The 144,179-nt window shown below is 37.4% G+C and overlaps 3 protein-coding genes across 4 annotated transcripts; all 3 read right to left on the reverse strand.

The window, feature by feature from the left end:
* Positions 1–20,220: 20,220 nt before the first annotated feature.
* On the reverse strand, positions 20,221–57,440 carry LOC140156948 (beta-taxilin-like). Of its 2 annotated transcripts, XM_072179992.1 has the most exons (13): positions 57,376–57,436; positions 55,002–55,079; positions 52,672–52,984; positions 51,213–51,316; positions 50,471–50,641; positions 49,212–49,277; positions 35,217–35,345; positions 34,555–34,674; positions 30,664–30,738; positions 30,229–30,321; positions 27,099–27,194; positions 25,266–25,386; positions 20,221–23,695 (listed from the first exon to the last, which is right to left on the reverse strand). In XM_072179992.1, exons 1-13 carry the CDS (start codon positions 57,427–57,429, stop codon positions 23,367–23,369), a joined length of 1,749 nt encoding a protein of 582 aa, XP_072036093.1. In that variant the 5' UTR covers positions 57,430–57,436; the 3' UTR covers positions 20,221–23,366. The 2 variants fall into 2 exon arrangements, with proteins under 2 accessions (XP_072036093.1, XP_072036094.1); XM_072179993.1 differs by lacking the exon at positions 55,002–55,079 and having other exon boundaries at positions 57,376–57,440.
* A 35,576-nt stretch (positions 57,441–93,016) lies between these two features.
* LOC140156485 (uncharacterized) lies at positions 93,017–107,972 on the reverse strand. Its single transcript, XM_072179428.1, has 6 exons — positions 107,329–107,972; positions 102,201–102,332; positions 101,537–101,610; positions 99,720–99,865; positions 95,868–96,032; positions 93,017–93,358 (listed from the first exon to the last, which is right to left on the reverse strand). The coding sequence occupies exons 1-6, from the start codon at positions 107,964–107,966 to the stop codon at positions 93,017–93,019; spliced, it is 1,497 nt and encodes a 498-aa protein (XP_072035529.1). The 5' UTR covers positions 107,967–107,972.
* A 19,667-nt stretch (positions 107,973–127,639) lies between these two features.
* Positions 127,640–141,629, reverse strand: LOC140156949 (uncharacterized). The gene is made up of 3 exons (XM_072179995.1): positions 141,444–141,629; positions 136,144–136,275; positions 127,640–134,810 (listed from the first exon to the last, which is right to left on the reverse strand). The coding sequence occupies exon 3, from the start codon at positions 134,645–134,647 to the stop codon at positions 130,085–130,087; it is 4,563 nt and encodes a 1,520-aa protein (XP_072036096.1). The 5' UTR covers positions 134,648–134,810; positions 136,144–136,275; positions 141,444–141,629; the 3' UTR covers positions 127,640–130,084.
* Between the last annotated feature and the right edge of the window lie 2,550 nt (positions 141,630–144,179).

Raw genomic sequence — 144,179 nt, forward strand, 5'->3', positions numbered from 1 at the left:
GTAGCTTATTTGCTAATACAGATCCGATTTGCAAGTTTGAAATATTGTCAACTAAGAGAGCACTAGGAGCACAAATGGAATTTTACCATAAATTGCAATATTGTTTTTATATGACATTAAAACTGTCCCAGCCAATCATTTGGAATCATAAAATGTGCTCCATGGGTACTTATTGTACAGCAAATGCTCCAGGAGCATTGCAGGTGTGAGGCTTTGTACTAAAATGTGAGTTCCAGGAGCACACTAAAGCAGAATACATTGCATTGCTTGCTCCAGGGGCACAACTCCCCAGTAGAACCGCTGATAATGTATACATACATCATGTGTGTAAAATCCTTGTGTGCCTCACTTACTTAGAGTGTCATACATTATTGTGTTCCAGGAGTACTTTACATTGACAATATCTCAGAATTACAATCTGATTGGGCCACCAATCATGGGTGCTTTTGTTTGGCAAAAGGTAAGCAGTAATTATATTCCTGCATTATACATAATATATATTGCATATTTGATATAGATTGTTTATGATCTGGATTAATGTAGGTTTAATAAGTTAAGTGCGGTGTGGTTACCCCCATTTGTAGGCATGTTTGTATTGACGGTTGTCATTACAGAAAAGAAAGAGAAATAAAAGTTTAGGAAAACTCACTGCTTTTGTTTCACATGTCTCCATTATTGGTGTTGATATCAGTATACTAAAATAGGGATGTGACATATTAAATTTTAAGGGATAATACAGTAATTTAATGTAATTTTGATACCCAAAACGTAAGAACAAATACTAAACTTCCTTGGGAGGGGACATTTCCCAAACACTCATATTATTGGCCTCAACTCAAGAATCACAAGACCTATGGAGATTATTGGCTTCCTTGACTCATTTCCTAAATAGTCGGGCAGCAAACTACCCAGTTTTTAAGGCCCGTGGCCTTTTGATGAAGACAATGTGCCACCTATCCTATCATGTTGTTTGGGTCCCAAGTAACATATTTATACATGTTTACAAAAATCCAGATGCAGCAGAAGGCGACCATCTTGTTTTTCAAAATGGCGCCCATTTTGGCAAAATATTTCCAATATTTGTCAAACTGCCCCTTCCCAATGTGATTTTATTGGCACAGTAGTGATTGTTTTAGGCTTGTTATAGTAGTTTTGTCATGTGGGAGCACCAATATTAATGATTTACAAATTCAAAATGGCCGCCAAAAATTCAAAATGGCCACCAAAATCAATTTATTTCCTTCAAACATACAATAAGCCTACATCAATCTGGTAACATATGAGATTGGATACGTGACATCAATATTAAAATAATAACACACACAAATCCCATACTTAATGCACACCCCCCACCCACCCCGTATATTTCGTATATTATTTTAAAATGCCACAGATAATGTATCAAAAACGTTTTCTTGGCTCATACGGGTATCCTTTATACAAGAACAGTTGGTGGTGCTAGTTTGGGCTACAGGCTATATAACTACATCCATAAGCACATGGCAGCAGGGGGTACGTGGTTCTTCAAAAAAATTTGAACCATTTAAGGACAATTTTGCCCAAATGTGCCCAGTTGGTTGCACTGGTCTCCACTGAAAAGCCACCCATCGATATACCAAAATCGCTGAAAAAGGTACCCCAAAACCGTGGCACCTTCCTGTACACCTTCAAACAGGAAGACCCCCAGGACATGGCATTGGCCAGATATTGAGAGGTATTGAGGGGTATTGAGAACAGGGTAAAAGGTACCGAGTGGTCCCAGAAATGGTTTATGTGTCCCGGGGGATGGAATTTTTAATGGTTTTTAGGGATGGAGTTAGGGATACCAGGGATGGGGTATAAAAGAGTACTAGTAAAGGGTACCGAAGGTCCCAGGGACAACAGTTTATGGATCCAGGTGAAGGTGCTAGGTTCCAGAGGTGACATTAGGGGTGTCAGCAATGGGGTTTGGGGTACCAAGGACAGGGTTAGGGGTTCGGGGGATGAGGTTAAGGGTTCCAGGAATGGGGAGAGTCCCATGGTCGGTGTTAGGGCACCTAAAACAATGCCTACTGTACCAATAAATTCACAATGGGAAGGGTCAATTTGAAAAATATTGGATAGGGTGAGGGGTACTGGGATGGAGTAAAGGGTCCCAGGGTTTGGATAATGGGTACCGGGGACAGCGTTAGGTGCACTGAGGAAGGGCTAAGGGTACTGAGGACAGTGTAACGGGTAATATGGGTCCCGGTGAAGGGGCTATGGGTTTCAGAGATGACCGGTCATGGGTCCAGGAATGGGGTTAGAGGTCGCATGATCGTGACGCGTGTTTGAGGACCAAGGGATAGGATATGGGTGACTGGGGATTGAGTTAGGGCTTCCAGGGTTGGAGAAATGGGTACCAGGAACTGAGTAAGGAGTACTGGGCATTGTGTATGGTGAACCAGATGTGGGCTATTAAACAGGTTCCGAAGATGGTATTAGGGTCCCAGGGATGTTTCATGGCCGGGTCTCAGGGACGGAGTTTGGTGTTCCATGAATTGAGTTAAAGGTCACATAGTTTGTGTTAGAGGTCCCCGGGAATAGGGTAATGGGGATGGAGGCCAAGGGTTAGGGATATGAGTACCAGGAACAGGATAAGGGGTGTAAGGCATTGAATATGGGGAACCAGATGTGGGGTTACAGGAGCCAAAGATAGGATTAGGGTCCCAGGGATGGGTCATGGGTCTCGGGGACGGAGTTACGGGTTCCAGGAATAGAGTTAAAAGTCCCATAGTTGGTGTTAGAGGTTCCAGGGAATAGGGTAAGGGGTAATGGTGATAGAATTAGGGGTCCCAGGGTTGGGGTACCAAGAACAGAGTTAGGGGTGCCGGGCATTGGTTAAGGGTAAACAGGTTGTGGGGTTGCATGTACCAAAGGTGGGATTAGGATCCCAGGGATATGGGCAGACCTGCCAACCTAGCGCAGTAAGAAAGAGAGACATTGAGGCCAAAACTTTGTACATGTACACAAACCAGGTACCGACAAATTCAAAGACTTGAGGTGTGCAATACTTACAGAATATTCAGGGAAGGTTTTGCAGGTCTAAATTTATCACAATAGACTAAAGAGAATGCTATAGCCAAATTTTAAAAAAGTGAAATTTGCATCATTTTCTGCTGTTCTTACATTTAAATTTGCCATCACTGAAATTTTCAGAAAGCAGGACTGTCCCTCTTTTTCACTTTGGAAAACCCCAAATGAGGGACAGTCCCTCAAAATGAGGGACAGTTGACAGTTCTGTATGGGTCTTGCGAGAGTTCCAGGTTCCATGAACGGAGTTTAAAAGTCCCAAAGTTGGTGTTAGAGGTCTCAGGGAATAAGGTAAGGGGTAATGGAGATGGAGTTAGGGGTCCCCGCGTTGCGGTAATGGGTACCGGGCATTAGGTAAGGGGTACCGGATGTGGGGTTACCGGTACCAAAGATGGGATTAGACTAGAGGTTCTAGGAATGGAGTTAAAGGTCCCATAGTTGGTGTTAGGTGTCCCGGGAATAGGGTTAGGGGTACTGGGGATAGAGTTCCGGGTTTCCAGGTTTGGCGTTAGGAGTCCCAGGGATGACGTTAGGGGTACCGAGGACTGTGTAAGGGTACTGGAGTAAGAGACTTAGGGTACTAAGGATATGGTTAGGGTGCCAAGGGTGTGTTATGGGCTGGTCCGAGTACATCAAATTTAGCCAGAACATATCAGGTTATGGGCCACTGGGCAATGGATTAGGGGCTGTGCAATAATTATGAGCCCCCCGGGGGGGTAAAATTTCCAAACGGCTCGCCAAAAATCGCTTGCCCCCCCCTCTCGGCCTGCCAAAAATTGCTTGCCCCCCCAAATATTCTTTGCCCCCCTTGCGCATGCCAAATTTTTGGGATCCCAATTTACAAACCTTAAACGGTCTATATACCTGTTGCGAGCGCAGCGAGCAGGAAAATTTGCCTATTTAAGCGTTTCCGTACTGTTTTCCTAAGCCTTTTAGAGCGTTTTATTAAAAAGGCGCCCCATGAATGTGTGCCAAAATCGCTTGCCCCCCCTCTCAGCTTGCCAAAATTGCTTGCCCCCCCCCCTTTGGCTCGCTAAAATTTCTTGCCCCCCCAATTTTACCCTCCCCAGGGCTCATAATTATTGCACAGCCCCTTATGGGTTCCGGTGTTGTGTTAAGGGATCCTTTGGATGGGTCTAGGGGCCCCAGGGATGGGTAGTGCTACTGGCCAGGGATGGGGTTAGGGGTACCAAGAATACAGGGTTATGTGAACCGAGGAGGGTATAAGGGTAGGACATTCGGGTACTAGTACGGGATATATATACAGGTTATTGAGTATAGATATCAGAGTACGATGTACGTTTAGCAGGGTATAGGCCTACAGGGTTATGAGTTAGGTACCAAGTTAGGGGTGATCGGGGTAAAGATTAGGATTATGGGTTCGGGTATGAGTATGGGCTGGCCCCGGTACATCAAACTTAGCGGGAACATAATTATTATTATCATATCCAGATGAGGAGGCATGAAGGCATTTAAGGTGGAAGTTACAGATTTTAAATTCAGGAACTATTTTAAAATAAAATGTTATCATAGAGAGTGAATTATAGGTAAGCATTAGAATGTGGGGGTGGGTGTGTGGGGTGTGTGTGTGGACTGTGGGGTGGTGTGGTGTGCATTTGCAGTGTAGTATGGAGTTTGTGTATCTGTTGGTATGTTAATTAACATGTTACTTGCTTAAACTTATATTTTATAATGCTCATTGTATGTATAGAGGAAATAAGTTGAATTTGGCGGCCATTTGGAATTTTTGGCGGCCATTTTGAATATCAAAATCGTCAATATTAGTGCATACATGTCATAAATAATATCCTAGGCCTAAAACAATTGCTATTGTATCAATAAATTCACAATGGGAAGGGTCAGTTTGAAATATATTGGAAAATTATGGCCGCCATTTTGAAAAACAAGATGGCCGCCATCTGCTACATCTGGATTTTTGTAAACATGTATAAATATGTTACTTGGGACCCAAACAACATGTTAGGATAGGTGGCATATTGTCTTCAAAAAAGGGCACATTGTCTTCAAAAAAAAGGCCACGGAATTTAGTTTGCTGCTTGACTAAAAATAAAGATCAATAGATTAACTTTTTAAAGAAGTACACTACAGTCGGGACCACAGTTTGTTAGTGAAAAGGCTAAAACTAGACAAATATGGCTCTTTTTTTTTACACACATAAATTTTTACTAACGTTATGTAATATAGGACTCATAGTAATTAAGTAAAATCCCGGAGTAAAATTTACATCAAAACTACGTAATATGTACTTAATTAAAAGTCTAGATAACTTCGTAAATATCACATAGTTCTGAGGTAAAATTTACTAAATTATTATCCCAATTATTATGAGGTTCTATTTGCATAACTTTATGCAATAAATTCTTCGTGTGACTATCCCACTCGCCATCTAATTTCGTCCACAACTTGTGGTCCAAGACCACAGTACTAAAACAAAGGCCGCAGGGCTGAAGCCACTGAATTGCATAGTAAAGACTTGCGACTAATGGAGTAAGGAGTTGCAATTACAGAAGAGCCCTCGAGACACTAAATATCATTGTGGTCCTGGTCCGCAAGTTGTGGACGGAATCAGATTTTCATGGCGCTGCGATCAGCCGCCAATGACAAGCCTTGATTGTTAAGAAATTAAGAGAGACCCCTCAAAGGGTTCTAAGTACATGTAGAACAGAAAAAAGGTTCTTTACCCAAGAAAATGATTTCTAGTACCAAAAAGGGTTAACACTACTTTTTACTTTTCTTAACTTTGTGATGTGTCCCTGAATTAAGAACCATAGGCTTATTTAAATATTTAAGGTTCAATATAATTATAGAACTTTTTAAGGTTCTTTATAGAACCTAATTTTCTGCTTAAGGTTCTGCATACAGGACAAAAAAAGGTTGCACATTTTTTTTCTAAGAGTGTAGTATTAATGAAGTAGCTATCTACTGCTGATAATGGTATTGATGAAGTAGCTATCTACTGCTGATGTTGATATTGATGAAGTAGCTATATCTGCAGCTGAAAAGGCATATGATGAAGTAGCTGATGATATATTTTGGTATGTAAAGAAACCTTGAGTCGTTAGCTTTAATAAACCAAAACAATTATATCAATCGGCTCACAACTTTTGAAGATATGCTCTTTTAAATAAATGTATTATTATGTTTCTTACTTTCTTATACTTTGTTGTTTCTTACCATACCATTCTTTTTTCTTTTTTTTTACAACATAAGTCATTTCTCTTTTTAGGATAAAGGCTGTTTGGTTTGTCTTTGGTTCTTCTGAAGTGAGTTTACTGTGCTGTCCTGCCCTCTACCTGGTTGCCTCCTTGGCGAATACAGATTTCAGCCCTGGGCCTCATTGCATCAATTGCGTTGCGTACCATCCTTGTGCGCCGGATACTTGCGACTGCATTCAGTAATACGTTGAGGTCTGGTGATCGTGCAGGCCACCCCACAGCATGAGCCATCCCAACCACGCTGTTTGTTATCCGTGGACAGAGTGAAAAACTGGTACTTTTATTCAAAAGGACATATCTTCAAAAGTTGTGAGCCGATTGAAATAATTGTTTTGGTTTATTAAAGCGGACGATTAAAGGTTTCTTTACATACCAACATATATTTAATCAACTTTTCAGAAATAGCAGAACAAGAAGGCGCAATGAGGGACCTCTTTTTTTTTGGATACCATGTATCTACTGCTGATAACGGTATTGATGAAGTAGCTATCTGCTGCTGATATCAGTATTGATGAAGCAGCTATAATTGCAGCTGAAAAGGCATAATGATGAGCTACCTATCTACTGCTGATAACGATAGCAGCACTGATGAAGTAGCTATCTACTGCTGATATCGGTATATATGCATGTTGTAGTCATCTACTGCTGGTTATTGATGAAGTAGCAATCTACGGCTGAAGCAGTATTGATGAAGTAGTTATATACTGCTGATAAGGGTGTTGATAGGTAGCTTTTCTCAGCTGCTGATATAGCAGTAGGCTATTGATGAATTATCGTAACAGTGGTGGCTCCAGAAAAAAAAATCGGGGGTTGGGGTGGGATGGGATGGGCCTTATATATAGCTATCTACTGCTGATAACGGTATTGATGAATTATCTTTCTATACTGCTGCTGCTGATGTAGTACGTATCAATGGCATACATGAGTATAGCATAGTTCTGGTTCAAACAAGAAATGTCTTTAACAAAGACAACGCCGCGCCGGCATTTATGGTTATGACACTTAACCTTTGGTGTATAAAATAATGTAAATTGAGTTTGGGTGCGACATGCAGTTTGGTGAAAGGCATATTTTTGGATCTGACAAATTTGGCATGGTTTAATTTGGTAACATTTTTATTCTAGTATTTTATAAGTTTAAACTATTAACCAAACAAGACTTTCTATGAAGGATTTACAATAGCTTAGGGGGCCTACAATGAACCTGAATAAATTTAATTTGGACAGAAAAAGTCATTTTAGTCATCACGTTGAAATTTCTGATATCATTGAACGCAACGTTTGCGCGTAAAAATAGCACAGTGCCCAATCAACTGGACTATGATTGTTGTCCTTCGCTATATGTATAGAAAACACCAAAAGAGCTAATAAACAAAATTTTCGTTTTATCACATTGAGTTTTTCTTTGTTGTTTAATTGGTTGTACAAAACGGAATTATGCTAGCACGAAATAGGATATATGATTCTTTGTCATTTTTATTCGCTTCAACGCCGGGCTTCAACATTTATAGTATAAATGCATGGAAACAACCGAGTATTGTGTGCAATTATTATGTTTTGAACAGCATATGTTTTGCAGTTATTAAATTATTTTAACTAAGGAAATTACTTATCATAGGGGTCCGAATCGTGGCCGTAGCATTATAGGCATATTTAATACTTTGCCACTCTTATAAACCCAAAATTACGAAAATTTCAACTTCTTGCGGCACTACGCAAAAATGTGTTGATTCCCCCCCCCCCCTCCCCCACCGACATCGCCTGGCTAATAATTACTTTGTCAGCAGATACTAAAATCAATACCCGGGATCGATACACGTGAATGTACTATGCATGAGTTTGATATGAGACGAAAATCTTTGGATACCGGGGTAGAAAATGATGAATATCTCCCGTAAATGATTTCGTATAAAGAAACCAGATATGGTTCCTTGCACTTGAATATATATTTTGAACAGATATGATAGTCGTTACCTTGCGTCTTGAGAAAGAAGCTTGCGTCTTGAGTCAAAAACTGACAATAATTCTGATTTATATGTGCCGAATTATATAGCGCAGTGTATAGCTATAGGCCAATCGTGGAGATAATCTAAAAGCATATAACCTATGGGGTACCATGCTCGACTCACAGGTCAGTCACCGGCCTAATCGGGGATTTAGTCAGATGTCCTTCGGTCCATTATGCGACTCAAAACTATTAAACAGGTCGATACACAATGGCCATGCGTGACGGTGGATTCAACCTACCATGGCGATTTCTGCCATGAAGATATCGGGGCGATGACACTGTGCCCCCCCCCCCCCACCCCCCGCTTCGGCGCGACGCGGACCGGAGGATGTCTGAGGGCAGACGGTGCCCATTATACAAAATGTACAACAATGGACTGAGTTAACCAAAACATTTGCTTGCGTGTGTGGAGGGAACTGTGCCCCCTTAAAGTGGAAAGACGCGACGTACCCCCCCCCTCGGATTGGGGGATTGACGCCCGTGATATAAAACCACGCATCTGTTACCATGGTTACGTTTTGTTTAAATTCCCGGTTTGAAATCATACATTTAAAAAACGTTTGCATCTGTTCATGCACTCCAGATCAATTCCCTGTACTTTTCTATGGGCATATGAAGCAAATTTAGCAGTGGCGTAGATTTCTTTTTGACATTGGGACCCAGCAAACACAAAAACGTTTTAAAAATGTTTTAAATAAGTTATATTTTGGCTTTTGGTTTAGGTAAAAACGTTTTAATAACATTAAAATGTCGGGTTATATAAAGGTCATGATAACGTTTTAAAACGTTTTGTATGAAAACACACCACAACAATATTTTTAAATGTTTTCAAAAAATGTTATTGTAAACTATTTTTGAAAACATCTTTGCCAAATATTGTGTCAATACTTAGATAACATTATGTTAAAATATTTGAACCCAGCAAACACAGAAATATTCTTAAAATGTTTTTTCAAAACATTTTAATAACATTTAAATGTCGGGTTATATAAAGGTCATGAAAACGTTTTTAAAACGTTATTGAAAATATTTTGGGCAAACATTTTTCGCAAAATATTTTTTCAACCCCAAAATAACATTCTGTTTAGAATGTTTTGTATCAAGTTTTCAAGAATGTTTTTGGAATGTTATTAAAACGTTTTTATACCCTTTACCAGACATTTAAACGTTTTCTGTAAAACATTTTTGTTTGCTGAGCAGTAGATTATCAAAAATGTTTTTTAAGGTTATGATAACGTTTTATACTCTTAATATACCCTTTATATAACCCGACATTTTAACGTTTTCTGACAACCTTTTGCGAATGATGTCGAAAACGTTATGTGTTTGCTGGGGAGGGGGGATAGGGTTGGAAAAAATTTCTTGAAGTATAGTGAATCCAACACCTTTTGGCGACAGAATAAGTTTATGGTACAAATGCGTGCGAAGCGCGTGTAAAGTTTTGCCATATTGAAGCTAAACTGGTCACTATGAGCTCTACTATGGTGCAAAAGTCGAATAAATAGGCTAAAATGGCCAAATATGAGGTTCATTTGGACAGAAACCCGCACACAGGCGTCAACATGGGGGATTGTATGGGATTGTACATATTTCCCACCCCACCCCCGGATCTACGCCTATGCTATGAAGGCTACTTGCACGGGGAAACAAATCTAAATTATGATTTAAAATTCAAATCTGTAGAAGCTTCTAGATACAATTTATATTGTATTGTCCCGTGGTGAAATCCGGGGTTCTTCCGGTGACAAAAGAACCTTGGAGGAAGCTCGCAAAATATGTTCAATATATGAATGATCTAGCAAGATACTGAAACAAACAAACAAAAATAAGAAGTTCACAACAACAACAAAATCAATAAAAAACTATTAATAATATTTAACAAAAAACAAATAAACCCATCCTTATTATATTGTTATTAACCGGGGCACTTCCCTATAGGTGATGGGTATCATAATGATATTTTCACCTCTTACTATAATAATATGGGTCAACTATCTTACCCTTAATTAGAGATACTCCGGGAGATACCCTTTTTTTAGCAACCCCCTCCCCTCGATTGAAAATGAGGTATATTGGATGGAGGACTAAAATGGTGGGGGAGTTACTATGTACACGATTTAATTGAAAACATTAGGGTTCATAACTTTGTTGTTTGTTTTGTATGTTTGTTTGTTTTATTATTATTTTTTTTTGCTACCCAATTTGGGTAGCAACAAAAAACAGGGTCTTGGGATGAGAGTAAGATTTTAGCAACCTCACAATGACTCTTAAAATTGCTGAACAACTTTCCTGATTCATGATTCAAAGTTGACTCGGTCTTTTATAATAAAATGTACTACAAATCTGCAAATCATATTATAATTGCTGCAGTATATTATTTGAAATCCAGCCAAAATGGCAGTTAATAGTCTTTTTAAAGGAAATATTTAATGGGCACAAAGCCAAATCCAAGGGGCTTGGCAATTTGACGACTCAGTTTTGTTTTTTCTAGAGTCCGTTTTAGTTTCAGTCACTTGATTATGCAGGTCCAGGGTGTGCGCAAGCGCTAAAGTTTTTCCTGAGCCAACTGATATTAATAATTATTCATTCACATGATTATAATTCATACGGCTTTCATCTGCATTTAGGCCTATAGGGTAGGTTTTGAACATTTCAGCAGAGTGGCGTAGCCAAGTAGGGCAAAAAGGACTGAATGTGATTGATGCAGCAGTGTCCTATATAATAGTTCTTACTTTATAAATATCACAATTTAGTATATATATAGTGCCCTCTATCAGGTCCTTGTCTCTATTGAATGTAGTCAAAATGCTGTTGTAGCCTACATGTAGGCCCTATTTTATAGTGTCGTTACATTAAGGTTAAGTTTGCCTTGCTTTCATGCCCTGCGGGGCTCTTATTGCAACTCCATTAAATGTAGCTGCAAGTCTTTAATATAATGGATGTATAGGCGGCCTCAGCCCTGTCGGACTTAACTTGCGGCCTTTGTTTTTTAAGCCCTGTTGGGCTATGGTGTCCGTCACCCATATAATATTTACGTTTTTGATAATGAACCCATGATTAATTTCCCTCATTGCAGGCATTGCCCTAGTATCGGGAGCTAATTTATAGTTTATCTTCAATATCTTGATGGATATTCAAAACTACAGCCTTGAACAATTTTGTTTGTGAACACTATTATTTTGATTTTGAGTTAGCATGCTTCAGGGGTTGTGTAATGATTCCCTGGGGATGGTATAATGGCAGTGGCGTAGCTGCCGGGGGGGGGGGGGAAATTTCCCCCTGACAAAAATTGCCTATTTGGGCCCCGCCCCTAGTGCAAGGAAAAAAAAGAGGAAAAAGGATGGAGAGAGAGGAGAAAAGAGAGGGAGGGGACTGACGGGGAATCCATACGATATGCAATACCGTACGATTATTATCATCAATAGGCCCTAAGCCTGGCAAAAAATGTCTATTTACAGTCTTGGCCCTCCTGGAAAAAAAAATCCCAGCTATACGACACTGTATAATGGTGACGGGGTGCAGCAAAGCCAAATGGGAGCAAGCAATTTTTTTCGTCAGATTCTCGATCTAACTAGCTTGATTGGACTAAAAAGGCAAAACAATGTTTAGAAATCGAGAACAGATTAGTATTTAGAAAGTTAAATGTCTAGGATTTAAACACTTTAATGTTTAGGTTAAGGGCTGGGGTATGAACGTTTGGACAGTATTTATTTTGGGACATCAGAGCACATCAGACATATCGAATTGCATTCTGAATACGAAGAATGTCATTCTGATATCAAATAATTTTGATTTTTGAAATTCGCAATTTAATACACATTTTATGGCAAATCATTAAAATTGATATTTTGATATTTAACAGTAGGCCCTACTTGAAGTAAACTTTATAAATCTGATGATTTATACTTAAAGTGTATGTAGGTGGGATGAAAAGCCGACGATCAATTGAAAATTTTGACCTTTCGTATTGAAGATATAGATTTTTTCCCCAAAACACCAATACGTCTTTTGGAAAAAAAATCCATATCTTCAATATGAAAGGTCAAAATTTTTAATTGACCGTCGGCTTTTCCTCCCTGCTACATACACTTTAAGAATATATCATTAGATTTATATAATTTATTTCGAGGACTGTTATATATCAAAAATTTGAAAAATATCAAATTTGTATAATTTGTCATAAAATTTGTATTATATTGTGATTTTCAAAAATGAAAATTATTTGATATCAGAAAGACATGCTTCGTATTCAGAATGCAATTCGATAGGTCTGAGGTGCTCTCATGTCCTACAAAAAATACTGTCGAAACGCAATAAACGCTCATTTTAGATCCCTTAACGCAGGCCTATTGGCTCCACGATGGGCTCTAGTATATTGTGTTGGAGACCTAAAAAGAAGAAAAGTAGGCTATATAGCATGGGCAGCATTTTGAAAACTGGAACGCCTTTCATAACAAACTTATTCTATGGAACACATTGCACAGTTAATATTATTTTGTTGTAAACATTCCAAGCCTGGTATTTTATTATTCTCAATATATTATTCTCAATAAATATGATAAAGACAAAATAATTAGGCATAACTGTGGGCATACACTATACACTTGATATCTACAAAATATACGCACAAAATGTTGCCATGAACACGGTTCTTTACTCAAAACAGTTTGTATAATTATAGATCTATACTCTTCGAAAAAAGTTCGATTATAAATTTCAAGTTTGTCCTGTATTCGGAACCCTCTGCCAAAACTGGCTATAGAAAGAACTATTTTCCCAACAAGTAGCTCTAATAGGAACCAAAAAAGGTTCTAGCAGCTTTTTTGGTTCTGTAAATAACTATTTTATGGGGTTGAGGACCTTTTGGGTATAAAGAACCCTTTAAAATTGATAAAGAACAATGGACAAAGAACTGTTATAAAAGTTCTGTATATCCAAGAAGTTCTTAAATCCATAAAAATAGTTCTTTGCCACCAACAAAGCTGATAGAACCTTTTTGGTTCCTTTTAGAACCATTTGCCGGAAAAGTGGTGCTTTCTAGAACCATTTTGGAAAGAGTTCCGTATATATAGGACAAAATAGGTTCTTTAATGTCAAACTTGCCCTTTTTTTCTAAGAGTGAAGAGATTGCTATTTTTTCAACTACCGTAAAACATCGTCTACAAGCATATAGAGTGGTTTTGATGAAAGCTAAATTAATCCAGGCGCTATACATCGATAACAAAATCATTACATAATGGAGTTTGAGCAAATAATTACCGATACAAGCATTGACAAACAAGTATTATTGCAAGAACAATCTATTGTATTGGCATTTTGCAGCTATTACGTATTAACTGAGCTTTCATCAAAAGCACTATATATACGCCTTGGCCTTTGCTTGTAAACGAGGTTTTACGGTAATCCCCAAATTTTGAATCTTGTATAAATTTAATTGCAATGTGCAAAATACATACCTTCCAAATATATCATCCGTAGTTTCAGATCACAGATCTTGAAAGCCTATGATCAGATAGGCCCTACTATGAACATTTTTACCAATATTTTGGGTATAGGGTTGGGTGCAAGTACCTAGCAAACACAAAAACGTTTTGAAAACGTTTTAACGGATTTTTCGTTTGCTCAAAACATTTTAATGACATTAAATGCCGGGTTATATAAAAGGTCATGAAAACGTTTTAAAACGTTTGATTGGAAGAACACTGCAACAACATTAGGCCAAGTAAAATAAAAAACATGTTTCACGTCCGGGTTTTTGAAAAAAAGGAGGAAGAGGGCTTTTTATTTTCTATTTTTTATTGCAAAATCGGTGTAAATACCCATAATTAGAGCTGTTTTAGCGTACACAATAATGCCTGGAAAAAGGAGGAGGCCTCTTTTTATTTGTTGTTCTGAGAGGTAGGCCCCTCTCATTATCACAAAACCTTCCAAAAGTGTTTCTTGTATATTAGCAAGGCCATGGAAAGCATCTCTACTTCCTAAACATATTTTTGAAAAGTTATAACTGAATTTCAAAAAATAAAAAAATAATTGAAGAAACCTCAAAAAAGGAAGCGGGAGGGGACGTGAAACATGTTTATTTTTTTATTTGGCCTTAGTTGTCAAAATGTTATTGTAAAATATATTTGGCAAGCATTTTTGCGAAACATTTTGTCAGCACTTACCAAAATTACATTATATTTATTAGAATGTTATGCAGCAAGTTAGCAAAAATATTTTTGAATGTTATTACAAAATACGAGTTTTCGAAAACACGAGTGCCTGCATTCATGGGCGTCAATCCCGGGGGAGGGGGACAGGGGGAACGTGACCCCCCCCCCCCCACCTTTCGGCAAAATTACCCATTTTTTGTTCTTTTCAGCCACTTTTAAACAATTTTGGCCGGGTGTCCCCTCACACTTGCAATGGTGGTTCTTGGGAGTGATGACGTATCGGTTTAAGGGTCTTTTGGAGCAGCATCCGAACTTTTTTCTCAGAGGGGGAGGGGGATGGAAGGGGGCGAGGAGAAGGTAACTTTCAAAGGGGGAATTTTTGATAAAATGAGCTAAAAAGCACAACAAGGCGTACAAATCATATATCAAGGCAACTAGCATCCCACCGGAACTTAGGCAAGGGGGAGGGGGTCACACTTCTCATAGGGATGGCAGCTGCCCTCTCCCCTTGACTACACGCTACTGGTCAAAAGGTCTGACTTGACCTTTTATGGTTCAAAATCGCCTTCAATAATAATATAAAAAAGTGAGCGGGTGGGGGTGGGCTGAAATGATCAAAATCACGGGCCTTTTTTATTTAGTGCTGTTTTGGTCAAATTCAGTGGTCCAAAAAACAGGGCACAAAGCTGACACTGGTCTTTAACTTTCCGGGGAACGTACCCGCATGGTCATTTATTTTTAGATTAGATAGGGATTTGAGGTGGACAATATACCGATTTCAAATTTCATTTCATATTGATGACCGCTTTAGCTCGATCTACCGGACAGGAAAATTTAATACAGAAAGCAATAATATTAAATAAGAAAATAAGAATATTTAATACCATGAATACAGGCACTACTAAAAGTATTAAAACAAATCTGCTATAGGCATACAAACTTATTCTTCACTCAAAATTGGCATAGGCCTATTCCTAAATCAACCAAACCTACAATCTGCGGCGCGGCGGCACTAAACATAAGGGTGGGGTGGGGCACAGTTAATCTTGAGGCGAGGGGATGCATAATAGTGTTTTTTATTAAATTCCAATATAAGGTATTCTCCTCTCCCTAAAGTGGAATTTCCATGATTGTTTTTTACTTGGGGGTTGGGGGAAACTGAGGGAGGGAGAAGAATGAGGAAATTCCACTATTTTACCTGCAAATGCCTATTAGGCACACATGTTAGGCCTACAATATACACTATTGCAATCGTATAGTTCATTATTACAATGCAGAATCGTCACCGATTTTCAGATATACACAATTAAATTCAATCAAATTTTCTTGAGATAGCAATATTTGCCTAGGACACTGCAAGAACCCGAATCTTGCCCTGTATTCTACAATTTTATCACGTGACCGAATACAGAATACATCACACATTTTATGTCATTAGGGGTCTATGGCAAGATTGATGTTATTGCAAGGACACGGCACTTTTTGAAAAATCGTATGAACACCACCACGCTTACATGCAGAAATTATATTCAGCGTTATTACCCTGAAATATTTACAAATCGGTTTTTTTTGTCATTTTTCACAGGCAATAATATAAAGTACGAAAATTTAATATAAACAGTATCAAATATTAATAATAATAATAAAATTTAAAAAAACCTTAATATAGGCACTAAAGGCCTAGGCCTACTAAAAGTATAAAATTCGCTATATATTTCCCACTAAAAAAATTAGCATAAATTATGCCTACTCCTAAATGAATCAAACCTGCATTCAATAGCGGCATTTAGGGACGGGGGAGGTCACAGTTAATCTTTAGTCACGGAGGGTGCTTTTTTTTTAATTCCTAAATTAAGGCAATCCCCCAAACGTGGAATTTCCATTACTTGTTTTGCTTGTGGGTTGGAGAAACTGGGAGGGGACAGGGTAGCATGTTCCTCCGCGAGGGCTGCCATTACATGCAATATTTAAGGGGGAAGGTCACAGCAATTTTTTAGCGAAGGGTATAGGAGTGCAATTTTTTAAAATCCCTACAATAAGGCAATCCTCCAAAAAGTGGAGTTTAAATTATTTTGTTTTATTTTTGGGTTAGGGGAAACTGGGAGGGGGCAGGGTGGCATGTCCCTCCGTGATGGCTGTCATTACATGCAGTATTTAAGGATGCATATTATGTATTTATACACCAATAGGTCATTATTACAATGCAGAATCGTCACCGATTTTCAGATATACACAATTAAATTCAATCAAATTTTCTCGAGATAGCAATATTTGCTAAGGGCACTGCATTTTTTGAAAAATCGTATAAACACCATGCTTTCATGCAGGAAATGTACTATTTACAAAGTTAATCCTTTTTTTCTCTCTTATTGTTTTTCACAGGCAAAAGGAACATTCCATCTACGTTTTAAAAGGTGAAATCAATCAATGAAATAGATAAATAAAATCGAGGTTACAATAATTAGATCCACAACTTTTTAATCGTGCAATTATGCTCTGCAAATTAATGCAGAGTTTAACCAATTAATATGGGAAAAACTTGCGAGGGTCCGGGAAAGCAAGCAATTAGCCAAGTTTTTGTTAGGGAGTGATCGTTATTTATGGCAGGGGGGGGAATGGGTAAATTTAGGGGGGAACACGAAATTTTTTTGTGGTCTTGAGGGGGAACCTGAAATTTTAGTTGAACCAAGAGGGGGATTGTTAAATTTTAAATGGAGAAAATTGGGAAAACAAGGGGAACGCGAAAATTTTGAGCGGACGCGAGGGGGAACGCGAAATTTGTTATCGATATTTTTGCCAAAACACCCATTCCCCCCCCTGCCGTAAATAACGATCGGTCCCTTACTGTGCAAAATGTAGTTTTTAGTTGACCTTAATTTTTAAATCAGTGGTGTGCCTGACCGGTTGCACTTACCCACTTCTGGCACTGAGCAGTCGTTACAAACATGTCGTTTGGTCCAATTTGGACATAAGATTATTCACAACTTCAACATGTATAAACACGTGAACTCAGTATTTTTTTATTTTTGGTTTTTGACATGAAGAAGATAATGATCAAATAAAATTACCCACACTGACTTCCTTAAAACTTAAAACAAGGGTTTTTTTCCCGGGCGTTTTTTACAACTTTTGTTCCTACATGTAGTCAGTGCATTATGGATTACAACAATGTACTGTCACCTGCAGGGTAATGATGTGACATTTTAAGCTCAAAATTTTAAAGCAGTGACGGCTGTTAATTACAGCTGGAAGTTCGTGAAAATAGTTCTAAGGGCCTTTGTGTGTAGGTTGGGTGCTCCTGTGCGTACAGATAACAGTGCAGAATGTTGATTGGCATCAGAGCCTTTTTCAGCATATTCTTGTTCATAAAATAATGTGGGGTACTCTGTAAGTTGCAGCAATAGCTTGTGGGGCACAATTTCTTTGTGGGATATAAATCATGGGTCCCACAAAGGCCATAAGGCCTGAAACGCACCGAAATGCAATTTTTAGAGGTACCTCATGGGGGGGGGGGGGGGGAAAGGTGGTCTGTGTAAAAGAAACATACCCTACAAACTATTAGTGGTACGTTCTTTGTACCCCACAAGAATGGTGTGATAAGAAATATACCCCAGATAAAGAACCACTGGCCTATTTTATACACTCATAATGCTGTACCCCACGAGAATCCTGGTGTAAGTAGGGGTATGTGTGTTGTATACTATCAGTGGAGATGTCATTCCTTTTGGAGACTTTATTTCCCCACAAAGTCATTTTACTAAATCATACTAATTTATGCATTTTTATGCATTATAATAAATTTTAAACATTCACATAATAGCTCTATTCTGTGAAAATCAATATTTTGACCCATTGCTATACCAAAAGTCTACATATTCGGCCAAATTTCATTGAAATTGATTAATTATTTACAACTTTCCCCCAATAGTTTTGGCTACAGTTAGGCAAAATTGGGCAATTTTTCTAGAAAAAATGTGATAAAATGACCAATCAATATACGAAAATTGGCTTAAAAAATGGGTTATTGATAAGGCAAAAAAAAAAAAAAAAGGTTCGTCTCAAAGCTTGCGCGCGCATTTGTAAAATCCCACGATTTGACAAAAAACAAATGCGGAAATTTTTTTATTTCAAAAAAATTTTGTTTTAGTTTTTTCCAGAAAAAAATTGGCGAAAATCAGACTTTTTTCTCAAAATACCATGAAAAAAAGTCTGGAATAAAAAAAAAATCGCATTTCGCATTTCTCGTGAGCTTTGAGGCAAACCTTTTTTATTTTTTGGCCTAATACCAAATGGTTGAAATGCGACTTCTGCACAATTCTACCCATATGAACATTAAAAACATTTGTCATCCCACTTCAAATAGGATATAATGTGAACGATGCTCCATTAAGCCACTTGCAGTTCCGCCATTATGCACTATATGGAGGAGAGCCTCGAACTGGCAGCATACATGAATGGGAATTGAACCAGTCATATAACATTCTGTGTAAGGTTACGTAATTCTTCCTTTCATGTATGCTGCCAGTTCGAGGCTCTCCCGCATATAGTGCATAATATGAACTGCAAGTGGCGTAATGGGGGCCAAAGGAGGCATTTTTAAAAATTGAGTTACTATAATTATTACCTTATACAATCATTAGGCTATCATATACTGATCACACCAAATGTCTAGCATACTCAGTTCTCGAGTTTTGTGATGTGTATTTCTTATGCATGTTTTTACTCCATGTTTGCCTTTATCTCAATTTCAAATTTGTCACCTTTGGCCCCCATGGACCAGATCATGTTACATATTAGTGTTTTTTTAAATTTATTTTTTGGGTGGAGGGTGAGGGTGTAATCTTCAGTGTTAAGCACCCCATGCTTTTGTAAGTAACACACAACATTTGACAAGATTCGTTTTTCTTAAGTGGATGTGGTACGCAAATGCAAAAACCTCTGCGTTTAGCATTATTTTCATAAGAAATGCCTGGTACACTGAAGTATCATATACATAGTGCAGAGGCTCACTAGCAGGTCTATATTCTCTAGTCCCAAGGTCTGCTAGCCATAAGGTTCGCTAGTCCTAAGGGCCACTAGTCTGAACATCAGGGTTGTAGCTAGGATATTTTTAGTGCTGGGTGGCATTTGATGAAAATGTTGCATATTTGGCAATTTTTGCCCAAATGGATCAAATTCTTGACTAATTCAATCAAATGGTGCAATTTTGGCCTCTGAGTGGTGGGCTCCAGTGCTAAAAATGCAGCTGAGTGGTGGGCTCCAAAACTAAGTGGGGGCTCTGCCACCCACCACCGTCCACTGTAGCTACAACCCTGCTGAACATTCACTAGCACCCTAACCCTAAACCTTAACCCCTAACTTATGGACTTAATTTTTTCACACAAGCGAACCATTTCTTAACTAGCTAACCTTATTTTCGGACTAGCGATGAACCTTGGGGTGGTCAGCCGGGGCAGTCACTCCCGAATCTACATTTCATTACATCACAAAATGTGCTATTCCAGTTGAAATCCATTCACGCCTATGGAAGACACAACTTTAACATTTTTACAGGGAGTGTGATTTTCAAATTGGGTTACCCGACTCCATTTGAAATCAGCACTCCCTGTGTGGGAGATTAAAGTCGTATTTTCCACACAAGGTGTTTGGAATTCAACTGGAACAGCCAAATTAATACTATTAATGACACATAATGATGTACCACGTCCACGTACCAAAAAACCCGAATCCCGTCAATTAATAACACATCAACGACTAGTATAAATACCATGCAATCATTTTTCAATGTTTTCACTTTTTTATTATTTCTTTTCAAGGTAGGTCAAGTGTTAGGGAAAAACACACAAAACAATTTTCTCGGTACATACAACAAAGTGCAAATTATTTCATACAGGCCCATAACAGACACACAGGGTGTCCATTGGGTCATGTTATGTAATCAAGGATGAGAGTAAGGTGGCTCAACCAGGAGCCACCCCTGGTGGTTCATAGCCATTTCATGTGAACCAGGATTCTGTTCATGCACACAACGATCGGAGGAGCCAGTCCATTTCAAACTAACTGAAATGACACACACTATATTTTTGCTTAGTTACAATCCAAGCTGATAAAATTACTTAATTTAGTTCCACCTTCCAAAGTGGACAAGTTGTTTAAATCATGGATGAAAATTATAAATTGACAACATTTCTGCCAAAAAAAATGCCTCCTCGTTTTCAGGCTGATTGACAGGAGCCAGGAGTCATTTCATGGGAGCCGAATGGCTCCTGGCTCCCACTTATTTTCACCCGTTCAGTTAGCTTCTGCATCCAAGTGAAACTCAGATACTGGAACAGTTACTAAAGAGAACTTTAAAAAAAAAAGGCTTCCTTGATCAGCTTGTAATCGGCGGGCCTCATAACATCACAGATTAATATCAATATATTTTCTTTCAAGAATTGCCTTGTGACATCACAAATTGTTAATTCAAGGACTGTACTTTGTCTACTTTTTTCAACATGCACATTATAGACCAGACAGGCCAACTATATCACTCTTAATGTGGGTCTTTTTTCGGCGTAGTGGTAAAGTGTAACAATTCCTGCCGATTACGAGCTGATCAGACTATAGGATCATAATGCCCTAATCATGTCGTATGAAGAGTTGACAATATTATGAACATCTTATCGTCGTCTGCATATCTCAAAAGGCTGCCTTGTGTGAATTCTATTATCATTGTTGTATTTCATATTATTTTATATTTCAGCATAATTTTTTCTTTTAATGAATGCACATGAGATTGTAATATTGTGATAATACCTCAAAATTAATATATCAGGTTCATTTTACAGTTTATCTCATCACAATTAGATGAAAATAATAATAAAAATCGCACAAGGCAGCCTTTTGAGATACAACAGTATGTGGTGCAGACAACCATATTTCCTTTTGGTTTGTTCCCCTGTATAGATGGTACTTCTAAATCAGAGTAGATATCCCAGATCCAACTTTGTTTCGTCAGCACAGACATTGACTGTTTATCATACTGACATTTCTTTTAACAAATACTGCCCTCCATAGCAGGATATATATCCATATGATAAAGGATGTTTAGGTGGGGTGTTCCTCACTAATCCAATCCTTGGTTGAAATGCAGTTACAGACTTCAATTTTAATTCAACAACTTGTTTTGAAGAACAAGGGAAAAACACAAAATAAAACGTGCTGAAAAGCAAATGTATGCATAGTATAGAGAATTTAAGCACCAAAACTCTCACACAGGAGAGTGTGTGTAACTGCATTCAAACTGTGGAGGTGCATGTGTTTTGCCACATACCAACTGTGGAGCCTGCTCACAACCGTGTAGATAAACTCAAAAACAGGGTCTTTGAGCCAAGTGTATACCATCTACCATTTTCTGATTTGATAACCTCTACAGTATGGCAGTTGCTTTCAGATTTGGGTGAAAAAAAATCTTCCCATTTGGAATGTGGGTGTGTGTATCTCCCCAGCTGGAACACACCCCCCCCCCCACTTGGCAGCATTTACACGAGGGTGTGGGTCAAAGGTTTTTCACTTTCGACATATGAGTCCTAACAGCATCATCAATATAAAGAAGGTGATGTGTAATGTCAAATTGCCAACAACTGTCAGTGTCAGGAGACCTTGAGCCCCTGTGCTTTAAAACTTGTCCCAAATCAAATATAGGGAAATACAGAGAAATGGTCATGTGAGGTCCATAGAGCTTTTGTTCAGATATGGTCCATTCAATTTTTAAAAACTAAATAGAAAACAATTTAGACCAGTTCGCACTGAGATCACCTCATCTTTTCTGTTTGATGTTTAATGAAGTGAAATGTAGTTGACGCCATGCTGAGGGAAGATAAGTACCATCTACACATGAAGAAATATGACTGGTTAACATTTCTTGAACCATTATGATCAGTGCTGTACGGTGCAAAAACTGATTGAGGAGCCAATGGCTCCTAACTTTGTAAATTTAGGCGCCCAAATTTTGCTCCCAGGTAAAAAATCTGAGGTGCCAACGTAAACTGAACAGCCACGTGTGTTGAATGTTCATAGCTGCTGTACTCTGATCTACATATTCCCATTGAACGCTACATACTTCATACGCAGCATGTACAGTGTAGGCCTATATGTTTTCCAGGAAGTCCCCATAGAGACATGATAATGCATATTCATAGCATACATTCGTACTCTTGAATGCTACATTACATACATGTTTTGTTTTTGGCGATTAAAAGCTTCAGCCGTTGGTCGCCATTGCGTAGTTATCTGTGCACATGTAACCTTCTTTATCTGTGCACATGTAACCTTCTTTTTACACTGTAGCTAACACATTATTATTCAAAACCTGCATTAGGAACTATAAAACATGTGACACTTTCCTGCAGTAACACATGCATACACAAATAACTATGGACGATTCACCAACTGCCAAAGTCCAGTGAATCCTTGGTGTAAGATATTCATTAGTTAGACTTCACACTATTTATGAAAGTTGTATCCTGATTGGTTAATTGAAACAGGTCAAGGGTCATCAAGATCCTAATGGTTAATCAAGCCCAGCCACACCTCCTGTTTAGGCCATTTTGATTTTTTTGGTTCTCTTTGTGATGATCAGGGCAAAACATGCATTGGTCGTGCAAACATCTCTTGGAAAAACTGAAAATGTTTAAGAATTCCTATAAGTAAGCCAGATTTATTTTTAAACAAGACACACACAAAACCCATTCAACATACAAAGTGCTTTGAATGACAATAAACATGGCACGGTATGACTCAATAGTTGCTTTAAACTCTAAACACTTTTTTGACCATAAATTTTTGCACTCATTGTACAAAGAATCTTAAAAATTTTAAGGTGACTAAATATTTTTTTTCTCTTATCTACTTTTGTTTTTACATATTTCCATATTTATTAATTATCTACGTCTTCCATAGGGTTACTATCGCTAGCTTCTTCCGGTTCTACCGGAGTTTCTGATTGGCTGCTTTCGCCTTCTTGTTTATCTAACGACTCATTTGATTGGCTACCCTCTTTACCATCTATGCTCTCTTCCTCAGGTTTGCTGTCTTTGCTAGACTCTTCTTCTCCAGTCACTTCTGGATCCGATTGATTACATTCTCTCGTACTTGTTTCTGATTGGCTGTCCGCTGTGTCCAAGCCTGGCAGTGGCGGGTCAGCAGGGGGCGGTGTTGATGCTGTTGACGGTGGTGGTGTGCTAGCCTCAGGAGGAGTTTCGGCACCTGTTAAAGTTGACAAAAATCTGTGTCACAACTATTCACATATTTAAAACTCTGTAAAATCTACTTCGGTTTTCGATCTCTCTGACCACCTATCTTTTAGAATACCCTACCATTTTTTACATTCACAGTGTATGTGTCATTAAAAATCTACAGTGGTAAGGTATTCCAAAAGAAATCCCCACGTTGAAGGGGCACGCTCCAGGTGTGGCTAAGCGAGATCGCATAGGAAGTATACAGCTACAGCACCTGTAAATGGTTTTGGGCATGGATTTTTTGAAATTTTGCTTAAAGATGTGTGACAATTTTTTGTGTGTGAATAAATTACTAGTGCAGCACCAATTAGCAATTGTTAGCAGTAACTACACTTTGCTTCGAGGAGCAAGCGCTACATGGTCAAGTGGCCAATGTTTCACCAGCCGCCATGCCAGGGCTTCTGGACATCACTGTGTGTTGGGTCAAGAATATTGAGCAATTTTCTTTCTCCTCAATAACTAGAACCCAACAGAGAGGAAGTAAGGAAGGAGTTGATTGTGTATAATGCACGGGCTCACACTCCGCATACAATGCGCAGTGCTTTCGGCCATGTTCATTTTTCCTTGCGGGTTGCTGCATTTATATTTGCTCGCAGGTTCCAACATTTTTATTTCCAAATTTTGTGATAAAATTGCACAAATCACAGGATATTCTTCTCTTGTATGAAATAGGTTAATAAATTTCACATCACTTGTTGCTCGAGATACTGTCATAGGCATAGATCCCGGGGGATGGGGGATAAATCCCCTCAATATTTTGCCTGGTGGGGGGGGTGGTGGTCCATACAATCATCCCCCCAATGTTGATGCCTGTATGTGGGTTTCTGATCAATTTAGCTTCAATATGGCCATTTTAGCCCCCAAAGTGCAAATTTTTGCACACTGTGCACGAATTTATTCCACTTTTGCACCATATTTATCAATTTAGCTTCAATTTTTCTTGTGCATTTGTACCATTAACTTATTCCATCACCAAAAGGTGCTGAATTCACTATACTTCCAAGAAATTTTTCCAACCCCATTCCCCCCTATGTCCAAAAAAAATCTACGCCACTGGATACTGTACAAAATAATGCACTTGTACAGAGATGTTGATGCGTCTAATGCACTGCCCTCGCGGGGTGGGTGCATAAGACGCATTAATATCTCAGTATACATGCTCTATTTTGTACAATTTCACTCCCAACAAGTGATATGCATTTACAAACCTATAACAGGGATGTAACTGGGCAACATATCAATTTCTTGAAAATCCATCTGATCCTTGGACAGGTGGCCATGGGCTTGCATGCGGTATTGAACATTTGGGGGGTTTGTCCGGGGAATAGGCTACATGGTATTAATTCCCTCCTAAAAAAGTTTTTTTGGCTCTTTTTATCATTAATTATCATCATCCAATTCCAGAAATGCATTTTTTTTGTACATTTCCGGATGTTTTTGGTGCCAAATTTCCGGAATAATTACATCCCTGCTATAAGTAAAATGGCCTAAATTTGGTACAGCGCAATATCAACTTCTCCCTTCTCGAATTCACCTACCTTCCTCGGCCCTTGCTTTGCCTAGTAGCGCATTACGTTCAGCCTGTAAGGCACGACATAGTTTCTCCAGTCTCATGATTTTCGTTCGTTGATCTCCCAAATCTTTGTCTCTTACGGTTTTCTGAAATGAAACAATACAACAGAAGTGGTCACAAAAGAGATGTAGATAATCTTAGTATAATAGAAATAAGCCACTATTTTCAAAAGCTAATGTTGGGCAATTGAAGTTGAAATTCATACACCCTGTATGGAAGACATGACCTTATTATCTCACACAGGGGATGTAAATTTCAAATGGAGTCATCTATTCAGGTAACCCCTTTTGAAATTCATATTCCATGTGTGGAAGATTAAGGTCATCGCGGATTAACGGGTGTATGGAATTACTGGAAAAGCCTTTGGCCTCAAAAATCTATGTCCACTAAACCTTGTATCGTGATTGCACCATGTTATTTGCTGTGCATGTGCGTGCACGAAAATGCTACACCCATTCTGTGCCTCTTTGCCCTATATTTTGTCAAGCAGTCTTGAGATCTTTCTCGTAAACATATAGGCACCATTGAGATGTAACTAAAACATTAAATACAGCTCCATGATAGGCACAAATGGCCAGTGGCGGCACCAGGATTTTTTTTTTTGGTGGCGGGGGGCAATGGCAAAGTGAATTTCTGGGGGGGCAAAATCGCCCAAAAGCGGAAATTTACGTAATTTGGGGGTTTTGCCAATAAACTGGGGGGAAAACTGAGGGGGCAAGAACAAAATTTGGGGGAAAATGCCCCCTTGTCACTGCAAATGGCATGCCTGTATGTGATTTATTTGACACGCGTGATATAATGATTGGACTTCGAGAATATGTGAGAGGGTGCGTGGGCGGGTGTGTTAGCAAACTCCAAAATAGCGCAAATAGTGTGAGGGTACACAAAAGGGAGTTCGCGTTGACAAGATGAGCGCTCCGTGTATGCTCTGATGAGCAATGTCACCAGTCTGAACGCTGTACCGCCGACAGCTGAATTCAAGAAAGCACATAACTTTCAAATCTACATATATAACTCTCTCCACACAAAAAGTTTCAAAATTTCAGAATTGTACATTTTCATGACCATATTTGGAATCAGCACAAAAAATGGGCTATTCCAGATGTATTCCGCACCCCCCCCCCCCATGGAAGACACTTCCGGAATTCAGGGCTAAATTGACAGCCGATTTCACATGTCAGGAAAACCCTGTGGAAGACCCTGCCGGAATTGTGGTAATATGGCCAGCCGGAATTCAAGTAAATGTAAATGTCTTCCATAGGGTTCCAGCTGGAATTAGAACATTTTTTCAGTTTCCAGCCAGAAAATTGTAAATGTCATTCATAGGTTAATCGAGATGGCAACCTTAAGTGAAGATCCTGCCGGAATTGGAGCATTTTTGACCATTTTCCAGCCGGAATATTAAGAAATATGAATGTCTTCCATAGGCACATCATGACCTTTCACAATCCCCACTCTTGTTTGTTTGTTAATTTTAGCAGCCGGAATTTCACCTAATCTCAATGTTTTCCATACCCTCCAGCCGAAATCTGTGTTGTTAAAATGACTGCTGGAATTCTAGACACATCTCAATTCCAGCTGGAATTGTATTTTTTTTAAATGTCTTCCATAGGGGGAATGCGGAATACATCTGGAATAGCCCAATGCATTAAAATGAGAATCAACAAGCCTAGTATTAGTTCAGTGGTTCTTGAGATGGCTCATGATATTTTGAGCAAATAATCTCAAAACTTGGGACTCTTTAGGTTGAAGCCTATGGCTATCACACAGAGCCTTTAAAAAAATGTAAGCTTCTCACCTCTTCAGCCATTTGTAATAGTGACTTGTTACTATTCTCCCATCTCACCCTCCACATGTTGGTTTCTTTCTCTAGTTTCTTGATTTTCTTAGTCATCTGCAAATAATCAGATACAATTATTCATGAAGTTATTATCATCACAGAAAATACACCAATCACCAGAAGTATTTGGGCACCTTGCATGAGAGCTAATAAGATGGGCTTCCTAAACTGTGGGTCACAGGCATTTCTATAGGGGTAGCGAACCTTGACTGAAAAAAAGAAAGAAAAGAATTACAAGAGGACGATGTATAATAAAAAAAAAAGAAGATTTGCTTCCTTAAGGGGGTACTACACCCCTCGATAAATTTGTGTATATTTTTGCATTTTTCTCAAAAACTAATAACACAGTGGTAACAAAAGTTATGTATATTATAGGGGCAAGAAATCCAATTACTACACTAGAATTTCAGTGACCCAAGACAAGCGGTTTGTTATTTATGATCAGAAATAAGGTACCGCTAGGATGTACCTCGTTTCCTATCATATATGGCCGTGTGTTTTGAACTCGCCACCCTTGGCGTTACATCACAAATATTATGAATTTTTACACCAATCAAGTTTCAAATTAGAATATCTACACAACTATCAACCCTAAACCAGCAAAAGTATACATTTTTGGAAAGCTGAAGGCAAAGGCAATTTAAATATACACATTTCAACTCATTGTACAGGGTGACCTTGAAGTTATACAGGGTGGAATAAAAAAATTCCAAATAAAAAATGGGTCACTTGATGCATTGCTTGTTACTAACTTGCAATTATAAACTGAAAGTAAACAACATTGATTTGGTTAGAGGTTAGGGGAACCTACTGACTTTGGAAGAAACAAAATCACAGCTGTTTGGTAATCTCGGAATACAGGGTGTCCCAAAATATGTTCAAATTTTTTTACAATTCAACATATTTTGAACTGAAACATTTTACCCCTAACCCATACAGAAAAAGTAAGTCCATATTTAGATTCCTCATCAAATTTCCTCTCAGAAAATGTCAACTTTGACTATGATAGGATTAGTAATTAAAAATTTACAGCAACTTTTTGATTTTGAAGACATCCGCATTGCTTACTACATGAAAACAGGTAGTTTTGTACATAAAAGTTTGTATTTTGTAGACTAAACCAATCATAAAGAGCTCAAAATGATTAAAAACAATTAGCAGAATTAATAATCTTTCAAAAGAGCTCTTAACCATGTCTGTAGCCCATATGGATGCAAAGATATGATCAGTTGATTCAACACGCACACACAAAATCTTTATTCCCCATAGACTTTGCACATACCGCCACCGCCTCAACCGCCCCCGCCTCAACAACCACCTCGGCCATTCTGCACTCAAACAACTGTAACTCCACTATCTTAGCTGATAAATAATTCTCCTTTGGAGGTCTGTTAGGCACTCATTTAGCTACAAATGACACCAAACACACTACTATACCTTTTGTTTATGCAGAGATATAACAATTTGAACGAGTCTCGATTTGGAAAAGCGTAACAAAACCACCATTTTTGGGTGGCGAGTTCAAAACGCGTGGCCATATACTGAACTGCTTGTCTTGAGTCACTGAAATTTCAGTGTAGTAATTGGATTCCTTGCCCCAATAATATACATAACTTTTGTTACCAGTGTGTAATTATTTTTTTGTGAAAAATGCAAAAACAGTCACAAATTTACCACATGGGTGTAGTACCCCCTTAAGGTGGTACACCTGTTGATAAATTTTGTGACTAATTTTGCATTTTTCTCAAAAAATAACTACACAATGGTTACAAAAGTTGCAACGAATCCAATTTCAGTGATTCAAGACCAGTGGTTCATTATATATGTTAAGAAATGAGGTACATTCAAGCGGTATCTCTTTTCTTATCATAAATAACATACCGCTTGTCTTGAGTCACTGAAATTCCAGTGTAGTAACTGGATTCCTTGCCCCTATACTTTTGTTACCATTGTGTTATTATTTTTTGAGAAAAATGCAAAAATAGTCACAATATTTATAATATGAAATTGGTTTATTTTTTTCAAACCTGATTTCATGGCATATATGTAATGTTAACACATGTGCCAACTTGTACCTAAATGGAATCGGCAAATTGTGTTATGTTTGTAGGTCAACAGAACAATTTTGACATAAAGTCATAATTATGACTTTATGTCCGCCATAGGACTCCATGTTAAACGACCAAAATAGCAAGTGGGGTTTCTTTTTCTTTCCCTCGTTACTTAACCAACCCCCGTAAGATTTTTATCCGTCCTAATTTACCCCCAAACGACCCAAGCTAATCGTAGATCCATCCTTTGCACTATTTTAGCTATTTTTAGCCTAAAATCAATTCTGCCTTAATAGCCAGAATTTCCCAAATTTTCATGGGTGCTCTGACATTATAACAACATAGCGACATGTGGAGAATGTTTGTATTTATGATGTTAATAATTGAAAACTGGGGTGGTTGATACAACCTCCCCCCCTTCGCAGTCTTACAAAATATGGCTCACCAATTCTAGGGTTAAGCTTAAAATGGACAAAAGCCTTCCCACCAGTTATACTAATATCATCATGGGTAAAAAATAACAAAATTAAAATTTGATGAAAATCATACATTAATATGACTTTAAAGAAGAAGTTGAATAAACTTCCTGCAGCTGTTGTCTCTCATCACCGTACATTTAAATGGAGGGTACTATGGTACTGGTCATTTAACCCCATTTCAGCATTAGGCCAAAAAAAAAAAAGGTTCGTCTCAAAGCTTGCGCGCGCGTTTGTAAAATCCCACGATTTGACAAAAAACAAATGCGGAAATTTTTTTTATTTCAAATTTTTTTTTTTTTAGTTTTTTCCAGAAAAAATCGGCGAAAATTAGACTTTTTTATCAAAATACCATGAAAAAAGTCGGGAATAAAAAAAAAAAATTATGGCATTTCGCATTTGTTTTTAAATTTCTTGTGAGCTTTGAGACAAACCTTTTTTTTTTTTGCCTTATATCATACATACTCTTAGGCCTCGGTCTCAATTTCATCAGTTAGGGGGTCATAACATAGGGGTGGGGAGAAGAGAAAGAGAGAAATGCAAATCAACATTGATACCGACCTTATCCATTTCCTGTTTAAAAGTCTGGAAGACTTCATTGCTTTTTGTCAAGGTGTTCTGAAATTCCTCAAACTTCTCTGTGTACACTGACAACTGAAATAAATACACATAAAAAATGCTGGTCATTATAGAATGCACTTTCCTGTACAGTAGAAAGGGCTACAGAGTCATTTAATTTTGACAAACAAAAACACAAGACGAAAGTAGCAAGTTTTCTGTTTTGTTAAAGGTCCATTCAGTAATATGCTCCCACGGATGATCATAAAAAATCATCAAAATTCAGATTTTGGCACCTTCGTCATTGTCATAGATGTGCTAACATAGCCTGCTAGCTAGTGCTAGTTGTATTCTTGCATCTAATTCACCTTGAGTCATGCTATTTGTTTAGATAAACAGTTCACATTCTTCATTATAAATGCTTTGTATCTAACTCACCTGTGCTTTGAGTTGTGCTTCTTGCTTAGATAACAATTCACATTTTCTTTGCGCATCTGCCGCCTCGCTCAAAAGCTGTGAAACAAAATAATTTACAACATCATGTTATCACAAATCATGTTTGTTCTCTATTTTAAAGGTTTATGACCAGATTGAGTCTCATACCCCATTTTTTTCTCATCAAAACTATAATAATAATAATAATAATAATAAAAAGAAATTTATTAAAAGCGCACTATTGCACACAAAGCGGCCTCTAGGCGCTGAATACATAATAGAAATAATAATGAAAATAATACAGCATTTATAAAACTACAATACTTATCAATATACAAAATATGAATTTACCTTAAAAATTAAACAATAAAAACTATGCATAAAAAAAAGAAGCAGGCCAGCTGCACAGAACACAACATCAAGGGCATAAAAATGGCAAAAAACACAACCATCTCCATCCAAGGATGGAGACGCCTGTGTAAGAAGCATGCGAGACCCACCGATATAGCACAAGTGCCAATCCGTGGGCCTCACATGCCCCTCAACATAATTAAATATATGACACTGATAATAAAATTACACGGAAAAGAAAACACTATTCTCATAAAATAAATAGCATGGCAAATTATTAAATTATTTGACATAAACAGTCCTCGAAGTAAACTTTATAACTCTAATGATATGTACTTGAAATGCATGTAGCTGGAATTTTGACCTTTCGTATTGAAGATAAAGTTTCCCAAAAGACCTAGGTCTTTTATGAAATTCAATAAATGCGCTTAGAAACAGTATAATTATGATGAAATTGGACCGTCCATTCCCCTTTAAAACAAGAGTAAAGGAAAGCAATATCAGTATTGCATTACCTAGGACCCTGCCAAGTAAGCAATAGATTAAAACATGACAGGGCAAGGAACCCTGGCAAGAAAAGCAATAAATTAAAACAGGACAAGCTAGAAGTATCAGCCTCATCAATAAATGACAGCAAAGAAATACATTAATAGGTGGACGACTCAATTGACAGTCTCATCTCCCCAGTTTACCCCGTCAGAATTATGATTTTGGCATCACCCCAGTAAAATCTAGCCAAGATGTTTCCTCAAAATAGTGGTAGCTGGTTGGTATGGGTGATGAGCTCCCATGTAAGGTACAATACATCTTTTGATAAAATTGGTACACCCAACTTTAAAGGAGGATGGTCTGATTTCATATGATATTTCCACCCATTAACTTGACTGGGCTCATACCTATTGGTGTTTCAAGCCACTATTTCTATCCCTTTAGATATAAGAGCCTAAGTTTCAAGCCCATATTTCAATTCCTTTTAGTACGAGAACAGAAATGACAAAATGCCTACTCTCTACCTATGGAGTTTCTCGCCAGTATTTCAATCCCTTTAGATATGAGACCCACAATTTTCAAAATTACATACAACTTCAATGGCACATAAATTGTCAGAAATAGAGAGCTTGCCAAATTTTGGTGTCAAAATGGACAAAAATGTTTACAAAAAATAGAGAGGGTTGGCACCTGAAGTTGTGAATAATTTAAGGCATATTTTCCTGCAACATCCAAACCATACATCTTTTAGCCTTAATATTCCGCAAGAAAATTTCAGGCTTTCCACTGATACCAAAATCTCAATGGTAAACAAAGAGTGGGATAAGGTTGCTGATCGCACCATACTCCTTTCAACAACAATTCATTAACAATATGGGTAAGTGGTTCAGGGAGGTTCATTTGATATTACAAAAAGATAATAAAGTTGATCAATTTAGCCATTAATCATAGTTGGTAAAATAACCAAGTAACCTTAGATTTCCCCAAGTGTGCTATACATGTATGTCTTTGCCTCTGATAAACACAAAGCTATCATATGAGCTTGCAATGGCAAGAATGTATAAACGAGATGAAATTACATTTTGTCCTCTTCTGATCTCAAATTTATATGTACTTTACTTTTTAAACACAAAAATTGTATATATTTGAAAAAATGTTATAATCTGAATCAGCAGAAATTTTTGGCAAGAAACTTGTTTGTTTTAGGGGTAATCATTGTGTTTTGACTATCAATTCCGCCAAGAAATAAGCCAAGTATTTTGGATGAGGAAACACAAACAAGGGGATTCTTGAACCATGCATCTCGCCTGCTTTCACGATCACCTGCTCATGCGATGAACTTTGCCAACAGAAGTGTTATTGGTAGTATGGAAATACTGCATGGTTAGCCCTGGTCCACCCCTAACTCTACTCATACTGCACCCTCCTGCTCCCCCTAATTCTCATCCCACCCCTTCCGAGTTGAAGACCCCCCATACTATACCTACATGTATGCCCCAAGTTTGGTTGCATTGAGATTTCAACTCTTCACCAATTTTATTAAAACTTTAAAATTGCTTTTAACATGAATTTGAGCTCAAATGACCTCCTGCGACCTTTAAAATTATGCGAATAAACACAGTCATATGTAGACCCCCACACCTGAGTTTGAAAGTCAATGAGATTTGAACTCTTCACCTGAGAATATTTTATTAAAGCTTTAATATTGCAGTCATATGCATACAGACATCCATAGATACGAACGGACGAAAAAGTGATAACCGTATTCATTCAAATAAGCGCTCAGGGCGCTTAACAAAGTCATTTTGGGTGGGCGCTTATTTTTTACCTGGTTTACCTAATTTTTTGTGAGGGGCGTTTATTAGAGACGAATTTATGTATGTTATAAAAGGGTCCTGACACGTTGCAAGTTTACACAGGAATCCATAATGCGCAGTCCTCCAGCTATTTCACTGTATCAACGTCTATCTGTCACTTAAACATTAATGATACCCTTTAGCAAATTGAAAATACCCTGGGTGGGCGCTTATTGGGGCATGGGCGATTATTGGAATGAATACGGTACATCTTTCTTACCTTTGGCGAAACAAAAATGGCCAGCCTGAAAAGCTTTTTTGGGGGGATGATCATGGTGCACATAGCTCCACTTTCAAAGTACTTGCCAAACTCATTACGAATCGTCACCATACTACGACAATTGCCTAGGTCATATTTTGTAATTTTGAGAACAAAGTACAAAATGTGGTTCAAGCATGCATCAGTTACGTAATCACCCTAATTATTTCGTATTATTCCCTTTAATTTGTATTGTGGTCAGGGACTGTCTTTTTGAATTTGCAGGATAGTATTAAATAGCTCTTCTGGAGCGTGCAAAGAGAGCTGTTAAGGAACATTTACAATAGAATGTAAGGCGAGAATGGCGAGAACTAAGGAGAGCTAAAATCACTCTCCTATATATCAGATTTAAGGAGAGCAGTAGAGAGCGATTGCTCTCGCTCTCCTCAAAATGCAGTCCCTGTGTAGTCATTAGTTCTTGTGCAAAGATTGGTGAATAAATATGTTTAAATGTATGCTTGGACCATATTTAGTACTTTGTTCTCAAAATTATAAAAAAAATACTTGGGCAATCATCATAGTAGGCTAACGAAATGTTACCTTATGAGGGCATTTTGTGATCCACAGCCTCATCCCCCCACTTTTCTCAAAAAAAGTTGGGATTTTTATCTCACTGGAATACTCTGGCTACATAATGTTTATGTACAAAATATTTCTTGCAGATTAATTTGTTTAGCAAAGATATCGCTGAATTTGAATTTCGCTCTGGTGCACCAGAACGAAATTACAACGTATTGTCTATGGAGCAGTGTAATACACATAATCATGCATAACTCGCAAACGCAAAATCGGAATCAACTGAAATTTTGGGAATATGCTTTTTTCGTGGATATGTACTGAAAAATGTCATAAAAAGAGGATGCTAGGATCATTTAAATACTCCTTTAAGTATGCCAAACCGACTTTCTAGTCATCTATTTGCCACACAATTCAACTTACTATTGCCTTTTCCCTAAGATTTCTTTCTTTCTCCTCCGCTAGTGCCAAATTCGATTGCTGCAGTTTGGCATCGTAAAGTTGTGATTCTAACTCCTTGTGTTTAAATAACTTGTCGATATGCTGTGTGAAAAAAAGAAAATTATGGGAGAATGCATTAAACCCCTGAATCAACAGGCACATATATAACTGGAAGACATGACCTTATTCTTCCACACAGGGAGTGTGAATATCAAATGGGGTTTCCTGAATAGGTGACTCCATTTGAAATCTACACCCCCTGTGTGGGAGATTAAGGTTATGTCTTCCAAGTTCCATAGGGGGTGTATGGATTTCAACTGGAATAGCCAAATTGGCCATATTCCACGGCTGCTGAATGCGTATTCAGGGAGAAATTTAAGGGGATGTTGTTCCGTGCAGTCACAGCTGATTAAGGGATTCTGGATGGTAAGTTAAGGTGGGTTGGAGCAGAGATGATCTAATGGTGTTTGCACTCTATTATTGAGACAAATAAAGCTGACACACAAGAAGAATGGTATGGGTTCTATAAAAGATATCCCAAAGGCTTGAAATATTGAAATATTTTGGGACTATCAGGGCAACATTCTTGACAAAAATAATATGGACTTCAGTAGACTTTCCCGCAGTCTGTTGGGTGTTCTTACCTCTTCTCTGCGTTCATACTGTTCTACCAGGTTCTTGAGTTTGCTAGCTAGTTCTAAGTTCTCCTCCTTAAGTTTCAGGTTCCTAGTGTGGTTCTCTTGCATTTGGGCTGTGATTTCATTGATTGTTTGCTGTGGAAGGAGGAAAAAAAGATCCAATAATATTTAAGAATTCATAGCCAGCATATTAATTTTAAGCCTGATCCGATGATTGTTTGGTCGATGATTAACACACACACACACACCGATGCAGGTCATTACACGTTAGACAACTTTGTCCTCAAATTACACAGTTGCCAACATCTAGTAATAACTGTAATGATAAGGAGTCCAAATGTACATGAGTATGCATCACATACAACCGCCTTAGCATAAAGCCACAAACAGGTGGGGTCTAGGGGCAACGACCCACCCCGGTGGGGCAGAGGCTTTTGGATATTGGCCCTTTGGTGACTCTCCTGTCAAGTTTTTCACATAAAAACTATCACATCTATTCTGCAAAAAACAGGATAATTGTCAGGAACTAAATTGAGTAAAACCAATAGCTAATAGGCCGGGCCCAGAGGCAGTTTCTCCTCTACGATCAATAAAATCTCTGCGATCAATAAAATTGTAATGGCTACGATTTGATGGTTGGCATCTATGCAATTGTTCCAATCCCCATCAATAACCAGCATTTGCATATCTCAGAAATGTAACCGACTAAAGATCCATTTTCTGAAAATCAATCTGGCCCTTAGCCAATTTATTAGGAATATCATCCCAGAGAACATTCCTGACTTAAGGATGATTTGAAGTAACCTCCACTTCAGGTGAGTCTGGTATTTATTCCTAGTTATTATGTAAAAAGATACACACGCAGCAGCTGACAAGTGCATCCTTTTGACATGGATGTACACAATTATTCTGTTTTAGCCAGTGCAATGCAACACTAGCCGTGTTCAGACGCAGGGTTTTACACCTGGTGCAAGGTCGGAGTAGGGTCGGAGGAAGGATGGGTCGGCGGAAGGTCGTGGGAAACGTCGGAGTAGTGCCAATGTGAACGCTAGTCGTGTTGAGCTACTCCCGACCTTCTCACAACCAATTTACCCCGAATTTTGTCAGGAGTAACACGTAAACACGACCTGGTGGGTCAGAGTAGCTACCCGTGTGAACAAGTATAACATGACCAGTCGGAGTAAGGTGACCTTTCTGGTGACTTTTTGTTTGATTTTGGGAAAGATCACCATTAAGCAATATGCAAATAGTGCTCGATGCGATTTTCATGTACTATTTCATGCTTCTTCATCATTCTATTTGCCACTGAGCCCTGCGCTGTTGATCATGTTAATGGGCAACAGTAGTGATGCAAGAGGTAGGCGTGGAGAAATTAGTAGTAAAATGTAGAAAAAAAAGTATTAGGCCTAAAAAGCAGAAGAATAAATTGCAGCTGACAAAAAAAAGTTTTAAAAAAACTATCAGCAGCAATTTGTTTTGACTAATAAATAAACAAAATTCGTTTGAAGCAATGACGTGTATGCAGCACTGCCACTTTACGTCCAGAAGTTACTCTGAGTATTCAATGGTCCCATGCGAAGTTTGTGTTAAATTTGTCTGCGAGCCCATGGTAAAGTAGTCGGAGTAAGCGTGTGTGGGGGTGTGCGTGTGAAATTAAGTAAATTCTTTGGAATGCCAGTGTAAATTTACAGCGACTGGAATCACCTAAACCACGTACATGTATGTCTAAATGCGTTCCTTTGGCACGGGATGGTATTTTTGCCTATTGAGTATTGGCCGCAGAGGTCCTCGGGCAGAGGTATTGCGGACCAATGTCTTGCAAACCTCTGATTCTCTTTAACATGCAAAACTCTCTCACCACCTTTGGCGGCAGTAGATTCCCTCCACCTTCAGAGGTAGATTCTCCACCAAACTATTTTTCCAGCACATGAGACTCTCTCGCCCACTCACCGATCATGCTCAGTTCTCTTGATTAGCAATGTCAGGACAAGGAGTGTTGGATAGGGTGGTGGCCATAACTCTTACTAGAACTACATTGCACCATCTCAAATGGTCAATGTGTGAAATCACTGGGGTTTGTTTTAGGCCTTGGTATATTTCTCAGGAGCCTCACCTTGGCCCAAAACAAAACCCTCAGATTTTACACAATGATATAATTTTAAATGGGTAACTCCATTAATCGAGGGCTTAGAGCCAGAACTAGCTATGTCCACAATTACATGTTACTCATTTTGGCAACAAATGGATGTTAATTCTGCGCTCTATAATATAATGTAAGTGACTTTGGGGCATTTACATGGTCACTTGCATCTAACTAACCATGCTAACTGTTTAAGTGACCATGTACATATACCCCAAAGTCACTTGCATTTATTATGGAGGGCAGAATTAACCATCAATTTGTTGACGAAATGAGTAACATGTAATTGTTGACATAGCTAGTTCTGGCTCTAAGCCCTCAATTGGAAATTCACAATCACTGTGTAGAAGATTAAGGTTATGTCTTCCATCGGTATATGGGTGTATAAATTTGAACTGGAATAGGCCAATAAAGGAAAAATATTTTATTTTTTCAACATTGCTGATAAACACCCTATTTATTTGCATTATTAACCAAAGGCCATTTTATTAGAAAGCGAGAAAAATAATGAAACATTTTGGATTTCGGAAAAGGTATTGTTGGTCCACCAGGCATGGGGTTTAGGCATCTTGTACGATCATTTTTACAAATTTTGCATAAATTTCACTTTATCTTTGAAAAGAATTCCATCAAAATTCAGTGCTTCTCAGGAATCAGAACCTTTATTGTGAAGTGCAATTACAAATCCTTCTGTTGCGATGGCTGAGAAATGGGAAAATTGATCTATTCTACCGGGAACCTGGGAGTGGCTGGGACCTCCCGTTTATTAAACAGACCCTTTTACCACTGAGCTATATGCTGATGGTATTTGAGTTCTTGATGTTACCTACATGAATAGGTCTTGGTTCAAATGCTCTTATTTCAACCCCTTTCTCTAGGAACAAGCATAAAAAATAATGATTATCTCTAATAAATTAAACATTCATGAGGAATTCATCAAGAAATTAACGTTTGAGATGGTAGAGAAATTAAAAAACTCATTCCTTGACCAGGAATTCATCCCTCGAAAGATCAGCTATTGCGTATCCCACTTACCACGAGTACTAAGTAGCTTCTTTGTCAGTTGTTTTGAGGGCAGATACTTTGTCCATGGAACTAAGGAATATTTCGAGGGCTTGGGCTTGACATTTGGAGGGGGAAGCATTAAAAGTTATTTCATATTTCGTTCCTTTTTTTTTCCTTCAAATTTCAGACTATTTTTAGCCAGTGAATTTTGCTATATAGGGTGCACAACTTATAAGTTCCCCCCTACATATTTTTTAAAATAAATCGAAAACTATTTGACGAAATGCAAACCTGTAAAATGATATGAGTAGCCTTATTTGTTTTACACATGTGGACCAAATTTTAGCGTCACACGTCATTGCGTTCAGTCACAATGGTTCATTATGTAAAAAAGGAGACCGTTTTAAACAGTGTTAAAAGTTGCATCTGAGTCCATAGGACTCAATTCTCAAACAATACAGTAGGCCAGGGATATTCATGTGTTTGTAAAAGAAAACTTAATCTTTGGTATTCTTCTTCTTCTTCAAAGCAGATGTTTTATTCTTTTCTTTTTAATGATAAATGTCTGAGATGGAAGGGATATGTACTGCAGTGAGAATAGATCACATCGCCAGTAGTTCATCACATGTGAAAAGTCACATTTTAATAATGCCGCTTTTCCCCAATTTCTTGGCGGTAGAGCAATAGGTTTGCTGGATGAAAATGTACCGGTTAAAGAAATTGCTCGTCGTATGGGCCAGGAAAATCTCCTGACATGAACCCCATTGAGCATCTTTGGGACCATGTCAATGAAAACACAACACTGCAAGAGCTAACCCGAGCAATCCAACATGTATGGAACAGCATGGACCAGCAACGGGTCCGGAATTTAATAAACAGCATGCGGCGACTTTGCAATGCACTTGTCAACAGTGCAGGAGGACACATCCCCTACTAAACATCTAGACTTTAAGTTTTATTTCCATTACAAACATATGGACAGGCCTAAACATACTGTATTGTTTGACAATTGACTCCTATGGACTCAGGTGCAAGTTTTAAAACTCCCTCTTTTTTACATAATGAACCATTGTGGCCAAACGCAATGATGTGTGACACTAACAATTGGCCCAGATTTGTAAAACAAATAAGGTTACTCATAACCTTTTACAATTTTACATTTCGTTAAATAATTTTCGATTTATTTCAAAAAGCATTAGGGGGAACTTATAAGTTGTGCACTGTATATCATGAACTTTGGATGCAGTGCAATTTTACCCTATTTTGGCCCCAAACACAGCGTTTTCGAGGCTAAAAAGGAAGATGCATGCAGGCAATTGTTGCTTCTTTTTTTTATTATTTAAGGGGGATGTTTCCTCTAAGGAAAAATTTATGGGGGACATGACCCCTCCTACCTTCCGCTGCCTATGGGCTTAAAGGAATTTTCTGAAGTAAACTAAAGTAAATGACTTTAGTTCAAAATATACTGATCATATAGTCCGCAAGGACCAAAAAGTTAATCAACATAACATTCTGAGGGTTCATTGTCTGATTTTATTTACTGTATCACTGACAATTATGTACATATATTACAATAGAATAGATGTAAGAAGAACATATCAGAGTTGTAGCCAAAATGGACCCTTGTCTGAAAAACCTGGCTATGCCACTGCTGAGATTATTTCCCTGTGCAGTGTGCACAGGATTATTTTCCTGTAAAAATCCTATAAATACATGTATATGAACAAAATATTAAAATACAAAATTTAAAAAAAATAAAAAATTTAATATTGATATCAGGCTCATACTATATCCGATAGGATAATCGGTTGAGCCCTACCCAAACTGACTTGTTAAAAAGGTCTGGGCGGTTAGAAGGAATACAGTACAAGTATTTACAATTGATACTTACTGATTTTTTTAAAACTGTAATTTTTTCTTTTGTGAAATACAAATATTACCATACATTCCTTTTTTATTGTCTTTGTTTTTCACAAAATTTTTCTTTACTATCTTTAGGGGTTTCAGAATACTGCCAAGTTTTGATGCAATGGGTCACTTTGTCCTTTTCAGTGCACAAGTCATATCTTTTGCTAAATTATTTCAAAAAAGTGTTTTTTCCTCACTTTCCCACATTTAAATGGAAAATCATGTTTTCTTTGCCATGTCCAAATCCACCATTTACAGCATTAGGCCTATACCATTCCATGACGTTTAAGATGCATTGGCTTTTTAAATGATCTCAACAATGCAAAATCTTCATGAAATGTTATATTTTGTTGCACTCAATTCAGCAACACCTTGCAAAGTTTGCCAATCTGCACACAATTCGCTGGATATTTCTGTGCTGTTTTCTACAAAATGTATATTTTCATGCATTTTCAATCAAATAAACATTTTTCCACAGTTTCATAAATTTTTTTCCAATGCAATTAGGTTGGTTTTGTTTCTTTCTTTCTGTGCGGATTGATTGGCTCTAGACATGGCTGAATAAGTCAAAGCACTCAATATCAGGGTCAGAACTTTGTTTCACAGTGAGAGAACCAATCATGATTCTTACACAATATAATTGGCACTGACTATGGGAACTAGCTATGATCCCCTGATTGCTCTCATTGGAATATTTTCTTGACGATTCCTTTGGCGACTACATATCTTGCTGCTTGGAATGAAAGAAGCCAAAGTGTACAAGAAAGGATTAATGGAGGAATTGATTGGTAACAGAAATGTTGCTATCCAGACATAGGCAATTGGGTTTACCTCAACCGCCCCAGCCTGGACCAGGATCGACAATATGCCTACCGGCACCCAGCAACAAAGATCTGTAAAGACTATGAGAGATACTTTTGTAGCCATTCTGATTTCCTCATTTAACTTAACAGAACGGCCAGCTTTCCTAGAAGTTTGCCTGGCAGAGATAAAAATAGCCAGATAACAATAACCTACAACCAAAAAGCATGCCAGATTAAGGACTGTGAATATGGCAATTGAAAAGTACATAGCTGCCTTGCTTCCAGTTCGTACAACAGAGGAAGCTCTTATTATAATTCCAGACGTATATCCACCTTTACGTATCAGGGTTTCATTGGTAGTGTAAGAAATTTGTCTTGAAATGGGTAACCCAACACACATTTCTGAGACTGCATAGATATCAGGATTGCCATATGATAACGCAAAAGATGCAATACTTATGCCTAATGCTAGGAACCACAGGAGGGCAACCAAAACACGAGCAACTTTGGTACCAATTCGACGCCTACTAAATGTGTACCTCACCCCCAGAAATCTGTCAATAGCAATCAGTGTTATGAAGAAAGCTGATGCCTCACTGGATAATACAGATAAGGAACCAGCTATTCTACACAATGCACTTGATCTCCAAGATTCAGAAAATGATGGGAAATAATGTGTGTAATACATGTCTGCTGAAATCAAAATGATTAGATATATACCCATACAGAAATCAGATATTGACAAGTTTGTGATTAGTAAAAACTGGATTTTGTTGCTTTGCTGTTTATGCTTATATTTAACATAACAAGCCAACATATTTCCAAGTATAGCAAGAGCACCTACAAACCATATAGCTATATACGGAGGCCATTATATGGCAACAAACGCTTGCATGTGAGAAATGGAGATCGTGCTTTGTCACATTTGCAATTTGCCAATGTAAAACAACAGATAGAAGGGTCACTTACAATTAAATCTACTGTTTCATTCAACCCTGCAAATGTATTTGGCTTAATCCATAAAAGTGGGTTGTCACGCAAGTCAAGATTTTCCAAATGGGAACAATGCAAGAATAGTTTGACAGGAATGCGAGCCAAGTTATTAAATGACAGGTTCAGATGTTGCAACTGGTTCAGGTTGTAAAAAATATCTTGTGGAAGGAACTGCAATTGGTTGTGATCAATATAAAGATACCGGAGTTCAGTTTGATTTTGAAATGCGCCAGAATATATTATGGAAATGTTGTTGTGTGACAACAACACAGTTAGCAGCCTGCACAACCGATTCTTTAGAAATGCTTAGTCGCGCTGAAAGTCGATCGATACATGTTAAAATCAGCACAATTCAGAGATACACCTTTTGCTATGAAATTAATTTTTCGGTCAAATATAAAGCAATATTTTTTTTTCTTCAGTAATGTCAGTTAAAAACTTGGTGCTTGGATATACATTTTTTTACAAATCCTGGTGTTAAAATTAAGCATCAAATTGTGTCTTTTAGTGTGATATTTTTGATTTTTATAGGCCTTCAGTTCGCATGAGCTTTTTACGGAATTCATTTTTAGCGTCTCAAACTAATATAGTTTGCTAAAGAAAGATATTTCCCACCTCTGTAAAGCACATCGTGTGGGTCTATATATTATAGTTTTGTTAGAATTTCCGTTTTTATTTTACCCTTTTCCCCTTCCTACTCCGAAAATGTCTAACTCAGTACTTTTATCTCGAGAGCAACCAACAGAAATAGTCGATATTTCCTTTGTTGTTTATCCAGGTCAATTTTCCATTGAAAGCAAATTGCCCGACCAGTGATTTTGTAGCCAAAATCCCCAATTGAGTGTTCTGGTTAAACATGATCAGTAGGAGCGCTATAGGCCTGGGAATTGAAGTTCTAGCAACACTGTAGCCATGCCGGTATTCCTATTAAACCCAGGGATATCGATCCACAATGCTAGTATTAGCCTATAGATTTCACTCGTTGATTTTGAAAAATGGTCAGCCGGCAGTTAAAATAGTGAAATGAAAACGCAAATTCTGACAAAACTATGATATATCGCTCACGGTGATGTGCGTTAGAAAGTTGGGAAAAATCCTTCATTAGCGAACTATCTTACTTTGAAAAGCTAAAAGGTTGAACAAAAAAAAGTATAGCGGGGAGAGTTTAAGAATATCAAAATCGAAAATCTTACACTAAATGACTAAATTTCACGCCTAAGTTTAACACTAGAATTTGAAAAAAAATACAGTATCAAGCACTACAATTTTTCCTGACATTTACTGAAAATGAAAAAAATGAAAATGATTGCTTTTCATTTGGCCGAGAAAATTAATTTTACATCGAAAAGGTGTAACTAAAAATTTAGCTCATTTCAACACCAAATTCGATTGTTTGTATTGCCTCATTAAATGACTGAGTGAGCCTTGCCAAACAAAAGAATCGGTTGTGAAGGCTGCTAACTGAACAGACGTGTTACAATATTATAGCTTGTATAGTTTGTATAGCTATGACTTGCATTATAACTATAACTTTGTGTGTAACTAGGCATGTTTCTGACTAATTCACAAAAGGTGCCAGATGTTACCTCCGTAAGATGATTATTTGAAAGGTCTAAATCTCCAAAGTGTGTCAATTCACTGAATACGCCAGGTGCTATTACAGTAAAATGATTATTTGAAAGGTCTAACGCTACCAAGCTTGACAATTCACTGAATAAACCAGGTGCAATTACAGTAAGATGATTATTTGAAAGCTCTAACAAACCCAAGTTTGTCAAATTACTGAATACACCAGGAGCAATCACAGTAAGATGATTATTTGAAATGTCTATGAGACTCAAGCTTGTCAATTCACTGAATACACCAGGTGTAATCACAGTAATATAATTATTTGACAGGTCTAACAAACTCAAGCTTGTCAATTAACTGAATACACCAGTTGCAACCCCAGTAAGATGGTTATTTGAAAGGAATAACCAATCCAGGCTTGTCAAATTACTGAATAAACCAGGTGCAATAACAGTAAGATGATTATTTGAAAGGTATAAGTCTCCCAAGCTTGTCAAATTACTGAATACACCGGATGCTATCTCGGTCAGATGATTATTTGAAAGGTATAACTGCACCAAGCTTGTCAAATTACTGAATACACCAGGTGCAATTTCTGTAATATGATTATTTGAAAGGTTGAAAACTTTCAAGCCTGTCAATCCACTGAATGCACCAGGTGCAATCTCAGTAATATCATTGTCCTCTATAAATAGATACCTCAGAGATGTTAATTTATTGAAAACTCCCAGTTGGAGATACTCAAGGCTGACATTGTTCACATGCAATCCTTGTAATGAATCAGCATACATGACAAAAGCTTGTGGTCTGATGACATTCAACATACTGTCAGCCCAGCTGAGGTAGCTCACATTGGATGGGTATGGGATTGCATTCTCAGCTATGTCTCCATTAGTACAGTGGCTCATTACTGTGGTGTTACCAAGGATACAGGTGCAGTCTATAGGACATTGGCTCTTACATCTTGTGCCAATACCATAGGGTTCCCAAGATTGATAACGAGTAAACCAATCAGTAACATTTTCCTGTTCACATGTAATGATTCTATACTCTTGATCCTCCTGAGCAATGATTTTGTTATTAAACACTGTAAAAATTACCAGCAGAACCATCCATGCAGAGATTTCACAGTAACCATGCCAAGCCATGATGGGAGTGATAAGCAGACAAAGTAGATTGCTAATTACAAATGTTTGAAATCTTGAATACCAATGCACCTCTGTTCAATACAATACAATGCAAACAAGTGTGAAACAGATGTAGCTGTCAGTGTCAAGTAGATCTCACAACACTACACATCTTAATTCTTTATTCAGTCACCTCCGGTTAGGATGTGTGTATCAACGCTGATTCTCTCACAAAATTGTTTGAATGAGTTCAACTCAGCCGCAGTGTAGCAGTCAGTGCTTTATTGGTCAAAGTACATGTAGATCTCACAAAATATTTAAGTCTTCATCAGTTTACCACTTGTGCAAACTGCTCCTCTTGTGATAATCGCCAAATGCGAAAGGGATGTAGCCGGCAGATTATAAAAATGCAATGGTTCAAGTAGATATCACAACATCCACAATAATACTTCTTCATTCACCTCTTGTGTGTAGCAACACTGCTCATCTCACTAAAACGGCTGAAACACAGGCGTGGCAGTCAGTGATTGCATAGTAATGAGTATACTCTGTCCATGGTTGATGTAAGAAGTAATTCCATACCAGCAATTTATTCTGTTTGTCGCATTCAAGTACACTGAATCGCTGCATGACAAGGTTCTTCTGAGCATGTGCCATAGTACAAAATATGATTTACAATGAAGATGAACTTCTGAGAACTACCACTCATTCAATAAGAGTTTATCTTATGTCACACATCAGATGGGACAGATTATAACAATGTCATTATATTACCATTAAATATCAGTTTACAGGATGTAAACAAATGAGGGATAAATTTGATTAGCTTGAGTGGATATGGACATGACATTGATCCTGTTGTTTTTGCTTTGATCTTATAAAGTTACACCTATCATCAACAAAAAAGCTGAAACTGTATACAAGTCCTGATATGGGAGGTAAGTTAGTAATAATGTATTGCCTACTGCCAATTTTTTAATCAGTGGCTATCAGCAAGCTGGCTAGATGATATTAAGATTAAGAAGTTCACTGGCATAAGCATGACAGATGCAATCATGCAACAACAAGGACCGCTTTTAACCTAATTCGAAGGCAAGCTCTCATAAGGACCACACCTGCATATAATTATGTGTATGCTATGACTTACGAGAGAATGATCAGCACAGTTGCATGTAAGGTACAACGATAACAAGATAATATTTTGTGAGAGAATTTAACAAATTGAGTGCAGTTTTTAATAGCTTGTCTATTCAAAAGCGTTTTTGGCTTCATGAGGTCTCCCTGTTTGGGTTAGTTTTGGCTGGGATATTTCTTGCTCTTTTGGGTGGAGTAAGGCATCTTGATTTAATTGCCCCAGCCCTAGCCATATCTTTTTTTTAAAATTTATTTATAACATTCGGCCGAAGCCAGGCTAAACCCAATAGTGCTCAGGGCTACTAAATTCAAGGGATGCCATCCGGATATGACGGGACAGGGATATGGGAAGAGGACCGATTTTAGATGCAGGAGGAAAACCGGAGTACCCGGAGAAATGTCAGTAATGTCACCCTTGTGAGGTAGTAAATGTGGCATTTTTTTCCCTCAGCGTTTTTGATTGGCTGCCTTACAACTTTGCCTGGCTGCTCGGGCCAATCGGATTTCTTGTTAGCTAGTGTCTGGTTTTTCGCGGGGTTATTTCTTTCCCTTTTTTCCAACATTCATTTATTAAGCCTTGTTGTACGTTGTTATAGGAATAAAATTTGCTAATGCTCGATCATCTTCAAAACTGAGCCTATGGCACAGATTTCACAAAGTTCCAAAAATGCACAATAAATCTTAATATTTATAAATTTTAGGTTTTGTGGTCGGTAAATCCCTGATAATCCTTTAATCAACATAGCTGCACATAAAAGTGTGGTTTTAGGTTAAAGTCAGCACAGTTGCACATAAAATTGTGATTTATGATTAAACAGTTAAACTAGTGCTTTTAAAAGAATGGCGACTTGTTCAATATGAGTTGATTTGATCGCACACAGCAGGCCAGGCAGCATATAGCAATATCATAATATTAAGATGATATCATCTTACATGGTGTAAAGAAGCAACAACAAAAAAGTTTTAATTGGATTAGTTTGAGTGAATATGGGCATGACATTGATCCTTTTGTTTTCGCAACACAATTTGATGGCATAAAGTTACACCTATCATCAACAAAAATGCTGAAATTGTGTACAAGTCTTGTCATGAGAAGTTAGCAATAATTTAGTGCCTCCTGATAATCAGGTAAGCTGCATATAAAGATACTGATCATACAACTCTTTGACACATTTAGAAATAAATATTTTGGGACCAGGTGCTTGGGAAAATAGCCCCATTTTCATGAGCATTTGGTTGGAACCAGTGGGTTTTGTTTTCTAAATGCATAGGGCTGAAGCTAGAAATTCATATAAATTTGCATCATGCTTTATAAATGAAACAGCAATTGTACTCAACACAACCATGCCTCATCAAGAAATATGTATTGTAAGCATCTTTTATGGATATCCATCAGTATAATGCACTCATCCGACACCATGCCATTTGTGGTTATCGTTGCACGAAATTGCTATGCTTTTCCACATGCTGGTTTGGACCCTATGCACCGCAGCCTTATTTACCAGGTCTGCAATGTAGCCTATACCAGGGGTTTGGCAGTGAAATGCGGACCAGCCAAGTTTGCACGCTACGGGATGCTGTAAAGAAGTTGCCGCAAATCACAAAATTTGACAAACATATGGGGTCCCCCATGGGGTGCTAACAGTGCACCCGGGATGCTAACAGCGCGACAGTTAGCACCCCGCCTACTCGATCAGCATCGCGTACAGTACACGTTCCCAGTGTTAATGACCGTGAGCTTGATGACGACTTCTGAATAAACTGATTCCAAGCCTTACAAAGCAGGACACGTTTTGATTGTAATTTAGAGCAATTTAGAGCAATTTCTCTGTATTTTCTTTCTATTTATGGATGGACCTTGGTCAGTTTTATGTAAATTCACAAATAAAGTACCTTTTCAACATTTGAAAAAATATGCATATAGCAAAAAATCACATAGTGGCAGATAAGTGGCAAAAACCATATTTGCGTAAGTGTGCTGTATCATGACATGTTCGTTTAACACAGTGATATGTAACTTTTGGTAATTAAATATTAAAAATATGATTTCACAATATCTGGGTATCTTAAACTAACTTTTATGTGTCTACTTGACGGATCATGACATGACTTATGATCACAACAAGTGACTAGTAAACAATTGCATACCTACCAACATTGAAAACCTAGAAAACAGAATAGAATTATTCAGACTTGACCAATAGAGTGAAGCGAGCAGAGTGTTTTACCAGTGGGGGTCATGGGGTTGTCTTACGACCCCTGCCGGTGGTCCAAGGGGCAGTGTCCCTGGAAGCTCCTAGGTTTTAAGCCATTAGCAGTGCCCAAAACAAGCTATGTTTTATAGGGTTTTACAATGTACCAATTAATACATCATAAACAGCACATACTAAGTGACTCCATGAAAATTGGAGTAGTCGCCAGGTATGCAATTACTATCCAATACACTGTACATAATGTGTGTTTCTCGAAATACAATTACAACAAAAATGTGCTGGCCCATTCCATGTCAACTCCAGGGATGTGCACGCAGCACCTCTTCAATTTTTTCTTTTCTGTGTGGTGGTAGATATTGATGAGAAAGTAAAATCCTGAAAATTTGAGCTTCATACTCCATCAAGTTTTCCTGTGGCATCAATATTTGAAATTTAGGGGGTCAAGAAAAAATGTCAACATAGCTGAAGTTGATGTTGGAGCTCCATAAATGTATAAAGGAACCCTTTAAAACTGTGAAAAGTATGTATCCTGGGGTACTTTTTGGTGTAGAATTCAAATCTGCTATCAGAAAACTTGTAACTCCTTTACTTTAAAAGATATAGGGCCCTCAAAAAAGCAAATTCGTCCAACCAGGACCAACTTTGGGGGTCAGAACTCCAAAAGTAAAAAATAATTTTAGCGTTCAATTTTTTTGCCAGTCAGAGCCCTTTGGTAGGACATTACTCTTATCAATATTGAGCATATTAGAATACGTTTAGCTGATATTTTACCCATGCAAAACCACTTTTTTTTTTTTTTTTTTCCCCTGGAAACCAATGTCAGACAATTTGCTCCACCATCAACTTCAGGTATGTTGAAGATATGTTTTGGACAACATTTCTAAATATTCAAATTGATGCCAACACATTAGTAAAGAGTATTGCCTTCTCCATAGATTTTACTTTACATCAATATCTACCACATGCAAAAAAAAAAAATTGAAAGAGGTGCTAATGTGTGCACATCCCTGGAGTTGACATGGAATGGGCCTGTTGCAAACCCCTGCCATCTATCCACCACTATGTGATGCGACCCACGGGTTTAATCTCGTTGTGATAGTCACACATACCTGAAACTTGGCGGACACTTCTTTTCTCTTCTCCTCTTCTTCCCTGGCTCGCTGCAGACTCTCATCCTGCAAAAGAGAATTGGTTGAGGTCAAATTCAGGCATCCATTTTAAACAACATGTGATATCATAATGACGCATCAATTTTGATATTTTGTCTAGACTGTCTTTTACTGGATACATATTCAAATGGCATAATACATCGGAATGTACAATTTAGTTTGCCCAGTTGAAATAGATTGGATATAGAAAGGTAAAATAGGTACTGAAATCACAAAAGTGAAGTTTATGAAAAACAACATATCTGGTAGTATATGTGGCGAGAAATTATATGTTTTTTCAACATTGCTGTAGTTTGGTCATGGAATTTTTTTTACCTATGGCTTAATTAGATTTCAGTGAAATGATGTCGCTGGTTTAAAATACAAAATATAGCTCAATATTGAAAATAGAAGCATTTTAACCAATTTGTTTTTTGATACGTGTGGAGCACTGAAAATCACCAAGTTCATCAAGTCATAAAGAAATCAGGAACCACTTATTCCCATTTATCAACATTATTTTTCTAATGTGCGCAAATCCAAAATATTTAACAAAATCTGTTGATAGTAAGCTTTTAAAAAAAGACATGGTGCTTGAGTGTGGTAAAAAATTCAAACACTAAAAGGGTTTTCTTTTGGCTCAGAATAAAACGATTACTAAAATAAGAATCCTTAGACTTCTACCTTAAGATGCACTGTAAATTTTCTTCCTACAATATTTCTTTTCAGAAAAAAATAATTTTGAATGAGGTTACCTGCATTGAACTTGAAGACAGATTTTGTCCAAACATTTTGTGATCCTCAGCATCATCCCACACTTTTCAGAAAAAAAGTTGAGATTTTTATATCACTGGAAACCTCTGGCTACATAATGTTTATGTACAGATATATGCAGATTAATTCGTCTAGCAAAGATATCGTGAATTTTGAATTTCGTTCTGGTACCAGAATGCAATTACAAAATGGAGCAGTGTAATACACATAATCATGCATAACTCGCAAACGCAAAATCAGAATCAACTGAAATTTTGGGAATAAGCTTTTTTCGTGGACATCTACTGAAAATGTCATAAAAAGAGGATACTAGGATCACGAAATACTCCTTTAAGGCTTTATGGTTATGACAATCTGTGAGCAGTAAGGATTATTTTGGAACCAAAATCTCAAAATCACCACAAATGTGAGTTACAACTTTTCGGTTCTCAACCCTCGATACTCGCCTTAATTGTTTTATTGTGACGCTGCAACTCCCTACACAAGCTCTCCAGCTTGCTCTTGGCTAACAGCGCCCTCCCGTGCTCGCTCTGGAGGTGGTCGCGTTCTCGTTGCAATTGGGTTAGTTGCTTCTGCTGAACCTTGACCTCTCGTTGCTGGGCTTTCGTTTCCCCAAGCTGTGAAAGAAACAAAATGGAGTAAAAAAATAACACAATTACACAAGTCATGTCATGGACTTTGGTGTTGCCAGTTGATTTTGCCATTTTGCTCATGTTGGATTATTTGACATAGGATGCAGCTGCTCATCGAAAATGTGAGAAAGTTGATATTGACCTTCATCTCTGTTCATGGTTGGTGGTGCACCATTTCTCTTCCTTATTTCTATAACCTCATTGACCCAACATTTATATGCCTTGTTCTGTGCCTCACCTCTGTCCCCCCAATTGATGACATGCTTCTTTTCAGCTTATCAACCGTTTTTGAAACGCACACAGTAAGTGTGATTTAGTGGGTCAAAAATAAGAACCTTAGACGAAGAAAAAGAAAACCCTGCAAAAAAACCAAAAAAAACAGGCCGACTGACCGACCCTACTTGAAAGGTCTGTCCACCCGTAGAACAGGGTTTCTTGTTTTTGTTGCCTTATTGCTTGACTTTATTCTACCAATCCTGATGAGTTTATTCTTTTAAAAATCACATGTTCTGCATCTTTATGCTGATGCACTGTTCTTTCTCATACGCTAACTTACCAATTCTGCATATTTTTTGCATAGTGCAGCGATCTTCTCCTCTGGTGTTTCCAAACCATTCAGTGCTTGTAGAATTGCCCTGCTCATATGCTCTGCATCTTTACCTATATAGAAAGACATCAACAGAGGGGGTTACCATACAAACTCAAACAGCCATGGCATTCGTACACCCAGAATATTGCTTGAGCAGAGATGACACAGTAACATTCTGCAATCAGAGAGATTGCCAACATCAGGGATGTGAGTGACCTGACCTTGGATCAAAAATAGAGAAATTCTCTACTCGCTACTCCTTCAGTGTTGAAACCACAGAATTGGTGACAGAGAACCAGGACTCGACCGCCATCTTCATACAGGCATGGAGCAAAAATTGGGGGTATTCGGTTTCCCTCGGAATGCACTCGAGGTAATGCAAGCGCAACATGGACGGTGGGCGCATTTGAGAGACGCACAGAGATGCGAACTGCACACGATACCAAGACGCTAATGATGAGAATGCATAATTATTTTCGTTCGTCTACGCGCACCGTTGGCAAGGACCCGAATATCCCCAATTTTCTCCCCATAGCTGGCGGCGCGATTATACATGGCGGTATAGGGAGTCCCGGTTCTCCTTCTCTAATTCTATGGTTGAAACACTGCTCTACATGCATGATGCCCAAGGGCCACGGTAGGGTGTACAAACAACCTGGTGTTACCCTGAATGGATAATTGAATATGCATTTTGTCAGGGATTGAACCAGGGCCTCTTGCATCAGAGACAAATACCTTAACCACTGGACCACACCACTAACACTTTCTAGCAGTGGCACTCCCACATTCCCAGTAAGTAGTGTTCGGTGTTTGCCTGCACAGGGATAGTCATTACAATTAGGGTCTGATGATTTTCCCCTAGTGGACTCTCGCTTCCACATCTGTTTTTTCAAGTGATTAGGCTTTAGGCCCTGCAATAAGTGAGTGAGGGGATGGCTACACACTGGTAAATAGATACAGGCCCTTATAATGAAAGACAAAGATAAATGCAATTTATCGCGTCTGACGTCACCTGTCAATCAAACTCGAGCACGGTTTGTTTACAAGTGTCGTGATGATGACTTGCTGAACGCGGATTTATAAGCGGGTGCCTTATTGTTGATTTTGCACCTTTCGACATGCAAACCATCTCAAAAGTTAGGTCTTTATAGTAGGAAACTTTCTTTGGTGAAGGCACCATGTCCACAATGCCTAGAAAAGCTGCTTTTTGCCTTGTAAAAGTACTGAACTTTTTCGCCATTTGCTGCTATTCCTTTTCTCCGATCAGCACCAGATAGATCGGTCTTCCCTTTTACGCGCTGATTAACTTGTGTAAACCAATCAAGAATCGTAATTGACAGTGACATCAGACGCGATAAATTGTTTTTATCTCTGTCTTTAATTATAGGAAAACTGCCATCTCTGTCTAGTGTATCCAACCATTTACCTTTCTTCCTTCTGCTCTTTCCTTCTTTCACCGATTTCTTCACTTCATCCGCTTTCCCCTCTGCCTCTTCTCTTGGCGGCTGCTCTTCCTGACTCTTCTCACTATCCGCAGGGGTGTCCGTATCCCCTTCTTTCTCATCCCCTTCCATCATCCCATTGACTGGACCAGGATCAGACTCATCCTCTGGAGTGGTCTCCCCTTTGGTTGGAATGGTATCTTCCTCCATGGGGTTCTGGTTGGTGGTGTCTTCTGTAGAGGGTGGCTCCTTGGTGGGTGATGGTGTTGGTTCAGTAGGTTTGTCCAAGTCAACATTCTGAATTAATTACAAAATATAACACACAAATGTTACGAAAACTGGTCTCTCAATCCAGAAAGTGATTCTACAAAAATACAACATTCTAGTATCAAATAGCAGATGAATGGTCAAAAGTTCAATTTGGTGATTTCCGTCATTACATGAGTGAACATTAGTCTTCAAATGCGGAATGGAAACCAACAAAATGCTTATACCGCATCATCTTCCACCGTGCATGGAAAACTTAATCTCAATATTGATTTAACCCCCCTCAGCACTACCTGCCGATCTAACATTGCCACCGATTGGTCAATTACATTATATCTTCACTTTAATCACCAATCAGAATGGAGCTTTGCAAATAATTCACCACACTTTTTTTGTGTGGCGAAATTATTCTAACAATGTTGCTGATTGGTTCAATTGATAATGAAAACTTCTTTTTGGCCGATCGGCAGATAGTTCTCATGGGGTTAAGCGCACAGGGTGATGATTAGGCTACAGGTCGATAGTCTGCAGGGTCATTAGTCCTAAAAATCGATAAAAATATTATAAACCCTAATCCTAATACCCTAACCTTGACCCTACACTTCACCTAACCCTAACCTATTGACCCTTTGCATGGTCATCTCAAAATGAGGTTCTACCTGCAAAGTTTGCATTGTGTGTGCATTCGCCTGTCAAACACGTGCTTTAAAGGCCCATTCAGTGATTTGCTCATCCGGACGATCGTAAAAATCATCAAAATTCAGATTTTGGTACCTTTGTAATTGGCATAGATGTGCTAACATAGCCTGCTAGTGGTTCGGTCGAAAGCCGTGTATTTTAGACAAAATAAAGCATTTGCATGATTCTGGACTTTTGATACTGACAGTACAAAAAGTCCGACTCGAGATCGAAAGAAGCTCACTCTCCACGTACCAACACGCGTTGCGTATTGTTTCTACTACTTATTACATCATTAGCTACTATTTTAAACAAAATACACAATTTTAACTGTTTTTCATATTTGAATTGACCGTTAGTTTGCCTCGGTGACCTTTAATTGCTTATTTTGTTTTCTACTACAAAAATTAAGCGTCTGTTTTAAATCAATTTAGACTCTACTTCCCCCGTGTTAGAAACACTGGACTAGGAAGTTTTTCCAGTCGATTGGTGGCGCACTGTACGAAAATCTCGATTTTCTCGAGTCGATCTGAGTTGAAGTAGAAAACCTTTCTAAAACTTCTGTTTTTTGACTAATTTGTCGATGTATTCAGGGAAAAGTGGTTTAATGAAATTCTGTAGACTTATTCTTTATTTCTAAGCAACTCTGACAAATTTCCATTTTTTTAATGTTCCTGTGAAATCACTGAAAGGGCCTTTAAGTACCGCATGCGCTTTGCAAAAGCCTTCTGGCGCGTTACTAGAAAAGAGAGAGAAATAAAACTGCACTTTTTGCACACGTATGCATAAGCAGCTGGATAACCTTGTTTTGGTAGAAAGATGGCAGATCCATTCACAGGGTGAATAACCTAAGCTCTTTAGAATCCTAAAAACAACCCTGACTCTAATCCCAACTCTGACCTTAACCCTATCCCTAACATTAACCTTAATTCTAGCCCTAACACTATATTTTGTAACCCTAATCTTAACCTAAAATGCCCTAAACCCTAACTATAATCATTTTCTGACTAATGATCCTTTGGACCAATGGGCTGTTCCCTACTAAAAATATGGCACATGTAAACAGCTTTGTTAGTTTTTGTTACTCCACAAGAAACCATTTATTCAGCAGGAAAATGCAGGAGAAATTGTTAAGACAGGGACTGCCTTTTGAAGAGAGCGAGAGCAATCCCTCTCTGTTGCTCTCCTTAAATCTGATAGGAGAGTGATTTTTAGCTGTCCTTAGTTGACCATTCTCTCCTTACATTCTATTGTAAATGTTCTAAACAGCTCTCCTTGAAGGCTCCAGAAGAGCTATTTAATGCTCTCCTGCAAATTCCAAAAGACAGTCCCTGTTAGGACCAACAAGCAAAGTATTTGCAAGCCTTACCAAGTCCTGGGTGAACTCAAGCAGCCCAGAAGTGTTAGCACTGGAACCTTGCTCTTCCTCCTGGTTCTCTTGCAGTGGCTAAACACAGGGAGAAAAATGGAATAGCAAGGAATGCTTGGGTAACTAAAGGAGGGATGTCTACTCACAAGATCCACATTAAAGGAAATATTAGTGATACCCATGAAACTACACTATACTGTATAGTCTGTATTCTCTTTAATTAAAAAAATAACGCTCCCTGGGGCAATGCAATTTCCAAAATGGAAAATTGAAGGTCTTTTTTGCAATGGTAACTCCCATTAAATACATTGTTATAAAGGGTTCACAAAAAATAACTCCCCCCTTAAAATTACAAGACATTTTTTTGCATAACTTGACATACATTTCGTTGATTTGAACAATCTAAAAACCTGTGAATAAAGGAATCATTTTCCTACCCTCCCAAAGTTCTTTCCTTAAAAAAATCTTTTTGTTTTGGCCAAAAATGATGCTTTCAGAAAAAGTTGCGCTTTTCCACATCCTATACATTTAATGTACAAAAACATTCTCGATATCAATGTTTTGATTTATTTAATGGTGTTTTTGTTTTCTTTAATTTTTATGTATACGATTACCGAGTCACACATGCAATCATCTTGCAGTATAAAACAATGACTAATTGACATGTACGGGGTTTTTCTAGAAGATTTTATTGCGCCGGTGTTTCAAAAATGGTAAAATCAATTTAAGAGTTACAAAACATTTCTTTTCATAACTTAACATTCATTTTGTTGATTTGAAACATTTAAAATCCTGTGAATAGAGGCATATTTTTGCTACCCTACCAAAGTTATCCTTTCTTAAAATCTTTTTGTTTTGGTCAAAAATAATCACATTTTTCAAAAATGATGCTTCAAAAAAGTTGCACTTTTCAACATCCCATACATGTAATGTACAAAACTTTCTCGGTATCAATGTTACGATTGATTTAATTGGGTTTTTTTCCTTCACCTTTTTGTCTCTGAACTCTGAGTCACCCATGCAACCATCATGTAGTGCAAAATAATGATTTGTTGAAGCTAATTTTGACATAAATGAGGATGTTGAAAAGTGCAACTTTTTCTGAAAGCATCATTTTTAGAAAACGTGACTATTTTTGGCCAAAACAAAAAGATTTTCAGACGAAAGAACGTTGGGAGGGTAGAAAAACAATTCCTTTATTCACAGGTTTTTAATTTTTTTCAAATCCACGAAATGTACATGTCAAGTTATGCAAAAAAATGTTCTGTAATTTTAGGGGGGAGTTATTTTTTGTGAACCCTTTATATAGTGTGTCTTATCTCAAGTTGAGAGTAATGCCATGTTGGATTTTGCAGTGGCAGATTCGAATCAGTGCGTTTAAGCGGTTGTGTGGCCAGCCTATGGACAAATAGCCCTTCCATGCATGTGTGTACGCCTCACGGGATTAGGTCAGCATGCGCGATTCAAATCTGCTACTGTGAAATCAAAACATTTTGATATTATATGTTAGAGTTAGCGAATTATTGACAGTGGACTGTGTGATTTATTAAATCATACAATGTGGATGTTAGTTACCCGACAGTTCTTGCAATATAATACATGGACCCCGAGTTCTCTATCAGAACTTCCAGAAGTCAGTTTGAACTGAAATTCACAAGGTAACAGCCTAACAGGCCAGGGTTTTCGCTACCTCAAGTTGAGTGCCGGTCAGTGCTAGTTACCCGACCGGCTCATTCACCCAGGACGTGGTAAGGTGTGTAACTACTTGCTTGTTGCCTTTGTTATTGCCATCACTATTGTATTGTGGGAAGGAATTTCGGTCAAAATGACTTCTGAAAAACAAACCAAAGATCCATGTATTGGTAGTTGTCAACATGCATGCCGTAAACTATATTATGATAAAACTAAAAAGTTGAATGGATATACATGTAGGAAACTAGCTATGTGTACTGTTTGTATTATATCTCCTATAAAGGGTCAGTTTTAGCATTAAATTAAAACATAGAGCCAGGGTGGGGTGGGGTGGGGTGGGGGAGTTGAGGGGAAGGTCCATGCAATAATCCTTGGCATGTTACGCAAATTATGCATGTTTATATTCAAATTTTAGCTGTAGAAATTACATGTTTTTAGACCAAATCAACCTTAATATATTTGGCCATTTTAACCGTAGAAATTACATGTTTTCGGGGATTTTGCGCACATTTGTTTCAGTTTTGTCGTTTTTTGATGACTTTTTAGCAAATTCTTGTGTGTGAAGTGCACATTTGTTCACAGAAAGTTATTCTTGTGAGTTATTCCCTTGTTCACACATTTTTCACCAACTTTCGGGTACCGTTATAATATGTTTTATAAACTGTGAAAATGAATTTCCTACCGAATCCATTTCTCTCTTCAAGAATTCATTAAGTGTAGCAGACATTGTTTCCATTTGTTCCTGTCCTCGTTGGGGTGCTTCTGTCACCACCTGCAATGCAAAAATAAATTTGAGAGGCACTAAAAATCAATATTCCCTATAATTTAACCGTATTCACCTCAGCCGTATTCACCACCATCCCGACATTACTTTGTTTGAATTGCAATATATCTCAAGAAGGAAATGTAGTGTGAAGTTGTTACTTTCCAAAATGTTAGCTCGATAAATCAGTAACAAAATGAGACCAAAACTAGAACTTTCAGTACGGTACCGGTACCCCTCTCCATTCTTGAGATCTGGTAGAAAATATCCTTAAAAAAAAGGTAAAAATGTAACACCGCCACATTTTCCCCAATTCATGACACATGACCACCAACAGGGTCGCGCTAACCTGCGTTTCTGCGCGTACAGCGCATATTTTGAAGTTTGAGCGCATATATTCATTTTTGCATACCAGTTCAGGGGTTTTCATGCAAGCAGAAAAATGAAAACATGTGAAAGAAAATAAAAGCTTCGATCTCCAATATTTACGGCCCGTCCAGAAATTATGTAACATAAAATGCAATGTCACATAAATGTTCAAGTGAAGTCGCCGTAGCATTGTAACATAAATTAAAATAGAAATAAAATACACACGCCGCATATTTACACAGATTGCGATATTGTCTAGAATCACTGCTGATGAGTTATTGCAGTACTGAATGATGACACGTACGTGAGTTGGTAATTTCTAATTCTAGGGATCGGAAAGAAATGCTTGGCAGGTGGTGTGTAGAGATATGTCATCGGTGAAATACGACGCAATGATATCGGCCGTAGAAGAAAAAAATGACAAAAATTTGCCCTTGAATTATGTTTTATAGTCAAAATACTCCAGGAATTCAGTAAATATCATGATATTTGACCTAAACTTGAACTCATTTGCAATGAAATGTCATTTTTATTGAGTAAAGCATAGCTTCCATGTGCTTGCAATGGTGTTGAATTCTGCACTTTGCCGACATGGCCGAAGTTGAACTGCGTTTTATGGAATTCGGCGAACTTTTATGGCATAAAGCAACACTTTTATTAAAGTACACTGCTTGGGAACTTTCTTAAAAAGTGCGATAGTTGGTTAATAGCGAGAATCGCAGCATGAAAAGCGTGAGATTGTGTTTTTTGCCGGGCCTTGCTTAACTATGGTACAGGTAACGCATCATTTTTCATTGTAACCAAAATCACAAAATCTGATACTGATATATTAAAACGGTACATTCAATACTTGACAGATTAGAGAACCCCTCATTTTAGGATTTGAGCGCATATTTTTAACACTTTCAGGGGGTTCAGGGGTTCTAAGAACCCCTGGTTTTAAAACCTAGTGCTACCCCTGACCACCAAGGGTGAAAATAAGAAATGATGAACCAGGGGCTCCTTTTTACACAAAATGGCCCCTGGTTCACTTCATTCAACATGGAACCAGGGGCCACTTCTAATCAACAAGGGGTCAATATTTGTTCTGAATAAGTTCCTCATGCATTAATGGCTATGGAATTGAATTTCGGGGTGTAGTGACCAGGGGCCAGTTTCTGAAGAAAAGTGTCCCCTGGTCAGCTTAAATTTAAATGGGACCAGGGGCCATTTCAGGGTTTCTGGGGGCTATACTAGCCTGCTCCCGTCTCCCACTTATTTTCACCCTTGATGACCACACAATAAAAAAACTTGACAATGATTTTTGCTATTTTTATAACAAAATTGTCACTGAAGGGTTGGAAAATACAAGCTAATATAAATGCATCAACCCGCAAGATAAATGAACGCGTCCGAAAGCAATGCGAGTAGTACACAGAGTTTGTGCCTGTGTATTACAGGGTGAGTCAAAAAAAGTGCAATAGAAAATGGAATCCATTTTTATTTAAGAACCGAGTTGAACCTTTTAGGTTTTAAAACATTTTATGAATGATATATCCATTAGTGATCTTGTGTGAAAAAACCAAGGAATTAGCATTTACCGTTTTATTTTTATGACACATTTGATAGCTATACCCAATTTTAATGTTTGTCCAAGAAGCATCTAAAATTTGAATGTCAGCCCACTCTGTGTATGGTAGATTTGGAACAACTGCTATTTTCTTAACCTCATTGGCATTGAAATAAAATGGAGCACCCAAATTGTTATTGTCCTTGGTCTTGTTTAAGGAAAAGAAACATTATTTGTTGTTATTTTCATTTTACCTTTACTTTACAAATGTTTATTCTCTATCAAAACATACACATTTGTAAGCGGATTTTTCAAATGTCGAAATGAAATGCGCATAAATTGAAGTGGAGTGAATTATAAAATATCCAGTAAGTTGGACTTATTGGGATTAAAAAACTGGAATTGAGTCGAGTGAGGTATGAAGGACTTAAAGTAATGTTAGAAAGTTTGGTTGAACAGAAAAAAGAAATTAAAACAACGCAAAAATCAACCTTATTTAAGTTTAAGTCAGTTTCAGAGCTGGTGCCTTTATCGTGCATTGTGTGCTCTCATTCAAAATACATGGTACCTCGTGGACAAATAATGAAATTGGTATCGTAGCAAAAGGACTCATAAAAAGTAAACGGTAGATGTGATTGACTTTATTTTTTCACAACAGGTGACTATTGAGTGTGGCATTTATAGAAACTTTCAATAATTGGAAAGGTCAACGTGGTTCTTACATAAATATCGATTATTTGCTCTATTGCACTTTTTTTGACTCACCCTGTATAAACAATCAATGCATGGTTTGCATTTTTCTAACACTTGCTCTCCAGGATTGGTTCTTGCCATTTACATGTGTATGATGTAAGAGTGTATGAAATTAAAGTACGGTATTTAATATGTTATTCAGCAATCCTCAATTGGTTTTTAATTATTGTTGATGGAATAAATCGCATTGCGATTGGTTTAGGGCGATTTCACAAAAGGTCATTAGTTCAAATCTGCCTCCAAAAGACATGATGCGGTAATTACCGAATAGGGTGCAACATTGCTAGTCCTCGTTTACGGAATACAGAGTTTAGGGTTAGGGTTTAGGGTTGGGGTAGGGCAGTCTTGTAATAAGACTAGTAGAGTTGCACCCTATTCGGCAATGAATCGCTCCCATGATGCATGGAACAAGTAAAATGCTAATTATGTCAATCAATATCCAGGTATTGAAAGCGACTGCTATCTGTGCAGTACCGCGTGCGGCGTACTGCACACTTCCGCCACAGTCCGCATGCGAACTGCACCTTCAAATCACGACTTCGATGCGGGACTGCACATCCGGCGTGCATTCCGCATGCGGTGATGCAGGTCGGGATGTGCAGTACCGCATCTTGTGATGCAGGTCGGGATGTGCAGTCCCGCATGGGGAACTGCAATATTTTTGGTGCATTTCCGTTAGGGGATGTGCAATGTTTTTGGTTTTTCCGCATGGGGAACTGCAATATTTTTAGTGCATTTCCGTTAGGGATGTGCAATATTTTGGTGTTTATCCGCATGGGGATGTGCAATATTTTGGTGCATTTCCGTTAGGGGATCTACAATATTTTTGGTGTTTATCCGCATGGGGATGTGCAATATTTTTGGTGCATTTCCGTTAGGGTATGTGCAATATTTTTGGATTTTTTTCCGCATGGGGAACTGTTTTTGGTGCATTTCCGTTAGGGGATGTGCAATATTTTTGGTGTATTTTCCGCATGGGGATGTGCAATATTTTTGGTGTTTTTCCGCATGGGGAACTGCAATATTTTTGGTGCATTTCCGTTAGGGGGTGTGCAATATTTTTGGTGTATTTTCCGCATGGGGAACTGCAATATTTTTGGTGTATTTCCGCATGGGGTACTGCAACATTTTTGGTGTAGTTCCGCATAATGAACGGTTTTTGTTCGAATGTCCGCGTGCGGAAATGCAATATATTTCGTGCAGCCCTGCATGTGGGGTGAACATGTTTTTTTGCATGTCCTCATGAGAGAATCCGGGGAGGGAATGCAAGACGAGTTGTATGCCCTACAGTTCCGCGTGTGCGTCGACGAAAAGGTTTTTGTATGTTGTTGTAGTTGTTGTTGTTTGTTTTTGGTTTTATTTGTTTTGTTTTTTATTTGTAGGCCCTGCGGCGTAGAAAATATTATCACATGCATATATAATAATATTACTATCGTTTGACTTTGACTATTAGCCTATTGTGAGTTTTGCTTCATTTGCTGTAATTAAAAGAAAGTGTTATAAACTTTAAAGTCTATAGTATTTTATTATATTAAAAATATTATCGCACGTCGCTTAATGATAAGTGGCTATTGTGATGAATCTATTTAGTGACCATTGTAATAAACTTGACATTGTGTGCATTTTATTCATGTTAGAAGCTGCCCAAGCGGGACATTTCTCAAGTGGATCAATTTACGCAGATCTCAAACGATGCCCATGAATAGCAGCGGCGAGATCAGAGAAGGGTTTTTTGATGTTTACGAAAAGTATCTAAAGCTATCTAAAACTGAGACGAAATAGGTATTTTCGTCTCGGATCTAAAATAGCTAAATTAAGATAAACCTAACAGGGTCGTACAGGCGTCAACATTGGGGGGATTGTATGGAACCCTGGCAAAATATTAGGGGTTTAGCCTTAGCCCCTCATCCCCGGGATCTACGCTTATGGCAAAAGCTGTTTTTTTGTTAGCATGTCCGCATGGGGAACTGCAATATATTTGGTGCAGCTTTACATGCGATATCATGATATAGTAAAAGCTATATTAAACAAATCATACACGGAACATGGAAACATACAAACATTTCAAATTATTAAATGATGCTTAATCGTTATTCTTTATATAATATACAGGGCAAAGAAGAATTATGCATCGCACACTAGCACATTTAAACATGAATTTACAAATGGAAACATAACATGCATAGGCAGACATACCAGACTAAAAACTATAACCCCTCATTAAAGCTCTCATAATCATATAGGCATACTCCATAAATGGTATAAATTATAATATGCACACATTAATAGACAAGCGGCTAGGGGACGCAGGGGTAACCTTGTCAATCAAATAAGCTCAAATACTTCATCTATTGTGTCCAATACTTAATCCGATAAGTGATCGATGTATATCGATAAAAATAGGATCAAGATCATGGAATTAAGCTATGGCAAGCACTTTAATACTTTACGAGGTGAATATTCAAAACATTTTTGATAACTTACTGCAAATATTCTCAAACTTAGGGCTAAACATTTTTGATAACTTACTGCAAATATTCTCAAACATTGGGTGACAAAATATTTGGCAAAAAATGTTTGCAGAAAAAATTTTCAATAACATTTTGAAAACATACAAAACATTTTAAATGTTTTCATGACCATTATTTAACCCGACATTTATGTTATTAAAACGTTTTTACCAACACCAAAACCCAAAAATATAGGCCCTTAATATCATTATTTATATAACATTGTAATGATTTTTCATTATTATTATAAATTTTTATTTCATTTCAAATTGTAATATTTATTTAACTTTTATTCCATGCAGATTTATGAGCACACGTTAAACTTGGTCAATTTCGCACAGTTGTATAGATTGTTTGCACTCATTCTTCAATACGGGAAAGTGGTTTCGTTAGGGGTCCTTTATACCCGGTACCAAAAGAGTGAAAAGTAGGCTTTCGTCAGGTAACTCACTTTTAGCGGGTCAATCAAATGATCGTATATTCGTAATCCCTTCAAAAGCAGCCATTCTTGGAGTCTATAAATGACTTAGGCTACCCTCTCAGCTGGAGTCCGACGCTGCATTGTCAGTATACCGGTACTACATGTAGAAATACCTTTTCTGTGAAATCGCTATAGAGCCAACCGGGAACACGCATTGATTTAAATAATAACTTTCATTTATCACTGATTTTGTTACTTATTTTGAAAAAAAAAAAGAAATTTGAAGCCATTTAGACCCGGCATTTAGAACTAGAAATTCGATTTTCGAGGTTTTTGAGGCGCTGTTTTGGCTCTCACCCAAAGATTCCATTTTATAAAAAGGTCATGTTCTCACCCAATGACCCCATATTTTTTACATTTTGCTCTCACCGAATGCCAAAAATCATGCTCTCACCCAATGACCTCATATTTTTTACATTTTGCTCTCACCGGATGCCCTTAGTGCGAAAGTGTCAGCCCTTGAGCCCTACACCTATATCCATTTCATATTGAAGTGCCCCCACCCCCCGGGACAGACCTGTGTGCCCAATACTGACTTGGTCATGCTGTGATAAACATTAAAAGTTGTTTTCTGATCTTGCCGCTGGTATTGATGCGCATGCATCGTTTGAGATCAGTGTGAATTGATGATTGATCCACTTGAGGAATGTCCGCTGGGTTCTAATAGAACAATATCAAGTAGATTTATAATAGTCACTAATCATCATAAGCAGTGATAAGAGGCGTGTGAAAATGATTTTAATATAAAATTGTGTACATATTTTAAGCCTGACTCTGTCGACCTTTGGAGAAGACTTTATTTTTTAATTACAACAATGAAAATATATGCAGAAATTTCGAACAAGACTTTCTTCTTTAAAAACTTCAATAAATAAAACATGTACAACATACTGTAGGCCTACTTATCCGGAACTGTGCATCTCGTCTTGCATTCCCTCATCATGCGGACATGCGAAAAAACATGTACATCTCGCATGCGGACCTGCACCAAATATATTACATTCCCGCACGCGGATATTCACATTAAATGCATGCGGAACTACACCAAATATTTGAGAGTTCCGCACGCTGGCATGCGAAAAGATATGTTCATTAACGCATTCGAACTGCACCAAATATTTTGCAGTTCTGCATGCGGACATGCAACAAAATAGGTATGACAAAAATTTAGTAGGCCTACATTCGTGGTGAAAAATACGTCAGGCTCTTAGGTGTTTTTACTTTTTTTAGTAATTAGTTTTAGACAATCAATGATCGTCGCATGTAATTAATGTCGCATTTTGTATTTAAAAGAGAGTCTTGGTTAGTCTTTTTTGTAATGTCTGCATAGTATAGAAACCTTGCTAATATACCGTAGTTATTGTATAAAATTAAAATGATTAAAATCAATTTCACACGCCTCTTTAATGATGACTATTATATATTCAACTTGACATTGTGACCACTTTCTATTAAAGTTCCAACGGAGAATTTCTCAAGTGGATCGATTATCAATCAATTTACGGAGGATAGTAATTTAATATAATTTAAATATTGCACATCCCCATGCGGAAAAACACCAAAAATATTGCAAATCCCTAAGCGGAAATGCACCAAAAATATTGCAGTTCCCACGCGGAAATACACCAAAAATATTGCACATCCCCATGCGGAAAAACACCAAAGATATTGCACATCCCCTGGCGGAACAACACCACAAATATTGCACATCCCCTAACGGAATGCACCAAAATATTGCACATCCCCGTAACGAAATGCACGAAAATATTGCACACCCCCCATGCGGAAAAACACCAAATTATTCCACATCCCCTGGCGGAAATACACCAAAATATTGCACATCCCCATGCGGAAAAATACCAAAATGTTGCAGTTCCCCTAAGCGAATGCACCAAAATATGCACATCCCCTAGCGGAAATGCACCAAAATATTGCACATCCCCGTAACGGAAATGCACCGAAAATATCAGGTATTGAAAGCGACTGCTATCTGTGCAGTACCGCGTGCGGTACTGCACACTTCGCTCATTATCCCGCATGCGAACTGCACCTTCCGTCACGCACTTCGCATGCGGGACTGCACATCCCGACGTGCATTCCGCATGCGGTGATGCAGGTCGGGATGTGCAGTACCGCATGCGGGGATGCAGGTCGGGCTGTGCAGTCCCGCATGGGGAACTGCAATATTTTTGGGGATGTGCAATATTTTTGGTGTTTATCCGCATGGGGATGTGCAATATTTTGGTGCATTCGTTAGGGATGTGCAATATTTTGGTGTTTATCCGCATGGGGATGTGCAATATTTTGGTGCATTTCGTTAGGGTAGGCCTATGTGCAATATTTTTGGATTTTTTCCGCATGGGGAACTGCAATATTTTTGGTGCATTCCGTTAGGGGATGTGCAATATTTTGGTGCATTTCGTTAGGGTATGTGCAATATTTTGGGTTTTTTTCCGCATGGGGAACTGCAATATTTTTGGTGCATTTCCGTTAGGGGATGTGCAATATTTTTGGTGTTTATCCGCATGGGGATGTGCAATATTTTTGGTGTTTTTCCGCATGGGGAACTGCAATATTTTGGTGCATTTCCGTTAGGGGATGTGCAATATTTTTGGGCTATTTTCCGCATGGGGAACTGCAATATTTTTGGTGTCTTTCCGCATGGGGTACTGCAACATTTTTGGTGTAGTTCCGCATAATGAACGGTTTTTGTTCGAATGTCCGCGTCTTGAAATGCAATTATATTTCGTGCAGCCCTGCATGTGGGGTGAACATGTTTTTCGCATGTCCTCATGAGAGAATCCGGGAGGGAATGCAAGACGAGTTGTATTCCCTACAGTTCCGCGTGTGCGGCGGCGAAAAGGTTTTTGTTGTTGTAGTTGTTGTTGTTTGTTTTTGGTTTTATTTGTTTTGTTTTTTATTTGTAGGCCCTGCGGCGTAGAAAATATTATCACATGCATATATAAATTTCTTTAATATTACTATCGTTTTACTTTGACTATTAGCCTATTGTGAGTTTTGCTTCATTTGCTGTAATTAAAAGAAAGTGTTATAAACTTTAAAGTCTATAGTATTTTATTATATTAAAAATATTATCGCACGTCGCTTACTGATAAGTGGCTATTGTGATGAATCTATTTAGTGACCATTGTAATAAACTTGACATTGTGTGCATTTTATTCATGTTAGAAGCTGCCCAACCTTGTCAATCAAATACTTCATCTATTGTGTCCAATACTTAATCCGATAAGTGATCGATGTATATCGATAAAAATAGGATCAAGATCATGGAATTTTAGACAATCAATGATCGTCGCATGTATCCGCATATTCGCATGTAGATATGAATATTAATTCAATATTAGGCCTAGGCCCACTATCGTTTTACTTTCCGTTTCATTATTTGTATTTAAAAGAGAGTCTTGAAAAGTCTTGTCCGAAAGGTCGGCATAGTATAGAAATCTAGCTAATAGTTATTGTATGAAATTAATTTTATTAAAATCAATTTCACACGCCTCTTTAATGATGACTATTATATATTCAACTTGACGTTGTGACCACTTTCTATTAAAGTTCCAACGGGGAATTTCTCAAGTGGATCGATTGTCAATTTACGGAGGATAATAATTTAATTTAGCATGATGAAATGTATATACTATTATATAATCAACTAATAATTGTATTTAGCATGATGAAATGTATATATTTACCAGGTATTAAAAGCGGCTGTTACCGCATGAACTGCACCAAATATTTTGTAGTTCGCATGCGGGCATGCGAAAATAAATTTTCACTAGTATAACCAATGCGTAATTGTACCAAATATTCCGCGTGCCTCCATATTGTCTTGATTATAATAATATGACCGTCAGTATATTGTATACATTTTATGCACACACACAAAAAATTAAAAGGTTTTTTTAATCTTAAAATTCTTCAGGTAGACCAGACAGACCTCCGAGAAGAGGGGGCAGTGGGGCACTCCCACTTTGGAGGTGACGCGTATGTAGGGCTGTTAAGACCCTCTTTTCAGCATCGCTGTCACCCAAAGACCCCATATTTTTTACTTAACACATGCTCTGTCACCCGAAGACCCCTATTTTTCCATTTGATCTGTCATCCAAAGACCCTTACAAGTTCAATTTGAACAGCAACTTTCATTTATCACTGATTTTGTTACTTATTTTGAATATATTTAGACCCGGTATTTAGAACTAGAAATTCGATTTTCGAGGTTTTTAAGGCGCTGCTTTGGCTCTCACCCAAAGATTCCATTTTATAAAAAGGTCATGTTCTCACCCAATGACCCCATATTTTTACATTTTGCTCTCACCGAATGCCAAAAATCATGCTCTCACCCAATGACCCCATATTTTTACATTTTGCTCTCACGGATGCCCCTTAGTGCGAAAGTGTCAGCCCTACACCTATATCCATTTCATATTGAAGTGCCCCCACCCCCCGGGACATACCTGTGTGCCCAATACTGACTTGGTCATGCTGTGATAAACATTAAAAGTTGTTTTCTGATCTTGCCGCTGCTATTGATGCGCATGCATCGTTTGAGATCAGTGTGAATTGATGATTGATCCACTTGAGGAATGTCCGCTGGGTTCTTATAATAGAACAATATCAAGTAGATTTATAATAGTCACTAATCATCATAAGAGGCGTGTGAAAATGATTTTAATATAAAATTGTGTACATATTTTAGGCCTGACTCTGCCGACCTTTGGAGAAGACTTTATTTTTAATTACAACAATGAAACTATATGCAGAAATTTGGAACAAGACTTTCTTCTTTAAAAATTTCAATAAATAAAACATGTACAACATACTGTAGGCCTACGTATCCGGAACTGTGCATCTCGTCTTGCATTCCCTCATCATGTGGTCATGCGAAAAAACATGTACCGTACATCCCGCATGCGGACCTGCACCAAATATATTACATTACCACACGCGGACATTCACATTAAATGCATGCGGAACTACACCAAATATTTGACAGTTCGACGCTTGGCATGCGAAAATACCGTGATTCGAACTGCACCAAATATTTTGCAGTTCGCATGCGGACATGCAACTAAAATAGGTATGACAAAAATTTAGTAGGCCTACATTCGTGGTGAAAAATACGTCAGGCTCTTAGGTGTTTTTACTTTTTTTAGTAATTAGTTTTAGACAATCAATGATCGTTGCATGTAATTAATGTCGCATTTTTGTATTTAAAAGAGAGTCTTGGAAAGTCGTGTCCGAAAGGTCGGCATAGTATAGAAACCTAGCTAATAGTTATTGTATAAAATTAATTTTATTAAAATCAATTTCACACGCCTCTTTAATGATGACTATTATATATGGTCATTTTCACGGTAAAGGGTGTAACTTTTGATTTTTAGGGTCAAAATTCAAGTAAAATAATGTTTCAAGGCTTAAACCTTTTGATTTCTAATAAAAATTTGACATTTGCATAACATTTTGGTTAAAATCTAAGAAAAATGTATTTTACATAACCTCAGAAAATTATGACATGAAAGCTGGAATACATGTGAAATTCCATTCCAAAGTAAGTCAACAGATATAAGTTAAATTTTATACCATGTTTTTTGCTATGTTTGTAATTGCAGTTTTGAAAATTTTTAACATCAAGTGTCATTTACAATGGAAATTTCCAAACCTTAAACATATTTTTAAGTTTTAATTGGGTTCCTAAAATAATTTGAATGTCTAACTTCATGTACAAATACTACTTGATGAAAGGAACCTCCCAGCCAAGTTTCACAGAAATTGGAGTTATTTTTAGAATTGGCAATTCAAGCGATTTGTGTTTCGGAGGCTTCAGTTAACAACACAGGTGATCATAAAAGTAAAATATTTGGCTAACTACTACAAGTTGACATAAAAAAATAGGTAAAAAATATCACAATTACCAATTTTCATGCTTTGCTTATAAGTATTGAATTTCAGTTGTGACAAAAATTAAATTATCACAGCAAGTCATTTTTTTTTGTTTGGAGGCTTCATGTTAACAATTGTTAAACATTGCAGAAGTAGTTTTTTGAAAACAACAGTGTTGGGATCATCTAAGCTGTTATTTTCTTGTGTGTATTGAATCAATGATTCTATGCGGCAGATATTGTAGATTTATCACACATTAATTTTTTTCACCCATTTGTTAAGTATGGTGTTTTTTGCATGTGAAGCCTCCGAAACAGGCTTTTTAAGGTATCAGTATATTTTTCAAACATTAACCATAATGTCAATTTTTTTAAAAATTTATGACATTCTGCACATATCAAGTAATAATTACAATGCAGATATCATTATGAAACACACCAATTTAGATATGCATAGATGATAATTAAGTTTACTGTTGTTTCGGAGGCTTCATTTGTTTCGGAGGCTTCAATTGTTAACGGAAAGTTTGTATTGGGTCCCATTTTCAAACGGTGATATATATCTCCACGATTTAAAAACATGTGACTTGAGGATCTACTTTGCTACATTTTGATAAATAGATTGGATGAGCTCTTTTATTTATATTTGCACAAGCTTGCTGAACAGTTTGTTTCGGAGGCTTCAAAAAGTTAACGGAAAAACGGCTATTTGAAGTCAAGATTTTATAAAAAATTTTAAAAGCTTGCAAATCGGCTAATTTTTGTTACCCATTTCAAGTTAAGATAACAACTGTTATAAATCAAGAAGAAGTGAAGAAATAACCAAGAATTATGAACCAAAGCTACACCCACAAAGTTTGTTAACAATTGTTAACGGAAAATGAAGCCTCGAAGCGACAAATATCGAAGTCCGGTTCTCAAAAATACAGGGCCGTTCACAATTAAATCTAATGTGGCAGTGTTTACTGAACATATGACTGTACTTTCAGGATAAGAAAAATTATCCATGAACTAACTGAAGAAAACACAGGGTTTTACAAAAATGTTACTGTTTTTATAGTTTTTCAAAATGGCAATATTAAGTACATTTAAGCCTGCTAAAACTGAACGCAGTAACTCCCAAAGCTGATTATGCTACCCAAGGTAGCTGCTAACTAGATGACTTATGTGGCCAAAAATTATGGAATTCTGTGGCTTTATTAGAACACTACGGATTAAAATGTTAAAAATCCAAAGTTACACCCTTTACCGTGAAAATGACCATATTCAACTTGACATTGTGACCACTTTCTATTAAAGTTCCAACGGAGAATTTCTCAAGTGGATCGATTATCAATCAATTTACGGAGGATAGTAATTTAATATAATGAAAATCAACCAAGAGAACAGGCCGGATTCAGAGAGGGCTACTCAACTACAGATCATCTTCATGCACTAAATCAATTAATAGAAAAGGCAAATGAATACCAGTTAAAGCTTTGCGTTGGGTATATAGACTACTGAAAAAGCCTTTGACTCGGTAGAAGCACAGAGACCTATTCACAGCTTTAAGAAAGATTGGAGTAAATGAAGGATATGTACAAATCATGGAGGACATATACACAGACGCAACAGCCATTATTCATCTTGAAAATGATGTATCCAAACCAATACACATAAAAAGAGGTGTAAGACAGGGTGATACAATTTCTCCAAAAATCTTCACAGCCGCCATGGAAGAAGTGTTCAAGAATTTAGACCTAAAACCAAGAGGAGTCAACATTGACGGAGATTATTTAACAGACCTGAGATTTGCAGACGATGTTGCATTAACAGCTGCATCAGTTGAGGATATGGAGGTGCAACTAAACAGCTTGAACAGGGAGAGTAAGAAGATAGGACTGAATATACATAAGGGGGAAGACCAAATTCATGACAAATTACCAGACGAACAAGTCCATTGAAGTAGAGAATGAGCAGATAGAACATGTAGAAAGTTATAAGTATCTAGGCCAGACAGTAAAGATGGAAGACAACACGAGAGAAGAAGTCATGCTAAGAATAAAGGCTGGCTGGAGTTGCTTTGGCAGACACAAAGAAATCCTATGTGACAAAAGACTACCAATGACACTGAGGACGAGAGTCTTCAACCAGTGTGTATTACCTACAATGACCTATGGTTGTGAAACCTGGACAACAACTAAGTTTTAGAACAAAAACTCAAGGTAGCACAGCATGCTATGGAGAGGAAAATGCTGCATATCACCACATACGTAACAAAGTAAAAAATGTGGAAATCAGGGACAAAACAAATGTCAAAGATATCATGGAAAGGATCAAGGAGGCAAAGTGGAGATGGGCGGGACACATAGCTCGTAGAGAGGACAATAGATGGACAAAGAGGTTAACGGAATGGCAGCCAAGAACAGGAAAGAGAAGAAGGGAAGACAAAAAGCGAAGATGGCGTGATGATCTCACATCCTATTTGGGTACAACCTGGGCAAGAGAAGCACAGAACAGAAGCAAATGGAAGCTACTTGAGGAGGGCTACATCCGACAGTGGGTGACACAGCCTGTGAGGTGAGGTGAGGAAATATTGCACATCCCCATGCGGAAAAACACCAAAAATATTGCAAATCCCCTAGCGGAAATGCACCAAAAATATTGCAGTTCCCACGCGGAAATACGCCAAAAATATTGCACATCCCCATGCGGAAAAAACACCAAAATATTGCACATCCCCTGCCGAATGCAACAAAAATATTGCAGTTCCCCACGCGAAATACACCAAAAATATTGCACATCCCCTAGCGGAAATGCACCAAAATGTTGCAGTTCCCCACGCGAAATACACCAAAATATTGCACATCCCCTAGCGGAAATGCACCAAAAATATTGCAGTTCCCCACGAGGAAATACACAAAAAATATTGCACATCCCCATGCGGAAAAACACCAAAAATATTGCACATCCCCTGGCGGAAATACACCAAAAATATTGCACATCCCCATGCGGAAAAACACCAAAAATGTTGCAGTTCCCCTAACGGAAATGCACCAAAAATATTGCACATCCCCAACGGAAATGCACCAAAATATTGCAGTTCCCCACGCGAAATCGCCGAAAATATTGCACATCCCCATGCGGAAAAACACCAAAAATATTGCAAATCCCCTAGCGGAAATGCACCAAAAATGTTACAGTCCCGCATGCGGTACTGCACATCCCGACCTGCATTCCCGCATGCGGACGCGCGTGACGGAACGTGCAGTCCCGCACGCGGGACTGTGAGCGGAAGTGTGCAGTACCGCACGCTTGTACTGCACAATTCCGCGTCCCAAAAATAGTTCCAATATCACTTCAACTGGGGATTTCTTTTGTGCTTTACGCATCATGTCTTCTGGACATGCTGCAGGCAGATTTGTCTACATTTCCTGAAAAAATCACCCTAGATTACGAACATGACAAAACGAGAACTCAGTAATCGCATGGCATTTATAGGATTGCTCATTTATTTGGTTGAAATTGATCAAAGGTGGTCAAACCTTGACAAAATATATTTTATTTGTTCCAAGAAAGAATTTCCAACAACTGAGGAGTCAAATTTTACTACAGTTAATCTCCCGACTCCCAAACAAAATTTATAAGTCATTTTTTTAACCACATTCCACTGCATACATTTTCAAAATATCGTGCTCACATTCGTGGAATTATTTATCGATAAGCTGCTCAAAAAAGTAGCATAATTTGCTGAAAACTGAATCAATTCCCATCGGGTTTTCTTTCAGTGGGCGCCATGATGCGTATTAATATTCTGACGTAAAAAGGTCATAGGTTGCGTACATGTATTTGCATAATTCGGAAAAATCCAGAAACTCCGCTGCTAAATTTTATTCATAAATCCAAAGTCGGAAGCTTTTTCCGACCGATTATGGTGGTGACGTCATCTAAAAATGAGCCATCTCTGCGCTTGCACCGAGTGAAAATAACAGCGGTCATTTACAATTAATACACACTGCCGAATGCATACTTAGTCTAATTAATGTCCTGTCATGGTAGTTTTCATGTTATAATGGGACTTCCTTCAATCACCGGACTTTAGGGTATGGTGGGAAATAATAATTATGAATATTTAATAATATCTGTTTATTGCAAGACATCCTCTAATGTATTGTAAGAAAGTCCGGTAAAAAAAAGGCAAGTCTGTGCGCCCGTACTGATTAGCATTAGCAATGCATGGACGGTGCCGAACCTGCACGTCAACAGCCGCTTCCGGGGCGTTTTGTGCAGCAACCACATCAAGATCAAGAACTAGTCCAAAAGCATGAAAACCAAACATGCAAAAGATTGAATTTTAATAGAAATAGAATTGACAATTGTCGATGTCAAATATTTTCCATTTTCTTTCTTGACTTTACATAAATTTTGATCCACAATTCACTGCAGCAATTTGTTAAGAGTTTGGATCATTAAAATATTTAACACTATTCATCTGCTTTTACCAAACACAAGCAATGATATCAATAACATGTTACATGATCACAGACAGAACGAAAACCCCGAAAACACGATAACTATTTTTGTTATTACTCATGTGCGTGTGGTTTGCCATACATGGCAATGCATTTTTCATTCCAAAAATGGACTGATCACGCAGTCGCATATCACGGCGTTCAAATGCCAATCGAAGACTGCCAGTCAACTCTCTCTTTATCGGGAAAAACTCAATCGTTGTGTAAGATATTTTACTACAACTTTGCTACACTTTCTCTAAGTAAATGTGTTTCCTACTCTTTATTTTTGCGTTTATTTACCTGTTCAGCTGAGCGAGCGATCTCGTCCATGCTCTCCGCCATCACTGTGGGAGGAACTAGAAGCACCTCAATTTACCATTTTCTTTTAAAATTATCAAAATGAGATCCAACTTGTATTTTAAACTAAAAACAGTGATTGATTGTGTAAAACTTGCAATCGAGATTACTTAGAATAGTTTGATTGATTTCTTTATCTCTTTTTTTGAGTGTGCAATTTATAATTATACTTTGCCATATCTTAGAAACACCAAAAGTAAAACGCCCTCTATTGTCATTTTTTTTTTTTTTTACTGAAAGGCCAGACGGCTACAGACAGCCACCTCAGTGTTGGAGGTGTGTGTCGTCCACAGAATTAGAGTGGTTTTAATTCTGTGCCTGTCATCCCTCTGGCTCTGGCTCTGGCTCTGGCTTGACACTTTTGATGTCACAGTGCTCAGGCTGATCAGTGTCTCATATCAGACTCATGTGATTCTAAAGGATTCGTTGGAATGATATTTCAAACTTTTTTCAGAGAGAATATCACTTGTTTTTCTTCAATTGGAAAGGACTGTCCCTAGGCCTATATGCAGTACCGTAAAATGGGCTATTCCAGAAAATAGGTGCACCGACCCCCTATAGAGGAGTAAATTTTCAATCAAAGAAATGTCCGGATTTCCAAGTCTGCTTTCAGAAAACGACTGGATTTCCAGTTGCAAATATAACTGGAAAAAGCTTGGATATCCAATCAAATGAAGGAAAAATCACGGAAATGTTGAAAATGAGCTCTCAAAGTGAGGATTTCTGATTTTAAACTATTTTTCTGGCGGATTTTTTTGCCTTCGGGCACTTTAAGTCTGGATTTCCAACAGTCACGACTGGCCAAAAACTCCGGATATCCGAACTCCTCTATAGGGGGTGTAGGCCCCTACATCTATTTTCTGGAATAGCCCAATGGGGTAACTTCACTTTTTAAAGTTTTTAAACCACAACCAATAATATTTCCAATTATCTCTTTTTTATGACATTAGGGTTCCCTTCTACACCTTGAAGTGGAAAAAGATTTTTTAATAATTTTGTAAGGGTGCCCTAGGGGTTTAAAATAGCCTGACCAAAGTTACCCCGCATTTGGGGCAACTTTGGTACATTCCATGAAGAAAAAAAAATCAAAAAAATTGATCTTCGCTGTATATGGACAAGTTGGTGTTTTTTGTGACATTTGACCCATTGCAAAATTAATCAAGCACGCATTTTTGCTCACAAATATCGATTTTTATTTTTCTGAAAAAAATGTTTAAAAAATGCTCATTTTTGGTCAAAAATCCCGATTTTTTTCGTACATTTCGAGGAAATTTGACATAAGCGACGATTTCTTCCAAATATATTTCTTAACAAATTGACACCACATATGACTAAAAACAATATTGCTGTACGAAAATATGACCATTTAAAAAATATATATTTGACCAACCAAAGTTACCCCGCTGACCGAAGTTACCCCATTTTACGGTACGGTACCGTAATGGGGTAATCGGGCAAGTTTTCAGAGTTTTAAACCACTGCTCGGGCCACTGCTTCCCAACAAAACCAATTATCATTAATTTTTATGACATTAGGGTTCCTTCTACACCTTGAAGTTGAAAAATGATTTTTTAATAGGGCTATTTTTAAGGTTGCCCTAGTTGTTAAAATAGCCTGACAAAAGTTACCCCGCATTAGGGGCAACTTTGCTGAATTTTTTTTTCTATTGATCTTCGCTATATATGGAACAAGTTGTTGTGACATTTGACGACTTCCCGGGGACGACTCTTCATTTAATTAAGCACACATCCTTGTTCACAAATATCGATCTTTATTTTTTCTGAAAAAAATGTAAACAATGCTCATTTTTTTTCAAAAATCCCAATTTCGTCAATTTTTAGGAAATTGGACATGAGAGACTATTGTAAAAACAATATTGCTGTTTGGAAATATGGCCATTTGAAAAAAAAAATTGACCGACCAAAGTTACCCCGCTGACCGAAGTAGCTCGAAGTTACCCTAAAGATTTGCCCAGCTTCGTGAGTTAATACATTTTTGCCCACTGTACTACTGTACTGTATGTTTTGTGTGTCCTTTTTTTCAGGATCGTAGGGTTCAAATCTCGGCAGACAAAATATTTGAATTCAGCATGCCCGAATTAACCAAATAATTTGGTTGCCAGCTATTACCGTAAAATGGGGGTAACTTCGGTCAGCGGGGTAACTTTGGTCGGTCAAATATATTTTTTTAAATTGTCATATTTTCGTACAGCAATATTGTTTTTAGTCATATTTGATATCAATTTGTTAAGAAATATATTTGGAAGAAATAATAGTCGCTCATGTCCAAGGATTTTTTCAGAAAAAAATAAAATTCGATATTTGTGAGCAAGGATGTGTGCTTGATTAATTTTGCAAGGGGTCAAATGTCACAAAAAATAACAACTTGCCCATATACAGTGAAGATCACTTTTTCCCCTTCATGGAATGTAATACTCTGACCAAAGTTGCCCCAAATGCGGGGTAACTTTGGTCAGACTATTTTTAACCCCTAGGGCACCCTTACAAAATTATTAAAAAATATTTTTCAACTTCAAGGCGTAGAAGGGAACCCTAATGTCACAAAAAAGAGACATGTAATTAGAAACGTAATGGGTTTTGTTCGGAAGCAGTGGTTTAAAAACTCTGAAAAGTACCCAAAGTTACCCCATTTTACGGTATATCATGGAAATTTGCCACACATATTTCCAAAACAGAACCAAATTATATAACTTAGGGCTTGAGATACGTTTTTAGATAACAAAAACGCTGTGGCTGCATCACCGCATGATGATGGTGAATCACCTCAACACGGGACTCTCTAGTTTTTGACAGGTTGGTCATGAATATAGCGGGCATGAGAATAGGCCTACACATTCATGAAAAAATCTGGAAAAGCGCGTAAAATTAGACAAATACACCTGAAAATAAACTAAATTGCGTGAATTTTGACATCACAAAAGACTGGTTCTAGTGTTTTGACGGGAAAATCTCATGCCTCATATAGGCCTACAAGGGCGTCATAGAATTTGGACACGAGCAAATAGGGGTGGTAATACTTTTTACCTCACAAAAAATATGGGTCATGTGCTTGCGTTTGAGACTATTAAAGTGTCATTTAAATATTGACAAACACGCACATTCTTATCACACATCTGGGGGAAGTGACATCTAGGGGAATCGCAATTTTGTCTGCTATAGTGGGCTTTTTGTTCTGCCTGCATGGGGAGGGGGGATTTCAAAATGCCCCAACTAACGCTGTACCTCCTTTTTTTTAAATAGAAATTTAACAAGGGAATCAATTCAGATGGGGACATAACAGATTTCTCTTCAAAATGAATCGGCCATTCTTATCAAAATGACAAGAAACTCGTCAAATTTTGGCCTTATCATTAAAAAAAATAAATAGGTTCTTGTCAAAATTATGACCCAATTTATATCAAATTTGAGTAGTCCTAGTCTGGTCAAAAATCAAATTTGAAAAGTTTGTCTTGTCAGAGGGAAACATAACAGAATCATATCAAAATGAAAAGGGTAATCTTATCAAATAATGAGTTGGAGATCTTGTCAATTTGAATAGTTGTTAAAATAAAACAGGAACTATTCATTTTGATAAGATTGTCGGTTCAAAGTGATATGTACCTAATCACAATAAACAGTATATCTCTTCAAAACGAATAGTTACAGGATCAAGAATAAATTATTCTATTTATGAAAATGAGTGACACAAAATTAAGAGTGTATGAACAACTATCCAGTTGAGTTTTGATGTAGACCCTGCAAAGAGTAATCAGTCTGTACTACATTTGTCAATTGATGGTATTATTGTTTATTTCAACACATCATAAAATCAACAAGTTGACAACATTATATCTCAGTGATCAATAATATGGCTTCACACATCACTAGCTCAATTCACACATCATTATTCAAATATATGCAAATTAGTCATGAATAATTAATGAAGCATTATAATCATGTTAAGTAATCAGCTCAAAACATACTAGACCTTACAGGATGGGAAGAGATCCCAAGCTGGAGTGAAGGGAATGTTTGCAATGGAATTGTGGGGGTGGGCTTGGAGGTAGGGGAGGGGCATGAGGGACCTAACCACACAAAACACAAAAATGTGTGCCTCTAAAGTCTTATTCAGATTCCCTTTTACAAATTAAGCGTACTGCTAGCCATCCAGTGCGTATTATTTGCACAAGGTCCAATGCACACGCTTGACGTCGCGCGCGTATACGCGATGGTTAAGCTGTCAAATGAAATTTGAATAAGACTTTATGTCTCGTGTTGCGACTAACATAACATAACGTCACTGGGCGGGAAAAATCTGGCCCTTGAACATGGATAAAGCCTTGTAGGTGTAGACTTTATATTGAATGATTTGCTTCATCCATGTTCATGGGCAAAAAAGTTTTTGGAGGTTTTTCCCCGGTCCCCGCACTCCGTGCATCCGCGGGTATTCATGCTTGTCGGTGAACTTTAAAAACACCCCCTTTTGCATCTCATTTCGCGAAGTTTTTAGGGGAAAAACACCCCTTTTTTTAACGATTTTGCGAATTATTTGCCCTTCGACAATACCCATATTTTCGCTTAAACGCGAACGATATTTCTAATATACCCTTTTCTGGCAGAAACGCGTAGGCTGCTCGATGTAAATACCCTTATTTTTCAATTTCGCAAACACATATGGTTTGAAAAAACACCCCTTTTTTGTGTGTTTCGCGAATCGCGTTTCTTCATCTGAAAACACCCCTTATTTCGCAAAATTTTCGACGAGCATGAATACCCGCGGATGCATGGAGTGCGGGGACCGGGGGTTTTTCACGCCCACTGACTATAAGCAACTTGAGACATTATACTACATTGTGACTTGCAAGGACAGCCAGGCTTCTCTCTTCAAAATTTTGATTATTTTGACCCCAATTATAACAAATTAAAATAGGCCAATAAAGTTGCATTTGCTGTCAAATTGGGGTGAGTAAAGCAAGCCAGAAAATGTTTTCTGAGTGGGTCCCCCTTTCAAACCCTAGTGACAGCTACATGTAGTATGCTTCCATCACATGTTGCATAATGTGCATTTACAGCAATTAAAAATTGTTCACAAAGTCCTCATTGATCTAGATTACATAAGCCCACATCGATGCGGATATTGGCATTTAGTGTAGACTGTACAGAGCCCCAACTGGATAACCAATCTAGTTTGTTCCGATCGAACCTTAAATTTTACAGTAATCTAGACTTATTTGTCTGGGCTTATTCCATTATTGCACATAAAAAAAGTAAAAAAGAAGAAGAGAAAACACATGGATAGCGCAGTAACAATTCCCTTTTTAAGAGAATTTTATCAAAAACTGACCCAAAAATAATGTCCATATGGTACTGTCTGACATGTCCATAATTATATAGTGCTCAAACTGGGGCATACATGTAAATAAGGTAATAATTTGAATCTGTTTAAAAAAACTCATATCCACTTCATTTATATGGAAACACTTCAACCTTTGGCACTAGTTGAGTTGTTTTTTCCCAAGATGAAAACATGTATTCATGGTTTCCCACCAGTGGCATAGCCAGGGGGAAAATGGAGCACCCACCTTGCCCCTCCCTGTTAGCAGCCCTGATTTTTATGCCCTTTTCGTAAGTTCAGCTTACTTGTCACGATTTGTGTCAAATTTTGCCAGCCACCCTTGAACGTTGTCTTACATGGCAATTCTGGTTAATATCTGCCAGGTATTAATTGAAGCTCGCTAGCCCAGTAAAAGCCACCATGCCCCCCCCTGCCTGATAAAGGCTGTGTTGAAATGATGATGTTTCCTGCAAGTTTCACACACATTACAGTTTCATTTTGTTTTTTTGGTAATGCCTTGGCAAAAACAATTGTGATTATATTTTTTTATTAAGATACACTATAATAAAACAGTTTTCACCTTGGACTATTCCAGTTGAAATCCACACATGGAAGACATGACCGTAATCTTCCACACAGTACAAGAGACACCCACCCACTCATGTAACCCCATTCAAATTTACACTCTCCCTGTGTGGAAGATTAAGGTTGTGTCTTCCGTAAGGGGTGTATGGATTTAATCTGAACAGAGAAAATAATATTTTGTATAAAAAAATCAAATAAAATTCCCCGAATGATTATGATTATGATGTTTGGTTTTGTCATATCATCCATACAGGAAGCAACCTTGTTTTAGAAGTGTAGAAAATCTAAATAAACCTAAATTGGGTAACCTCACATTGCCCCTCCTCTGTATATGGAACTGCTTGGGTGGGTTGATTTGACGTGTCCTCTTTGTTGCCCGCTTTGTTCATTGCAGGGGAAGCCCTACGGGTGCGCTTTTTAAAGCTTTTGGATATGGGACCAAACCAAAAGATAAATGAAGTGTCTGAATGAAACTAGTTTCATGAGGGAGGAAGGGAGGGAGGGAGGGAGGAAGGGAGGGAGGGAGAGGGAGAGAAGGGGAGTGTGGGAGGGAGGGAGGTATGGAGGGAGGGAGGATCAATGATATTTTGACCCACTTTCAGTTTCGATACCGATGAGGGAGGGGGTCTACTATGAAAGTTAGCTTATAGGGTTTCATGTATCTTTTGGTTTGGCCCCTAAATTTACAACACTTTCAATATGAAAGACAAACATTACATACTATTGTAATATGATTATAATATACACTATCACATTCTAAAACATTTCATTTGGACAAAATGTCTTAAAACCTGGGCCCATTACAACTTGATGATTCGTAAATTAAAATATTAAGGTGGTACTACACCCCTTGATAAATTTGTGACTATTTTTGCATTTTTCTTACAAACTAATAACACACTCATAACAAAAGTTATGTATATTATAGGGGCAAGGCATCCAGTTACTACACTGAAATGTCAGTGACCCAAGACAAGTGGTTATTGATTTATTGATCAAATATTGGTTTTCCCTCATTTTTGACTGTAACTCCACAACTGTTGTCTGTGCTGAAATAAAATTTCCAGTGCAGTAATTGTAGTCCTTGCCCCTATAATATACATATCTTACTTGTCATTAATGCGCTATAATTTTTGAGAAAAATGCAAAAATAGGCACAAAATTGGCCAGGGGTGTAGTACCCCCTTAAACACAAATCACTCAATAACTGTGCCTCCATTACAGCAGCTGTCCCAAACTGTGGGCCGCAACCATTTTGGGGTCACAGCCTCTTCCAAAAGGGGTCACGGGCACTTGCCAAAAAAACCTCTGTTAAAAGTGTCATGCAAGTTATGCAAATTGCAAATTATGCTTAAACCCTTGCTGATGTGCAAAATCACTGTTTCCTGCTATAAATGTTGCTACGTATTTTGACAATTACAGGGTCTGAATAACATCCGCAGTGTCATCACAAATATGTAATAAATAAAAACAAAGATTTGAAATTATCAACCCAGCAAGCACAAAAATGTTCTTAAAATGTTTATTCAAAATGTTTCAATAACATGTATGTGTCGGGTTATACAAAGATCATAAATACAGAGATTCCAACATTAACATCCAGAAAATAGGGAGGATTCGAACAAATAGGGAGGTTTTCGAAATTACATGCAATTTCAAAGGCACAAAACTTGCCAGAAATAGGGAGAATGTTAAATTTGGGTGTCAAAATGGACAAAAATGTTTACAAAAATAGGGAGTCTCCCTATAAAACAGGGAGGGTTGGCATCTCTGTAAATACGTTTTAAAACGTTATTGTAAAATATTTGGGGCATACATTTTTGCAAAATATTTTGTCAACAGTTAAATAACATTACGCATCACATTTTCACAAATGTTTTATGGATGTTATTAAAACATTTTTATAACCTTTATATAACCCGACATAAAAACACCTTTTCTGTAAAACGTTGTGTGTTTGCTGAGAAGTAGCAACATTTTTACATTTCTAAAATTGCATTGTGTAGGATAAAATTAAAGCAAGTTGTATAATTATTGTGAAACTCAAGGTGAAGGTAACAAAAGAAAATAAGCGCTGTTTAGACGAGGTGACACGATAGCAAACATTAGGCCGGCAGTTGCCAATGGGCTATATATTCCAGTTGAAATCCATTCACTCCCTATGGAAGACATGACCTTAAGGTGGTTCTGGACCCATTTTGGAAGTGCTCTATTTATGGTTTAAACATATTAATTGAGTAGGGCAGAGAACACTGATCCATATGCCTTTTGTTTGAAGCTAATCGGACATACGGTTTTCATAATACATACATTTTAAATGTCTTTGTATTGTATTGTTTTTATCAATAATCAATACAGTTAATGAGCTAATATGACTTGAAAGTGCTCATTAATATGTAATTTTGGCCAATATTTTGCTAAAATCCAATGCATAAATGTTCATAACATTTTTATTTAACAGAATATTGGTTTCAAACTTGGTCAAAGTGTTCCTAATGACTTCCAGATAATTTATGCATAATTAATGAGCTAGCCGCCCTAATTTGCATAATTAATCAACATTTATGCAAATTAGCTCATTAATTATGCAAATATGCAAATGAGGGGCGGCTTCACTATATAATACATTAGAACATATTAGAAACACTTTGACCAAGTTTCAGGGCAAAAGTATGCAAAATAAAAGTACCATGAACATTTATGCATTGATTTTTAGCAAAATATTGGCAAAAATTACATATTAATGAGCCTTTACAGTCTTTTAGCTCATTAACTATATTGATTATTGATAAAAACAATAAGATACAAAGAAAATATAATTTGATGTAGTATAGAAACCGTATGTCCGATTTGCTTCAAACAAAAGGCATATTGATCAGTGTACTTTTTTCAAATACCCTACTCAATTAATCTGTTTAAAACATGCTCAAAGCATTTCCTTATTTCTAGAAAATGCATCCAATACCACCTTAATCTCCTGCACAGGGGGTGTAGATTTCAAATGGAGGCACCCCTACATGTATACCTCATTTGAAATTCACTCTCATGTCTTCCATAGGATCAACTGGAAAAGCCCATTGTTCTATGTTCAATTGTTCTTCAGCCATTGTCCCAAATCAGATAAAGGGCAATAATGCTAATATGTTATGATCCAAGCAAAATCAGTCCGCAGTCGGACATATTCAATTTTCAGTTTCTTATAGGATTGTAAACAGCATTTGCAAAGCTACATTTTGCAGAAAACTCCATAAACAAAAGGAAACAATAGGAAATACTTCCTTTGTTTGACTATATCTCAAAAATCAATATTTCTGCCTTCCGACTGATTTTGCTTGATCACGTCACATATATTGAACAGTGTAGTGGTCATTCCCACTGTAGGCACATCGATATACACCAGTTGCTTACCTTTGTTTTATAAGCATTACTGTCACCTCGTCTATATATAATATTTTGTGCACAATGTATGGTCCAACGACACTGTTAATGTGGTCCCATTTTCGATATCGATTAATTGGAACACAGTACCTGACATCACTAGAAAACAGTCTATAATATAAATGAATACCTGAGTGGAAGAAGGGCCCAACTCCATCCTGAATCTTGTCTCAGACTACATCAACACTTTTTTTGAGATATATCAAAACAAACAACACAATATTTGGAATAGTTTTAAGTGACAGACTGTGTTCATCTTGAGGGCAGGGTTGTAGCTACGGTGGGCAGCAGTGGGCGGTACCACTCACTTCTGGAAACCACCACTGAAGGTTCATTTTGATGCTAGAGCCCACCACTCAAACTAAAAAAAACATGTGTATTTTTGCCAACTTTATCCTTTTGTTGGAACCATGCTAAATCAAGCAAATTCTATAAATTGCCGCCCGGCACTCAATTTCTGCTAGCTACAACCTGCTTGAGGGGACCTTTAGTACCTGTACATGAACATACATTATAACATATAAGATATACATGTATGTTGCAATGGCAACGGTACAGGCCTTTTAAAACATGATAAACTCATTTGTAAAATGGAGTTGGGCCCTTCTTCCACTCAGGCATTCAAATGTCCTAGGGTTGCAAGTATGCTAAGGAGTACAAGGGTCAAGGGAACGATAAAATAATCAGGTAACAATGTTCACCCCCAGAAAAAAACCAACAACACTGTTTATCATGAAATTATTACATAACAATATCTCATAATATATAAAATAATACAAACTCTCAGCCATTGCTCATTTACATAATACAAATGTATGTTTATACATTATACTCTTATAAACATATTGATTTCAGCAGTTGTACACTTCAGTATTCTCAAGACAAACACAGATTCCATTTTTATCATGCAGTATCAGAATCATATTCCCATTTTCACAAGCATGTTTCCGTAAAAAATTAAAGTTTTGGTCAGGGCATAGTTGCACTGGTTACTACAATGCTACACATTTGATAAACAAAATACTTCATAATTACATTGTATAAGGTTGCATAACAGCTTTCACAATGTAGTGTTGTGGAAAAAATAATTGTTTGGTATGGATACCCCACATCATGCCACATGGACCCATATAGGCATTTTTTGTGAAAAAATGGACCTTTTCGGGTAGCACATCCCTATACACTCCCCCAGCTATGCCACTAAATTCAAGTGTAACTGGGTCAAGGAGTGGCTGGCTTCACTTGGTATCAGAGAAGAACAGCAGTCCCTTGCTCAGAATGAGCGACATACAGAGCTTTGTGTTCCTTCAAGGGCACCGATCTGTGCCAACCAATGTTTTGACTTTTGACATATAATCGGCCAATCAGATTATCAATCTGATGCTATGAATGTCATGTCAGACGATTAATTCAGCCAATCAGAACCCCATTTCCATGTTTTAGGCTTTGTACTGTTCTTCTCTGCCAAAAACTGTAGGGCCTCAATCAACCACTGCATGACTATAACTATCAGGCATGAGACTACACCTTCCTAAAAAAAACTGAAAAAACTGAAACTGTGCGTGAAATTGGGCAAAAAGTACCAAAAACGGGCTGAAATTAAATAAAGTTGCGGAAATTTTAACTATAAAAAAAACTGAATTCAGTTTTTAAACTGAAAATTCTCATGCCTGGACTATGTCATCTCAAAACCTGAACCAACAGTGGGAAACATGCTTATTGTCGTCATTACAACAGTTTATACAAACACTCTTTCCTTTTCATATATGTGTACATCCATATCAAAATGATGCACTTGTTGGTTGCTACATGTGTCTCTTTTTACACATAATAGCTGGGAATAAATACCAGTCTCATTTCAAGTGGAGGTCACTTTAAATCATCCCCAAGTCACATGGTTTAGGAATGTTCTCTGTATTCCTAAACCATATGACTTGAAATGACCTCCACTTAGGATGAGTCTGGTATTTATTACTAACTATTATTTAAAAAGAGACACATGTAGCAGCCAACAAGTGCATCCTTTTGATATGAATGCACACATATTCCTATATACATGTATCTTTCAATATGAAATGCAATTATTATATTTCCAACATACAAATCGGTATTTACCATAATTCTTATGACAAATCAGAATATGTAACCCGTTCTGACAAAACCATGAACAAGTCGCATTTTTGACATTTTTTTTAAAATAATTTTTTTAAAGGTCATAGCCTAAACATGACTGTATGCCTTTAATTAGCTTTAAAATAAATACCGTATTTCGTCAAATAGTCGCCCCCTCAAATAAACGCCCCCCCACCACTTTTTTCAACCAAGATGTTTCAAAAATTCTGATATTTCCATGCTATCTTGTGTAGTAAGCTTACCAAGTTGCTCACATGGTTGATAATAGCAGCAATAAATGGCGAAAATCTGCATCGGCAAACCGGAAGTGAACCAAAAGTCAGTGTCAAAAGTTCATAGTTCGTCATTTTAGCGTTAAGCTTACCTAATGATTTTAACGGAATTGTCGTGCTAAAATGACCTCTAATCGCCCCCCTTGGGAAAATGTAACGCCCAGGGCGTTTATTTGATTTAAATACGGTAGCCCAAATAGTCGTGAATTGGGATATTTCTCTAAAAAAACTGTATACCACTTCATTTAAAACAGTTTAGAAGTGTGTATAAACTGTAACAAAAACTTTTCAGGATGTCAAAAATGTTGAAAGAAAAAAAAACCTTTTTCCAGATTTTCCAGATTAGGGTTGGTCGGTGGAGGACAAGCAAACAATCTTTTTTTTTTTGTCTAATGTCAACTCTAGATATGGAAAACTTTAATTCCCTTTTTCTTAGGTTTTCTTGAGTTTTTTTAGACACAATATGTTGAATAAATTCTCGCTGAATCAATTGACCGATTCTGGTTTTGTTTGAATTCTTGACTGAGAGACCATATAAACAGGTCATATGAAAACTAGAGAGGTTATTTTCTTTATTTAACATGAGACCTGTTCTCACAAAATGAGCCGAAAGTTGCCAGGAAAGAAAAGGAGATATGGTTCGTTGTCAGAAAACAATAGAAACCTTCATTTAAAAAAATACATACTTTTGAACACCAAAAGTTAGAGAGCAACCCTGATAAGTTTGATATCATTAAAAGCTGATGATCCAGATATTGTGTATCTGGACAGACCTCAGAATGAAAATGTGCAAGTAGCAACTTTCCCTTCATTTTGTGGGACAAGCTAGGTCTCATATTGCAAGTTTTCATACAGTCAAATAATATGATGAATTGGGTGGGCACTATAGGGCAGCAGCCTAAAGGTCTGTTGAAACTATGCCGCAATTGCTTTGCGGTGCGCTGCGGTGCCGCACTGCATTGTACTGCAAAATACTGCATTGTGGTATCGCAATAAAGTTGAATACATTTTAACTTGGAAATGCGACAAGTTGCGTTGAGTTGAGGCAAAATTAATTGATATATCAGCAATGCACCTCAAAGCAATTGTGGCATTGTAAGAACGGACCTTTATTTCCAGAGCCTGATCAACAGTTGAATACAGTTGAATACCGGTATCTAAGGAATTAGAAAATGAGAATGCAAAATACTGTTTCTGTATATTTTCGAACGCAACAATGCTAAAGATCCCGACTACTTGATTGATTTGATTTAACCCCCTGAGCACTACCTGCCGATCTAACATCTAACGATAATGAAAACTTCTTTTTGTCCAATCGGCAGGTAGTTCTCATGGGGTTAATTACATAACAGCAGTCATGCGCTTGGTCTCAGACCTTCACTTCGCTGCTCATCTGATCGGACTCGCCTTTGTGTGTTTCAAACACATTTCGAGGCTGGGATGCTTCATTTGCCATAGGGGCTCCACAACTTAGGAATCGGCTCCCTGTGGTCAGAGAGAGTTGAGGTTGGTGTCATCGGAGTTCGGAGTTCAAGCGCATCTTCAAGACTTTCTTTACCCATCTTTGCAGTGCTGTCTTGATATTTCTCTAATGTTTGCTTTGTTTTCCTTAAATTAATTCTGTGAGGAGATGATCAATGCTGTATAATTATTGGCCTTTCGACCATCTCCTCTTGTCTTTGTATCATTTCATGTTTCGATGTGTGATTTTGCGATTTCAATGTATTTTGCTTGTTTTTGATTATAGAAACTAATTAATTAATAATTCATTCATTCACTCATTTGAAAATTGGCTTCATTTCATTATTGTAAGTGTTTCTTGTATGCTGCTTTGTGCTTTGTACAGCAGTGTTTCTATAAGTACAGCAGTGTTTCTAATAATATATAACAATATGTAACTTGATTAACTTCAGTTCGAGGGTTGAGAGCCAGAAAGCCTCAACTCACAAACACCTGCTCCTACAAAATGAGCATAAAGTCGCTATAGACGATACAGTGCATTAATCATGACAAAATTCAATACAAAACAAATGACCAAAGCAAGGAGCCAACTTTATGCTCATTTTGTGAGAGCTGGTAATAGTGAGTTACGTATTTCTGGTTCTGAACCCTCGAGTTGTTCAATGATATGTAGAAATCAACAATAATAATATAGCAAAACATAATACGGTACTTACAAGCAACATAATCTGGGTTTTTGAAATTTAAATAATAATATACTGACTTCTATATAATGATAATTATCATAGTTAATCTCTGTAATATAATCTCCTCTTATATACATACAACTAATACCTGAAGGTATTATACTGGTATATATACATACTCATAAACGACGTCGTTGGGCAGGAAAACCTCCTATGTGCTTGTGGCCCCTGAACATGTTTAAAACAAAACTGCCAATACTACCAACAGCTTAAAATATAAAAGTTTTAGGGTCCTGAGCTTTCGATCCTAGCAGGATCTTTATCAAAGGCCTTTGATAAAGATCCTGCTAGGATCGAAAGCTCAGGACCCTAAAACTTTGAAATTTTACTTAACAGGCTATTTTTGTGGATAAGCAGTTTACAACAGCTCACTTTTTAACGTTAAGCTTAAGATATATGCGGTTTTGCTTAAAACATGTTCAGGGGCCAATGACACATAGGAGGTTTTTTCCTGCCCAACGACGACATGTGGATACTTTCATAAAATAAGGAGCATTTTACAGCAGTGTTGGCACCAGAAACTTTCTTCTTGGAGTTCTTTGATTGTCTTAAAAAAGTTAAAACAAACAATATTGGCACATTATGCTGGAGTGGAGACATCATTCGCTGTTGAAGTTATGTAATAATTGGATTAACTACGATACCATAGCAATAGATGAATACAATATTTGAATAGATCCCCTTGCACTACAAGCAGGTTGCACTGATCACCTGTGCATGTCTGCAATCATAGATTGAATACAATACTGCTCTTTTCAAAGATTCTAATCTTACAGGTGTGAGTGAGTAGCATTTCTTTGACATTTAGGGTTCAATGCACAGGTACGTACCGTGTGACCGTTGTAGTACAGAGCGATCTATTCAAAAATTGTATTCATCTAATTGTTATGGCAATTAATCCTGTTACATCATCACTTCGACAGCGAAGTTTGCACCAGAGGTTCTCAATAGACAGCCTGCAGGCCAGATCCGGCCCGTGGATTAATGGTGATTAGCCCTTGTGCAGCACACAGCTCTAAAGTCTACAGTAAACAAAGCAAAACAATGTATATTTGGCCCTCTGATTTTTGACATTTGATTGGCCCTCCGTGGCCTGCGGGCAAATTGAGTACCCCTGGTTTACATGATAGACTAGGCCTCCACAGCATATCCTGTGGGTCTCCCAGCTTCAAATACACTTTTTGTGGCTCTCATATCAAAAGGGATGGTAATATACTTTTTTGGCGCTTGTATCAAAAGGGTAGGTAATACTGACATAAATGGTAGTAAAGGCCGTTTAAAGCCATATTATAACATTTGCTGTTGAGGACGCCCTCACTGATTTTTTAAAATTCATTTTTTTACACAATTATATTGTACTTTATTAAACCAATATACCCTGCAAAAATCAAGACTCTAGGTGCTGTAGTTTTGTCAAAATCCGATATTTTGAATAAAGCGCAGGAACCGGCGCGCGTCTTATTATTACGATGGAATTATTAGTCGAACGCATACACGATGTTCATAACACACAGTGCGGGACGGTGACCTACACAACAAAGGGTCGTACCATAACATGACCGAAGGAGTGGTACGTATTGGCGACATCTGGCGCTGGTAGTAAATTCCCATTTTCTTTGCTTTGCCGGAGTTGTTCGGCTCAAAATAAAAGGGGATATATCTGACAGTAAAAACTAACATTTTATGTCAAAGAAATGCTAATCTATTTTGTATGATAATGTTATAATATTGCTTTAACCAAAGTGGATATAAAATGTGATGAAATTGGGACATCTCCCTTGAATGTGGTGGGATAGCAAAATAAAAAAACCTGCCTTTTTTCAGCCTGGATCAATTATTACTGGCCTTTCTGGATCAATAATTATCCCTAAAACACTAAGTGCGTAAACATACAGAGTGAGTCATAATGATGGGATGACTCCATATGAAACCTACACACCCTGTGCGGGAGATTAAGGTCATGTCTTCCATTGGAGGTGTATGGGTTTTAACTGGAATAGCCCATTTATATTTGGGAGGAAGATACTCTGTCTGCTTCCAAGACAAAACACATCATCTTCTATATAATAAAAGCCAAGGATAAAAATACCAGTCTCAGGGAACTTCAAATGTTACCATCCACCACAAACCCAGTGTAGTCGCCCCATGGACCAATAAGCAAATCAATAGAAAATAAAGGAATTTCAAGAGCAAATTTTTGAGCAGTTATTTCCTATTTCCCAAGCAGGTATGACAAGTGATATATCAATTTAAATCTTGTTTAATAGAGATGTCAACCCAAGATACACAAAAGTGTGACTTTGCACTGGATTCGTCGTGGATGGTCACAAATGGGATGTCTCCGCAATATGGAAAAAGAAATTGATGGGGTCTCCAGAACGCAAAAAAAAAATCTTGGAAAAGGGAGTCTTGAGGGTGTCACTTACCTATAGTGCAAGGTAAAGAGAGTAGCCCCCACCCCCTCCCCCGGGCTTTTGACATGGGAGGGTAGACTTCCTCCTAAATATCAATTTATGTGGATATCCAACAGTGAAGCAAGTATGCCATCCATGCATTAGCAGGCTCATGAACAACTTGGTGGACTTTGCTACTAATTATATTATATATATATAACATTACTCATGAAAAACTTGGCGGACTCGAAACATCAAAAGTGGGTGTGTTCATTTCTAGATGAGTTGTAGTACTCGGATGTTTCTTCGATGTACACTCGCAGTTGCACGTACATTTGCAACGAGAGCAACAGGTTCCACAGTCAGCAGCTTCGTCGGCTTTGGTGGACACCGTCGCGGCGGACTGCAACAGATTCTCGATGATCTGATCGGCCATCGATGTGGCCAATGCCATTGTTTCACTGTTAACCTGCGCTGCCATGTTTGGCGGTGTTTCGAACTGATTGCTCGGCAAGTCCTGCTGGGCGCTGTTGTCAACCGTTTGCTGCTGTTGCTGCTGGAGCATGTCGTCTTGTTGGACGACTACGGGCGGCGGCGAAGCAGAGGGGTTATTTTTGGAAGAAACTGCTTGCTGCGGCACCGCAACCATCTGCATGATGGATTGCAGAACAGCTGGAGAAGGAAAAGCCGTCATTATGCCCTGCGGGCGATCAGTGGCGTGGACGTTCCCGGCAGCGCCCTTGGTTAGAACCTGCGCCAGTGGCACTTCGATCATGTCCATTGGATTCTGTTGTACGACAGTTGGCTGCATTACCTGACCCGTCCCAGGTGTATTCCCTGCTACAGCAGGTACCTGTATCACTCTTTGCACAGAACTCTGTGGTGTTGCTGCTATTGTTTGAGAGGTGGATTGTGCCGCCGCTCCTGAATTTGTACCATTCAACACTAAACCCGATCTTTGTGGAGGAGGGACTACCCCTGTACCAGCCACCTGTCCCGAGTTTGTTATTAATTGTATCTGTGGTTGTTGTGCCTCCGTTTGTATGACCCTCTGCGGCAAAGTTGTCACCCCGCCGCCTCGCTGGACTCCGTTTCCGATGATCTGCACCTGAGGCTGCTGTATGATATGTTGTTGCGATTGGACAACTCCTGGGTGGGGCTGTTGTTGTTGTTGTTGGACAACCCCAGGGAGGGGTTGCTGTTGGACCACCCAGGGAGAGATTGCTGTTGGACCACCCCGTGGGTACATCCCTGGACGACTTCAGGTGTGATGACCACCTGCGTGGGCATGGTATTGGAGCCTTGGTTGATGGTGATAACCAGATTCTGTCCAGAGCAACCGCCTGAGCCGATATTACGAATGATGACCGATTGAGGGCCTCCAGGTTATGGATTACCTGCACAAAAAGTGAAAAAAAATATAAAAAAAAATAATAATAATAATTTTAGAAATTACATACAAATAATTATAATAGTTTAACATTATGCATAATGTATATTCACTCACCATAAATGCCAGAAATAAGGAAAACAACATTTTGCAAAAATCTTTGCCAAAAAACATTTTAAAAATGTTATTGTAGTATTTTAAACATTTTAAAATGTTTTCACGACCTTTATATAACCCGGCATTTAAATATTATTACAACGTTTTGACCAAAACCAAAACATGTTTATATCATGTTAAAGTTTTAAAACATTCTTGTGTTTGCTGGGTTGTTATTTCTTCTTCATGGATTTCATGCTATATGCTTAGTTGTTTTTAACTGATGTGTAATCTTAATAACATATCTTAAGGGGTACTACACCCCTGCCCAATTTTGTGCCTATTTTTGCATTTTTCTCACAAATTATGGCGCATTGGGGACAAGTAAGATATGTATATTATAGGGGCAAGAACTACAACTACTGCACTGGAAATTTTATTTCAGCACAGCCAACAGTTGTGGAGTTACAGTCAAGAATGAGGGAAAACCAATATTTGATCAATAAATCAATAACTACTTGCTTTGTGTTGCTGTATTTTCAGTACAGTAGTTGTAGGTCTTGCCCCTATAATATACATATCTTACTTGTCACCAATGTGCTATAATTTTTGAGAAAATTGCAAAAATAGGCACAAAATTGGCCAGGGGTGTAGTACCCCCTTAAGGTTATTAATTATTTTAAACTGTTGTGATTTGGTAGTTCACAGCATCTTACGAATGGTAGTGAGCTTTGGTAAAAACTGCATTGCTCAATTCATAGCGAGTGTGTAGAAGAATTAAAATATCACAGATATACTTTTATAGGTCTGCGGTTCTTGAGTTACGTTGTAAAGAGGGCTGAAACAACAACACTTTTGTAAAACGTACATAACTCATTAGCCACAATAAATTAAGCAAGTTTGCAAAGTATACGATTTGTAGAATGAACTTTTGCAAAACATCAAGGTGTTATTTTTCAATAATATATTGATCTAGACAATGAAAATCGATTTTTAGGTTGCTTCGACCAACAATACCTCGTCTACCCTTAACTGCTGTGTTTGCATTATGCTTGAAATTGGTTTTCATGTACATGGGACTGACAGCTTCACCCCCTCCAAAGGAAGGAGCACTGTCATGGTACATCTGCCCAATTCTAGCACACCATAGGGAGAGTGGAAATATGACATTAATTCATGTTATCAGTTAAATTAAAATCTTTTTACCAAGCCAAAAATACTCCAGCAAGTTGCAAACCACATAGTCATTGAACCCTGAACTTACAGGGTCAAATACAACATGTGACATTTATCTCAGTTAAAATCAAACGTAAATCTTACCTCCAGCGTTCACAGTGACCACCCCAGGTGCCCCTGGCTGCTGTATAGTAGCGCCCGCAACAGGTGCGGGAGATAATGCAACTGGCACCACGCCAATGTTAGGAACCACAGTGACGCCTCCATGCAACTGACTTGTGGCCGACGTCACACTCGTTGTCTGAGCAGGCGTTGAAGCTTTAGTCGTTGTGCTTTTGGACAGCGAGGGCGAACTTGCCGCGACACTGGTGCTGGTGGTAGGGGTCATGGTGGTGGTGGCACTCGTGCTTTGGTTTGAGTTTGGTCTGGATGGTTGCGCTGCTGGTTTTGATATGTCCTCTGACGTCGGCTGAAAGAGAGCAAGAACGTAATGATGGCCTCTGAACATGTTTAAAGCAAAACCTCCTATAGGTTGATTTTGCTTTAAACATGTGCAGGGGCCAAAAACACAACTAGGAGGTTATTCCTGCCCATAGATGTTATGTTAGGTCCAAATTTGTGGATTGAAGGTACATGTATTATAGCAATAATAGGCCTAAAACACTTCTTGCCAAAAATGCCTGAAACCAGGTGGGGAACCATCAACAGATGTATAACATGTTTGATAGGCTATATCAGCATGTTGTACATTATGTTGTAATCATGATAATACTAGATGTATAACATGTTTGATAGGCTATGTCAGCATGTTGTACATTATATTGTAATCATGATACTACTAGCAGCACAGATTTATTTCGTCGATCAAGAATCATATTTTGTATTTTCCACATAATTATAGATCATCACTTCATGGTTGAGTGAAAATTTGTTTCATAACCATAAGGTATAGGACATTTTTTGATCAGACTCTGATGGCTACTCAGTCGCGGCCATTGAAAAATGTAAGTGTTATGAGATTTTACAAACTGTTTTTCATGAACTTTTCAGGTGAAATTCGTAGTATTGCAGTGTAAAACATGTAAAATTGGGCCTTTGTTCAGAGGGAGGCTTAAGTTTGAGGGTTATTTTCATCACAAAAACTGCTGGGGGCGTTTATTGGAAGAGGAGCGACTATTCGAGGAAATATGGTATCCACTCATCTGTATAAAACAAGGGAAGGACTGCCAACTCTCCTCAAAATAACCATCTCAAAAAGATTTAAACCCTACATTCTACCAGTGATTTTCAAATCTAATTTGATAATATATTGCTTTGTACGATCAAATATCCACACCATATTCTTGATTTAATGGAAATTTAAGATGGCTTCTCTGCAAGAATATGGAATCTGATCGTTTCATGACACGACCACCTGGTTTATGAAGCAGTCATGCATTACATGATAAAACACTTGATATATATATGACGTTATGTCAGCATGATGATTTTACATTTGTATCAATCTGGCTTCATGTGAACCACCTACAAGAATTTCTTGATTCATAAAATATTTCATAATTTACTAATAATTATAACCATTTCCCCCACTTATTAGCACAAAGGGATGTATCGGAGCAGCAACTGCCGTGTGCATTTGTTTTTTGTCAATTAAATTGGTTTACCCAGGCCCATTTTTTTTAATGAAAATATTTTTCATTATGTGTATCAGAATGTAAGTGAAATTTTTCATGTTTCGAATATGAGTTGAGGTGGGAGATGGGGTTGGAAGGGAAAATGCATTCTGCATTAGATTTTGAAATCTCTGCAAGCTCCAAAACATTTTATCATTTTTTTACCTAAATGTATTAAAAAAATTTTTAAACATACAGAAATTGGGTTAGTTGGTTTAAAGTACCAAGTTTGCTGGACAAGCTATATAGATCGCAATATCACACAAAAATGTGATATTACAATATCGGCAGTTTAGGGGTATAGGGCCAAACTACCCCCAGTCGGGTGTGTGTGCATGCTTTCAGTGGGGGTGGGGAACAGCTATCCTTGTAAATATATTACACATCACTTTGCATATGATCTGCATTCTGTTGGCTCAGATGAACAGACATGCAAATAACCGAGATGATTTAATTAATAAACCAAGCTGTGGCCACCAGACTAATCTCATTTGAGCAGACACCAATTCTTGCAATATGATACATGTGTGGGTATAAATTACATTGAATTACAAAATCAGCAATTGGTGTGTGGTGTATAGTGTACAATGTAGCAAGCAATAGATCATTAATGTACATTTTTTTTTCCATAATGCCGATTAACAGTTCCTAAAACCTGCCAAATGTACCCTGTACCTGACACAATGGGCCTGAATTAAAAACATACATGTACCTTAATTGTAGAGACCCAAGTTTTTTAATTAAAGGAGTATTTCGTGATCCTAGCATCTTCTTTTTATGACATTTTTCAGTAGATATCCATGAAAAAAGGTTGTTCCCAAAATTTCAGTTGATTCCGATTTATATTGCGTTTGCGAGTTGTGTAAATACATTTTAATGCGTTGCAATTTCATTCTGGTGTACCAGAACATAATTCAAATTTCACAATATTTTTGCTAAATGCCAAACGAATTAATCGGCAAGAATTATTTTGTACATTTTAAAACATTATGTAGCCAGGTTTCCAGTGGTAGAAAAATCTTAACTTTTTTTTCACAAAATCCCCCTTAAAATTCTGTGTTGTTTTCCGTTTTCTAATTAAACAAAAACTTCTAAACAGCAGGCACAATGGCTGCCCCATAGGCATTTCTAAGGTAAAAATGCCAAATTCCTTTTAGGCGTAGTATGACCAAGTCGGCATGCGTGCGCACCGGACATTGTTCAAAACAATACACGCTAGCTGGATGCTTATATTAGCATGTGAATTTTTTTAAACACATTTATTTTAGTGCTTGTAAGAACGTGGAGAAATGATCTAGTATCTACCTGTACAGGAGAATAAGTAAACGAAAGAGGCGAGAGAAGCGAGCTGCAAGATGCAAACGAATCGTTGGAATCCAACCCAATGCTGTCAACACAAGGTGTTGACATGTTGCCAAGGCTGTTGACCAGCTGAGATGGATGTGTTGGTGGCGGTTGATTGGATATAGCCTGAGACAATATAGGGTAAATAATGCACAGAAAGATATACATGCATCAACATCAAACACATGCATGCAAACTATAATAAGAGGACACTATCAAATAAAGACGAGCGGGAATCATAGCACCCTGGACTAGCAAGCCTTGAAATTAGCGGATCCAGTGGAACCAGGCACAATTTGTTTTTGAACATTGCTCCTGGTTCACTATGATTTTACAAGAACCAGGAGCAATTTCTGAAATAACAGGAGCCAATTTAATGTAATTTCAAATAGTAAATTCTTTTCTGCATACAATAGAGCATACCAGCACTACTGCATCAAGTGCAAAACTGGAACCGGGAGCAATTTGTTTTAGAAAATCGCTCCTTGTTCATGTGAATTTTACAACGACCAGGAGCAATTGGTGGCTTTACAAGGCCAAATTTGCTCCCAGCGCCTGCTTACTTCAAGGCTTGCGTACCGGACCCAGGGTTGTAGCTCCACGCTGGTCAGGTGTACCCAGTACTGATGCTGGCCAAGCGGAAAAACATTAACAAAATAATGATTTTTTATCATAAAAAGACCCAAAAACCTAAATTTTTTTGGAGGGTGATAACCCTGTAGTGTAGCCTATTCCCGAATCCCTCATGTTCACTAAAAAGATTGAATCCCAAGACAGCACTCTAATTAGCCGGCACTCAACTTGGGCTAGCTACAACCCTGTCTGGACCAAACCGGACTCCGGGTCAGGTTATTTTTTCTACGGTCGGGAGAATTCTATCCAGGTCCGGGTCAAACAACATGGTACTTAGTTCTAAATCTATAAATAAAATAACGATAAATTTGATTTTTTACAAAATTTCATTTCCAACAGCACTCAAAAGGTAGGCCTACTACGGTATATATTGTGGAGTTACATACTAGCAGGACATATGTCCATACAGTATAGAGGTACTGCAAACCTGCACAAACTGAATCAAATTTCTTTGATGCCAGTCTGCACTGGAAGTTGTCGTTTTACAATCAGGGTTAATTTATTTTGGTCTGGGACAGGGTCTTAGCTAGCCACCCGTCAGGCCGTCATTCTAGACGGGGAGTTTGCTCCTGGGACGGGCAAAATTAATGCCTTTGACAGGTGTTATATTATAAAATGTATGTTTTGAGAAGCTAATTGACCTTTTTATTAGACCCAATTTGTAGAACAAGGCCATATCAGCACCTATTTGAACTCTTTGAACCCCCCAATGGGCTATTGAGGTCTGGTAAATATTTTAAAGGTCAAATTAGGACAGGCAATTTTATTCAAATGACAGGCAACCCTCAATTTCTAGCTAAGACCCTGGTCTGGGAATTAAAATAGTTTGTCCCGCTCGTCTTCATTTGCAAAGCGGAAGGAACACATATAAAGGCAACTAATAAGAAAAGCAGTTGTACAATCCGGGTGGATTTCACTAATACTTACAATGCATCGTAAGTCCATTAACCCATCATACGTCCAGAACCATCGTAACTCCTAACAAACACAACGTCATTAGGCAGGAAAAACCTATTATGTGTCATTGGCCCTGAACATGTTTAAAGTCAAACCGCCTATAAACCTCTAGGCAGTTTTGTATTAAACATGTTCAAGGGCCACATGTATAAAGAATATTTTCCCTGCCCAACGACGATGAAAGTGTTATGATGGCTTTAGAACTTGCAATGGAAAAGTTTATGATGCGTTGTAAATGTTACAATGTATTGCAATCCACTGCTGGTATGCCATGCACAAGCTGTGGTTCATTCCAATGATGAACTGTTTTCAAAGAGTCACAGGGTGTCAGACAGGAGTGGCTTAAGGGATAGCTTCAAAATTCAACCTCAGGTCGACCGTCAGCGCCTTGGCAGAACCGGAAACTTTCACCACATAATTATTGTTTCTATTGCAGACGAACAATAAAACATGGTTAAGGTGGTACTACACCCCTTGGTAAATTTGTGACTATTTTTGCATTTTTCTCAAAAAATAATAACACACTGCTAACAAAAGTTATGTATATTATAGGGACAAGGAATCCAGTTTACACTGGAATTTCAGTGACTCAAGACATGTATCTCAATTCTTAACATACATGTATTTAATGAACCACTTGTCTTGAATCACTGAAATTTCAGTGAAGTAATTGGATTCTTTGCTCCTATAATATAAGTTATTTTTTGAGAAAATGCAAAATTAGTCACAAAATTTATCAGGGGGTGTAGTACCACCTTAAACCACCTGTTATACCAGGGTGCCGTTGGTTGGGATTTGAAGCTATCCGTAACAATAATACAGCAGTATGAAACATAGCCTTTGGAGGACACAAAGTTTGGGTAAAATCCTTATACAAAGAGTGTAATATTAAATCTGAATCCTTAAATTAAAGGACTGTGATATTTTCTTAAATTAATATTTGGAGCAAAAATTATAGAGTTTGTCAATATGCATTTTGAATATGGAGAGGCATTATTCATTTTGAACATATTGAAATCAATCTTTATGAATGTAGATCTAGCAATGCACACTGTGCCATAAACAATTCTCGCTGTTCGCAATAAGGGCCAGCGGTTTGCGATGTAATCGTGATGTATCATGGGAAAATCGTGATGTATCATGGGAAAAGGTCGACATCCAAGTCCGCGCAATACAAATATTACCATGCTATTACATAGGAACACGTGACAATATTTTTTAGTTTGTCAATATAACGGTATTACACGCAAATCGATAGAGAAAAAATTAATTGTGCACATTTCAAATCACATTATTAAGTATTATTGAGTATCGATTCGCGTGTAACACCTTTATTTTGACAAACTAAAAAATATTGTCACGTGTTCCTATGTAATAGCATGGTAATATTCAGATTGCGGACTTGATGTCGACCTTTTCCCATGATACATCACAATTACATCGCAAACCGCTGGCTGCGCCCTTATTGCGAATAGCGAGAATTCACATGCTTTAATTATTGTCAAAATGAAAATTTTCACGCTACATTTATTTTCACGCTCTTTCTCGTTCCATGCTGCTACCACAGAAATAACACTGAGTGAATATATGTATGTTTTAAAATATAGTGAAACTAAGAATAAGCCCTTTTGCAATTTCGAAAATCTTGGACTGCTCATGACCTGCGCATCAACATCCGGGTCTTTTTGTGAGATGACAACCATGTGACAACCGAACCTCCTCCATTGACGATGCATGTAATGAACCACCATGAAAGAGATTACCCCATGATTATATGTATTCCTATTTTCACTCCAGCAGTTTTTAGCTAGCTTATCAATACTTTCCTTATCTTATGTGAGTGTTCAGAAGACATCGAGACCCAAAAATATGAAAAACAATAAAGTGTTTCTTACAGCAACGTTCACCCGCATTGAAATACTGTACATAGCCGAGTCCTCAATGTTTATTTCCCAATCAAGGAATTTAGCGCATGCGCAGTCGGAGATTTCCGAAAATGCAAAAGGGCTTACATTTGTATCACTTAGAATCACAAATTAAAAGCAAATGCAACAGTTCAAAAGTGGCAATTGCAAAAAAATTAATCGCATGAAAATATCCACATTTACAGTATCACTTCAAATACACATTCACTACATGTACAAGTGCAAGTACAATGTACAAAAAATCTACAAGGCAAATCAAATGCAGCTACTACTTCCCATTTTTCCTTTTCCCACATACCTGATTTGGCGATGCCTGTTGGGAATCCTGTCCGACCCCCGGTGAGGTGGACTCGTCCTTATGCCCTTTCCGGTGACTCTTGAGACTGTATTGGGTGGTGAATGACCTGCTGCATCCTCCTTCATTGCACGCAAATGGTTTCTCCCCTGGTAGTACAAAATGACACAGAAATGTAATGCCAGTAGCCATATTATAAAAGTTTATCTGGGAAATTTTTTCGCAAGGTTTTTATTTAAAATTATGTAAAATTAATCATCAGCTATTTCAAATATCCTGCTATACACTGGCAGTGTTTCGGTACATTCAAAATTCCATGAGAATTGAAAATAAACAGCAGACGCTGGGAGCAAATTTGTCCTTGTAAAGCCACCAATTGCTCCTGGTCTTTGTAAAATTCACATAAACGAGGAGCGATGCTCTAAAACTTTTAGAACATTGCTCCTGGTTCATGTGAATTTCCTGATTCCAGTTTTGCACTTGATGCAGTAGTGACTGTATGCTGCTGTATTTGGTATGCAGAAAAAGATTTACATTTTTGTACTTTAGATTTGAAAATTGCTCCTGGTCATGTGTCATATGGTGGGGCACATTTGCGTTACAAGCACTGATTTTGATCATCTATCTTCATTTTCACTTAAAATTGTCTAAAACTACACATCTCACACCAGCAAAACTATACATTTTTGGAAAGCTTATGTTCCAAGGAATCCAACTATATGCAAAATTGAAGTTGGTATACAGGGTGCGTAAGAAAATATATAGGGTGATATCATGAAAATTTTTAATTTTACTACTAAATTGATAATTTATTGCATTTGCTACTGATATCGAATACCTCAAATGAAATCTAATTTTGTGATAGGCCACACTATGAGCTTTAATAAAATGTATACTTTTGCTATGTTATGATTGACCAAAGTGGTGATACAGGGTGCGAAAATATACGTAACTTCCTGCACCAAATGTTGATTACATTTTTGAAAATATTTTCTTTAGAGGGTATCCTACATTTATTTTCACTGCATATTTAGATTCCTGGGGTAAAAAGCTTTCCAAAAATGTATACTTTTCTTATCTTAGGGTGTATAATTCCCAAGATACAACAATTGAAAGCCAAAACGCATGTTGTGACTGAAAATCTTGGCATTTGTGTGCAAGTGAATAGGAAAAAATTGTGGTTCTTGTCACTTGCGGTTCTCAGTGAATACTTGTAAACACAATTAGATAAAATTAATAGCTGAATATGAATAGTGAATGAACAAGCTATCATTTGAGGTAGGATTTGCATGTACATGTATAGCACACAATTTGACAATGATATAATTTAAAATTCAAAAAGATAACATGTCGTCAAAGCATTTACCATAGAGATTGTACATATACTCCTCTACCACTTATCCTCTACCACTTATCCACCAGGTTTATCTTCGTTAACATTTTAATATTTTTCACTAATTAAACAAATTTCAATTCCAAATTGTGAAACATATTTTAAAATTAGAATAATCAAGCTGTATAATAAGCCCAAACTTGATGCAATTGGACCAAGAATTGCTTTGTGACAACAAGTTCAATCGGAAAGAGGAGAGAAAAATGTAACGCCACCAGGTATTTTTGGGTCCCACCATAAGACACATGACCTCCTGTAAAAGTGCTCCTTGTTCCAGTCCGCTTATTTCAAGGCTTGCATAAAATGTGCATCCAATTAACTGGAGATGTTCTTTCATACAATTTTTCGACAGAGGTCAATTCCCCTGTTCTTTTTTTAACGTTTTCAGTTGCATATGAATTTGAATAGATGGGTATCATTTACATACCTGTGTGAGTGAGAACATGAGTTTTAAGGTGGTGGCTAGCATTAAACGCCTTGCCGCAACTTTCAAAGAAGCACCTGCATGAAAAGAACAATAAGCAATTATCAAAAAAGAATCTATTCAGTGTGCAGACTTCAAAGTACATGTAGGACATCAATCACACTGTTTTACATTCCCAGCACTATATACTGATGAAACCATCCAAGTGGAGTTAGAGAGCCCAAAGTGCCTGGGCAGGGCTTGAATTTCAGGGAGGCCACCAAGGCCATTGCCTCCCTTTTTTCAGTTTTGGCCTTGGTGCCCCAGACCTTTGTCAGCCTCAAAAGCATTCTTCATCACTTGATCACAAAATTCAAGGCCTGGCCTTGGCCAACAAAAATACACAAACTTGTACACATTACACAGTACAATGTCCAGGGACTGTCTTTTGGAATTTGCAGTAGAGCATTACATGTAAAAAGCTCTTCTTGAGCCTTCATGAGAGCTATTTAGAGCATTTACAATTAAATGTAATGAGAGAATGGTCAACTAAGGAGAGCTAAAAATCACTCTCCTATATCAGATTTAAGGAGAGCAATTGCTCTCGCTCTCCTCAAAAGGCAGTCCCTGAATGTCACCACTGGCGTGGTGTTTGAACCTATAACCTTGTGATTTTACTTGAACTTACTTGTAGGGTCTTTCCCCGGTATGTATCCTCAGATGTTTCCGTAAATCACTTAGTGTTGTGAAGTACTTAGTGCAGCCTTCTGTGTCACAGTTGAAGGTTGCCCCAGAATGGATACGCTGATGTGCTTTCAACCTAGACAAAACAACAGAAATGATTTAGATAAATCCGATTCACAAAGCTGAAAATTAAAAAGGCTCACCTGTAGTGGTGAATAAAACCTATTCCAAGCCAAGGCCTCAGATTTGACAAAAATCACAGAATCGACTCTTGTTTTATGATTCTAGTAACATTTGTTGTGGGAATCAAACAACATGCAAACTCGGTCAAAAGGTCAATTTGGACACAACTGTGCATGCTCTAGATGCCACAGGCAGGGCATAACTTAGTCCTAAATTTTTGTATAGCACACAATTTGACAATGATATAATTTGAAATTATTTAAAAAGATGTCATGTCTTCAAAACATTTGTCAGAGATTAAGTACATACTCCTCTACATGTACCACTAATCCTCTACCACTTATCCACCAGGTTTATCTTCGTTAAGGGGTACTACACCCCTGGCCAATTTTGTGCCTATTTTTGCATTTTTCTCACAAATTATAGCGCATTGGTTACAAGTAAGATATGTATACTATACATGTAGGGGCAATGACTACAACTACTGCACTGAAAATTCAGCAACTCAACATGCTCAAGGCAAGTAGTTAATTTATTGATCAAATATTGGTTTTCCCTCATTTTTGACTTAACTCCACAACTGTTGTCTGTGCTGAAATAAAATTTCCAGTGCAGTAGTTGTAGTCCTTGTCCCTATATTAAATATACATATTACTTGTCACCAATACGAATGAGAAAAATGCAAAAATAGGCACAAAATTTGGCAGGGGTGTAGTACCCCCTTAACATTTGAATATTTTTCACTAAATAGTAATTAAACAAATTTTGCAAATTGTGAAACATATTTGAAAATTAGAATTTAATCTAGCTGTATAATGAGTCCATACAATGTACTTGATGCAATTGGACTAAGAATAGTTTTGTGACAATAAGTTAAATCAGAAAGAGAAAAATGTAAAGCCACCAGGTATTTTGGGATCCCACCATAAGACACATGACCACAATTACTGTCAGTGAGGACATGTTTCTTCTTCTTCCTTATAAGTGCCTCCCTCATATGTATGAGTATTGTTGCACTGCGTACAGACAAGCTGTACTTATTTTTTACTCTGGAACCTAGAGTAGATGAGTGTATTTTGAAGTAAAGTCAACATGACCGGGATGATCCCCTGCTCTTTTCGAATAGCCTGTGACGTTCTTTAGCGTGCACACTACATTAATGTGAGAAAATATGCATGTACACGGGACCGACAGCTTAAAGTGCCCTCCGAAGCACTAAGCAAGTAGAGTGAAGTGTCTTGCTCAAGGACACAAAGAGCCGGACCTGGGATTCGAACCCTTGACCCTTGGGTTCACAGTCCTATGCCTTAACCGCTAGGCCACGCTCTCCTCTACCATGTTTTTGAGATGTCATCAGGAAATGACCATTTTGTTGACATTATTATTGTACGTATGTACAGTACATGTAACAAATATTTGCACGATCCGAACCTCTTCTACAGTTCCCCTCATATCGCTGATCAAATATGGGGGATATCTGCGCATGAAATAGCGATGGTGTGTGCCCACCACAGGGACTGTCTTTTGGAATTTGCAGGAGAGCTCTTCTGGAGTCTTCAAGGAGAGCTGTTAAGAGCATTTACAAGAATGTAAGGAGAGAATGGTCAACTAAGGAGAGCTAAAAATCATTCTCCTACATGGGAATTGGGATATCAGAGCAGTAGAGAGTGAATGAGTGATTGCTCTCACTCTCCTCAAAAGGCAGTCCCTGCCCAGACTGTAAATGTTGCAGCGATTTCTATGAATGAAAAGTTTTAAAAAAATATGCCTTGAGCCAACTGAGCTGGGTTACTTACCGCACAATATTGTGTTTAAGACTTGAAAATTTAATCACACATTTGCGATATGTACCGGTACATTGTAAAATTTTGTCGCAGCTCTGGCCCAGTTCCAATTAATTGAAACTCCCGGCTTCGACCGGGAGTTCCAACAGGTGCTGTGTATGTATGTGTTCATATGTGTTTAATGTGCATTCACATACACACTTAGCCGCCGGTACTGAAGAAATCGTTGTTCGAAAATGATTGCATTGTAAAATTTTGTCGCAGCTCTGGCCCAGTTCCAATTAATTGAAACTCCCGGCTCCGACCGGGAGTTCCAACAGGTGCTGTGTATGTGTTCATATGTGTTTAATCATGTGCATTCACATACACACTTAGCCGTCGGTACGAAGAAATCGTTGCTCCGAAAATGACTGCATTGTAAAATTTTGTCGCAGCTCTGGCCCAGTTCCAATTAATTGAAACTCCCGGCATGAAAATGCTTTCTTCACACTTCAAATTTGGTTTATTCTAAAAGTATAGTACCTATTGTGGAAAGTTTGGTGTCATTTTGTAGATAATTATGTTCTTTGTCAAATACAAAAAAACCCAGGTCAATTGGACAACTACTTTGAGAGTTACACTTCAATATGTAAGATGTGTCAATGGGGGAGCCGGGGCGGGGGAGCCCCATAGGTTTGTACACAAAATTGTGAAAATATGGCAAACTTCAAACCTTTGTATCTTAAAAAGTACAACTAGCATGGACCACAAATTGCACATATATCATCCTGGATTGTAGATCTACCTCATAGTAGATCAACTTTAACAAAAGATGTAACTAATTAATTGCCTAATTAAATGCTAATTAAGACAGTTTTTCCTATATGTTACTGTACAAAGTGTACACATAATGCTCTGACATTTCTAAATGGCCCACTTTTGGCCCAAGTCATCCTGCTTATTCAAAAGTACACATATTTTTAAGGAAATGTGATGAGGAATTCAATTATGCTAATAGTTGTAGTGCCAGAAATGGAGGGAAAAAGTTTTGATTGATAAATGTCATAAAAATTGTAAAATTAATTTACAATTTTGACCACCCTGTATGTTTAACACAAGGGATACCAAACTCTTTCTTCCTAATTTGTTTGAAGGGCCCATGAAATGTCTTTCTGAATCCATATTTATTTTGAGCTACATAGCTTTCAGAAAAGAAAATATGAGGTTCACTGTGACAAGAAAGATGCTAATTTTGTTGATGTTCCACCCTGTATATTTCTTACCCACCCTGTATTATGATGTTATATTTTGTTGATTTGGCATCCTTGCAATATAAGCTTTCCAGAAATATATACAATGTACTTATAATGGTCTAAAATGTATTTGTTAAAAGTTGTGTTGAAGTGAATCACAATTGGTGATATTTTCCTCATTTTACATTATGTTACACAAAAGATGACCAATTCATGACATGCGACCACATGTGTTTAATGTGCATTCACATACACACTTAGCCGTCGGTACGAAGAAATCGTTGCTCTGAAAATGATTGCATTGTAAAATTTTGTCGTAGCTCTGGCCCAGTTCCAATTAATTGAAACTCCCGGCTCCGACCGGGAGTTCCAACAGGTGCTGTGTATGTGTTCATATGTGTTTAATCATGTGCATTCACATACACACTTAGCCGTCGGTACGAAGAAATCGTTGCTCCGAAAATGATTGCAAATTACACCTTTGTAATCATTTTATACCACAAAATATGATATGAAAACACAGGTGAGCAATGTATGAATATAGGTCAAACATGTTGTTAATTATTGTCAATATTAATATTTTGCGACATTTATAATGAAAATAATTAACACTGAAGACACCCTATGGCACCTTCTACAAATTTCGAACGTTTGAGGACTTGTTCTCAAGTTGTAGGTGCCATAGGGTGTCTTCAGTGTTAATTGTTTTCATTATAAATGTCACAAACTATTAATATTGACAATAATTAATAACCTGTTTGACCTCTCCATATATTCATACATTGCTCACCTGTGTTTTCATATCATATTTTGTGGTAAAAAATGATTACAAATGTGTAATTTGTAATCATTTTTGGAGCAACGATTTCTTCGTACCGAAGGCTATGTATTTGCACATTAAACACATATTATAAGGCACTTGAAACTTGATTCTGAGAATCTAAAATCTGAAAATAATTCATTATTTTGCAAATTACTACTAAACCAGAAAGAAAATTTGTTCTGCAAAATTTTTAAACCCCTTTTTTTGTATTTGAACCCTTCAAAAACTCTAGAAAGCCTTGAAACTATTAGATGAATCCATCTAAATATTTTAGCATTAAAAATATACAGGTTTTTGACCCTTGCTCTATCCAATTATACCTTTGGGATACCAGGGACTAGAGAAGAGAAATCAACCTACATGTAGCCAAAATGTTTTTACCAGATTGTTGATGTTGTAAATAATTTAACTAGGAAAGACCTAGTTTTGACAATTTCATAATGTTCTGCATGATTGTTATTTTTGTATTTAATGAGTCAACCCCCCCCCATATCTCAAATGTATACGGAGAGGTTAGTACAAATTGGAGTGAAGAAGACTGGCATGGTATACTTCGGAATACATTTAGTTTGTTTTAAAACTTGAAAAACAAAAAGCAAGATAATTATACTTTTATAAATGTTTATGTGTGTTTGTGACATTATAATTGCAACTGGCGATACCCAATTAGAATGAACAAAAGCGCGTAAGCATTGGTAAAAGGCCGCTGATAATGAAACCTTTGAAAATAATGAATAATGAAATAGTTGCCTCATTATGAGCTGAAAAAAATGGGACGCTAAACTCAACACATCAAGTTTCAATAGCCTAACCACATACACAGCACCTGTTGGAACTCCTGGTCAGAGCCGGGAGTTTCAATTATTGGAACTGCTATGGCACCTGCTACAACTTGAGAACAAGTCCTCAAACGTTCGAAATTTGTAGTTAAGTACAACTGCAGCTGGCTATGTTTATATCACCAATTGTAGTGCGATACCAGCTAAATTATGTGCTGGCCACAGGAATCCTGTTGCAAAATCCATCCATCCACATCATGGTGGATAAAACTATTGTATATTGACTATTGACTTGTAACATTTTAAATTTACGATTCATTTGATAGCTTACCTGTAGAGAGTATTAAAAGATTTCTCACAACCATGTTGCTCACACGAATAAGGCTTTTCTTTTGTATGAACCCGTACGTGAATCTTTAAACTATAACTAGTTAAAAATGCTTTCCCACAGCCTGTCTCTTTGCACACAAAATTATATTCCCCTGTGTGTGTTTTCAGATGAGTTTTCAGATTCCCAGCAGTTGTGTAATTTCGACCACAACCTTGATATTGACAATCGTATCTTTGAATCTCATTTTTCTTTGTTTCAGGATTTTTAGTTGTAACAGTGAGTGTTGCTCCTTGTATATCTTCAGGCATAAAACCATATCCTGGGGTAATTTGCATTTGGATCTGGTCCGGAGATATTGTATGATGAATAAATCCGTCATGGTGACCTAAAATTCCTGAATGATCTTCTTGTTCAGTGTCAGTGTGTTCTTGACCGGGTACACCACCAAGACTGTTGCTATCACACTCTATAAACACCGATGTCCTATCAAATGGCCCCTCACTTGTATCCATACTGTCATCTTGAAAGGCAGAGCTGTTTTCATTCGAGTTGACGTTTGTACTAGCGTGGAATGCACCAATATCTTCTGTTAATTGAGTGTCTATTCCACTGTCATTTTCTCTCTCGGAGGTCGCCATTTTATTTTGGGTTGCCGGTCTGATTTCTTTGCCCTGATTGCCAGTGATTGGATTCAATGCCGAAATCTGTATTGGCAAAATACCCAGTCTGTAGCTCTATGCCAGAATAAAATATTCCTCTTGTGAATTTTAACAAAATAATTTGATATTTAACTAGCTGTTTGTAGGCATAATAATATAAAAAATATTAAATGATAATGAAAATACAATAATAATAAAAAAATATAATAATGATGCTCGTATTCTTGTTATTTTACCACCACATAAATGATAAGGGAAACATATTTGTGACCATCCAGCACAACTGAGCCCTGAAGTCGTCAATCATCATTTTTGAGATATTCAACCAAAATATTCTGCTTGAAATTAGCTTTAAAATGATGTATATCATGTCTATAGTACTTGACATTTAAGTAGTTAAAAATCAATAAAACAGTCAATAAATCCTTTATTTCCTATTGTTTATTGTTAAGTTCAATGGAGCATATCTCAATAGTGGCACTGGAGACATCTTGGCTCAGTTGTGCTGGATGGTTGGTCACATTTTATCATTTATGTGGAAGTAAATAATTTACATGACTGTATGATTCTGAATTTGGAAACACATGTCAAAATACCAAAACAGTATATTGGCCAACTAGCTACTCTTTAAATTAATAAGATTTAAAAACATTTTTTGTGTAGGTTTTTCTTTGAAATGTGTGTGTGTGTGTGGGGGGGGGAGGTACTGGGTGGGCAAGTAGCCTAATTTTGCTTGCCCAATAGGCCTGGGTGCATGGGTCCGTGGGTATAATTCTGTAAGTTTTAATGACATCAATTAATACTCAAAAGTTAAAATTACTCGCCCTCTTTGGTGTACAATGCATGATCAACCTATACCTTAATTTTTGCATAGGCCTGGCTCTGGGCCTGGCTTATAGGCCTACTTTGTATATTTTCAACTTTTCATACCTTGTTGCATCCACCGGTCATGAGCAAGAGGCATGAGACAAGAAACTTTTTTTGTTCCCACCCCCATGCTTGCAAATGACAAGCAATTGTTTGTCTTAAAAAAAAAAATGCTTTTTATTTATTGAAATTTTTTATTTTATTTTTTTTATTCCGAGAAGTGAACTGTTATAATAGAATAGGCCCTATGCATGATAAAGCCAAAAGAGACAAGTGGAATGCTAAGCATAAGCACAATCCTATAAAAATTGAAACATGTTTTTACATCTCTGAAAATTTCAAGAAACAAATTGATCAAATCAATGGGAAAAAACCTGAAGATGATTTTTTAGCATGCAGATAAAACGACATTAAAAAGGTATCTAATTGTATTCAAAACTTGCAGAATTAGAAGCATTAGGAATGAAGCAAAACAGTCAATTTAAGAAAGAAACCAACTTGCATTTTATATTAAAAATGGTAAAGAATAAAAAAAGTTTATTTAAATCGGTGATATTTTAAGAAATCGCGATTTACTAATCAAGCAACCCTACACTGTAAAAAATATTTTACTCAACACTGAGTAAAAAGGTCACAGCTCAACAGTTGAGTAAAAAATTACTCAACATTGAGCTCACAACTCAACTGTTGAGTAACAAATTACTCAAAGTTGAGTAATTTTTTACTCAACTGTTAAGCTGTGACCTTTTTACTCAGTGTTGAGTAAAATATTTTTCACAGTGTGTAAGAAGAACATTAATCAGTTGCAGAGTTGTTTCAACGATTTGATTTGATTTAATTTGATTTGATTTTATTCGGTACTCAGAAATTACAATGTTTACATATAAATAGACAATTAACAATAATATAAGATGTACACATTTTTAAAAACAACACATTAAGATGATAAAACATAATAAAAACATTATAAAACAGCAAAGCACCGAGGATAGCCCAAAAAGCTTTTCAAAAGAAAAGCTTATTTCCATTGGGGTCCTTAAACATATGGGAGGGGGAATGCAAAGAACACTGAAGCCAAAAAAATATGAAACACCAACACAAAATATTGCACATGAAGTGAGACGTAGACCAGCTCACATTAATTAGCTTGACCAGCAAGGTGTTTTTTGACTAAAATTTTGAAAGTGTTGATTTTATTAACTTGCTTGATTCCCTTTGGCAAAGCGTTCCAATGATGAATAGTGGTGTTGTAGAATGTGTGACTAGCTTGAACTCTATGTGAAAATATTTAATATTTAGTTTTCATTTCATACATAAATCCAAAATGTTTCCAAATTTTGTCCATAAAGAGTGGGCTCAACGAATGTGGTGATGTATATTAAAATTTGTTTTCAGCAATCATAGATATTGTAAAAGTCACACATTCTATTTTGCAAACAAGCATAACTCATTATCATGATTATGATTAGATATGATCTCGGATGTAAAATGACCAAAATGACTCTTAATTAAAATTCACCCTGCACAACATGTGCGAAGGTCCTGATTTAGTCGATTGTCTACTAAACGGTTCCAAAAAGTAAGTCCCCCCCCTAAGACATTTTAGTATAATCCAAAAACGGCTTGATCAGTTCTCTTGTTTTAAAGTTTGGAACATAGACTGATTAGTTATCCATCAAGTGAGCGGGTTTTTGTTGCTATACTTGTTTATCATCATCATTGCAAAATGCAGCCATTTATGAAATTTTCGGCAAAAAAAAAAGTTGCATTTTTCTACATATGCTTTTTATGCTTCAGTTTGTGTTAAAATAACTTAAGATGCATAAATTTAACAAGTTTTTCATTCTAATTAAACGTATTAGGAAGGAACAACTGTAACTGATGAATCTTGTGTTCATTGATTAATTCAACCAATGGACCAACAGATTCCTATCCTGGTTAGATCTTTTATGCTGGATCCCTATACACTTGTTTCACGGTCATTCCTTGAATGGTTCAAAAAACATTTTTAATATGGGTGACCGTTATCAAGAGGCTCAACTTGTTACAAGCGGACCACACCACCTTAAAGGAGTATTTTGTGATCCTAGCATCCTCTTTTTATGACATTTTTAGCTATTTTTCAGTACATATCCACGAAAAAAGCATATTCCCAAAATTTCAGTTGATTCCAATTTTGCGTTTGCGAGTTAAGCATGATTATGTGTATTACACTGCTCCGTAGACAATACGTTGTAATTTCGTTCTGGTGCACCAGAACGAAATTCAAATTTCGCGATATCTTTGCTAAACGAATTAATCTGCAAGAAATATTTTGTAGGCCCCCCTACATAAACATAGTATTCCAGTGATATAAAAATCTCAACTTTTTTTGAGAAAAGTGGGGGGATGAGGCTGTGGATCACGAAATGCCCTTTTAAAGGACTTTGCAGCAAATCCTGCAGCATGCGGGGAACCAGCTTGAACAAACGAGTTATAATAGGGTCCCTATTATAGGGTCCAGGGCCCTGCAGGGTGACATCAATCAAATATACCTGAGCATTCCCTTTTAAAGGGATTTTTATCTACTATGTAATCCAACAAAAATGCTGTTTCAGTTCAAAGTGGCAACACTATTTTGGCACTACTTTTTAAGCTCGATACTATGAATGCATTATTTAGCATGATAACATTTGAGAAAACATGTATAGAATTGTGTTTGTGAAATCATTTAAACATCAATATTATTACTACAGAAAACTGAACATAAGAAATCAGCAATTTAAAAGACATTTTTCGACCTATGTTCTTGTGCGGATGATTTTAAAAGTGAAAGGGTATCTAGCTGGTCCCCTGTGAGTTTGGTCTGCCGCCTGCTGTCATTTCCCCTATTGACCAAAGTGAAGCACCAAGCTTGTAGGGTACCATCGTGAAAGATATCTATACGCACTGCAAGTGAAAAAAAATCATTCATTTGCCCGGCTGACTTTACTGTAGTTGCCACGTCGTTTTTTTCTTAGCTTTCTGTAAGACTAAAAGCCGATGTATTCCACTGGTTGTTGTCATTGTGAATCTGGCTTTACTAACGCAGAACCCAATATCGGAATTTGGGTCTTTTTTGCGACCATTTAATGGGCGTTTGTGTCTGCTTTCACTACGCTACGGGTCGTACGGGAAAAAGCTGCGGTATACCGTATACACAATACTGTACATATTCCGGACATGTACTGTACTAAAAAGTGTCAACCAAAACGTGAATGAATCGGGAATTTAATATGCGGCTATGGTCAGTTGTCTGTTAAAAATACGCGCTCGATACTAAGTACAACGCCGACTATAGAACTGGGCTATAGACCCACAATCAGCAGCTGAACTAGGAGTTCGAAATACGGCCTTACAAGTTACACTGCCACTGGCCTAGCTACACAAATCAACTTGGCAATAAGCCCAATCGGCATTGGAAGTTTGCAATGCATTGTGGGACAGTTTTTGCAATTTTAGGACACTTTGTCCTTTGACCTATCGGGAAAATTGCTGTAATTATTAATAATTTATTTATTATTGTCATAATGTTATCATTAAAAATATTTAAATAATTAATTCATTTAATAATAATGTTTTTTAAGTTTGTTTTTATTCTAGTAACAAGTTTTAAATTATATTTTGTACGCACAAAACCCGAATTTTCCAGATAGGTCGAAGGGCAAAGTGTCCTAAAAAAACCGGAAGTTACAATAGCGATTTGGCTTATTTACTCATCATTCATCGTCGCGTCGGCTACTCTGCTATTTTGGACCGCTGGACATTCGCTGCTACTATTACTTCTATATAATTACTACTACTACTAGCAATAGCATGTCTAGCGAAGTACTGGGTAGGACCACGCTCTTTTCAGTGATGCCACAAACGGATGCAGGTTTTTCATATGTAAATAATTATGTATGGGATGATTCAGGAGCGAGTTTCACGAGTATGGCCGAGCCCGACGTGCCTGAAGGTGCTTCGTTGTATGCAGATTATGTACCGGTACGGGATATTTGGCAGGAAGCAAGTGCAGATTCTCCTGATGATTCAATGGCTGGCAGTCATGGCAGTGGATATCTATTATTGGATAATTCCACCGACATGATGACCGGCAGTTTAGCTACTGATGGACCTTCTGGTACACGGCCGGCTGCCGCCCAGCGAGGAGCTACCATCACGACAAACACCAGTTCTTACAGGAGTTCAACACATTATTCTACCCTACCTGAAGATTTGGCTATGTCAGATGACTGCATGTCAGATGATTCTTCAGATGATATTGAGAGTCCTCATTCATCTTCACCTGCCACTCAGCATGCCTGGGTAGCACAACAAACTGCAGCATCCAGTTCATACACCGGTTCCACCGACATGACCGACAGTTTAGCTACTGATGGACCTTCTGGTACACGTCCAGCTGCCGCCCAGCAAGGGGCTACCATCACGACAAAGACCAGTTCTTCATATAGAAGTTCACCGCATTATTCTACTCTACCTGAAGAGTTGGCTATATCAGATGACTGCATGTCAGACGATTCTTCCGATGATATTGAGAGCCCTCATTCATCTTCACCTGCCACTCGGCATGCCTGGGTAGCACAACAAGCCGCAGCATCCAGTTCATACACAGGTTTACCACATTATTCAGGAGCTACGAATGGCAAGTATAGGAGTTCACCGCATTATTCTACCCTACCTGAAGAGTTGCCTATGTCAGATGGCTGCATGTCAGATGATTCTTCCGATGATTTTGATGGTGATGATTCGCCTGATACTAGTACTATTTTTACTAGTGATAAGCCTAAGGAGAGTACCACTGATACAAGCCTGGATGTAGGTAGGCCTACTTTATATGGCAATTCTCATGCAGTTGCAGTGCCAGTGGACATGGTAGAAGATATGGGAGAAGATGAGGACTCGACTGCTGGTAGTGGGCCTTGCTCCAGGACCGGGAAAGGGTGTGTGAATTGTAAATTCATGCCACAGACTAGCAAGTTCAGGAGCACTGTTTCAGGCAAAGAATACCGCATTAGGCATCATTTCAATTGTGAATCAGCATGTCTCGTCTATTTAATCCAGTGTCAAAAACCAGAGTGTGTAATGCAATATGTCGGGTACACGAAAAATCCCTTGAAGAAACGTATGTCCCAACATAAGGCGGATATTAACAGAAGGCCCAATATTGGTGCAGTATCGAAGCATTTTTCAGAAAACGGACACAGCGAAAATGATCTGATTGTCATAGGTATAGACGAAGTAGGAGGACTTGGTGGCAAAGACTTGCGAGAACGCGAGACACATTGGATACTGACCTTGCGTACTACGCAGCCCAGTGGTCTCAATTTACGTGCAAAATGAAATAGCAGAATAAGATCCGAATCTGGAACAAAATTCTGAATGCTCTTACAGAGCTTAAGATAACATTTCTGACTTAAATTTACAAAATTTTAATACACGTATTTATTAATATTTATATCTTTAGCTGTAGCGGTGCACTGACGTAAAGAAAAAAATAGCTGGTTTCCAACAAAATTTTATTGTAACTTAAGTCTTAATTTGATTAAAATCAACTGCACATTAAATTGCAGTGGTGCATTTATATTGTACACTGAAAATTGTATATTGATTTTAAAATAAACATTTAAGAAAATACAATGTACTTGTGTCATGTCTTTGAATTTAGAGCTCCAGATCATATTACATGTAGAATACTTAATATTATATTTTGTATTTTTTTACAGTATGTAATTAATATTTATTTTTAACATAAGAATATAACCATTTTATATAACAATGTACATTTTTATTATTTATTATTTATAAATACTTTTTTTATTATTTTTTAAAGGGCCTGCAGATCCCATATTTTTTTGGGATCAACAAGTTGAACTTGCAGACCCTATAATTTTTATTTCTGAAAACATTGTAGCGATTCTGGTTTCAAGTTCAGACTAACATTTGAACTGTGTGTGTGGAGTACTATGAAACATTTGCTGTCAAGTTCATTTTCACATTCGGAACACGGCCAATATACGCAATGTACAACTACATCTCATTACGTGTGCATTAGACTACAAATCATGGACATTGATTCAGACTTTTTATAGGGAACTCTATGTGTACCTCAAAATTCTTCGAATTCGGGTTGCGAAACTTTTCTGACTAGCAAAGCCTTTTTAAAATTTGGAAGCTAGCAAAGCTAGATATTGTGTATGAAATGTCGACTAACCTTAAGGTTATAGCCTACATCGTAATTTCTCATTCGGAATCTAGCGAACTCTACTTCGACTGAAACCTCAACTGCAAATTCAAACAATAGCAATTTTATATTCGGCATAGCAAAAAGCAACTGGAATTAGGACAAGCGAACAGAATTTGAAACTCGCACAAATTTGACAACCGTTGAAACATTGAAGGCATCTAACAAAAAACGCTGAAAACCATGCTTTTTCACCTGAAAACCATGTTTTTTCACCGTGAATGGCTAAAATTATAATAAATTTGTGTCTGCATGAAATGCAGACTAGCAAACGCAATTTGGAAATTGGGACAATAATTTGAAAACCTCAAAAAACTAGCGAAGTCATTTTTTGAAATGCCGTCTAGAGAAATTCCTATACTCTGGAATGGATTTACAGTTAGCACAACATTTCATGTGTTCGGACTAGCAAAATTTAAAGGCCTGTGATCCTTTGGACTAGCGCCGATGACAATACAAGTCAGTGGTACTGGCAATACTGGTTCTACAGAAAGCATGGAATAAAGTTAGCATGTTGGGCATGGCTTGCCAGGAAGTCATAATTATGCACACCAGTATTGACGATTTAAGAATGAGAAAGAAAGAAAGAGTCCTACATATTCCTAATCACCCCACATCTTCATATAAACCCCATGATGCCAATTAATGGCATAACACACTACAAGAAACTAACACAGCTAGGTACAATGTTTAAGTGGATAGGTACAATTTTACAAAAAACAATTGTGTAATTAATATTGAGCAATTTTGAGTGACCCTTTCAATAAAGATCCCATCAATAAGGGGCTGAGCAATAATTATGAGCTGGGGGGAGAAATTTTGGCAAGCCAAAAGGGAGTAATTTTTGGCACATTCATGGGGCGCCTTTCAATAAAAATACTCTTAGGCGCGTGAAAGTCGATTCCGAGTTTATCGTCCCCCGCCCGCGTCACCTTTTGGAAACAAGAAATACCCGCGTCAAATTTTCAAAAATGACAAAATAATTCATTATTTTCAAGGTATCGTGTTTTCACCAGTTTTAGCAATTGGAAACATATTTTTGTTTGTAAAACATTCATAACTTTTTCTAACTTTTCTAGTCCTTACCCATATAAAAAACATGTTTATAAATTACATGTATGAGTTTGGCTTTAAATCAACACTCATTTTAGGTCAATAATGAAATCTGATGAAATGAAAAAGTCACCTTACCAACCTGGGAAAAAAAGTGACAAACTCGGAATTGACTTTCATGGGCCTTACAGGATGGAGTTGTATTCAACTGTGTAAGTAGCTTTGGCTTGCCCTGCCCCTCCCATTTGGCCTACCAGAATGAAATTCAAATTTGGCTATATTTTTGACACACGACTTAATCTGCAAAAAATTCACAAAATGGCCCTTTAAAAGGCACCCATGAATGTGTGCCAAAAATCCCTCTCCCAAAATTGGGATGCAACTGCCACTGAACTTGTAAAAATGATGTACTGTATTCCCGGGACTGTATTCGACCAAATTGGCACCCCAGGTACTTAAGTTGATCATTTGGGGGGGTGCTTCAAAATCACCATCTAAATTTGAATAGTTACATTTTAGGTAATAGGGTAGCTGCAGGTAATATGGGACAGCAGGTAATATGGGACACCTGTTTTCATTTTAACAAAAAGTAGCTTAGAGAAGGTACACACTTTAAGTTGATTTGTTAAGTGTTTAAAGACATCAATTGTGCTTCTAGAAATGCAGTTTTGGAGTCTGTGTATCAAACTCTTGGAAATCAATGCCAAAAAGAGTGAAATTGCCCAAAAATTTACGTCGTTTTTCCAAATACTCTGGTACTGAGGGTGCATTTGTCACTTTTTATGATCTTTAGGTGATGGGTTAAGCTTTATATCAGCAGGTAAAATTCCACTGAAAAGTGGCACTTTCCTTTTATAAATGATTATTTTCTCTGATTTTCAACTGAATGGGTGCAGGTAATATGGGACACATAGGAAATTGTGTGCATTGTCAATGCGAAAAGCAAAACTATTTAGAAAATTGAATTTTCTTGTTGAAATTTGCATTTAACATTAGTGATAGGCTGTACAGCCCAAAAATAAGGGTGATGTTTCAAAAAGTTTAGGGTACCAGCTGAATTGAAGCAGCTAATCCTCCTGAGCATTTTGACACCTTTTTAAAAAAAATCGGTTGAAAAATGAGACAGTGCCGGCCAAAAAACGACGCATAAGGGGGATTTCTTGGGACCCCCCTATTTTTCACTATTTTGACAATTATGGGCATTTTCTTTGCTGTTTGTTGGATTCTAATGATTATTTACATGATTTTGGGTCCCCTGGATATATTTATGCAATTTTTACACAAATCGTATGTTTTGATGCAAGTTTAAGAGCCAATTTAGGAAGGGCGCTTGTCAGCCTAATAGCTGTTACGTATCCCCCCTACTAAAATTTTATCATTTCTTATTATCAAATCAAAGTTACTGATAAATAACAGCTTCTGTCCAAATTTGAACTCTCAAGCTTATTTCGCTTGTGCGTGGTACCCATTTGAATATGTGTAGAGACGCTTCCATTGACTTACATGTGATACAAAGTTCGTTGACCCTGTATATTGCTATGGGCAGGTTACCCCTGTATTAAAAATTAGTGCCACGGCCACACCAAATGTGATAAATGGCTGAAAATTTCAGAATATGGATGATTGATGATTATCTCTAGTATGATTAACTTAAAAATAAAAAATGGTTGCGAAATGGGTCGCTGAAAGGTAAAGCGCCCTCACGGCCTAATTTTACCCAAAAACGTTAATTTTAAGGACACTAAAAAGTTTCATTTGACACAAAGTGCATAAATGACCTTCCTGGACTTAAAACTATGTAAGTAGATACCAAAAATGCATTACATAATCCTTAATGTGATAAAATTCCCTTAAAACTAGAAAATAAGGGACAAATCTGCCCCCCCCCCCCCTTGTGTGTCGTTATTTGGCCGGCACTGTCTCAATTTTTGGCCGATTTCAATGAAATTGGTGTCAAATTACTCAGAACACCAAGCTGCATCAAATAAGCTGGTACCCTAAGCTGTTTGCAACTACACCCTTATACAGCCTATCACTATTAACATGCAAAATCATGTAACAAAAATGTTTTTAGAACAAAAGAGTGATTTTCTGAACATTTTGATTTTCACCATAGAGATAACACAGTGTCCCATATTACCTGCACATGCAGGTAATATGGGACACTTGACGATGACGTCATTTTGACGTCATAGCGTCCAAACAAACATAAAAACAAGATAACATTTATTATTTATTTATACTTTCTTTAAGGGATCTAAAATGAGCGTTTATTGCGTTTCGACAGTATTTTTGTGGGACATGAGAGCACCTCGGACCTATCGAATTGCATTCTGAATACGAAGCATGTCTTTCTGATATCAAATAATTTTCATTTTTGAAAATCACAATATAATACAAATTTTATGACAAATTATAAAAATTTGATATTTTTCAAATTTTGATATATAACAGTCCTCAAAGTAAATTATATAAATCTAATGATATATTCTTAAAGTGTATGTAGCAGGGAGGAAAAGCCGACGGTCAATTGAAAATTTTGACCTTTCATATTGAAGATATGGATTTTTTTCCCAAAAAGACCTAATTTTTTTTGTGTTTTGGGAAAAAAAATCCATATCTTCAATACGAAAGGTCAAAATTTTCAATTGATCGTCGGCTTTTCATCCCACCTACATACACTTTAAGTATAAATCATCAGATTTATAAAGTTTACTTCAAGTACTGTTAAATATCAAAAATATCAATTTTAATGATTTGCCATAAAATGTGTATTAAATTGCGAATTTCAAAAATCAAAATTATTTGATATCAGAATGACATTCTTCGTATTCAGAATGCAATTCGATATGTCTGATGTGCTCTGATGTCCCAAAATAAATACTGTCCAAACGTTCATACCCCAGCCCTTAAGCAGGGTAATCCCATCAATGAAAACACTGATCTTCCTGGGGGCCCTGCAAGAGCCGTACATTTACAAATTAAAATACAACTTAAATAATATTTATAGTAGTACATGTACATGAGGAAAAATATACATATTTGAATATGAAATAATTATGAGTACATTATGAATTAAATTATCTTGGTTGAGGTGCACAATGTAGCATTCTTAAGCATGGAGAGACTCATTGTATTATAGTTACTACGAATGTTAGATGGAAGATCATTCCATATTTTAACAGCTCTAACATTAAAAGTACGTTTACCAGAGTTAGAGCTCCATTTTGGTTGATAAAGCATATTTGAAATTTGGCCTCTGGTTGCAACATTATGTACAGAATGTGTAAATGTAAAGTTAGATGATAAGTATGAAGGCGCTTGATCTTTACATTTTAAAACAATAACTAACAAATGATTGTACCACCTTTTGTCAAGCTTAATCCAATTTAACTTATCCATCATTTCATCTGTTGGTGTTCTAATATCAGCTGACAAAATAATTCTTGCAAGTCTGTTCTGGAGGATTTGGAGAGAGTTTGCAAGTTCTCCAGAACAATTTGACCATACAGGGCTGCAATAATCAAAATTGGGTAGAGCGAGAGCATTTGCCAGCATGGTCAGAGTTGACTCTGGAAGATAATACTTAATACGATTTATGACACCACATCTTTTAGAAATATTTTTAGAAACATAATTGATATGGTTAGACCATGTTAAGTTTGAATCAAATATAACACCAAGGTATTTAAACTGGTCAACCTTTTCAATGGTTTGATCACAATAACTTAACTTAATATCATCAAATTTAGATAGAACATGCCATGTACCAAATATCATAAATTTAGTCTTTTTGATATTCAAAGTTCAGTGGTTTTTTTGAAACCAATCAGCAATATCATTCAAATTATTTTCAAGATCAGTTTGAAGTTGAGATGCAGTTTCTGAAGAACAAAGAAGGGTAGTATCATCAGCATACATCACAGATTTACATGATACACTTTGTGGTAAAGTATTTACAAAAATTATGAAGAGAAGTGGTCCTAAGATAGACCCTTGAGGTATACCTATGTTTACAGGTTTAAAGTCAGAAAGAACCGAGTTAATATTTACACACTGATTTCTATTACTCAAATAAGATTTGAACCATTCAAGTTCATATCCATTAACACCATACATACAAAGTCTATTTAAAAGTAGATTATGATTCACAGTGTCAAAGGCTTTCTTCAAGTCAAGAAAAATAGCACCTACAGCACGACGATTATTCATATTTTTCAAAATATAATCTTGAACATCAAGTAAGGTAGTGGCACAAGAATGATTAGGACGAAAACCAGATTGACTTGGGGAAAGAATGCCTTTGACACTGAGATAGTCATAAAGTTGGTTATGAATTGCACGTTCAATAATTTTTGAAATGATAGGTAGAACTGATATAGGGCGATAGTTGCCAACATCACCTTTATCGCCATCTTTGCCATCTTTGTATATCGGTGTTACCTTGGCTCTCTTCCAATCAGTTGGAAATGTTGATGAATAAAGTGAGAGGTTACAAATGTAAGCAATAGATTCACAAATAATAGGAGAGGCTAACTTGAGAAGTTTGATATGGAAACCATCAAGACCTGTTGCTTTATCATTTGAGAACTTACAAATTTGTTCATGAACAAAGTCGGAGGTAATTGTACTGAAATTGAAATTAACCTCAGAAGACGAGCATGATTCACCTATGTCTTCATTAATGTCATCAAAATTACTTGCAAGAGTAGTGCCAACTGATGTGAAATAAGTGTTAAATTCATTAGCAGTATCTGTAGCATTTAAACTTGTCCCATTCTTTTGTATATTAGCGACATTTACTTTGACTTTACTTGGAACAACTTTCTTAATTGCTTGCCATAACTTTTTGGGATCATTTATATTATCATTAATGGCATCAGTACAGTGTTTCTTTTTAAGATATCTGTTACGAATATTACATTTATTACGAAGTGCTTTTGCCATTTCCCAGTCACTAGGGTCATTAGTTTTGTGAGCTTTCTTAAAATAATAATCTCTATCCTTACTTAATTTTATAAAATCATCAGTTATCCAATCAGGCTTATGACTCTTAATTTTTTGTCTTGAATTGGAGCATGAGTATTACAAACTTGATCAAATAGAGATTTCCAAACATCCCATGCAACATCAACATTTTCATAATTTTCAATAACATTCCAGTTTATATTTTTGATATCAGAAATAAATTTGTTTTCATCAAAGTTCCTAAAAGACCTAGCTTTAATTATTTTTGGAGCATGCTTGATCTTTTTCTGTTTTCTTACTAAGTAAATAAGATTATGATCACTGATGCCAAGACTATGCACACCAGAAGAAATGATTTTATCAAATTGTGAAACAAATGCTAGATCAATAATAGTCTTACTTTTGTCAGTTATTCTTGTATGCTCCTTAATCAATTGCTTAAGTTGAGAATGGTTGGCAAGTTTAGTTATTTTCTTAGATTCGCTTGGCTTTGAGATATCGATATTGAAATCACCTATTAATAATAATGACTTCATCATACATTGAAACACATTTTTGGAAAACCTGATCTAGTTTGTCAATGTATTCAGCCTTAGCATCAGGCTTTCGATACACAGTTCCAAGAATGATTGGTTTAGTGTGTGGTAAATTGAGTTCAATCCAAAGTGCTTCAATATCATTATCATTGAGAATATCATTGTTTTTAAAGTTAATACATTCTTTTACATAACATACAATCCCACCATGTCCCATAAAAGTTCTATCAATACGACTTAAATTGTAACCAGAAATATTGATTTCATTGTCATCAATGTCACTTGTTAACCATGTCTCAGTGAGACACAAAATATCAATATTATTTGAATTAAGTAATAAGTTGATGTGATCAACTTTGTATCTCAGACTTCGCACTTTGAGATGAGCTATTTTTAATCCATTCTTAATTTTTAAACCATTCTTAAGAGCACACTCAAAATCAATACAAAAATCACTAAATGGAAGTTCAGTAAAACAGACCCTTGTGAAGCATGAGTCACACCACCAATTTTCCAGTCTACTACATGGCATCACATTGGCACAGTTTGAATGGAATTTCAAATCACATTTAGAACAAGTTACACTTACACATGCATGAGATAAAGATGGCTTAATTTTGCATAAACAAGTACCACACATTTCATAATTTTTCTTATTACGGTTTTTCTTAAATGTACCCTTGGCATTACTTGTACAAATAGTATTTTCTGCATTTTGTATATCAAACTTTTCTTCACAAGAATTCTGATTATTTGTTGTTGCTTGTTTATCACATGAAATGTTTACATTATTATTTACAATATTGTCACTTTTCAAGATTACTGAATCTTCACTAACAATATCAATATTTATATTGTTATCAACAGAAACTACCTTGCCTGTTTTATTAATCTTAAAGGACAGGTTGTTCATCATAACAATCTCTTTTGGGCATATCTTCTATAGTTTTTATGCACATAAGCTAAACGTCCTTAATGGTCCCATATATTACCTGCAGGTACCCTAGGTAATTTTATTCATTGAGTGCAGTTGTACAGATGCACTGCCAAAGGGAGCACTAATTTAGGTCATATTACAGAGAAATTAGTTATGAAAAGATTATCAGTTTCTTGAAGGAACAATTTTAACTAAATTATGCATAACAAAGGCACGGAAAAGCTGTGAAAATGTAAGCAAAACTTCCTGCTTGAATCATGCACTTGCATCATGTTATTTCTGTGAGGATATTAGGAAATGTTCTTGAGAATGTTTTAAATTGATAAGGGACTCGATCTTTTGTGCGTAATTATAGAGGGCCAGGGATTCACTCTATCATTTAAAAATTATTTGAAGAAGTTAAAGAGCCCTAAGAATAAAAAACTGTAGCGTAATTCACGCCAGACACAATTTCTTTATACAGGGTGTCCCAGAAAAAATTACCGGGCAAATAAATTTGGACGTAAGTCGAAAAATAGACATCATAATCCAAAAATCTAAACATCAGCGTGTAGCCCATCTTATTCTGCATCTTATACGCCAATTTTACTGGAATCGGTTGACTGATCGCGAAGAAATGAGCGATTACATAACGCATGTGTCAATTCACTTCATTCCAAGTTTGAAAGAAACATCATTCAACACAATGCGCACGAGTAGTTAACTGTCAATGGGCTTCATATTTGAAATCCTTTTCGTTCTTTTTAAACAACCTGTTTCTTGGAAAATATTTAATTAGGTTTTGTTCAAATTTGAAAACCTGCACGATATTGAAAATGAAAGCTTGCATGTGAGATGATGCTCGGTATTTGTAAATATCTTTTTTCGTTAATGTTGATATAAATGTTGCATGAAGAATACTACATAAAGAATTCCAGCAGGCTTAAAAATTTCTCACACACATTAATGTTTTCGGAATATTTCCAAGAAATTGTATTGCAAAGTTTAAATCTTTTAAAACTTCAACATTAATGTTGCGTAGTATCAAAAATCACACGTAAAGCTGTAAGCACTTGATCGTTGTCATTCTTGTCTCAAATGTTCTTTGTAAAGTATATTTGCACAGCCTAAAGAATTAAAGTTGGAGAGCTTCCAATTGTAGAAATCAAAGTTTTCTCGGACAACTGTTATTCATCTTCAGTGAAAGCATGAATGACATAACACCGTCGGATTTTAATAGATAATGTGGACTAAATTTAATGAGATACACAAACTTTAGGAAGCGGTGAGCGAGTATGAAAAAAGCGCCTGTTGATCAAACTTGGAATGAACTGCATTGATGCACGCATTAGGCAAGCGTTCATTTCTTCGAAACCAGTCAACCGAATCAAATAAAAGTTTCGTATACATGTGATGCACAACAAAATAGGTTATGCGCTACATTTTGAATTTTTTGATTCTGATGTCTATTTCTCGACTTACGTTCAATTTTATTCACTCGGTAATTTTTTCTGGGACACCCTGTATGACAAAAATTAATTTTTGTAATCGATCAAAAAACAAACGTTTTATATCAATTTTTGATTTAGCCTGAATCGGTAAATACTAGTATGGTACCTCTCGCCCTTTTTAGGTCAAGGCTGTTTTTACCATTATGCAGCGAACCATTGTTGAAGCTATTTCACATACATGTACAAAACATTCTAGAGAAAGAATGAGGCCATATACTGTTTAAATCTTTTGTTGATTTCGAATGATAATGTCATGAAGTCGTAAATTTTAAGGTCACATTCCTAAAACCAAAACAAAACATTGCGACGCAGATATTTCCCGACTTACGCAATTTCATCATCACATCATTGTCTTTATTATTTGTTTGAAACATTTCCCAAACGTTCGTGCTCTTTATGCATAAAACGGCTAATCTATCTTTACAAAACATGTCTTTTTTAGTAAACAAAAGGCTAAAGATGGCATTATGAGATTTATCATTTATCATTACACTCCTCCACTCAACTGCCACCGTAGACGAGCGGTAAAGCGCTAGACGCGTAATCAAAGGAGGTTCCGAATCGCTGGTTCGAATCCCAACGAAGCCTGTGGAAACTTTTTTTTCTTCAAAATTCATGATCGCATTCCGAAATGAGTCACTTGTCGGTAAATCATGTATCGTAGATCCTTAAGTTGGACAAAGTACACTGATCAATATGCCATTTGTTTGAAGCAAATTGGACATACGGTTATGATAAATCAATTTATATTTTCTTTGTAGAGTGTATCTTGGTTTTTTTATTATCAATAACCAATATAGTTATGAGCTAATAAAAATGCCGTTAAAAGGGATGTACCGGCAAAAGGATGAATTACAATGAGTAACATCAGATTTCTTTTTAAAAATATAAATATACAGTAAAAATAATTTTTAAGTGTAAAGATTATGGTTGTTTGAACATTTTGAGCCAAATTCCATTTGTTGCTATTCTTTCAAAATCAGTCTTTACGTTGTTCATAAATTTGAAATAAGATGAAATAAATTCCAAACATTTGGTAGCAAATGTGATCATTTGGTACCAAATGTGATCCCTTCTACATCCTTAAGAATTATGGAAGCTAATTCATTGGCGATTTTGCCCAATAGTTAATGTTACACCCTGTTTTGTATTCTTCTCTCACACTATACTTACGTCAAAACTGTCTATATAGTATAATTGTGATTGCACAAATGAAATTTGTAAAAGCAAACAACATTCGCATCTTTTAGTATAGATTAATTCATAACAATCTGGTTTTGAAAATTTAAACACACAGAATGTTAAACACTATATCAAGAATAATTATTTTTGGAATATATAAACAACAAATATATTATAGGCCTACACATACTGAAACCCAATGCTATTGTATTAATTTTGTTTATAGCATGGTTAAAGACTAGTGATTATGCATGTACGTAGGAACATAATTCGTTACATCTGCACCAAAGCTCCATTTTTCTGATTTTTCTGCAAATCATCAGTATTATAGACAAAAATATATGAAGTTAATCAACATATCCAAAAGAAGGTAATTGTTTATCATGTGTGCAAATAGCTTTTGACATACCAGACTTTTGATTATTAAGGGCATAACATACACCCTCTTCTATCCTAACATCTTATTATTATCCTGTGAAACTCCTAAATGTAGATCCAATTGTCCTGCCAATTATTCTCTCCCACCAACTGCCAATTAATTTTCATGTGTAAGTTTTCTGGAATAGATGTGTAATGACATCAAAACATTTTAACCTATAGCAAGATCGCTGCTAGATAACCTTGATCCTGCTTGAAAAGCACTATGACCATGATGACCACACACTGACACATGTATTATATATTGTCCCCTGCGCTTTATACTCTAATAAGGTCAATGTGCATAGTAAGAGGACCAGCGAATTTGCCCAATTTTCAATTTAGAAAGAAAGTTCCTAAAACATATACTGATTTTACCTTAGTCATGCAAAATCAACACAAAACTTCTGTTGTCGTCACACACCAATTTTGGTATTTCTATTTGCTATGACAACTTGATCGTTTTTTGACATTATTTTCTGTTTTGTTCATACACTATCTAATAGAAAGTTAGAAACAACAACAAACTTGAACCAATTAATAAGTACCGGCCAGCTGTGGCTGGCCGGTACAAAAAGGCTCATTATGTAATTTTTGCCAATATTTTATTCAAAATCAATGCATTAGTTCATGGTACTTTTATTTTGCACATTTTTGCCTTGAAACTTGGTCAAAGTTGTTCTAATATGATATAATGTATTACATAAACTAGTCGCCCTGTAATTTGCATAATTAATGAGCCAATTTGTATAAATGCTAATTAATTATGCATGGATTTTTACCAAAATATATCCAGTCATTTTAGCTCATTAACTTCATTGATTATTAATAAAAAGAATAAGATAAAAAGAAAAAAGAAATTGATTGAGAAAACCATATTATTTGCTTCAAACAAAAGGCATATTGACCAGGGTACTTTGCTCTACTCAGTTTGTTTAAAACATGCTCAGCAAGAGCATTTCCTAATTTCCAGAGCAGGATTTGGGGGGTAGATTGAAAGCAATTTCAATTTTTGGCATGTTTGCCAGGAAATTTGACTCTCCCATTGACTGTCATAATCAATTAGAAAGGAAACAAAACTTAATTTTCTCATATTACATCATCAACCAGTACCAGGCTGGTATTTATTTATTTATTTTTTTTTTCACATTCACAATGGTAAAAATATAAAAAATTATTGAAGCTCAATTATCAAAAATAACAAAGAGAAGACATTTAGTACAAAAATATTGAAATGAATCTTATACAAAGTTTATTATTACAACAGAATCTACTCCATGGGGCCACAAGAGGCATTTTTTGAAAAGTGAGTTACTGTGACCTGCTACCACGAAATGAGCATAAAGTCGCAAGGTAGTATCAAAATGCATTGGTGTTCTTTGTTTAACACGCACCTGTTCAAGCCAGAAGTATGTCTATGTCCTTTGGGAATGGGGGCACAATGAGCCATTCAGCAGGAAGGACATTCTATAGACTATGCCATAGTCTATTTTTGATAAATAAAAGCATGTTATTAATGTTAATCATGTTGAAAGCATTCAGTTGAGCTCGAAATTATACTGATATTTATTATATACATATCAAAATAATATATACTAGTATAAAATTGTTATGAAAAAGTTTATATAATTATATTAGTGACAGTAAAAGTAAAGTGTACGTAGGCTTCATAATGTCATAATTGTATTGGCACTTCACTGAACTGTTCTGATTTTAAAATCTGCCAGTTTAAATTCCAGGTTAAAAATAGACTATGGACTTTCAATTTTAAACGGGATTTTGAACGGGCAAAGTCCCTAACACTCACACTGTCAATCATATTTGTTTATCAATCAAATTTAACCGCAAGCAAATACAAGACGCGTTCATGCACTTATTGACGCGTTCATGCAATTACACAACACAAAGGCGGGGTAGGCCACATACTTGTGTACCATGGTAATGACAGGTACCCGGAGGATTTAAACCATAACGAGATCAGGGCGACCAATCACAAGCCAGATCCATTTAAAGATGCATTACATCATGGCCAATTTTAGTAGGCCAGATTTCCGACAATCTCATCCATAGAGGCTCATAGACAGCCGTGTTAAGCATCTCTGACCGCAATCCAAAGTCAGTAGTCCACTTGGGGAGCTAACAAACAGAGGGTGTAGGGTGACTGAAAAGATGAGATGTGAAAATCTATCAATTGTGCACACATTAATTAAATCAGAGTTTTAAGCTTAAATACAATATACAGAGTATATGCAGAATGGGCAAGTGGACTACGGGGTAGTCTAGACATTCTACTGCATGGCTTCTACAGGTGCACAGCAAACAAAGAACATAAACTCTGCCAGGATGTCTCGAAACTACCAATTTGTGACCTATTACCTACAATCTACATTCTACAAATATCAGGCTAACACCAAATGTCTAGCATATTTATTTCTAATCTTTCGTGTGGTCTTGCATACATGTAGGCCTACATGTAGTACGCTCTACGCAAATATATGTGCATACCCAAGATGGCTCTCATGATGAAAATTAGATGTTACCTATAGGATTGGGGTTAATAGGATAGGTCTAAATGATCCATTTCAGTGTTAGGATTATGGTTAGTGTTTGTAGATGTTTAGGTCTTAGATTAGGGCTTAATTTATTGGGGTTTTGGACTAATGACCCTCATTGACCTGTAACCTGTGTAGAATTTACTAGAAAGATCATTTTAGGGCACATTATTGCCGGGCATTATTGTGCTGTGCAGTGCACACTACAACCATTCCTTCAGAATACCATACCATTTTAGACTACAATGCGGGTCTGTTTTAAACAAGTGCATTAAACTGAATAAATAGTAGGTCAGTCTAAAGGATAATTAAACAACTCATTCTTTTCTACTACATGTAGTACTTTGTACATACTACATTTTTATCTAGTGTATATGCTCAGTGTGATCATGAATCACTTTCAATCACTTGCATACTTTTTTGCCCTACATTGTACATGTAATTCATTACATTTTCACATGTCCAACTTACACCTAAAAAATGTAATTGGCCAAATTGTCAGGTCAATGGGTCAACACAGCTATACTGACATAAGGCAAAAAAAAATTGTTGTGTTGCCCTCAAGTAGGAAAGTTGGGTCGGACAGTCAGATTTTTTTTTATCAAACCTTCAGTTGTTTAAAAATCCCCTCAAATATTAAATAATGCTTCTTCAATTAGGAAACATTTGTAAATTTTGACTTTTGGATACCTGTTAGACATCAATTAAAGACTAGTTAGTCTTTCAATAAAATATTATTTTTAAGTGAAAAACATTGATTTTTTGGACAAATCTGTAAAATCATCATTCAAAAAAAATAAATGCCGACCCTGATTTTTCAGGATTTAGGGCAACACAACAATTTTTTTTTGGCCTAATGTCGTATTCAAACATTAAGTCCCCCATAGAACTCTAAAACGGCCAAAAGTAGCCAGTGGAGGTTTTTTTTTTCACTTTACCTTATTAATGTATTTTGGCTTAAAATGAACTAGCCCCTGGACAGAAACCTTTCCTGCCAGGCTAGTTACTAATATTATTCAGCATAATTTGATGATTTGGCAGGGAATGGCCTTTTTACGCAAGAGGGGTCATCAGATGATTTCCTTCATTAACATTGTAAGGGCCATTCTGTGCCAAATCCACCTTCATAAAAGGGCCACTCACCCACTCCCCGCTGCCAAATCATCTGATGGCTGATCATGGCTCCTATATCAAATGGCCACTCTGTGTCAAATAATTTTTGATGGCTCCTATTTCATAAGGGCCATTCCATGTCAAATCATCTGACAGCCCCTCCTTCATAAGGACCATTCCCTGTAAACTTTTCTAACGGCCCCTGGTTCATATAAAGATTAATATTCCGTACCAAATCATCTGATGTCTCCTGCTTTATAAAATGGCCACTCTGTACCAAATTATTTGATGGCCCTTCTTTCATGTAAGTGCCATTGCATGTCGAATATTCTGACGGATCCTTCATAAAATGGCCATTCCCTGTCAAATCATCTGATGGCCATTGGTTCATATATGGGCTATTCCGTGCCAAATCATCTGATGGCCTCTCCTTCATAAAATGGCCATTCCCTGTAACATTGTCTGATGGCTCCTGGTTCATAAAAGCGTTACTGACATTACTCTCTGCCAAATCAACTGGATTCTCCTTCATAAAATGGCCATTCCCTGTAACATTGTCTGATGGCTCCTGGTTCATAAAAGGGTTACTGACATTACTCTCTGCCAAATCAACTGGATTCTCCTTCATAAAATGGCCATTCCCTGTAACATTGTCTGATGGCTCCTGGTTCATAAAAGGGTTACTGACGTTACTCTCTGCCAAATCAACTGGATTCTCCTTCATAAAAGGGCCATTCCCTGTAACATTGTCTCTGAGGGCTCCTGATTCATAAAAGGTTTACTGACGTCTGCCAAATCAACTGGATTCTCCTTCATAAAATGGCCATTCCCTGTAACATTGTCTGATGGCTCCTGATTCATAAAAGGTTTACTGACATTACTCTCTGCCAAATCAACTGGATTTTCCTTCATAAAAGGGTCATTCCCTGTAACATTGTCTGATGGCTCCTTGTTCATAAAAGGGTTAGGCCTACTGACGTTACTCTCTGCCAAAGGGCCATTCCCTGTAAAATTATCTGATGCCTCTTGGGTCATAAAAGGCTGGCCGCTCCCTGCCAAATCATCTGATGACTTTTGGTTCGTAAAAGGGCCACTCTCTGCCAAATGGTCACATTTACTGCACTTGCGCTCTTTTATGCCCTCATTTATTACATTTTTGTACCTCCCTTTGCAGAACTTTGACTTTCTACAAGTTCTTTGTTTTTCTGGTGGAACCTCCTGAGCATGTTTAGAAGCTAGTTTTTGCAGCCTCCTTTTCTTGCATCTTCCAGTAAAATAACGCTTATGATCTCCACTCCTTCCCTTTGAATGCATTCTTTTACACATGTATCTGCTCTTCTTTACATAACTTTCATTGTCTTCAATACTGCTATTGTGAATTTCATTGCTTTTTTGACCACTTTCCTTGCTGCTACTAGCCATTAACTCAAATGTAACTACATTTGAGTTACAGTACATCAAAGGGTAATTCTGTACCAAATCACCTGATGGCTCCTCCTTTATAAACAGGTCATTCCCAATCAAATCACCTGATGACCCCTGGTTTATATAAGGGTCATTCCCTGCTAAATCATCTGATGGCTCCTCTGTCACAAAAGGACCACTCCCTGTCAAATTATCTGATGGCCCATGGTTTATATTAGGGTTTTTCCGTTCTAGATCATCTGATGGCTCCTCCTTTATAAAATGGCCACTCTGTACCAACTTATCTGATGGCCCCTCATTCATAAATGGGCCATTCCCAGTCAAATCATCTGATGACCCATCCTTCATATACGGGCCATTCCGTACCAAATTATCTGATGGCCCTTCCTTCATATAAGGGTTATTCTGTGCCAAATCATCTGATGGCTCCTCCGTCATAAAAGGGACATTCCCTGTAAAATTATCTGACGGCTTCTGGTTCGTAAAAGGGCCACTCCCTGCCAAATGGCCACATTTACTGCACTTGCGTTCTTTTATGCCCTCATTCATTACACTTTTGTATCGCCCTTTGCAGAACTTTGATTTTCTACAAGTTCTTTGTTTTTCTGGTGGAACCACCTGAGCATGTTTAGAAGCTAGTTGTTGCAGCCTCCTTTTCTTGTATCTTCCAGTAAAATAATGCTTACGATCTCCACTCCTTCCCTTTGCATGCATGTTTCCTTTTCTTCTGTTATATCTGCTCCTCTTTTCATAACTTTCATTGTCTTCAATACTGCTATTGTGAATTTCATTGCTTTTTTGACCACTTTCCTTGCTGCTTCTAGCCAAATTATCTGATGGCTCCTCTGTCACAAAATGGTCATTCCCTGCCAAATTATCTGATGCCCCATGGTTTATAGTAGGGTTATTCCGTGCTAAATCATGTGAGGACCCCTCCTTTATAAAATGGCCACTCTGTACCAACTTATCTGATGGCTCTGTCACAAAAGGACCACTCCCTGTCAAATCATCTGATGCCCCATGGTTTATATTAGGGTTAGTCCGTGCTAAATCATCTGATGGCTCCTCTGTCACAAAAGGACCACTCCCTGTCAAATTATCTGATGCCCCATGGTTTATATTAGGGTTAGTCCGTGCTAAATCATCTGATGGCTCCTCCTTTATAAAATGGCCACTTTGTACCAACTTATCTGATGGCCCCTCATTCATAAAAGGACCATTCCCTGTCAAATCATCCGATGACCCATCCTTCATATACAGGCCATTCCATACCAAATTATCTGATGACCCCTCTTTCATATACAGGCCATTCGGTACAAAATTATCTGATGGCCCTTCCTTCATATAAGGGCTATTTTGTGCCATATCACCTGATGGCTCCTGGTTCATAAAAGGGTTACTCCCTGACAAATCATCTGATGGCTCCTCCGTCATAAAAGGGACATTCCCTGTAAAATTATCTGATGGCTTCTGGTTCGTAAAAGGGCCACTCCCTGCCAAATGGCCACATTTACTGCACTTGCGTTCTTTTATGCCCTCATTCATTACACTTTTGTATCGCCCTTTGCAGAACTTTGACTTCCTACAAGTTCTTTGTTTTTCTGGTGCAACCACCTGAGCATGTTTGGAAGCTAGTTGTTGCAGCCTCCTTTTCTTGTATCTTCCAGTAAAATAACACTTAGATTTTCCACGCCTTCCCTTTGAATGCATGTTTCTTTTACTACTGTTATATCTGCTCCTCTTTACATAACTTTCTTCAATACTGCTATTGTGAATTTCATTGCTTTTTTGACCACTTTCCTTGCTGCTACTAGCCATTAACTCAAATGTAACTACATTTGAGTTACTGTACATAAAAGGGTAATTCTGTACCAAATCAACTGATGGCTCCTTCTTTATAAAAGGATCATTCCCTGTCAAATCATTTGATGCCCCCTGGTTCAAATAAGGACCATTCCCTGCCAAATCATCTGATGGCACATGGTTTATATTAGGGTTATTCCGTGCTAAATCATCTGATGGCTTCTCCTTTATAAAATGGCCACTCTGCACCAAATTATCTATTGACCCCTCATTCATAAATGGGCAATTCCCAGTCAAATCATAAGGGCTATTCTGTGCCAAATCATCTGATGGCTCCTGGTTCATGAAAGGGTTACTCCTTGACAAATCATCTGATGGCTCCTCCGTCATTAAAGGGCCAATACGTACCAAATTACCTGATTGCTTCTGGCTCATAAAAGGGCCACTCCCTGCCAAATGGCCACATTTACTGCACTTGCGTTCTTTTATGCCCTCATTCATTACATTTTTGTACAACCCTTTGCAGAATTTTGACTTTCTACAAATTCTTAGTTTTTCTAGCGAAGCCTGCTGTTTAGAAGCATGTTCAGAAGCTAAACGTTCCTTCTTCTTTTTCCTGAAATTGTTGCTTACACGGCATCTTCCAGTATAATACCACCTTTTGCGTCCTCTCCGAGAAGTTGATTTTGGTCCAGGTCTGCTCCTCTTTTCATGACTTCTGTTATCTTCATTTCTTCTTTTTTGACTTTCAACACTTTCATTGCTGCAACTAATAGCCATAAAAGGGCCATTCTGTGCCAAATCATCTGATGGCTCCTCATTCATAAAAGGGCCATTCCCTGTCAAATCGTCAGACGGCCCCTTCATATAAGGGCCATTGCGTACCAAATTATCTGATGGCCTCTCCTTCATACAAGGGCCATTCTGTGCCAAATCATCTGATGGCCCCTCATTCATAAAAGGGCCATTCCCTGTTAAATCATCCGATGGCCCCTGGATCATATAAGGGTTATTCCTTTCCAAATTATCTGATGGCCCCTCCTTCATACAAGGGCCATTACTTGCCAAATTGCTCTCTTCCTTGATAAAATTGACACTTCCTACCAAATTATCCCCTGGCCCCTGGTTCATAAAAGGGTTACTCTCTGCCAAATCATCTGATGGCCCCTCTTTCATGAAAGGGCCAATACTTGCCAAATTATCTGATGGCTTCTGGTTCATAAAAGGACCACTCCCTGCCAAATGGCCACATTTACTGCACTTGCGTTCTTTTATGCCCTCATTCATTACAATTTTGTACCACCCTTTGCAGAACTTTGACTTCCTACAAATTCTTGGTTTTTCTAGCAAAACCTCCTGTTTAGAAGCACGATCAGAAGCTAAACGTTCCAACCTTTTTTTCCTTAACTTGTTGCTTCCACTGCATCTTCCAGTATAATACCACCTTTTACGTCCTCTACGAGAAGTGCATTTTGGTCCAGGTCTGCTGCTCTTTACATGACTTCTGTTATCTTCATTTCTTCTTTTATGTCTTTCATTGCTTCTTTCAACACTTTCATTGCTGCAACTACTAGCCATTAACTCAAATATAACAACATTAGAGTTACTGTTAAAAGGGCCATTCCGTGCCAAATCATCTGATTGCGCCTCCTTCATAAAAGCGCCATTCCCGGTCAAATCAACTGATGGCTCCTGGTTCATATAAGCCTGCATATAAGGGCTATTCAATAGGTTTCCTACATTTCTGTTACAGATCCTTCTTTTTTCATGACTTCTGCTATCTTCATTACTTCTTTTGTGAATTTCATTGCTTCTGTCACCACTTTTGCTGCAACTAATACCCATCATAACTTCATTCGAGATGAAATCATCTGATGGCTCCTGTGTCATAAAAATGTCATTCATTGATGGCTCCTGCTTCATGTCATTCCCTGCCAAATCATCTGATGGCTCTTGCTTCATGCCACTGCATGCCAAATCACCCGATGGCTCCTGATTTATACCACTGCATGCCATATCATCTGGTGGCTCCTGTTTCACGCCATTCCATTCCATGGCCCTGCTTCATAGTCTCAGATTTTCCTCTATTTCTGGATATTCGGTGGGTATTTTTAACCACCAAATTTAAATTCCTTACAGTGGCTACTCGTAATTGACAAAATGGCCACCAAGCCACTTTATCTTTTATAAAAGATGGCTTGTTACGGCTGCTAACAACCTGTAAAATGAGAAAAAAGTATGTGTATATATATACATTAATAAAAGATAAGGTCACTATAAGGTCAGGTTGTACATTTAGGTACACAAAAGTAACACAATCACCCATGAGCTATCAAGATGTGTCGTTGTTAGCAGTGGTGTAGATTTCTTTTTGACATTGGAGATGGAGGGTGGTGTAAGATCTGCAAAGCAAAGTGAATGGGCTATATTATATTCCAGTTACTCCATACACACCCTATGAAAGTGGCCTTATAACATAATTAATATTGCTGGTTATAGCAAGGACAAGTTTCTAGCTTAAAAATTGGTATCCAATTAGATGTGTGAGTGCTTGAAGAAAATATTGGGGTTATGATTTCAGTTGGCAAAAAATAAAACATATTTCTGTTAGTACAATAAACTAAGGCCCATTCAGTGATTTGCTCATCCGGAAGATTGTAAAAATCATCAAAATTCAGATTTTGGTATCTTTGTCATTGTCATAGATCATAATGTGCTAACATAGCCTGCTTGTGGTTCAGCCAAAAAGCTGTGTACTTAAAACAAAATAGGCATTTACATGAAGCAATAATTTATAATTACATACTGACAGTATATAAATTAGCTACATGTATTTGAATGGGGCTTCAACTTTGTCAATACTGCTGTTTTCTTTGTTTTTTTGCCAAATTGTTCATTTCAAAAATACCAAACGGCAATTTGAATGACTTATCCTTTACTTTTTTAAAGCAATTAATAAATGATTTTATTTTTTTACACTTGCGCTGGGATCCCTGGGGGGGCACTGCCATTACAAGGTGGACACCATGCTCATGTATGGACTTTCAAAATGGACCATAAACAAGTAATTATCCTTCGATCTCAAAATACCCTAAACAAGTATTTTGTCATGTTTTCCACACCCTAAACAAGTATTTTCAAATCAAGTCTGAAATTATTACCTTTTCAAGTAGGTCTAAGCCTTCATTAATGTTTTGCATAAGATGTTCTTAGCAATTATATAGGCCCTTTTAACAACACATTTGCTATCCATCACTATCATGCATTTTATTTCACTGTAATGGTTAAGATATCTAACTGTACACATCAATAAATGCTTATATATACCCTTTACACGCAACCAAGCTGTTGTAAAAGTATACCCTTTTTCCCCGATGTTGGCAATTTTGACACCCTTTGCAATGTACGCGTGTACATCGCCCGTCCGTGAAAAGCTACCCTTTTTACGAGTTTTTGTACACGAGCATGGTGTCCGCCTTGTAATGGCAGTGGCCCCTCCGGGCTGGGATCACTGAATGGGCCTTTACAAGTTTGTGCCCCACTGAACTTACTTATCATTACTGTAGTACAATGTCTGTATCCAGTATAGTAGTCAGTGCAGTAAGTTTCGTGCAGCCTTCTGTGGGGCTTCTGTGTCACAGTTGAAGGTTGCTCCAGAATGGATGTGCTGATGTACTTTCAACCTGGACAAAAAGCAATAGCAAAAAGAAATAGATTATATCAATTTACAAAATGAGAAACCCAACAACATAGGGCCCAGGCACCAGCTTATTTTTACAGATGCAGGATGGTGTTTGCCTGAGGGGGGGGGATGTCACTCAGAAGTGAGAAACTTTTGCAAAATGAAGACCCAATAATTATTGAATCAATTTGGTGAGCAATTTTGTGTACGTACATGTTTAATTCAAAAAGATTCAGAAAAATGGTGAAATGAAGGCCCAATTGAAGCCATTTTGAGACAATTTGCACTATTTTTGTATTTTAATTAGTGTTCGACTGTCCTAAGTAGAAGCCAAAATTGGAACTTTTTGCTAAAATGAAGGCCCACTTGATTGAAGACATTTGGTGGACACAGGACAGTTTTGCACTATTATTGTGTAAAATTTAAATTGGAAAAAGTTAAGGCGAAGACTCGGGTTGGTGAAATACAGAAATTGGGATATGGTTCATGTGCAATCACTCAGTTCATCAGTAAATTTCAAAGATGGCATATGATCTTACATTGAAACACTAGATCCTATCATAGTATACTATACTATTGACTGCTATGAGGGGCATGGTTAAAATTATAGGCCCAAGGTGATCCCAAAACCTTGACTATGCCCCGTAGCATAGCCGAGGGGCATAGTCAGTCATGCCATGCTGTTGAACAATGAGTGGATTCCCCCTACTGTCATGGCAGTTTCTGACATGAAGATATAGGGATGATGACGCTGTGTGGTATTGTACTAATAGTATTCTGTCGGTCGGCATGATGTAATAGATCGCTTCATTCCATTGATTGTTTTTGCCGAGATTCGGCTGTTCCATCTTGCGCTCTCAGACACAAAGGGGGCACTAACCCGCACTTACCGTTGTACTCAATGGGGATAATCACAAAACATATCATAATTTTAATAAATACTTCTTGGTGAAACAATTCAAAAAGTTTGATTTCTTATAATAAACAAGGCGGTTCTCGAACCACGAGTCTCGCCTGCTTTTGCGACCGCCTGCTTTTTCAATTACTTTTGATAGCGGTAAATGAATTTGGCGGTTATCGGCTGGGCACGATTATCTGGCTGATGAATTTGGCTCTAAATGTTGACTGGACCCACCAAGTTTCATGCCTATCCGACAGTTTTTACTAAGTTGACCGTAGATGACCCCTGGTGACCCTGAAATGACCTTCCAAAAATTTGGCTTCAAATGTTGACTGTACCCACCAAGTTTCATGCCCATACGACAGTTTTACTAATTTGACCTCAGATGACCCCTGGTGACCCGAAATGAACTTCCAAAATTTGGCTTCAAATGTTGACTGCACCCACCAAGTGTCATGCCCATCCGACAATTTTTACTAATTTGACCTCAGATGACCTCGAAATGACCTTCCAAAAATTTGGCTTTAAATGTTGACGGTACCCACCAAGTTTCATGCCCATCCGACAGTTATTACTAATTTGACCTCAGATGGACCCTGGTGACCTCGAAATGACCTTCCAAAAATTTGGCTTAAAATGTTGACTGTACCCACCAAGTTTCATGCCCATACAACTGTTTTTACTAATTCGACCTCAAATGACCCCTGGTGACCTCGAAATGACCTTCCAAAAATTTGGCTTTAAATGTTGACTGGACCCACCAAGTTTCATGCCCAGCCGACAGTTTTTACTAATTTTACCTCAGATGACCCCTGGTGACCTCAAATTGACCTTCCAAAAATTTGGCTTCAAATGTTGACTGTACCCAACAAGTTTCATGCCCATACGACAGTTTGTACTAATTTGACCTCAGATGACCTCTGGTGACCTTGAAATGACCTTCCAAAAATGTGGCTTTAAATGTTGACTGGACCCACCAAGTTTCATGCCCATACGACAGTTTTTACTAATTTGACCTCAGATGACCTCTGGTGACCTTGAAATGACCTTCCAAAAATTTGGCTTTAAATGTTGACTGGACCCACCAAGTTTCATGGCCATATGACAGTTTTTACTACCGTAACCACCCGGGTATAAGCCCACCCCCCTAGATGGGCGATTTCACTCAAAAAATGGGGGTGGGCTTATACCCGGGGAGGGGCTAGTATAAAAAAAAATTTTCAAATTTGTATAAAATTTATGCCTGATTTTTTTTCATTACAAAAAGGTGATAATAAAGTTATCAAGTCAAGCAAAACATGCACAGTGTCATTGTATCAGCAGTCATACACAGACCACAACCCCCCCCACCACCACTACGCCAGTATCCAAAGATAAAACCCGGCTCAAGTTTGTGCTATGCATGTACCAGTACAGTACATGTACAATAAAATGTTTTCATTATGCTCCCCATACAACTTTTTCCCACACCTGAGAAAGCCCCTGTAGACAGACCACGAGGCCGTGTAAAATGCCCAGGGTTTAGCCAAGGACAAGTAAAATAAAAACATGTTTCACATCCAGGTTTTTGAAAAAAAGGAGGAAGAGGGGCCTTTTAATTTTTATTGCAAAATCTGTGTAAATACCCATAATTAGAGCTGTTTTAGCGTATACAATAATGCGTGGAAAAAGGAGGCCTCTTTTTATTTGTTGTTCTGAGAGATATATCCTCTAATTATCACAAAACCTTATAAAAGTATTTCTTGTATATTTGCAAGGCTTTTGAAAGCATCTGTACTTCATAGACATATTTTTGTTAAAGTTATAACTGAATTTTACAACATAAAAATATTCTTTAAGAAACCTCAAAAAAGGAAGCGGGAGGGGACGTGAAACATGTTTATTTTTTATTTGGCCTTATGTCCACATGCAGCCCAAGAGCCTTATGCAGCCCAGCCAATCAACACTCACGTTTTAGTGAGTGCAGCATAGTGATTGACAAGAAGCACATGTGTAAACAGATATTCACGTGCTCATACCATGCAGCCCGGCTATTCAGCCAGATCAATACTAGGGAGGGTCACTGGGCGGAGCATAGAAGCATGAAGCTGTAAAACAGGTCCGGGAAATCAGTAGCCAATTAGAGCATAGGTCATTGATATGCAAAACATTTGATTGAACCAGGGAAGTGACATTGGAGCAATAACAAAACATTGCCAATTGATAATGGAGCAAATCCAGGTGCATGTCCTTTCATGGTCTTGTTTTGGCATGTTAGGGACGCACCATTAGATTCTCAGGGTGGGGGTAGGAAGTTTTTCAAAAAAAAACTTCACCCACTACATGAGCAAAAAAAAACTTTCCCCACCAACACTAAAAAAATAATAAAAAGTTTCCCCACCTAACTGTGTATAATGCATGAAATTAAAAAAAAAAAAACATGCCGCCTTTGGCGGCGAAAAAAAAAAACTTCGCCGCCTCCGGCGGCGAAAAAACATTTCTTCCCCCGACCCCAACTTCCTACCCCCCCCCCTGAGTATCAAATGGTGCGTCCCTTACGATATTTTATTATGAAATGCATGAATGGGGGTGTTAAAACAAATTTAATTGGGATGCTATTAGAGCAGGGAAGTGCCACTACCCTAATTTATAGAGTAAACAAACACACGGACAGGCTGTTTCTTGTTTTCTTGCTAACATTCTTTTTCAGTAAAAAAGAATAGACCTGCTACCGTCTTAAATTTTTTGGTGTACTTTTTGCTTTTTTGGGTCAAACAAAAAATGGAAAAATGACTAAAATAAAAAAATTAAATCAGACGGTACAGGACAACCTTGCAATGCTATCAATTTATTGTGATGCAATCGAGTGCAATGACTTGGTTGTTGTATTTATCAAACATGTTCTTGTTGGTGTTTTGTTTTTGAACTGATTATCTTTTGAAAAAAAATTATGTTAATGAAGCATAACATGAGCCAAGTGGGCGAGGCTTAAAGGATGTTATAAACTGTCCAAAGACGTGTCTACTGGGCGGGGCATAAGGGCATACCTGGAGCATCATGCGTGTGGTCTAGCAAGCTGAAACCAGTTTGGGTGATATGGGGAAATACCCTAGCTGCTCACATATCATTATCGTAACTGCGTTCGCTGTAGCTCACTGTTGTTTATAAATTTGAGCATAAATTGGCTTAATAAATCCTCAAAATAAAGAGGAAAAGCAAACTTAAAATGAAATTATTCAACAAGATTTGTACATGAGATGTCATATTTATTCATTCACCATTGATTTGATGGTAGTATTTGGTCAAAATTAGTACTGGGCTTATACCCGAGTGCACCCTAGTTTCTCAAATATTTCGAAAAATAGGGGGTGGGCTTATAACCGAGAGTGGGCTTATACCCGGGTGGTTACGGTAATTTGACCTCAGATGACCCCTAGATGACCTCAGTGACCTTGAACCACTAACCAATACGAACCGGTTCTGTCTCGGGTCAAGATGTACCCACCCACCAAGTTTGAAGAACGTGCGACTCATAGTCTCCGAGAAAATAGGCGGAAAGCAAACTTTAACCAAAACTTTAACCAAATTTGTCACATACACACACACACACACATACGCACATACACACATACATACGGAAAAGTGATTATATAGTCTCCTGCCTTATCAGGCGAGACAATAATAAATAATAATAAATTTCCGAATTTATATAGCGCTTTTTCCAGAGGATTCAAAGCGCTGTAATTTCGCTTCGTGGTGAATCATCACAATCAGATCGAAACAACTAGGCTAGTTGCAGCCGAACCCAGCGCAAACCTATCCGCACTTTAATAGATTGTAACATCCACCCATTTTCTGCAGCTCCCCAAATTCCATTAGGTGAAGGAAGTTTTGATTTAACGAAACAACTAATCACCAATCTTTTATCATTACACTCATCCGCTCAACTGCCACGGTGGCCGAGCGATAAAGCGCTAGATGCGTAATCGAAGGAAATTTAGAATCGTTGGTTCGAGTCCCAACGAAGCCTGTGGAAACTTTTTTTCTTCAAAATTCATGATCGCATTCCGAAATGAGTCACTTGTCGGTATTAAATCATGCATCATGTAGGCCTATCGTATCCTAGGTCCTTAAATTTCATATTTTACTTTATATTTATTTTTACCCTATTTTACCACGGTAAAAATTAACCAATAATTTACCAACTCACAAGCACAACACTGTGAGAGCATAGACTGTAAAAACCCGACCGACAAATGGCCGAGACAATTTAACAAGTTTAAGCTTACCTCGTTGTGAAGTTTATTAGAATCAATTGACATTCAATAAAGGCGGGTGTGACACGTTTAGAATTCTGTATGGTTTTCAAAGATCTTACTTTTTGAATTGTACCAAACTTAAATACCAAGATTTTAGAACTTCAAAGTCTACGATTTTCATATTTTTCCGGACATCTAAAACTTGTTTACCTGTTGTTTACCGTCTCTCTCTCTCTCTGTCGCATGTTTACTGGGTTGCCAGATTATTTTCTCTTATACCGAAATCTGAAATATAATTTTCAAAATCACAAAATATTAATGTCGAAACCTTCGACTACAAGATTGTCTAAATTTAAAAAAAAAATAGATAAAAAACCTTTAAAATAAATTTGTAAGTAAGGCGACGAAAAAAGAAAACCCTGTTCTACGGGCCCGACCGACCCAGATTTTGAACAGATTGGGAAACAATTTTCCTGTACAAATGAATACCGACCCAAATTTCGACAATTTCAGGAACAATTTTTTGTGTGTATTTTCCCAAATTACAAATATTTACAGATTTTGGTGATTTTTTGGGTCATTTCCAAAACTGAAATAAAAATAAAAAGCCCGACCGACCGACCCTACTTGAAAGGTCCGTCCGCCCGCAGAACATGTTTTCTTTTTTTCGTCGCCTAAGTAGTAAATATATACAACGTATATAAAGTAACAGGCTAAATACAAATAAAATAAGTAGGCCTAAGGCATAATTAGTGGGTAGGCCTATATTAATAGGCCATATATAAGGCCATCGGTAATGAATTCATACCGGTAGTTTCCTCTTGGAGATTTTGAGAAGGGGACGAGGTCACATTTCATTCATTTGCTATTTGTACAGGGTTTATGGATTCAAACAATAAAACATGTTACAAATGAATTACTGCGGCAGCAGCATATCATAGGTTCATTTTTTTGCTCATATTATGAAATCAAAATTTATTGCAAGCACATCTATAAATGCTCCGGAAAGGGACGAGGGATTCTAAAATTTCCATTATTTAGCACATATGCCTACTCTTACTCTAGGCCTATAGGCCTACCCCAGGGGCATAACCAGCTTGATGGAAGGAAAGGGCTTTATCTCCGGCTTTATTTGTATTTTACACTATTTTGGCCCATGATCGGGCTGAATTTTGGTAGAAAAATGCGGCTCCTTGCCCCTTTTCTTAGTTTTTTGCCGTCCTGATTTTCTCTTTCATTTTTTGTCAGAGGGGCACTTTTTTCTTTCATTTTTTTGTCAGGGAGTGCCCCTGCCCCCTCCCCCCCACCGGTACCGGTACCCCCGCTGGCAACGCCTAGGCCTACTGCTTTACCCCTACTGCTGCAAAACACTGCTAAAATGGTTACAACTTACAAGAATGACACGAACATAACTGACAAAAAAACAATTTCAAAACAACATAAAGTTAAACAAAGGCTGAGATTTGATCTTTGAATGAAGGCAGTATCATGAGTTCATTCATCCATTTATTTATTTCCACAATTCATATAAAAATACAAAATACGTACTAAACTATCATCATTAGGCATACATCAAACAATCATGGGGGAGATATCCGATGGAGATCAGATGGGAGATGTTCTATAACGAGGGTGCTTGTTACTTGCACCTGCACCCTCCCTAGGTCCTGGGCAGTTAGTACGGGCCTAGTTGTGTGTATTATATATTTGTGTTTGTTTTAAGTTACATTTTGGTTGGTATGCTGGTTATACCACTGGAAACCTCTGGCAGTGGCTACATAATGTTTATGTACCAAAAATTTCTTGCAGATTAATTCGTTTAGCAAAAATATCTGGTATACCAGAACGAAATTGCCGCATGGTGTCCAAATTGTATTATGTGTACGTATGACGTGTTCATGTACGTATTAGCAGAGAAGATGATTCTCATCTTCTCTGGTATTAGGTGTCCATCCGGAAGCCTTAAATAAAATAAAAAGCTACTCAGCACGGCAACACTATCTTAGTCTCGTTATTTAGTTATAATGGTTAACGGCGTCAGATTATCGGTTACACGCAAAGTGCCAATAATTATTTGACCTTAAGTGTACAGTGTAAGCGATCAATGTGGACAGGTATCTTAAACTTTCCATGGATTTGCTATTTTAAATAATTTTCCGCAATTTATCGTACTTTTTAACTCTTTTTATATTTAAAGCAAAACCACGGTGATCTATTTTAAATTAATGTCGATTCTTGTAAAAAGGTATCGTTCACGTTCAACAAAACCAATATGGAAATATAATTTGAAATCATTCTGACACCATGGCATTTATATACGCAGAAAATGGACAATATAAATAGAGTTCTAACATCAGTCTCATTATTGAAGAATTGATTGAAGAATGAAGATATTATACTACCATAAAACAAAATAATGATGGCGCTCTGCGGCGCATGGGCACTCGGCCATAGTTTATTGGTAACCCGAGAAATGACTTGGCCGTAGCTGATTGGTTATCCGGAAAAGCCCGCGAACTCGTCCAGCGTCCAATAAAAATTAAATAAAACAAATTTTCAAATCATTAACCAGCTACAAGTCAAGACGGACAGACGTGCTTGGTTTCGCTCTTGATGGTATAAATACAAATGAATGCCGCTAAATTCATCATATTCAATTAAACTGTGAAAGAAGGCAGACGTGTTCCTCCATCGCTCCGTCACACAAACCGCCCTGACGCTGAAAATCTGTCGTGAAAAGCACCCGTGCCGCGAAAAATCGTCCCG

This window comes from Amphiura filiformis, chromosome 7 (assembly GCF_039555335.1).
Source record: "Amphiura filiformis chromosome 7, Afil_fr2py, whole genome shotgun sequence".
NCBI lineage: Eukaryota > Metazoa > Echinodermata > Ophiuroidea > Amphilepidida > Amphiuridae > Amphiura > Amphiura filiformis.

What these genes read in the sequence shown, in the direction of transcription:
- LOC140156485 (XM_072179428.1), bottom strand. Translation starts at nt 107,966, where the DNA reads ATGGCGACCTCCGAGAGAGAAAATGACAGTGGAATAGACACTCAATTA. An exon ending in TCTTTTAATACTCTCTACAG is followed by an intron (nt 102,333 to 107,328) that starts GTAAGCTATCAA and finishes TGTTTTGTCTAG; the next exon opens with GTTGAAAGCACATCAGCGTA. An exon ending in AACAGGCATCGCCAAATCAG is followed by an intron (nt 96,033 to 99,719) that starts GTATGTGGGAAA and finishes ATATTGTCTCAG; the next exon opens with GCTATATCCAATCAACCGCC.
- LOC140156949 (XM_072179995.1), bottom strand. Translation starts at nt 134,647, where the DNA reads ATGGAATGGAATGGCGTGAAACAGGAGCCACCAGATGATATGGCATGC.
- LOC140156948 (XM_072179992.1), bottom strand. Translation starts at nt 57,429, where the DNA reads ATGGAAACAATGTCTGCTACACTTAATGAATTCTTGAAGAGAGAAATG. An exon ending in ATCTTAGGGAAAAGGCAATA is followed by an intron (nt 30,739 to 34,554) that starts GTAAGTTGAATT and finishes TTTGTTTCACAG; the next exon opens with CTTTTGAGCGAGGCGGCAGA. An exon ending in CAAAGCAAGGGCCGAGGAAG is followed by an intron (nt 23,696 to 25,265) that starts GTAGGTGAATTC and finishes CAACTTTAACAG; the next exon opens with GTGCCGAAACTCCTCCTGAG.